The 142,918-nt window shown below is 49.5% G+C and overlaps 1 protein-coding gene across 1 annotated transcript; it reads right to left on the reverse strand.

Annotated features, from left to right (window-relative positions):
• Window positions 1-18,515: 18,515 nt before the first annotated feature.
• On the reverse strand, window positions 18,516-120,209 carry Cacng2 (calcium voltage-gated channel auxiliary subunit gamma 2). The gene is made up of 4 exons (XM_074084408.1): window positions 118,688-120,209; window positions 34,035-34,118; window positions 19,694-19,834; window positions 18,516-19,170 (listed from the first exon to the last, which is right to left on the reverse strand). The coding sequence occupies exons 1-4, from the start codon at window positions 118,896-118,898 to the stop codon at window positions 18,635-18,637; spliced, it is 972 nt and encodes a 323-aa protein (XP_073940509.1). The 5' UTR covers window positions 118,899-120,209; the 3' UTR covers window positions 18,516-18,634.
• Window positions 120,210-142,918: the final 22,709 nt, after the last annotated feature.

Raw genomic sequence — 142,918 nt, forward strand, 5'->3', positions numbered from 1 at the left:
ACCACAACCATCTTGTTTTTTGAGATAAGGTCTCACAAACTCTTTGCCAAGGCTGGCCTTAAACCTCAATCCTCCCATCTCTGCCTCCTGAGATAAAAAAAAGCTGTACCTGGCTTTTACCCCCATTTTATAGATGAGAAAACTGAGGCTCAGAAAGGAATGTTTTGCCCAAGACCAACCAGCTGATCAAGGGGCAGTAGGAATGAAAGCCAAGTATGCGTACAGTCGAAGCCCCTCCTCATTGCAGTTCTAAACTCTGCAGGGCTCAGAAAACCCAGAGCTTTTCCGTAATGCTGGGACATGCATTTGATAGCAATCCTGATGTGAAGTGGGTATGAGGCTAGAGCATTCATCCAATCCCTCTTAATGTGGATATTTATGCATTTTGCTGCAGAAAAGACCAAACAGTACGGAGGACCATCCCTGAGCTTGCAGGACATATGCCTAGTGTATGGTAGAGCCATTGCAAAGCCTTTTGAAATCCAAAGAATTTAAAGTTATAAAACACACTGAGCCACAGAGGTTTCAGATGAGGAACTGTGGACCCATATCAAACTCTTCTGTCTCAGTGAGCCGGAAAACACTATGGTGCCTTGGGCAGACTCCCTGTGGAATTGCAGCCTCTGACCATCCTATTTGAGAATGTCCAATGCAAAGGGAAGCTTTTGAGTCACCAGCCCACCCCAGCCTCCTAAGAGCCTTGTTACCCTGGCAAACTTGGCAGGATTAAAGTCTCAAAGAATGCTCTCAGTCCCCCGGAAGAAAGGGAGGTTTGCTATCCATCCCAGTGGCTGGCGTTGAAAGTTATTTTTCATTTCAGCTGGATGTACACTCACCCATCACAGGACCATTCTTAGAATAGAGTGGCACCTGTTGACTCTTCCACCCCACTTCCTGCCTCGTGTGGGCATCTCTGCAAATGCTGAGACATCCGCTGCTTGGCTATGCCTGAGATATATCAGGATTTGCAGCCCTGGCGACAGGAGACAAAATAGATTCCCATTTCCTTCAGCGCCATTTAGCTAGTTTACAGAGCGTTTGGCTGTGTTGATGGAATGAGCAATAACCAGGCCTCCCTGGGGCTTCTTCTCTCTGCTTCTGTTGGAAGCCAAGCTGTGGGGTCCTGGGGCCAAAGGTAAACACAAATTTTGGCTTTATCTTGCTCTGCCCTTCTGGGCTGGTGGGGGGCAGGGGAGTGTTCTGAACCTTAGGCTTGATTTCTGAATTACAGCATTGTCCCCATCTCTGTGCCACATGCTCTGTTTCCCATCATCCTGGCAGGTTCTTGGAGAACCTGGTTGGGACCAAATGACTGCAAAGCAAGTTCATATTTCAGAGGGCTCATGGGGGCGGTTTGGCTTCACTGCAGTGCAAGTAGACATCTGTGGAGTCAGACCACCTGACTTTGAATCTCAGAATTACTACTGGCTGTGTGACATTGGGCAAGTTCGCATGGCCTTCAGAAACTTGGATTCTTCATCTGTAAATTGAACAGAATCACAGGATGCATCACTCAGGGAGGGGACAAGAATTGGACCAGAGGACTGTAGCTATGGCACCGCAGAACGCCTACCAAGCAGCCAACGCTCCATATCAGTGGATTGCTCTGCTTGCCAGAAACCCAGGACAGGGCCTTTGACTGCAACACATTTCAGAAGTGATCACTGGTCACTTGGGAGGATCAGGCCCTGGGTGGTCACTCAGCATTCAGAGAGAGAAAGAGACCCCAAGTCTAGTGGGGAAACCAGACTTGGTTAATCCAGGACTGTGATACCTTCTGAGGTACTTAGTGAAATATATTTTGAGTCTACATTTACACGGCACATTTCACATACAAATCCAAACTTTGGGCTTCTCTTAAGATGTGGTCACACTGGTCTGGCCTTGCTACATAATGAAAAGAAGGTGGGCTGAATAGCAACTACCTCCTTGGCCAGGGAATCTCAGCTTGGCCACAGACCCCACTACTTCCTATTGCCCCATACTCAACCTTCTTCATCTTCACACATGTTTGTGACCTGGCCCTCTGGGGAGTTACAGATAAATTACAGTGCCATGCTGTTGGTGCTGTGAGAGCACAATGAGGAACCGGGACGCAACCCAGGTGGTCAGGAAACACTTCCCAAGGGAGCCAAGTCACAGCTTCTGCGCCATAAAACCCACAGATGTGGCTGAATACCCTCTTTATGGGTCAAGGACACAAAGTCAGAACTGGCAGGAATCTGTCATGGAGTACCCAGGTCCTGAGGGTTGTCTGAGGTCACACAGCCTGCTGATGGCAGAAGTAGAGTTGGTCCATGACTATGGGTCATGGTGGTTCTGGACCCCCTACCTCCTGGACTCCTCCTTGGAGTCTCTTGGAGGGGAGCAGGATTTGTGCTTCAGAGGCTTGGACTCTAGTATCTGACACTTCCTTGCAGTGTGACCTCAGGTAAGTCACTCAGTCTCCTTGAAGCTGCGTCCTTACCTGTCAAATCAGGCTAAGGATTCTGAGGGCCAAATATTGAGAAAGTGGAGAGTGCCAGGTGACTCTAGACATGCAAGGGTCACTATGATGGTTGGAAAATAGCCACCTTGTCTAGCAGATTGCAGTACCATCTGTTTGACAGGGACCTTCAAGGCGGCCCATGCCCACACCTGCCTTTGCCAGTCTCTAGTGGGAGCATGAATGGCCTTTTGTCAGAAGTGGCCCCAGAAGGCAATGTTTGGGATTCTTTGACCTTGGCTGTCAGTGGGACCCTGGGTGCAGAGCCCAAGGGCTCCCCTCTTCTAGTAGACTCCAAGATCAAAGGCCATGCAAGGGTGAAATGGGAAGGGAGCAGAATTTTGTGGGCAAAGAAGAGACACAGCAGTGATTCTTTTGTTTTCTCCTGGGCACCTAACACTGCATGTCAGGGGCTTCCTTTAAGTCCCCCAATTCATGGCTATCACTATTTTTATAAGTTAAAGAATTTCTTTTTTTCTTTTGGGTTAGGGCTATTGAGATAATGTAACAGGTTGAGGGCCCCAGTGCCCTGAGTTCCTAATTCATGGAGTGTAACTTTGGGCAAATTTTAAATTTCTCTAAACCTCATTGTCTGTGTCGATAACACTGGCTTTGTCTAAGAACTTCTTTGTAGTTTGCTGGGAATTAAATGTGGTCATGTGCTGAAGGGTTTACACAGTGCACCAGGACTCCAGCACCGGAAACTCTAGTAATCACTATCCATGGCCAGTGTACTACATATGATTTACAGACCAGCTGTGATTTTCTAAAATCCCACAGCTGTGCGGTGGCCACTGCAGAAATCATGGCATTGCACAGATGGGACGATTGGAGCCCAGAGAGGGCAGAGGTCTACTCAAGGTCACACAGCAGAGCCAAGTTCAAGTGTCCTTAGGTGGAAGAATGAGCAGCATCTTCCACAGGGCCTGGCCAGGCCCACTGAGCAAGGGATTGGCTGTTTCTTGGGCACCCTGTTTCTCCCCTCAAACTGCTATGCAGGAAAATAGCCTGAATGTTGCTTTAGACTTCCCTGGGGGTGAAGAACTCTCTCCTTCTTTTGTGGTGTCACTGACTTCCTTGCGTCTGTCCTAAAGGGACCTCAGCAGCCCCCTCCCCACTTGGTCCCTCAAAACTGTCTTCCAGAAGTTTTGTATTTTCTGCATTCTGGCCACAGGATGGCGCTGCTCCACAAGATATGAAAACTTGCACCCAGCCCCCTGAACTGCATTTCCTTGCCTCAAATATAAGTTAAATGCCTACTGTGTGCAAGTCACTGTGGCTATGGAGGGAAGGGCTTCAGTTATTCATTATGGTTACATTAGGCTCTGCAAATAATCTTAATGCAAATAACGACAGTGATCGCATTGGCACAGGTCCTGGTAATTCACCATAATTATCTGGTTCCACCTGCCAAACAAACCCTCTGTTAGGTGGGATGGGTCATGAGGAGGAAACTGAGGCACAGAGAGGCGAGGGGTATTGTACAGAGTAGTGTGCACTTAGTAGTCATCCAATGAATCATAGCTGGCGATTGGCTTCCCCACACCACTTTCATCCGTGAGGTCAGGGACTGTTTCTTATTTGTCCTTCTGTCCCACTCCCAGCTCAGCTTCAGGAGACCTTTGCAGCAGGGAGAGGGGAGGCAGAGGCTCCCTACCAGCCACGCAGCTGCAGCGTGGAGCAGTGCAAGCCGCAGCCTCCCACCAGCTGGGAAGAATCTCTCGGTGCACAGCTAGGGTTGGAGCTGTTGGAAGAGACCACAAAGAGAGGAGGTCACTCCTTTCACTGGAAGGCTTTTGTAGGATGTGAGTGACTCACCAGAATTTGGTCCCTGAAGACTACCAGTGGCTGAGTGGTCAGGAATGATTTATTCATTCATTCATTTGTTCATTCATTTATTCAGCTGCTCCATGCTAAGCACTAGGAATACAGAGAGGCAAAACCCAGCCCCTGTGTCCCCTGGAGCTTCCAGAATGGTGTGTGTGTAAGGGGGGGAGGGAGAGGGATGGAGGTAAATAACTAAGAACACAGTTTAGAATGAGTGACTCAGAAGACTGCGCCAAGTGCTGTGAGCGAGGGGACGCTACACAGAAGAGGGTTCTTGAAGGGTAGATTACCAGGTAAAGAAAGGTGCCCAAGGGTAGAGGACAGGAAAGCACCTGTGCCAAGGCCAGAGCTGTCAAAGGACGTCCATCACTTGTTTGAGGACAAGCAAAGGGGGCAGCCTAGCAGACAGGGGGGGCCAGTCAGAGAGGGCTGCAAAAGCTGTCCTGGGGACTATGGACTGTGTCCCAAAGATGTCATGGAACCATCATACCTGGATCTGGGCCAAGGTCTGGGATGCAGAGTGGGGTGTTGTAGTTCATGTGGCTCAGTGATCTGTGCAGCAGGTGGACAGGGAGGTGACCACCACTTACAAGAAAGCCCTGGCTGGTTTCTGTGCACGGTGCCAAGCATTTCCCAGCCTTGGCTACTGTCTATCTTACAACATGGACACTAATGCCATCCTTCCTTTATAGATGGGTCAACCTAGGCTTGGAGTCAGAATTACATTGTTCAGGGTCACAAAACTTGTATGGGTGCAATTAGGACTTGTTTTTTTTCTCTGTGTGTGTGTGTGTGTGTGTGTGTGTGTGTGGTGCAGGGGATGAACCCAGGTTCTCATGCATGCTGGGCAAAGCGCTCTTCCATAGGGCTGTGTCCCCAGCTGTAGCACCATTTTATCCAGAGACAAGCAGGAAAGGTGAGAAGAGGCCAGTGTGGTTAGTCCTGGCATGGGCTTTGGGAAGAGCCTGCAGGCATTTCCATCCTGACTTTTTGGCAAACTTGAAGAGTGTTTACCACCAAATTCTGATTTGAGCAAGGGGTGCTGGGCATGGAAAGTGGGTGGGGTGTGCATGGCCAGAGATCTCTGCACATGTGTGCTATGCTGTGGTCTGCATTGAAGGCTGACAAGGGAATGGGGACCAGGCGGGACAGAGGCCTCTGTAGGATCATCAGGGCAGCCAGGTGTGTGTGTGGCTCCCAGGGCAGCTGTAGCCCATTGATCCACTTTTGAGCTGAGCTGCTGGGACTGGGCAGCGGGTGGGGTGGGGTAGTGGCTGTGAGCTCAGGAGCCCAGGACAGCTGGCATGCGTGCTTACAGGAGGGTCACTCTCTCCAGGCCACCATGAAGGGTAGGGCCACATGGAAGTCCATCACCCTGTCCTGCACTGTGCAAGAAGCCCGAGGGCTGGGGCTGGATTTCCTCCCAGAAGCTTCCAGGGCTGCACCTAAGCACCATGTACAGTGCTCTGGGCTTCCCAGGCAGGGTGGGCACTGTACTCACAGCAACACCTAACACCACGTGAGGCGTGGTGCAGGCCATAGGATGTAATACACATTGTTTTGCTTCATTCTCGCTTCTCTTTTTGAACCCAGTTTTGGGTTCTCTGATGTCTTCCCATTCTTCCTGAAGCACAGATGGCACCTTCCAGCTGGATCCTGAGCCTCAGGAACTGGTCCTCAGAGACGCTGATTGCTCTCCTGCTTCCTGGAAGAACCAGCGGCTCTGGCTTTGACCTCGGCTTGTCTTTTCCCTACACCAGGCCTGGAACCAGCTCTTACTTTAAAGAGCCCTGCACTCCTTCCATGAGAAATACTATTTGGAGGCCTCTGTCTGGTGAGGGAGGAGGAAAACACAGCCACCCACAGAGGAAGAATCCTGATCTGAGCTCTAGTGACTTTGGGCAAGTCTCAATGCTTCCCTTGGAACATTAGAGGACCAACTAAGTCCTTTCTGGACTTGTTTGAGTTCAAGAAGAAGATATGGAAAGTGTTTATGCCATGTACCTAGAGTCTAGGTTCAAGTTTCAGCTCTGATGCTGTGTGGCTGTGTGACTCTGGGCATGTTACATAACCTCTCTGAGCCTCAGGTTCTCATCTGTGAGACAAGAATAACAGACGCCCCCATTGCAGGATGTTTGTGAAGTGGATTTCTGATGCATCTCACCCAGAGCAGGGACTCAAGGGATGCAGATTCCCCATCAGCCACCAACACCCAGAAGGCAAGGGCTGGATTGCTAGGTGGTTTGGGACAGTGTGTGTATGGGAGAGATTGTTAGGGAAGAGGGAGAAATTGGAAAGTGGAACGTCAAGGATTAATAACAGAGGTCCTCAAGTCAAAATCAGCATTGCTGTCTGAGAGGAGTGGCTCTGGCTGCCTGGGGAAGCCAAGACATGGACCTCCACACCTCTGCCTATGTCATTGGAGATGTGTCTCTGGAGGTGTGAGCTGGAGAGGCAAGACGGGCCATGTGCCATGGAGAGGGTTTTGTAAGGACTCTGTATCTGGGAGCTCTATTGGCCAAGTGGTTGGCTGTTTCATCCAACAAACTTTTGGAGAGGGCTGTCCTTGTATCCTGCCCCAGGAGCTCCAGGTCCAGCAATGAACTGCTCTCAGATCCCTTTCCCTCTGTGTCCAAGCACTGGAGGGAGTGAGTGGAGGATTGTCAGCCTGTGCCTCTTGGTATCGATCTGCTGGGGTTGGTGCTGGCTGGAGTGGCAAGAGGAGGACGCCGCAGTGCTATTAGTGCGGAAGACACGCTGTAATCTGTCAGTGTCACCCTGGGCGCAGCTGGCCGGGGAGCCATCCCGCTGTTAACTCCTCCCTTCCCAGCAGTCACCCACCAGGCACACAGATCAGACAGCAGCCTCACATGCCCCCACCTTTCCCTATGGGAGGATGTGTTTGCTAGTTTCCCATTTCTCTCTGGCACCAGCCCTCTGCTTCAATTGTGCTGACACATTCAGTGTTTCTCAAATGCCTTGGATGTTTCTACATCTGTGTCTTCCAACATGCCTCAATTTTTACCATTATTCCAACCAACTACCCATCCTTCCATTTATCCAACCAACTATCCATCCATCCATCTATCCAACCAACTATCCATCCTTCCATTTGTCCAACCAACTATCCATCCTTCCATTTGTCCAACCAACTATCCATCCTTCCATTTATCCAACCAACTATCCATTCTTCTATTTATCCAACCATTATTCCAACCAACTTCCATCCATCCATTTGGTTCAATTCAACTCAACTCGGTTCAGTTCACTTCCTAAGATAACTGGCTTTGCCATGTGCCAAGCCAGTGACAAGTGTGCCATCCTGGTGTGGAGGAGACCATGAAGAGTCCTTCTCATCCTCCGTGGCCAGCTCTGAGTCTTGCCTCTCTTAACTCTTTGCTGCTGGTTCTCCAGCAGAAGACACTGGCTTGAAGAGGCTGTGCTGAGAAGAAGTCTGGCTTTCATGAACTCCGCAGGATAGAGCTCAGACAAGGAGAGAGACAAAGCATGGGAAGGATGTGAATGCAAGGTGAACCAACAGGTCGGGGTGTTGGCTCCATGGAGGGAGGAGCTTCACCCAGCTGTGAGTACTCTAGCAGAGCTGGAGTGGACGTGAATTAGGAGATGAAGCAAAGAGGAGGGAAGGGAGACCACTATGGAGAAGGGGGCTAGTGTGGATGTGAAGATGTGAGCTCTAGAGGCTGAGGCCTGTCTGGCTTATTGTCCTAACTTTGGCATAGTCCTGCTGTGTGATGTGAGAACATAGCTTCATTTCTCTGAGCCTCGATTTTCCCATTCATGAAATAGGAACACTAATGTAGTCTATGTGATTGCTGAGATTAACATATAATGTGATTAGATTTATACCTGGCACAAAGGGAGAGCTCAGTAGCTGCTTGCTGTGACTATTATGCCTTTTCATTGGGCGCCAGCCATATGCAGGAACTGTGCCTGAGGATTCACTGTCATGTCTCCTCAGAGCATCGCAGACACTGATCCTATGTGGGGATCGCTGAGGAAAGGAAAACTCAAAGGCTGTCCCTTGCTCACATCAAACAGCTGCAAAGGATGGAGCTGCCCCAGGACAGACCCCATTCCACTACCCATTCCCCTCTGCCTGCCCTTTTGCTGCCTCTCAAGAGGTGACTGCTCCAAGATGCAAAGACTCTAAAACCTCCACGTGGGTTTCTGACTGGCATGTTCTTTTGGTGTTCTCTGTTTTGACCTTGAGTTACTGTTAATTCTTGTTTCATGTGTCTTTTTATCTGTTCCCTAGAGTCTGAGAGCAAGAAAAATATATTCTACTCCAGAGCACCAGAAGCGTTGGCGTTGACAATGAAAGCAACAGACTCACGACGTTTTCCTTTTTGCCTTGCTTGCTAGGAAGCTTGTACTTCTCATAGTGCCTCCTTCCGCTTTCCATATGGTTTGGTTTTTCTGCCTTGAACAGTCTTTGAATTTGCATGTCTTTTACTGTGAACTGTTCGATTCATAAAAGGTGTGTAATAAACAGAGATTGAACTAAATGAGAAGGGGAGGATTGCAAGTTAAAAAATACTTCAAATAAAACTGTGGGCTTAAGGAAAGTGATGTGCCTCTCTCATGTCAGGGCCCCCAACCTCAGGGTCAGGCCCTACCTCTGGCTTGCTGAATTTTGCATGCAAAGTCCAGTGGTGATTTTTCTCTGTCATGTAAGAGTCAATGACTCTTCTTGCACTTAGAATACATCCAAAGGCCTGCCCTTTAGTTTATAGGACTGACCTCTGCCTTGTCCAGTGCCACTTGGCTCTGTGCTCACTCAGGATAACCACTTGGTCACCTTGTAGATCTACTCACAAGCCAACACCTTTCCTGCCTCAGGACAAGAGGCTTTGCACATGCTGTTCCTTCTGCTGGGACCTCTCCACTCTCTCTCTCCCCTTACTTTGGCCTACAAATTTCAGCTGAAAGTCAGTGACTCAGGAGACTCCCAGCTCCTCTCCCTGTAGGTTGTGGTAATGAGTCTTCAGGGATGGCTCCTGGTGTTTATTCGCCTTTCTCATGCCTGCCTGTCCTCTAATCAAAAGGTGCAGCTCAGTGGCAGAGTGCTTGCTCAGCATATACAAGGTTCAGGGTCCCATCCCCAGTGACACACACACACACACAAAGATGAACTCTACCTCTTATCCCTGTGAAACTGGTCTGGGCTTTGCAACTTGCTCTGGCTGATGGGATGTAATGTGACTTCTGAGGCTAGATCTTCAGGTGATGGGTAGATCTTTCTGCCTTTTGGGACTCAGGTGGCATGCCATGAGAGATGCACGTCATCTAGGGAGACCCCAGAGGGTAGACATGAGGTGTTGAGATCAGCAGCCCCCGTTGAGCTACCTGCCAACAGTCAGCACTGCCTCTAACCATGTATGTGGGCCAGCCAGCTTGTCCTCACCCCACTGAGCTTTGGAGGACTGCAGCCCTGGTCACCATTACCTGGAACGAAAGAACCGTCCTGCTGAGCCCTAGAATTGTGAGAGGCATGAACACAGTGGCTATGGGTTTTTTGTTGTTGTTGTTGTTGTTTTGCTGGTGTTGGGGGCTAAACTCAGAGTCTTGAACATCAGCCAGACCTGCACTCTACCACTGCAGCCCCAGCCCCAGCTCAGTGATTGTGGTATGCCACTGTTTCAATAACCAAAAGAGAGGGCAACCATGCTGCTTTTGAGAACATTGCACTCACTTCATAGCTTCGTGACAATCTATAATTACACAATTATTTGATTTTAGCTTGTTAGTTTTCTCCTTCTCCTTTCTTCTCATTCTTCTATTTCTCCTCCTCCTTCCTCTTCCTCTTTTCTTCTTCTTCTTCTTCTTCTTCTTCTTCTTCTTCTTCTTCTTCTTCTTCTTCTTCTTCTTCTTCCTCTCCTCCTCCTCCCCCCACCTCCTCCTCCCTCTTCTTCTTCTCTTCCCACTCCCCCTCCCTTTTTTCTTTTGGAGGTACTGGGCTTTGTTTGCTAGGCAGGTGCTCTACTACTTGATCCACTCCACCAGCTTTTAACCTGCTAATTTCCTGTCTTCCCTTCTAGGTATGAGTGGCAGGGGTAGGGACCATGTCTGTTTTGATTGCTGTGCATTGAGCACAGTGAATGGCATGTCATAGGAGCAGAATGGATGGATGAATGAATGAATGAACATCAACATGGTCCTGTAGTGTTCCCAAGAGCCAGTGGGGGTCTCCGTGGCTGGAGCCCAAGCTGGGTTAGCATGAGAAGGAGGTGGCCATGGCCCAGGCCTAACTCTCAGGGCACTCACAGCTCAGAATCTTGCACTGCCTCTATCCCCCAGACCTGTGAGCCCTGCCTGGAAGGGGCTGTACAGCCATCAGGGGGCCTGGGAGTCCTCTGCATATGTATGTGCACATAGTGGGAGGCCAGACAGAGGAGTGGATTCTGTTCAGCCAGGGATCTGGACTCAGATTGCTCCCCGTCTCCCACCGACCCAGCTCTGCCATGTTCCAAGCCAATCTTGGTCCCATGAGCACAGTCACTGAATGCTGACTCAGACTGGCAGGGCTGTGTCTTAGTGTTACCATGTTGGGCACAACTATGTGTCTGCAGGTAGCTGCTGTTGTTATTCTCCCCATCTTGCAGACCAGACAATGAATGATTAGATTACTTATGCAAGATCATGCTGCAAGTATGTAGTGAGAGTCAGGAATTGAACCCTGGAAAAGTGGCTCCATAGCCCACCTTCTTACCTCCTGTACCATTGTGCCTCTCTGAGCTTCAGGGTCCATCTGTGTGAAAGTGATGCTAACACCTGCTTAATAGAACTATGATAACATATGATTTGGCAGTGCCTGGAACACAGTGGTTCTCAACAAATTCCAGTTGTTTGCTGTGGCAAGATGGATAGACAAAGGCCAGCAGAGAGGGCTTCAAAGGTTTTACTGGGCAGGCACTGGGGTGCCATTGAAGGTGCTAGGATAAGAGTGACATGAAGAAACTGGTTTAGTTCAAGTCCCACCCTTTTCCATTGCTCCCTCCAACCCCCACAGCTACTTCCATCTTGCCTGATGTTGGGGCCTGAGTTCCATACCTGAATGCCTTATCTCTCCATGAAATGTTGAGATTCACACCATTTGAGACAGGTCATGGCAGACTTCCCAAGGAAGGGTTGCTTGCTTGCCTCTCTCTTCCTCTCCCCCCTCTCCCTGCTACCTCTTGGTGTCGCTGGTCTCCTCTCACAGGGCTGCCTCAGAGCCCTGTCAGTGGGCCTGTCTCCTTCCCCACTTTGGCAACCGAGAGAGAAACGCCTGTCACTATGGACTCCTTGTTCCCCTTGGGACACTTCCACAGTGGCACAGTACATGGAGGCAGGTGGAAGAGACAATGGGTAACTCTGGGACAGGGAGGAGAGAAAGCAAGCAAGAACCAGAGGAGACAAGTGGGAAAGAGGGAGCCTAAAAAAGATCAGGATTAGGAGAGATTCTGAGAGAGGGAGAGAGAGAAAGGAGAGCAAGGGAGGGAGAGAGGAAAGGGAAGGTCCACTCACTGCTTTAGGGCTCTGTGTACCTGGAGATAAGTTCAGAAGATAAGATCTGACCCAGCATCATGTCCCTTGGTCCTGACAGATGGGAGCATGTGTCAATACACATGCAGAAGCACACACTTGACATCTGGTGTACGTATTGTATAGATCTGGGCACCTGTGATATAGTGAGCACCCCTGAACCTGCCTGCGCACATCTGTGCACAGATGGCCCTGAGTGCACATAGATGAGGAGTACGGGGAACTGTGTGCAACCCACACGCATCCTCACCCAGAAACATCCTCCTCTCTGCACCCCTCTTCTCAATATGGCATCATCACCTTACTCTGTAAGTCTCTGCTGTTCTGTTCATGTCTCTTTCCTGCAGGAAAGCCCACCTCCTTGTCATCTCCATGCTCTTGGGGGCAAGCTCAGTCCTTGGTGGAAGGAATGGGCTCTAATTCCAGAGTGTATACATGTGTGTGCGAGTGTGCATGTATATTTGTGAATACGGGAATACGCAGGTGGACATGCACGCGTGCACATATGCCTTGGGGCACGGATGTGTCTCTAAGGTGTGCATGACTGAGCTTGTATGCACAAGTTTCCATACAGATTAAGACAATGGTGTGCTGGCAAAGGTTTTTTACAATTAGCTCTTTATTAAAAAAAAAAAAATCCCTGAATTGTAGCTTTTGCCCATTTCCTTGGTATGAATACTCCACCATGGTCATTTCAAGCTGCAGAGATAGCATCATAGTGGAGCTGGGAAGAGATGCAGGTAGTTGGCCTGCAGGAGTGTAGGAACTGGCCAGCACATCTGGGCCTGGGATTTGTGTCTGTGATAGTGTGGCAAGTGATGGACAGGGCCAAGTTATTCCTCTGGTGGTCCTGGGAGGAGTCTGCACGCTGCCTCAGATATGCTTCTTTGCAGTGCCTTAGTGAAGCAGAAGGTGACTGGCCACCAGCCAAACTCCTCCATGTTGCTTGGAAGTCAATCCAAACTGATGTTCCTTGTTAGGCAGGTTTAGACACCGAGACAGCTCCTGCCCTCTCCTGCAGTGCTCTGAGTGGAGGTGGGTGGAGCAGAGGAACATGAGGAGGAAACAGCCTGGTGCTTGGATGGAGGGGAGGAAGAAGGAGTGACCAGAGAGGGTGGAGGGATCCAAAGGCTGGGGCCCCAAGCTTGCCTGAAGCCAGTCAGCTGAACTCTCTCCTCTCCAACTGGGACTTTCTTCTGTAAGGGACAGATCTTCTGGGCTCCATGGCCCTGTCTCTTGACTCTCTGGAACCAGAGCCTGAAGGCTGGGCTCTGAGTGTTGTGATATTCATTCAAAAGCTAGATGGCTGAGATGCCATTAGACAGTGAGATGGCCCCTATGGTGGGCTTTGGGCCTTAGGGGACTCTGCTTTTGCCCCCCTCAGACCATGGGAGGAGTAGACCAGCAGCCAAGGGGATGAGCTCACCCTAAGCCACACATCTAGACCCCTCTTTGATGTCTCCTCCTCTAGGTTTCTGCCCAAAGGGTCCCACCGAGCCAGCTTCCATGGCTGACCACCATCTGTCCTCCTGAGATCACTGTTGGCTTGGCTGAAGGGCTGGCTGAAGAATGGCTGTTCTGGGGACCTTAGATGTGCGTCCCCCTAGTGGGAGATGTCCCACATAGGCTGAGTGGAGCTGGGAACTGGGAGAGAAGGAAATAGGCTGGTGGTAAGAGGCTAAGGTCACAGGCTTGACCCTTGCCCTCACTGTCGGGTGCAGAACTCAGAAGAGGGTGAGAATTCGAAGTTCGAACTTAGTGTTTGAGATTGTCCCAAAGATCTATCTGATGTGTGTTGTTGACATTTAGCTTTATGCTAGATGAACCTCCCTGGGCGCTTTTGTCTCCAGCCCCCAAATATTCAGGGTGAGCCTAGAGGGGGATGACTGGGATTTGTGGATGCTTGGCAACATGGGCACAGTGATTGGGGCTGAATTGAGCAGGGAGTTCTGAAAGGGAGTCAGTTCTAGAGTAGACTTTTGCAGATCTTGTGGTGCCAGGCTTCTTTCCTCTCAGATCCATGTAGTTCTGTTCTCATCAACTTTCTCTCCAACCCAGGGACCCTGGCTCAACAACTCCCTACCCTGATCTTAGACAGGGTTTTCCTCCCAGAGACCCCCACTTCTACCCACTCACATCAGCCCTGCTTTGCATCAGGACTGGGTCCATGGCATTTGGTAGGATCCATTGCAGGACGATGGGTCAAGGCTGTTTCTATGGTGACTCGGATTCCCCCAGAGGTTACTCTCCTGGCTTTCCAAATGACAATATTAAAATAACCAGGCCAGTGAATTCCAGCCACTTTAATTAATGAGACCTCATTGCGGCAGATGTCAGTGGGGCAGGATGGAAATTTTACTCTTTCCAGAGCACTGCATCCTGATGATTCCCTTGTAAACAAGCTGTCTTGGCTTCCTGTTTTCCTTCTTGTTTGTCATGATGTGTGCTGTGAGTGTCTACCTGAGCTTCTGGGTCAAGGGTAACAAATTCAGAAAGGTATGGGGAAGGTTGGTACAGGGAGGTGATAGAAGGAGGGAGGAGGATGCCTTTGATAACTTGCCAACAGATGAGTGTTTGGGTTTGCTCTCCAGGTCTTGATTGGATTTTGAAACACCCGCTCATCCTACTTGACAGCACAGATTTTCAAAGTTCAAATGAACTAGGTTGAATGTATTCAAGGCATTTTCAGAGGCATTTAAAACCCCTCTTCAATTAGCTGACCCTGGCAGTTTGGCAGCAAAGGCTAGAAGTGATGGCTTAGCTCTCCAGCTGCCATTAAATGGGACTTCTCTCCCAATGACAAGGCTCCAACTGCCTGGTTTGCAACCCCTCTCGTCGTTCCTATCCCTTCAAGCTGAGAGAGTCCCAGGGACCCCTGCAAGACCTTCCCCATTCTTCTGCCATTCCATGGTCCCCTCTAAGGAGCCTTCAGAACACACAGGCAAGGTCATGCCCATTTCAAGTTGCACACATTCATGAGCAAAACGGAAACCTGGAGGACAATTGGGAGGGTGAGTGGGGCTGATGTGTTTTAAAAGAGTGATCTCATGGCAGCCATGCTGTGAGGATCAAAGATGGATGAGGGGTTGGGGGTGGCTGTCATGCTACAAAGGTTCAGAGGTGTGAAGGAAGAGGTAGATTGACATTGTGTGGAAGAGACTTTTGCTACTAAGTGCTGCTTTTGACAGGGTGAGATGACCCTCTATTCACTGGAAGCATGCAAGAATCAGTGAGGAAGATTTAAGAGGGAGTTCCTAACTTTGGGAGTGGGGACACACGTCTCAGATGCATGACATCTAAGCCTTCTATCTTCCAACTCTGAGAACTGTGGCTTTAGAATTGCTTCAAATGAGATGCCAAGAGTTGGGAAAGCAATTAAAGAAATCCACTGAAGTGAGGACCAAGCTATAAAAAAAATCTTTATTTCATGTACCAGGATTTTTTTTTTTTTTAGGTTTCTGCTTTTTAAAATTTTTTTCTGTTAACAGTCTGAAAAAAAAAAAAACCCACCAAGAAAATAAAATGAAACTTGTTTTCTTGAACTGGTTGGAGCCGAACATAAGCCATCATCCACTATGGGAAGCAGCGCCCTGGGGTCCCCACCCTAGCCCTGCCCTCCCGGCCCCCTAGCCCTTTCTGGCACACTGGTGTCACTCCACACCTGAAAGGCCTTCTTCAAGCAGTCTTAGGCCCAGGCCTAAGACTGGAAAGAAACACAGATGCTGCCCCAACACTTCCAGGGCTCTGGGAGCTGGGCTCGCTTACTGTCTTCTTGAACCTCTCCCTTCTCCCTAGGTCTTGACATTCAGGTTTGGAGTCTGGTGGGGTGGTGGTTTAAGGTTGAGTGGGAAGGGATAGCTTGCCATTTCTGCCTAGTCTTGAGAGATGTTCAGTGGCCACCATACCTAATCAGTCCTCATCACTGTGCCTGAGGGCCCACAGCCTCCCCTGCCATTCTGGCCTAGGCTGGCAGGGGCCAGAGTTTTTGGGCTCCAACTGCTGGATGAACTAGGAAAAGAACTTTGCTTTTGTATACAAAAGACAGGAAGGGCAGCCAGGAATGGGCCAGTTTAAGAAGCCTTCTCAGTCCCTCTTTCAACTCTCCAGACAGCTTAGGAACCCTCAGGGCAGGCTGGCTCCAGAGTAGCAAACTAGAGAGGCTGGCTGCTGCTGGCAGCCTGGGCAGGGTTAGGAATTTCTTGCTTGGGAAAACTGTTGATTTTGTTGTCTGAACTGCCTCTTGTTGCTCTGGGGAAGAAAGGAGAGAAACCAGGGGTGCCCTGCACTTTAGTCTGGGTGCAAGTTTAGCTTTGGACTGGGGTTCCCTGGGGGACCCACTCTGCTAAAACTCTCCTCTCCATAGAGGGAATCTTTTACTCCTTCCCACAAACCTCTGAGGGTTTTTTTTTTCACTGACCCCAAAGACAGTGAGGGACCCTGGTGGCTGATCTCTTCACTCAAGGAAACTTCCTCCACTTTCTATGACCAGGTTATAGCATTAAAGAAAGGACACAAAATGAAGAGTGGCTTTGGGGACCTCTGTGTCCTTTCCCTTTGTCTTAATGGCAGGATACATTGGCTCACATGTGTGTATTTTTGCTTTGACATTGGATGTGGGAACAGGGGCTGGGGAGCACAGTGAGGAGGCATGTGAGGTGTGGTGTGTGTGTGTGTGTGTGTGTGTGTGTGTGTGATGAGAGAGAGAGAGAGAGAGAGAGAGAGAGAGAGAGAGAGAGAGAGAGAGAGACTGCTATGTCTTGGGAATGTTCTCAATATCCCTGGAGCTCCATGGCAGCTGTTTTGGTCATCCTGGGCATCTTTTCTGGGCAGGTGGCAGATCTTAAAAATCACAGATACACTGAGCAAGAATGGGCCTTTGGAGCTTGTCTGGGTCTGTCCACATGCTTACACAAGGGGAAGCAGAGACCCAGAGAGGTCACACAGCAAGGAAGTCCTGAATGCTGTCCTGGATTCTAGACTGTGCCCTTCCATGCATGTGTGTAGTGGAGGGCAGGAAGGAGCATGGTGTGCAGTTGTTGGGTTGTTGTCCATGGCTTTGGAGGTTGTGAGCTAGTTTCTTCTGAGCCACACTCCTGGCTGCGGATGGGGTAGAAGGGGTCACATTGAACGCGTGACCCCTGAGGGACTGCAGAGCTGGGCTTAGAGGGCTGTGGATGTGTGTGTGACCATGGGTGGGAGTGGGATGTGGGGCTCCTCTCTCTCCATCAGCAGTGCCTTTATGCTAGCAGGAAGAGACCTTTCAAGCACACCTCCTATAGCTCTTGGGGCCTTTCTCCTCTCCCTCCGGCTCTATGCCCAGCTCACATCTCTCACAATGGGTTTTGTTTTTTGTTTTAAATGGATTTATATATTTGTTTTCTGTTTTTTTTTGTCTTTACAAGTTCCCTGCTAAATTTTAAGTCCCCCACCCCACCCCATTTTTTTGTTTTCACAGTTTAAAGCTGGAAAAGAATTAAAAGAAAAATACTATCTGATTTCTTGCAAGTAAATCCACTTACTATATATTTACATTTATTTATAGTCTGTGGTTTTTTTATTAAAAAAAATCACCACTTGTTTTTCCTTTTTCTTTTGTAAAAAGAAACCTTTTTGCAGTGTCAGAGTTGGACCCACTGGGCCTGGAGGGGGCATTAGTGAGTCCAAGGACCCCCAAGGACCCCTTCCTAGGGAGCTAGGGAACCTATGAGTCTGGGGGTCCACCATTGCCTCAGGGTCATGGGTGGCCCTGAAGTGAGGGGTGAGAAGGGAGAACTGCTTTATATCCCCAGGAGGTGTCTCCTGACCATAAGGACAGGAGCTTGGGGATGGTGACCCCAAAAGATTCCCCCTGAGGATTCCAGGATTCCAGCATCTCCCTTCCTCCCTTTCCTCGAGGCTTAGGAAGTCATCACAGTGGGCTAAGGACCTTTAAGGACTGGGAACCTGGGACTAGCAGCCCCAAGCACATCCCCCCCTCTAGGCACCTAACGGACAGGGGGGACCAAGGGCTCGGGGTCACCGGAGGCCTACAAAATGCCCCATCGGTGCTGGGTGGAGTCAGCTCTGCAGCCACTGAGCTTCCCCAGCCGCCTGGGGCCCCTCCCAGGGGCTCCAGGGACGGCAGTGACCACGCCCCCTGGCCCTGGGGCCCCTGAGTCTCCACCCCCACTTTCCCAGGGAGGCAGGGCCCGCTTGGGTTAAAGGGAACATTTAAACTCTCCCCGCAGGTAAAAGAAAAGAAAAGAAGGGCAACAGAAAACCCTAAGAAATACTGAGAACGTCCCTCTTCTTTTTCCATCCTTCTCATTTTTTTTTCTTTATTGTTATCTTGGTTCCCTGTTAGTTTTTCATTTAAATTGGTTTTTATTAAATGTTAAAATAATGGTACATGGGAAATCATGCATTTTCTTTTAGATTTATTTTCTATTTTAATTTTTTTTATCCCTCTCGCTTGGTTTTAAAGTTTGTTAATCTTCGCTCGTTTATGTTTTCCCGCATTGCCTGTGGGTTGCTGCTTTGTTCCTCTTATACTTTTGTTCTTTTTTTTTTTAATTTACTTGTTATGTTTTTCTCTTTTTTTTTTGTTTTTTTTTTTTTTGTTTCGTTTTTGTTGATTTTTTTTTTTTTTTTTTTTTTTTGCGTTTGGAAGGTCTCCCGTGGGTGGTCTGGTCCCCCGCCCCCGCCCGCGGCTGGCCTCCCGGGGTCCCCGGTCCCTCCCGCCGCCTGCTCCTCCTCCTCTGCTCGGCCTTGGCCTGCGCGCACGCGTGGCCGTGGACTTCAGACGGGCGTGGTCCGGCGGTTGGCTGTGTTGGAGTGGAGAGAGTCCTTGCTCTCCTTCTGGATACAGTTGTGGACTTGGAGGAAGCTGTTGTCCCTGTCGGAGTTATAGGTGGCGGTGGGCGTGGTGGCGGCCTTCAGGGGGTCCCTGCTGAGGGTGTACATGGAAATCTCCGTGGACGGCAGGGTGTTGAAGCCCTTGATGCCCACGGGCGAGGCGTCCCTGGAGTGAGAGGGCTCGGTGGAGCGCGAGCTGGAGCGGCTGCGGCGCTGGTAGCGGTAGCGGTAGCTGGGGATGCGGGTGATGGCGGAGGCCTGGAGGTAGTCCGTGGCGCGGGCAGTGGCCCGCAGCTGTTTGTGGCGGTCGATAAACATGTGCACGGCCAGCACCCCGACCATCTCGGCGATGATAAAGGACAGGGCCCCAAAGTAGAAGGACCAGCCATAGGAGTAGCTATTCTTTTTGGAGTCGCTCTTGGAGGGGTCTCCGGCATTGGCTGAAATATACACTATGATGCCGATGATGTTACTCAGACCTGTGGCACGGGGTGGGGAGAAGAAGGAGTGTTAGCATTCAGGAGGAGGTGGGCTGCTGGGCAGAACAGCTGCCTGGGCCTTTCCAGCTCCGGGTTTCCATGAGCAGGTGACACTCTCATTCCGAGAGACAGAGGAGAGAGAGACATCCTACAGCTAGTGAGAAATGATAAGGATAGGAATCGCTTACCGCCCACCTTCCCCTGTCCCCTCTCCATAGCCTCACTGCAGCTGGGGGTCAGAGGGCAAGTGGGCAAAGGCCCACTATCCTGAGAAGGTCCCGGATTCTAGTTCTTTTGCAGGTGGTGGGAGGGGGTCTGGGGATGTTCCTGGAGGACTCAGAGGGGCGAGAGCATTGCTCCCAGCAGGATCCCTGTTCAACCTTCCCTTGTGACAGCCTTCAGCCTGTCCCAGGACTAGAGATGCCTCCCCCTCCCCCCACAGTCCTCCTAGTCCTGAGGTTGGGTGCTCCCTTCTGTCCCCCGCTGGGCCCGGACTCCTGCCTCCCAGCCCAGTGGCCATTACCGGCAGACACGAAGAAGATGCCAGCACTCAGGATGATGTTATGTCGAGTCTTGTAGAACTCGCTGGCTGCGATGCAAAGTCCACCCATGAAAAGCAGAATCACACTGAGGATCGGGAAGATGCTCGAGGCCCTCACCGCCCCTGTGGAACACAGAAGGCCAAGGGGGGAGAGAAGGTCGAGATTGTGAGACTGTGGGATGCAGGCTGCAGGGGCTTCATGGACCCAGCTCGGGGTCCAGGTTGCTTAGCCACATGAGGCAGGGAGGGAAGGAGGCAGCGAGGGAGAGCCACTGCCCAGCTCACAGCCCTTCTGGGTCACTACCTTCAGGTCCGAGCTCCAGTACTTTGGTGAGTCCACAGGGCCCTGTGTGTCTTGACCTCTGTCCCCATCCAGCCTTATGTTTCCTGGTCTCCATGTTCTCTCTGGTTCAGCCACAGCAAAACTCCCATTGACAATGTCTTTTTTTTTTTTTTTTTGGTGGTATTGAGGTTTTAATTCAGGGCTTTGCACTTGCTAGGCAGACACTCTACCACTTGAGCTACATCCTCAGCCTTTTTTGGTTATTTTTGAGATTCAGTCTTGCTTTGTGTCTGGGTTGGCCTGGACTGTGATCCTTCTGTTCTTGCTTCCCCACACAGCTGGGAGGCCAGGTGCACACCACAGCACCTAGCTGTTGGTTGACATGGAGGTCTCTTAAACTCTTGACCCCAGCTGGCCTCAAACTGCTATCCTCCTCATCTCTGCCTTCCAAGTAGCTAGGATTACGAGCTTGAGCCTCTGCTGCCTAGCTGACAATGTCATTTCATGCTGCAGACTTCAGACATATTCAGCTTTCTTACTGGAATGTCTTTCCTGTTCCTTACTCAGCAAACTTGTATTCCTCCATCAAAACGCAGCTCCAAGTTCCCTCATCTGTGAAGCCTTCCCTGACTTCCTCATGCAAAGTTTTTAGCTCTCTCCCTTGTGCTTTGGGGCGCATGAGCCCATTGAGAGGTAGTGTAGTGTGGTGGTTAGGTGTAATCTCATGGCTTGGATTGGAACCTGAAAAGGCGTTTATTAGCCATTTAAACTTGAGAAATTTATCATGCCACTCTGTGCCTCAGTTTCCTCACCTGTAAAACAGGGAGTACCTGCCTCCTAAGATTGCTGTGAGGATCAAATGAGTTGATTCAGGTAATGTATTTACAAAAAAGTGCTGGGGCAACACATGGTATTTAGATTATTAAACGCTTGTTTATATGTTTATCTCCACTATAAATAAGCCATAGGTGCCATGTGCCTTTTTTCTCTTCATTCTTTCTGTTCAAAGACACAGGAGATTCCCAACACAAACTCATTGGCCAAATAAATTCGAAGTGGTCAAGAAAGAGCAAGAAAGAGGCACATTTCAAAGAAAAGAGAAAGTAGAAACAACCCAAGAAGCCTCGGGATAAGGTTGGAAGGATGGACCACAAACAGGATAGAAGGACAGAATATTGTAAGGAAAACGGTAGAGCAGGAGAGGGGAGGGTTGGCAGCTTGACTGTGGCCAGGCTGGGTGTGTTCCTTATAGAGGGACAAGTGTCCCAGTGAGAGGCAGGGTGTGGGGACCTCCGTAAAGTGTCTCTGTAAAGTAAAAAATTTTTTCCACCCAAATTCAAATAGGCAGTGAGTGACGTCAGGACCCTGGTGGACTCCCTGTCCAAAAGCTGTGGCCAGGCAGGGGCGAGGTCTGGAGGCCAGAGCAGGGAAAAGGACACCTGCTTCAAATGTTGGAGTCACTTCAGTGGCTTCTTAGGAAGCCAGGTCCTGTGAGCCATGAGGCCCTAAGTCCAGGGATTTGGAGATGATGGTTCCAGGAATAGGGGCTTCCTTCTATCTCTGTACTGTCCCTTTGGGTGACTGCATGACTGAGAAGGCTGTGTGAGAGGTAGTGTAGAATCCTCTAAAAGAGTTTGCTGTGACATGTGGGATGTGGGAACCTCATTTTCCCCTCACCTGCAGCAAAGTCTAACTGCTCACTGCTGCTGTTGGGTGACAGGACTTGTTTTTTGGTGGGGGATTTGAAAAAGAATAGAGCAGTATACCCTGGAGAGCAGCAGAGGTCAGACGCTGAGGACAGGGATTTTTCTGCAGTCTTAGCACCACGGGGACAGTGCTGCTCCCTCCCCGGTTGCTGGTGGGGTGGCCTCTTAGTGTGCTCTGCCCACAACCTGATCCCCATCCCAGGTACTGCCACACTCCCGTGCAGACACACGCAGCTCACAGACATTTATTCCTCATCTTTACAGGCACATGGGGATGGTGAGAGCTTGGTGAAGACTCAGGAGAAGAGTGAATATTCATCAAGCACCCACTCTGTTGGAAACCTAACGTACACATGAAACATCATTTCATCCTGTCCTCAAGATGTGTTCTCTGCCATAAGTTAGAAAGGAATGCTGAGGTTTAAAGAGGAGAGGTAACTTGGCCAAGGGCTCTCATTTGTGAGTCAGATTTTGAACCCAGATCAGCCCTTAGCCTTTCTCTGTGAGGCTTCCAGGGAGGGCATGGAAGGGTCTGGAGAGTCTCCTCCTCTCTGATTTTCCCATGTGTGAGATGGGGGTGTGGACTGTTAGGTGATTTAATGGCTGTGGCATCTCTGTGTGAGTATGGCTTCTGGCTAGCAGAAAGGAAATGCCACTGTTAGGAATGAAACAGGGCTTGTGTGGTGTGACTTCTGAGGAGCAGCAGAGGCTGCTCAAAGGAGCAGAGACAGTGACTGTTCCCATCCACAGCATGCCTGTGTTCCCAGTGCTGGACTGGCTCAGAGGCAGCCCAGGGCCTGATGTTCAGCTCAGCTCCTCCATCTGTGGGAATCCAGGGCCCCAGCTCAGCTTTCTGTCAGCATAGGGAGGGAGCTGGGATTCTGTGCGTGCATGTGAGTGAGTGTGCATGCATGTGCACGTGTGTGCATGTGCGCACATGTGTGTGGACAAGATGGAGGGAGTCGGGTGGGGTGGGCATGGACCAGTCAGCAAAGCACATGGAGGAGACAGAACTGCTGCAATGGCAGGGAGGTGCTCCACCTGTGCTCTGAAGAGGGCCAGCCAGCAGGCCACTCAGCAGAAGCCTATGTGGCCAGCAGAGCTTCTCCAGTGCCCAACCCAGGAGGTTAGACTTGGCAGGGGCCAGCCCAAGCCAGTGTAAGAGCAAGCAGGTGTGTATGTATGTATGTGTGTGTGGAGGGAGGGGAGTTGTGCCTTGGAGGTGCCTCTTGAAGGAGGGCTTTCTGGCTGGGCAGTGTCACAGACCGAAAGGGGATTTTGGAGTTAGTCACATCTAGGTTTGAAACCTGACTTTGTCACTTACTGTTTGACTGTTGGACAAGGTTTCCCATCCTGTAAAGTGGGGATAATGACACTAATATCTAGCTCCCAGGAATGCTGGAAAGCTCCAGGCTGCCCACAGGACAGCAGCACTGGTGTCCCGGGGGGCTGGTGAGGAATGCAGAGCCCTTGGCACCACCCTGGGCCTACAGAATGGGCATTGATGTTTGAATGATGTTTGAATGAGATGCCCACAAGATCTGTACACACATGAAAGCTGGAGAGGTGCTGTTATAAGGATTAAGTGGAGAAACATCCGTGCCATATCTGGTGTTAGAAGGTGACAGTAACAGGCAGCAACTCTCCATGCCTACCCTTGTGCTGGGGTTTGAACTCAGAGTATCATGATTGCTAGGCAGGTGCTCTACCACTTGAGTCACGCCCTCCCCTCCCCTGCAGTCCTTTTGCTTTTTAGTTTTTTTTTTCAGATAGGATCTCATGCTTTTGTCCAGGCTGGGCTCAGTCAGTGATCTTCCTACCTCTTCCCCCTCAGTAGCTGGATTACAGGTGAGTACCACCACCACACCTGACTCAGACAACAAGTCTGATATTTCTGAGGTTCCTTCCTCTTCAGTTCAAACAGAACTTCCTACACTGTCCTGACTTGCCATGGAGCCTGGTGTGGGCTCAATACCAAAATCAATCAGAAGGAGCAGAAACATCTAATTCATTCAATGAGCATATACTTGTGGGTCTCCTAGGAGCAAGCATATAGCACATCACAATGCCTGCTTACATTTGCAGAGCCTCTCCTGTGCCAGACCATGTCCTAATGACTTCCGGGACTAACCTGTTGAAACCCCATGAAGTCTTGGCTTCAAGAACTGCAAACACCTACCACAGGCACCCGCAACCTTTTTCTGGATGGGGACAATAGTAACTATTTTGGCTTTGCTGGCCATATGGTCTCTGTTGCTATCTCTCACCTTTGTTGTTACAGCATGAAAATAGTCATAGATGTATGTAAGCAAATGAGTGTGGTAGTGTTCCAATAAAACTTTATTTACAAAATTAGTTGGTAGGTCTGCTTGCTGTAGATGGCCCCCTCTGGCTGAGAGCACATACTGTATTAGGACAGCACCACATGGTCTGGAGCAGGGGCTGCCAGGTTCTTGATTGGCTATGAATTCAGTGAACAAGTACTAATCAGGTGCCCACTGCTGTGCCAGCTTCTGGGCTAGACAAGGGGACATAATGGGAATAAAATCAGGCCTGGACCCTATCTTTCTAGTGCTTATGTTCTCATGAGGAAGATACATGTCATGAGATAGTAACAGAGTTGAGATAAAGTACCTGTCAGAAAGGTACCCATGTGGCACCACGGCAGGTGGTGACAGGCTAATGTCCACTGAGCATTTAGCGTGTGCCAGGCACTGACTTAGGCACTGTATCTATATTAACTCATTAGTTCTCATTACAACCCTATGAAGTAATACTTTAATTTTGCCCATTGTTCAGACTGAAACTGAGATACAGAGAAGTTCAGCCATTTGGCCGAGGGTTGTGAACCCAGGCCTGAGTATCCCACCACTGCTCTGCCCCACCTGAGGCTCGTCATCTGGTGTGTCTGAGCTTCTATGGGATCAAGGCAGTGATTTTGGAGTTCACTTTGGGTGAATGGGGAGAAGTCTCAAGGAAGAATGGAGGCAGGCTGTGCAGTGTTGGGGGGGTTTCTGGTGGGAGGGGGGCAATAGCTGCACCAGCCAGGGCTTGGGATACATGGCTCATTCAGAGACTGACCAGGCTTGCTCACAAGGCGCTCGTGGAAGGGAATGGGGAGCCCAGGCAGGGCCTCATGGATCACCAGGGGCCTTGTGAGTCACACTGAAGAGCATTACCTTTATCCTGGGAGCAATGGGAAATGTTGGACCAGGGACTTAGACCAGGCAGGGTTATTGTGGTCTGATTTGCATCTTAAGAAGCCAAGTCAAGGGTGGCTGCAGGGACCCAGGGGCAAGGCTACTCAGCTGACAGGACAAGAGAGAAGATGGTGGTTGACCAGGGTAGGGGTGAGGGTATGGACAGGGGTGGTGGGTTTGAGAGACATTTAGGGGGGACATAAGGCTGGATGGGTGACTATGGGGAAAGAGGAAGGTGGCATAATGCCTGGATTCACAATGACAGGCTGGACTGGAAAAGTCATTTTTTTTTTTTGGAGACTGGAAATGAGTCAGCCTAGAATCAAGGGGAGAGGGGAAAGAAGCTCAAGATTTGGGACATCCTGAGTTTGAGGCGCTCTGGGGCTATGCTGTGGGGCATGGAGGAAGCAGCTGTGGTCAGGTGTAGGGCACAGAGGTGCAGATTGGGCTGAAGCTGTAAATGTGGGCATCATAGACACACAGATGAACACAGAGGGACTTGCCATGGCCTCGTAGAAGGCTGAGACCCCAGTGTGTGGTGCCTGACTCTGGAAGACCAGTGTGACCTTGGCCTCGACTTTCTTTACTGTAACAGGGATGAAAATCTTGTCTGCCTTAGAGGTTTACAGAGATTAAATAGAAAGAATGTAGAAGCTTTTGAAAGCACATGTTGGCATGGAGAATATCCTAGGAGCCCATGGAGGAAATGAACTCTTACCTTCTGGAAGGGGTGGCCTGAGCCACACATTCTTTGTAGTCCTCCTTTGGCTACATTCACTGGGCAATTCTGTTGGGATCTTAGGCCCCACCCCATGACCACCACGCTGTGAAGTATTTCTTCAGGGTGGACACAGCTGACAAACAGCAGCATGGAGAGGCCATGCTCTCCCTTCACTTGGTTAGGCAGAGAAGGGGGTGTGGGTCAGCAGGCAGGTGGAATGGTGCGGGAGGTCAGGAGACCCTGGCCTGCTTATGGCTCTGTGCTTGGTTCTCCATTCAGGCAGGTGCTTTGTCCTCTCTGGCTCCATCTACACTCTGCTAAGGCTGGACTAAGAGAGCTCTCAGGTCCCATCCATTGCTGATGGGGTCCCCCAGGACCTGTGCTCCCAGGACCTCTCCCCAGGGCCCCTCATCCAGGCCAGGCTGCCATCTCACCCCATCCTTGGGATCTCACCCCACGTCACCACAAGTAGCACAGGGGAGGCCCCCTGTTTTCCGGGCATGGTATTAAACTCTTTATGTATGTTAGCCTGTTTGGGATTTGATCCATTCTAATGGGGTAGATTTGCAGATGTGCTACATTGGGAGGGGCTTTGTGGGCTACCCAATGACAGTGACGATGAATGGGTAGCAAAAAGTATGTGTGTGTGAGAGAGAACAGATTGCTTGGCCTCACATTGGCTGTGTGGTCTTGTCTCCAGGCTGTCAGAAGTCGTCCCACTACCCTGTCTTCTATCATGTCTCCAAGCCGATCCCTCAGCACCCACCTCCCCTGCCCACCGGTGCAAGCCCCTGTCTCTGCCAGGAATCCACCCAGGATCCCATCTCAGAGCAAAGCTGAGACCCACAAATGCCGGTCCTGTCATCTGGCCTGGCTGTCCCCAGTTGGCCAGCATCAGACACTTTGCACAGGCAGTCCCTCAGCCTCCCCAGGGTATCTGCAGCAGCCGCCACTCCCTCACCTCCTTCAGGTCTCTGTTCAATGCTTCTTTTGCCTGGTCTTCAGAGCCCGCCTCCTCTTTCTCCTCTGTGCTCACTGCTGGTTTACACGCACCGCAACGCTAAGCAGCAATAATAGTTAATGCAGACTGAGTGCTTACTATGCTCGGGGTGGCCCAGAGAGCTTCTTATTCCAACTCACTTAAACCTTGTCACAACCTGGGAGGAGAGCAGGGACCATGGGCCCATTGTGAGGAAACCATGGCCCAGAGAGGTCAGCAGGAAAGCTTCGGGCTGAGTTTGTCATTATGCTCCTCTTCTGCCTCCTACTGGTGGCCAAGGTTGGTGTATTTATTCCCTGGTAGTCCTCACATCTGGCCTCCACCGCTTTCTCCTCTCAGTCAGGTGTCCATGTCCACCTGTCAGGTGGCTGGCAGTGTCCCTTGGAAAGCCAGTTTCTTTTTAATCTTAATTTTAAAAAAATTAAGTTTATTTATTTTGTGGTGCTGGAGTTTGAACTCAGGACCTAAATAAACCTTGAGCCACTCCACCAGCCCTTCTTTTGTGATGTTTTTTTTGAGACATGGTCTTGAGAACTACTTGCCCAGGGCTGGTTCCAAACAGTGATCCTCTTGATCTCTGCCTCCTGAGTAGCTGGGATTACAGGCACGAGCCACCAGCGCCTGGCTGCCTGTTTCTTTGGGTGCCTGTTTTTCCTCTCAGGTGGTCTGTGAGTCCCTGGGAAGGCGTCTACTCTGCAATCAGAAGTACCTTCCTTGTGTGAGGCTGAGGATAGGGGAAAGGCTGTGCCTGTTCACTCTGGCTGTAGAGAAAGTGTGGCCTGAGAGTATGGTTATTACACTGAGGCCGCCCAGCTCTGCTCTGTGCATGTGTGTGTATGTGTGTGCACGAACATGTGTGTGTGGGGGGGGTCTGGGGCACCATCTCCCTCCCCCTGTAGGGAGTGTGAAAGAGACAGCAGCCAGTCTCAGAACCCTCACCCAGACTTCCAGCTCCAGGTTCTGAGTTTGGAATGAGGAGACCCCACCCCACGCCGCAGACCTGCACTACAAGAGGCACATTACAGTGGATTTGGGGACTTAGTATATGATAGGTGCTTAATATAGGACCCTGAAAAGGAATCAAATTCTTCTGAACCTTCTTCCCTCAGTCCTAATGACATTGGGAAAACTAAGAAACACTAGCCCCCATCTCCTGAACACAAGAAATACACATGTACCACGCAGGGACCTGCTCCCCCACAAACAACCATGTCCAAACCCGTGTTTGGACACTCACTCAGACGCACAGGTACACAGGCATCCAAGGACACAGCACAGCACAGATTCAGGCCCATGCATAGAGACGGAGGCGTGGACATTCACACGCTGGAGGCCTCTGGTTACCACCTGCACTCTCACCTTGTTCCTCACTCTTTGGTGGCTGAGGAAGAGGACAGAGGCCGCGATGACAGATGCATCGGATGGGCCCACAGCACCATTTCCTTGGCAAGTCCATCAAGTCACATGGGCTGGCAGTGCGACCACCATTCATTTCTGGGGGAGCTGGTGGTGAGCTCCATACCAGCCACACCTTCATCAGGCTCAGAAGTTTGGGACCAGGGTGGTGACCAAGGGATCCCATGGGGTCTTTGGACTCTCCAAGTCAGGATAGGCTGTGGGGCCCTAAACGCTCTGGGGCATCTGAGGAGGCAGAATGCTGGTTCGTTCATTCGTCCGTCCGTCTGTCCGTTCGTTCATTCATTCATCCATCCCCTCAGATACTAATTGGCACCCTCCTTCCACCAGGCCCTCAGGAGGTGCTGGGCGATCTCTTGTCCAGCCATGCCCTCTGACATCCTGCCAGTGAAACGAGGGGAGCAGGGGTCACCTAGGCACCTGACTGGCTATCCTGCTCAGCCTGTTCCCTGGGGCCTCCTCATCTTCCTGGCCTCTACTACCAATGTCGAGGCTGAGGGTGTGGACTTCTTCACTTCAGCACCATTTCCTTGGCAAGTCCATCAAGTCACATGCCTTTAAGCATCACCCACGTGCTAACAGCTCTGGGACCCCCTATCTCTGCCAGGACCTCTCTTGAACCCCAGACTATAGCCTGCGCCACAGGACGTCCCATAGGCATCAACACTGAGTCCCAGTCCCAATCTGCTACCCCCCTTAGGCACAACCTTGGAGTCATGTTGGACCCCTCCCTCTCCCAGCCTTCTGGAGCACCTGGAAGAAGGCCTGGCATACAGGAAGGAGGACTCCGTGAATTGTCACACTTGAAAGTGAAGGAAGTGCCACACGCCCATGGACGCTGTGACTTCATCAGAAGTCCTTAGACTTCTGGATGTGCCTCCCTGGCAGGGCTCAGCTTGGTTCAGCTTTTCTGTGCAGTTCTTCATCACACAGTGTGATTTGGGGCATAGGACTCCCCACCCTTACCTCAAGGGACAGAAGGGACAGAGCACGAATGTGCCTCAACCAGCCCACGCCTCTGCTTCCCTGGGAAGAAACAACTCGGGAGCCACTTGGGAACCTGGAAAATGGGCCCAATGCCTCCAGCACATATTCTGCATGAATTGGGCCCTGCTTTTGGGGAAGGAAAAGAATGGCTTGACAGTTCCTTCCCCCTCCTCCCACCTCCATCCCTATCCTGAATCCTATAACCCTGCCCAGTCACAGAATTTCTAATTTGTGGAGAAGGAACAGAAACCATTCCACCCCAAATGGCACGAACTCCTAGAGAGCCTTCCCTGGTTGTCCTACATAAAAATGGCCATCTCCACCTGCCTTCTGGCCCTGCTTCTTTTCACCGTTGCACTCTGCACACCTGTGTTTGCTTGCTTATTTATTTATTTATTTATTTATTTATTGTCTTTCTCCTTTAATTAGAGCATGATTTGATCTTTCTTCTTCTCTCCTCTTTTTCAGTCCCCATCTCCTGAAACAGTACTGGCTCAAAGAACATATGCTTAATGAATGAGTGAATGAATGAACACTTGTGAATTCCTGCAGAAGTTTTTAAGTGTGTGCATGGTACTGGGGCTTGAACTCAGGGCCCAGGTGGTCTAGTGCTTGACCCACGCCCCCAGCCCTTTTTGCTTTAGTTACTTTTCTTCAGATAGGGTCTCGAGTTTATGCCGAGCTTTGCCTGGACTGGGATTCTCCAATATATGCTTCCCAAGTAGCTGGGATGACAGCTGCATGCTACCCTGCTGAGCTATTAGTTGAGATGGTGTTTCGTGAAATTTTTGTCTGGACTGGCTTTGGACTGAGGTCCTCCTGATCTTTACCTTCAGAGTAGTTAGGATTACAGGCATAAGCCATAGATTTTTGGCAGTACTGGGGTTTGAACTCAGGGCCTCAGTGAGGCAGGCACTCTACCCCTTGAGCCACTCCACCAGCTCACCATCGCTCTTTTTAAAAAAATAAATATAATCTGTTTCCAAAGCCTAGGGTGGGGGTGGTAGGAGAAGCATGTTTCCTAGACACTGTACCAGGCCCCCGGTCTGAGTCTCCCTTATTCTCACGGGGGTCCTCTTTGGTAGGTGATGTCCCTTTTGGCAGCTGAGGAGAGTAGGTGAGGCACAGGCAGATCATGGATCGAGATGACACTTGAATGTAGGTCTACTGGCTGCCAGAATGGGCCTTGCCCTTGGATAGCTCAGACTTGCACGTCCCTCCTGAGAGCCAGGATGCTAATCCAAGGACCCAGGTCCCTGGAGAACAGTGACCTGTACACCTTCAGCTTTGGTCCATTCCAGAAGGCGGATGCCCCCACCAGGCCCTGGGCTGGGTGCTGTGAGTAAGGGTTGGTGTAGGTCCTATCCTTCCCTTAGGGGAAACAGAGTCCAAACAGAGTCCAGCGGGGCTGCCCCTCCCCCCACCGGCGCCCGGAACTGCAAGAGCTCCAGCTGTTTCTGGAGCTTACCTTGCCTGTCTGCTGCCCATCTGTGTCCAAGACAGGCTGCATGGGGAAGGACCAAAGTGCAGCTGCCTGGTCTGGGAAGTCATGGCTCTGGGGATTCTTGTGACGGAGCCCGTTCTACTCTCTGGATCCCTGTCCTTCCAGACCCCGTCCCATTCTCCTCACAGCCCTCTACTGCCCTCTGGAACCCAGAGCTGTTGCCCTCTGCCAGCAGTGCCCTGACCACAGCCACCTCTGCTCTATCAGTCCTACCTTGCTCCCATGGCCCCTGCCTGTGCTCTGATCCATGCTGCCTCCTCTTGTCACTTGGATGGCTGCAGCAGCCCACCCGGCCTCCCTGCCACCTTTATCGCTATTATCATCCCCCTGCCCCAACAAACGCAGTACCAGCTGCCCTTTCCAATTGGAAAAGCTACCTATTACTCTTAGGCGACCTGATTTCTTCCCCAAGCTGAGACTCATCTGCAGCTCCAACCTCAGGCTGTGTGCAGTGCGGCCTCCTCTTTGATCCTCAAACGTGCCGCGTTCTTCCTGCTTACCCTCCTTCAGGTACTCTCTTCCTCGGAAACTCTCTCACCACCTTCCCTTTCTTCATTCAGTAAGCTGTCATGGCCGCCTTATTTGAGTGACCCCCTCCTTTGTCCTTGCCCCATCCGCTGCCACTCTCAACTTTCCCAGAGCTGAGACTGAGTCGGGGGCAGAGGGCAGGGACCGTGTGGACATTGCTTATTGCTTTTTTCCTTCACTAGGCTGCAACCTTCGTGAAGGACTTGCCCTGAGAGCTCCCGTATGGACAATAGTGCCTAGCGCACAGCGAGCGCTTGGTAAATATCCCATGGGTGGATGAATGAATGAATGAATGATCCTTCTAGAATCCCAGTATCAGTTCTGCTGCCACCTTGTCCCAGGAGGGTTGGGGGTAGGCTCTTCAGCACCCCAGGCTGCTTCTATTCTACCTTCTTTTCTTTTCTTTTCTTGGCAGCACTGGGGTTTGAACACGGGCCTCATACTTGCTAGGCAGGTACTCTACCACTTGAGTCACCCCAACCAGCCCTTGTCCCCGCCTTCTGCTGTGGCCTAAACTTCAGGCCCATCGGTCTGTCTCCAGACAGCTGGTCATCAGTGCTGGGGGCTGTTTCTGCCCCACTCACAGGCCTTCCACATGGCAGGTGGGATGTGTAGGTTTGCAGCCCTGCCCTCCTCCTTGGGCCCAAGTCCCACCCACCTCTGGGAGCTGCTCTGCCCACCTCTCTGGCCCTCAGCCGGCTTCCTCCGCAATCCCCTGTTGCCTGCAATGCTTTTGGTAGCCATGACTTACTGTTCACTTATTCAACCATCCGGTCACTTCCTCCTCGGTCAGCAAAGCATTTTATTGTGCTCCTGTTCCCTGCCGGGCCCTGTGCTGGGTGCTGGGATGCAGAGATGTATGGGGCAGTCCTGCCTTCCACAAGCTCATGGTCTTGTCGGGGGTCGGGGGGCACGTGAGGCCCTTGGGAGGGCTTCTGAATCAGAAGAAGGTGGGTGGGGAGTACGTGTGGGGATCCTTCTAGGAAATTGACCCCTGTCTTCCAGCCTCCCAGGACGACCGGGTTAGAGCTTCATAGAGGATGACAGGAACTGACATCTCGCAGTTTTCCAAAGTCAGTGTTGCTGTCTAGTTCGGGACTAGCACTTCATAGGCCAGGGTTGGCAAACTGTCTGAGCAGACCGCCGTCTGCCTTTGTAACAGACCCTCACTGGACACGGCGCTGGCCCGCCTGTGAGTCTGTGGTGTCTGTGGCGGCTTTTGTGCACAGTTGAGTAGCTGGGACAGAGACCAAGGCTTAAAAAGCCTAAAATATTTACTATCTCACTCTTTCCAGAAAAAGTTTGCTGATCCTTGTTATAAATGCTCTAGAAGTATTACTGGGTTCCATCAACCTGGATCAGACCTTGGGAGATGGACACTGCTAAGGCTAGCCCACTGTTCAGAGACTCCATAATGATCCACACCAAGCTCTCTGCTCTTTAACAACACGGAAACTGAGGTACAGTGTGGCCATGGAAGAATCCTATATCCTTTCTTTATTTAAGAAGCACATATGGAGCACTTACTGTATTCTGGGTACTGTAATGAGCGAGATAAATGTCCTACTCTAAGACCCTCACCACTTGGCCGGTCATGTTATCACTGTGCTTGACCAAGTGAGATCCGGGCCCAGCACTGTGGCGCCCAGAGTGGGGGGGCTGTGTCTTGCCTGCCCCCTTCCACCTTTGTACCCAGGCCTCATCTCTGCCATGCTGTGCCTCCAAGTCCAGCTATTTCTCCAAGCACCCTCTCTTTTAGATGTGTTCTTCTTGGGGCCAGGGACTGCCTTGCCTGTCCATCTTGGCTTCCCCAGCACTGAGCACAGGGCCTAGCATAGAGCAGGTGTTTAATTCAAGTATATTGTACCATCAGGCTCCTGCACTAAGAGGAGGAAATGGGTAACCAATTGGCCCTTTGGGAATTCCATTCAAGAACAATGTCTTAAATGGACAGAAAAGGAAGTGACGAGCTGGCTATGATAGTTTTTCCTCTTTTTTTTTTTTAAAAATCTATAAATTGATTGTGTCCCTTTCTCTCCCCTACCAGCCGCCTGGCTGACTCTGTTCTGTGGGTTCTCATTGAAACCAGATTCTGGCTGACCTGAGGGCTATGTGAAGAGTAATTATTGAAAGAGACAGGGGCGATCCATACAATAAAAAGCCTTCTACATTTTTCATAAATGTGGTCAGGGTGACAGTAGTCACTCTTCTGTTGGGGAGGGGAGGAGGAGACAACTAGGGAGAGAGCCGAGGCAGGGAACCACACTCCGGGACTCAGCAAACCTGGCTGGTAAGAGGTGGCCTGAGAGCCATAAGCTTTGCTGTCTGGGCCTCAAGGACTCTCAGGCCCTCTCTGGGAAATCCCTTTCTTGGGAAGCAGGCAGCTTTGTGAGTTTCTGCTGATGCTTGAGAAATTCCCTGGGTGCCTCAAAAGCTTTCTCTTGATCATGTCTCAGGTGGCTATAAGATCCCAGCTGTCACATTAGGATTTAACTTTGACTTGACTTGAGGTGGAAGAAAAAAGAATCTTTCTCTTTTCAGTAGAAGTTCCAATCTGGCATAGCCTGATGGGTTTCTGCATTCGGTCATTCAAGGACTATTTACTGAACTCTTATTTTGTTCCCTGCACTGGTAACGGAGGACAAGAATGGAGAGTCTCTGTCCCGCAGAGAGGGAGGCTGGTCACTCACTCTAACAGACAGGGACTAAGTACTGTGTCTGGAAACCTGTGCAACAGGAAAGGGGGCTTTCTGGAGGAATGCTATTCCAGCGGTGACCTGGAGGATGAGTGGGGGAGGGCAGGGGGTGGCAGGCAGAGGGCACAGTGAGCGCAAAGGAGGCAAGGAGCGAGGAGGTGCACCCTTCTCCGGCCCTCTGCTGTGACTGGGGCTCTAGATAGCCCTGATCTTTGGCTTTCTGAAGGATCAAAGCACAGGACCCACAGCCTGGGGGGAGATTAAAAAAATTGTGTGACTCACGGAGGAAATATTCTGCTGTGTCGGCCTCGTAGTCCGCGTCCTCTGGGAAGTGATCAATTTGCTTGCACAGACCTTTGAAGTTCCCTATAAGACAAACAAGAAGGAGCGCATGAGCCGGGGTAGTTTGCAGGGCCCACCTGCTCTTCCTGATCTCCCTCCTGCCCTTCTGCAGCTCACTAGGTCCTCTCCCTGGTTCTGAAGGAAAGCATCACTCTGTCTGTTCGCACATCTGCCCTGAGGATCAAACACACACTTCACAGTCCTAGGGAGAGGATCTGGAGCGCAGACTTCAAAACTCTGCCTTCCGTCCCTGTCCCTGGTGTCAGCTTATGACACCAGGTGTTTGATTCTGGGCGCTCACTCAGAGCTTGGCAAGGAGTCACCCTGTGCCGTGCAAGTGAGGGGGCTGCAGATTGCTTTCCCGAAGGCAGACCCCAGACTGAGGCGACAGACAGACATCCCCACAGCCCTTGGCAGAGCCTGCGAGACACATTCCCATCTGCAGTAAGTGAAATTCACTTTCCTGAGCCCTCACAGCTCTGAGAAACCCCAGGATGGAGTTCACAGGGGAGGCCTGGGCCCATTACCAAATTCTAGAACTGCAGCTCAGGGAGGCTGTGGTTAGGAAATGATGCAATCCAGGGTCAAACTAAGGCCTTTTGTCTCCAGACACTTCCGCCAGGATTGCTGAGATGAGAATGAGCCTAGGCTCACGCTGCAAGCATAAGGCCTGACCTGCCCCCCCACAATGTTCACTGAGTGAGTGAGCCAACTATGAGGCAGTCAGCTTTCATACAAAGTGAAGAACGCAATCAATTTGCAGTCACCGGGGTCCACTTCAGGACAGCCATGTTTTTGTTGGCTTCATGCATCATTGTGCCCACAGCAAAGTTAATTTTCTCTGAGTGGGAAAAGAATCCAGCCCATGCTGGATCAAAGCAGGTTCTGTGGTCAGTCAACCTGGTCCATTTTAGCTTCCTTGAATTGACTCAGTTTCCCCCTCAGGCAGGTGCTAAGAATGCTGCTTGGTGTACTTCACCCTTAGAGACTGATACGAGGGAGAAATGAACTTGACTGTGTTCAGCCACTAACATTTGGGACTTTTTTTGTGACAGTAGGTAGTATTCCCTAATTAGTTCAGTCCTCAGCACTTGTTAGCAATTTACTTGCTTATAGGCATGAGATTCTGTATCTTGAAAAGCAAGAGTAGATTTTACTACTTACCAAAGATAACATTTGTTAATTTTAAGGTATGGCTACATCCCTAATCCAAAAATTCAAAACTGAAATGCTCCAAAATACAAAACTTTCTGAGTGTCAACACAAGATCACAAGTGGAAAAAATTCCACATCTGACAACAGCAGAAGGACCACAGTCAAATGCTAGTCAAATGCCTAGAATATTAAGTGGCTTCCAGGCTATGCGTCTGAGATGCATATGACACAAATTTTGCGTTTAGATTTGGGTCCTTTTTCCAAGATCTCTCAATATGTATATGAAAATATTCCAAAGTCCCCAAAAGTCTGAAATCTAAAACCCTTTTGGTGCCAAGCATTTTAGCTAAAGGATGCATCTTCTGTACCTTCTGTACAAATCACAGAAATAATTATATACCATAGACAGACATGGCGTCCTAGGTGTTTCTAGTATTATTATGGGATGCATGCTATGAAACTCCCTGGCTTTCATTCATAGACTGTCCCTGTTCCAAACTCACTGGCTTTACGTCTTCAAGAAACACAACTAACTCTCCACAGCTGATTGGGACTTCTGGTCACCTCACTGAAGCTTTGTAGGGTCAAAATGGACCCATGGAGCAGGTCTTTTCTCTTAGAGTTTGGGCTCCCCCTCTTCTCACTCACTCCACCCACCTGCATTTGGGGGCACTGACAGCACCTGGCTACCCCCACCAAGTCCTTTCTCCCCTGTATCCAGCCACAAATCTGCTCTTCCTTCTCTATGAGAAAAGTCTTCCCACCAGCGCTAAGAAGATGAAAAATCTCCCGTTGTTAAAACGACAAATCAGTGTAGTCAAAAGTCACTTTGTGAAGCACTTTCACTTTCTTTCCATTCACTCTGACAAATTCTTTGTAAGTGCCAGATCAGGGACAGGTGTCTTTATAAGGAATCAGTGGAGCAGGAGATGACTCTCTGAGAGTGGCACTGATGTGCTCATGGGGCCTACCAAGTTGAGGGACAAAGCTGGACCCAGAACCAAGGGCTCTCACCCAAGGGTCCTTGCTTCCTCTGGGCCATACCCACACCTTCTCCCTGCACCTGACTTCTCCCACAAGCCTGTGCTTCACTCAGGCTTGGATCAAGTGGCTCCTAGGACAGAGTGGACACAGAGGAAGGACCCAGGAGATGCCTGTGGGAAGAGGCCAGGTGAAGTGTGAGCATCCACCCTCTCCTCTGGGTGCCACAAACGACCATGCACTCCACAGAGCTGAACCTGAACTCATGTTCTCCCTCAAGCCTGGGCATCAGGAGGTTCCCACGAGCCTCTCCAGAGCTCCCTCATGTGAGCATGATGGGTTGGGAGCCCATCCCAACCTCTGCTCCTCCTCACTGCCCAGCCACTCCCATCTGTCACTGTATCTGCCTGTGTTAGCTCCTCTGTACTTTTTTCACTTCCCTCTGTGGTTGCTCACGGATAGCACCACCACTGTTCTTAGTCCCGGGATAACACCTAGTCTCCTCACTTCTGCATTTGCACCCAGTCTTTTCTTTCCCTACAGAGTCATCACAAGCCTTGAAACATACAAATCTGACCTCATGCCTCCAGTTTAAAACACACGCCATTGCCCAGTGCTCTCAGGGAGAAGCTCAAGCTTTTGACAAGGCTGGACCCACTTGCTGTCTCTGACTTTGCTTCCCACCTACCTCCTCCCTCTCTGTGAATCGGGCCTTTTGTCTACCACACTCCCTTCTACCACAGGACTTTTGCACTTGCTACTCTTGCTATCTGAGCTCCCACCACATCCTTTGTTGTCTCCTCCTACCTCCGTCTGCCCTCCTGCAAGGAACTATGGGGCGTCTGCAACTGGCTGGCTGGAGCTGGCTGCTGTGTGTGTGTGTGTGTGTGTTTGTGTGTGTGTGTGTGTGTTTGTGTGTGTGTGTTTGTGTGTGTGTGTTTGTGTGTGTGGTCAGTCAATGCAGCAGAAGCCTTAGGGGGCGGTCAGAGAATCAGGGGCTGAGGAGAATGAGAGCTAGAAGGATGGGCCATGGTGGTCAGAGAGGGGGATGAAAGTCAGATAGTGGAGGGGTGTGCTTATTGGCAATGCCTAGGTCAAGGGTAAGAGCAGAAACATGGGTGGCCCAGATGGAGGTAGGGATGATACTCAAAGCATTTGGCAACCAGAAAGATCATGCAAATTAATAAAAATGAAAACATTCCCTCTTATTTTCTGTATACATCAAGTATATATTAAGAAACTTTCAATTTGTACCCAGTTACAAATTGAAGTGTAAGCAATTCATCAAATTATTCTAATAGGCCCCAAATCATTGGCTGGCTTTTAGAAATTATTGGTGTGATCTTTTGCTGATGAGGCTGTCACAAGCTAAATGACGGTCCTGTCTTGCTATGATCTGACACAGTGAGCCGCACCAGATGCATCTTCTCTGGTGGAAGAGAAGCTTCGTGGTGTCAGCGCACACGGCGTTTCCTAACTTGTCCTCATCTGTTCAGTTGGGCCTGTGAAATAGAGCCTGCACCCCTCAGAACCACAGCCCCAGGGGTCCGGTCCTAGAACAGGATGGCATGTCTGTGTGGGGAGAGCCAGTGGGGGGGCAGAAGTGTCAGGAGGAGCACCCTTCTGGGCAGTGGTCACCTAAGCCCAGCAACACCACAGGGGCCAAATGAAGGTTCCACTTCTTCTGTCCATTCCTGCACCCTTGCCCACCACTGTGGGGCCATATGAGCCTGGACTGGGCCTCAGTTTGCTAAAATTCAGGGCCTAAGAACTGAGCTTAGTATTTGACCTGTCCTTGCAGGGAGAGGGGAAGAGATGGTCAAGCCAGCAGCTCTGTTCTCTGCCCCCAGAGCTCTGTTGTCTGACCCCAGAGCCCCCTTTTGCCTCTTGTCCTCTTCCTTGGATTTAGAAATGATGAGTACAACAGTATTTCAATATTTAACAGTCAGAGGCAGCTTGGGTACGTGCTGGCTAGATTCAAGGTCTTGGGAGTGAGGGGTTAAGGCCAGGTGCTGGAGGGGGACTGTCTGCCTGATTTGAAATCTCCAAGGATGACCATGGGATGACCATGGGATGACCTGGAAGAAGGATGAAGCAGGTTAGGGCTAAACTCTTCAGAGAATAAGGGAGTGTGTGTGGGGAGGGAATGTGGACAGAATGGGGGGTGAGTTTTGGAGGCAGGGAGTTAGCGAAGAGGTGGGGACATGAGCAGCAGTGAGGGGCAGGGAGATTGGGTGAGGGCATGAAGCACCCCGTGTGAGAGGCTGTAGGGCTGGGGGTGTCCCCAGGGAGGGCTAGGTTTTCATGTGATTAAGAAGAGAGGAGGTTGAGAATATGGGGATTCTTCTGATCGGACATAGATTGCAGGTGGATGCAGGGCCAGGATTGTGGGAGCAGGGGGAGTTGGAGTTTTGACCAACTTAACGGATGGAAGAGTCCTGAGGGGAAAGTGGCTAGGAGTGAGGGATGACAGGGCACATGGGGACCTGGGCCGTGATGAGATTGGTCCCAGTGGTCCCTGAGGCCAGTGGTGGCAATGAGGCTGAAGGTCAGCTGGCAGTGCACGGGGTGTCCAGGAGCTCTGTGAGCACTGCCTGGATTCGGTGTGAGTAACAGTGGTGCTGTGGCTCAGGAAGGGGAAGTGGGGCTGGAAGCTCTCCATCATTATTGGTGACATTTAAATTTTGTAGGACACCCATGTGGACACACATTACTACAGTTTGTGAAGAGAAGCATGATCTTATTTTCTTGATGGCAGTCAGCCTAGAGTTTCATGGTATCTCCTTCTTGATGGTGGTAATCTAGCCCACGGGTTGGGATGGCTTCAGACATAGATGGATCCAGGTACTCAAACTCTGGGATCTTACTCCATCTCTGATTTTCCTCTCAGTTGGCTTCATGCTTAGGTAGCCATGGTAGAGACACAGGTCTGACTAGATGCCTGGCACTGGGATGATGGAGGTAAATATCACTTGACCTCTGCCCTTCATGGGCTCATAGTCTAGTGGGGAATACAGAAAACAGAATGTACTAGAGTGCAGTGTCTCACATACTGTATTAAAGAGATGTCCAAGGTCTTAGGGAAGTCCTTCAGATAACATTTATGTAGCACCAACTGTATGCCATGTTCTGTGTGTGTGTGTGTGTGTGTGTGTGTGTGTGTGTAGGTATGCATGTTTGTTGGGTGTGATGAGGAAGTGGATAGGGGTGAGAAGGGCTTTCTAGGAGGGGGACCAGCAGAGCAGGCAGGGAAGTGTGGGACACACAGGAGGAACAAACGGTTTCAGGGGGGCAGAGTAGCTTTTCCCAGAGCACAGTGTGACACAAGGCAGGGAGGGGATGGAGAGGGGGTACACGAGGCTTGAGAGAAGCTGAGGCCTCTGTGGTTGTGAGGTAAACTAGCTAGAGTTAGGAAGAGTTTGAGACTATAGAAAATATATGACTTCATATTGCATTTCAGATCGACCGTGCCCTGGCTCAGGGATGGCTCCTATGCCCTCACCTGGCCCAGGGATCACCCATGCCTGGCCCCACTCATTGATTATTGGATAGGAATCCCCTGGCTCTCCCCTTGCATAGGTCAGCATAAGTTTTAAAAGCACCTGTGGAAGGGAAGCACGCTCTCTGCCTCCAGATTCCACCTGGGCCCCACCATGCCCCCTTTTATATTTCCCTTCCCTAACTTTTAATAAACCCACTTTACACCCACATGTCTTGCCTTGGGTTGTTCCCCCGCGGGACACAAAGAATTTGGAAGTCTTCTGACCAGAGACTGCACCACGGCCTTTAACAGTTGGAGCCGGCTTGCAGCAGCTCATGGGAGCCTGCTGGTAATATATCCTCCTAACTCACATTGGTAGCTTGAAAGCCACTGTGGTGCGAGTATTTACACCATAGGAAGTGGCCAGTGCTACAAACAAAGGCTATCTGCCTCCCGGCCTCCCTCACCTCCTCCTTAAGAGCCAGTTGTTAACTATGTACCAGCACACCACTGGCTGTGCGAGAGGACAGCTGGTACAAAGACATGACAAATTAGGGTGACTGGACATTTGCAAAAAAAGACTGGTTTCATTAAGAGGGCTGGCTGGGTGGGAGCGAGGGCAGAAGACACTGGATAGCTGCAGAGGAAGCAGGAACCAGATTCCACAGGGTCCAGGCTGGACTAAGGGGTGGGGTCCCCCCATACAGCCATGGGCTTTGCTCTTAGAGGAAGCAGGAATAGGGGACTCCCCCAGAAACTATGAAGGATCATCAGCCAAGTAGCTCAACAGCCATAAATCTCCACTGATCCCCCAACACTGCTGCCCAAGGGCAGCAACTCCAAAGCCAGTGACTTCAAGCCAAGCCGAGGCAATAAGGCCAAGGGCTGTGCCTCAGGCTACAGGAGCTAGGCCTCCAGGAGCTTCTGGATCAGACTGGGAATTTGGGATCACAGGTATTAAGGGGTTTAAAAGGAGGTTTTGCGAGCTTCATCAAAAGCACCGTAATATCTCACAGCACCAACTGCTGACTTGTTTCTCTAGATACAATAAGTGCTTCGCCAACCTACTCATTAGGGTCTGCCCACTGCCGCTTTATTTCCCCATATTCATGAGAAACAGAAAGAGGGCTGGGAGCCAGGAGAGGCAGGAGGGTGGCAGAGGGAGGGGATGAGGCCGCTGGAGTTATTCTTTAAGTGAAGCCAATGAAGGGTTTCAGGGGAGCTGCTTTCTCTGTTCTCAACCTTTTCTGCTTCTGGCTTTTTGCTTTCCTGGAAGGGAGGTGGAAGAGCTCAGGAAGTGGGGGCCAGGCCCAGCTCAGTCCTCTCAGGAACCCCAGCACCAGGGCAGCAAAGCTACCCACTGATGTTAGACGGTTTGGAATGGCAGCCCGTGTACCCATTGTATGAGTTCGCTCATTTGATTGTCCATTTGTTCATTTGTTCACTTATTCATCCATTCATTCATCCATCCATTCATCCATCCATTCATCCATTCTTTCATCCATTCATTCACTCACTGAGTTGCTGGGCAGGGTTAGGATGGGATAAGATGTCTATTCTGATGCCTGCCCTCCCTGAGTTTGCTTAGGTTCTCCCCTGCTTACACCCAAGGCACTTGGGTTGCCCACAGCAGTGACTCCTGCTCAGGTGTTGTCTGGTTGTGTTTGGTCCTGATTTTCATCCCCACAGAGACCTCTTTAGTTCTTTCTATGGGATGTGGGGGAAGAGATTGGGTTTCAGACTCAGAAATTTATGTCTGGCTTGTCCGTCCAGCTCTGTTAGTGATCAGCTCTGTGTATCTGAACAATTGGTGTGATCTCTCTGTGTCTCAGGTGAGAGGGTGGATTCTGAAGATTCAGTGGGATAGTTGGAGTGAAGACTCCCAGCAGGCTCCCAATAAATGCGGCTCTTCTGTTACTTCTTTGAGTGATGCTTGCTTCAGGAAGCTTTCTCCACTACCCTCAGCTGGAAAACTCTTTTCGTCCCTGTGCTCCATGGCAGGGCTTCTCAGATTTTTAGTGGGTGCAGGAATGGAAGCCAGAATCAGATTCAACAGGTGCAGAGAGGGGCCAAAACCTCTGCATTTCTCACAAGCCCCCAGGCGATGCTGTGCTGCAGGGGGGTTGATGGGTTCCTTCACTACTGTGGCTTCTCTCCTAAAATCATTCTTACATCGATGGTGTGCCTTTAATTAATGAAAATGGCTACCTGACAAGAGTTTATTGAACACATGAACAAATAAATGAATCACTGTGTGCACACACACGCATGTGTGGGCAGAAAGTATACTACACATCTCCATTCTCCTGAACAGATAAGCGTCATGTCAACTCTTAGAACCCCTGAAGCACAAGGATCTTTTGTAGTTCTCTTATTAAAAGTCTATCTGACAATATCAAGATACATGTATATGCCACAACTCAGCAACTTCTCTCAGAAGCGTGCCTTGAAGAAACCCTTGCATAAATGCACAGGACAGCAGGGCTTGGCTTGTAACAGCTATGATCTGGGAAGAAGCCACCTTTTCCACCTCCAGAGAGCAATAGCACCTTACAGTGTATGAATACAACAGGCTACTGGCAGCAGCGAAAAGGAAGGGTTCTAGTTACACAGGCCAGCACAGACAAATTCCACAAACGTAACACCAAACAACAAAAAAACTCAAGCTGCAGAAAAACACATAAAGTATGATTTTATTTTCACAAAGTTAAAAATGGGTACATAGCTGCGTGTGGTGGTATACACCCATAATCTCAGCTACTTGGGGGGCAGCGCTAGGAGAATCCAGGTTCAATGCTGGTCTGGGCAAAGTTAGCATGAGATCCTATCTGAAAAATAGGCTAAAAGCAAAAGGTCTGGGGCCATGGCTCATGTGGCAAAGCACTTGCTTGGCAAGCACAAGGCCCTGAGTTCAATTCCACCGCCACCACCAACACATGCCCCCACTCCTCTATGTACAACTAGTTTATAAGATCATTTAGAAAGAGATAACATGACGTAAATGTACACATATATGAGTAGTAAAATGGTTACTATAGTGGAGAAAGTGAGTGTATCCGACATCTCCTTCTGTGGCAAGAGCAACAGTAATCTAACCACATAGCAAAAATCCCAGTACTATTGTATTTCTATTGTGATACTGTTGGTAGCCATAGTCCTTATGTCTCCTTAGATCTTCAGCTTGGTTAGCCTGCATATTTGCTACTTTGTAGCTTTGACCTCCATCTTCCTTTTATTCTTTATCTACTCACCTTCCATCATTCTTTCTTTTTTTTAGTTTTTAGATTTTACATGTGAAATCTTACAATATTTTTCTTCCATGCCTGGCTTACTCCACTTTAGCATACCATCCTCCAAGTCATTTATCACATGTGGCAAGTGGCAGTTGCCTTTTAAAAGGCTGGATGGCATTCTACTGTGCCCTGCCCCACAATTTTTTTACCCATCCAGCTGTGATGACACCCGGGGGTTCTGTCTCTCTGCTACTGTGCAAGGGGTGCAGTGAACATGGGGTGCAGACACCTTTTTCCCAGGTGATGATTTCACTCCAGTGGGGTGCACCTGAGGAGGGACTGCTGGCTCACGTGCGAGCTCTAATTTTGATTTCTCTAGGATCCTCCACACTATTTTCTGTGGTGGCTGCACCAGTCCTCATTCCTACCAGTGGGGCACAAGGCTTCTTCCTCTCCACACCGTTTTTTTTTTTTTCAGTTATAGGAATTTGAACTTAGGACCTTGCAAGCCCTCTACCACATGAGTCATGCCCACTCTTTTTTTCTTTTTATGTGGTGCTGGGGATTGAAGCCAGGGCCTCATGCATGCTAGGCAAGAGCTTTGCCACTGAGTGACACCCAGCCCTAGCTCTTGTCCTTTTAAGAACAGCTCTGAGGTGGCTTCTCATAGTGGCTTCCATCTGCATTCCCCTGATGAGAGTCAGGCCAAGCACCTTGTCATGCACATATGGCCATTTGTATGTCATTGCTGAAGAAATGTCTGTTTATGTCCTTTGTCCATTTTAAATCAGGTTATATGTTTTTCTGCTAGTGAATTGTAGGAGCTCTTTATAAATCTTGGATACTGACTTCTTATCTGATATATGGTTTGGAATTGTTCCTTCATAGTCTGTAGGTTGTCTCTTCATTTTGCTGATGGTTATAGTCTTTTATATGTATTTAATATTAAACACATTAAAAACACACTTTGAAGAAAACAGTTAGTAGAACCCTCAGTGCTAGGCATACAGAAGGTGCCCACTAAATATCTGTTGAGTAATTAACAACCAACTTTACTACTGTTTGGTGCCAATTGTTGCCACGAATAAGGAAAAGCGGTCAGAGGGTTCATGAGAGCACGCATGTGCAGGGTGACGGGGAGGGAGTAAGTCAGCCTTGGACAAAAGGAACCAGGAAGTGGGACATAAGATGATGGTTTTGACCTCAGACAGAGGAAGAATGCAAGAGATGGGAAGACAAATGAACCAAGATCTGTGGGTGCTGAGAGATTGTGGAAGTGGCCCCAATGGACATTCTGAGCAGCTGTCACAGCATCCAGCTCCTGTTCCTGGTAAGGGTAAAGGGCCTCTATACAGGGAAAGGGCCAACCTAAAATGGAATCCATAAAGCCTCCCTGTAGGTTAGGGTGCCATCATAGGTGTGAAGGAGGGTTGGAGGCATGGTTCAAGTGATAAAGCAAGTACAAAGCCATGAGTTCAAATCCAAGTACCACCAAAATAGGCATGAAGGGACATTAGATCACCTTTCTTAAAACATAGTTCAATCCAATTCAACTCCCATCACCAGAGCAACCAGGCTCAGTGCTGGTCTCACAGTCTGGAGGCCACTGCCCGGGTTGGTACCCAGCTCTGCCGGGACACCTCTCTGGGCCTGGCTCATGAGCTACAGAATGGGCAGACAGTGGGACCCAACTGATGGAGTTGTGAGAATTACGTAAGTCACTGCATTGTAGGGCTTAGCATAGCATCTGTCACCTAGCCAATGTTCTATGAGTGGCAGGTGTTATTACCCTTTACTGGACCCCATGGTGGGGCACAGAGAAATTACACACAGTCCTTATCCTGAAAAGGCTCACAAATGAGTGAGGGGACACCAGTGATTACACTCCGATGTGTCAAAAGAGCTTGCCAGTCATAACTGTAGATGCTTGGATCCTACAAATGGGTCTGTCCAAATGACTGTCAACCCTACAGTACTAGGAGTAGGTGGATAATGAAGAAATGCTGTCATGTATTGATAGCTTTAAATTCATCATAGGAAGCCCTGGTTGTGGTGGCTGTGGCCTCCAAAGAGAGCTGGAGTCTTAGTCCTCTTCCTGCTCTTTTGTCACTATGTGCACTTGAATTAGCTCTCCAGATTTCAATCCACTGCTTCTGCTAGTTCCTGAGTTTTTATTGAGTCCCCACCTAGTGCTGTTGAGCTAGGCACTGTGACAGAGAAAGGGCCAATTCCAAAGTATTTCCTGTTCCCCAGAATGACGGGTGGAGTGAGACCCCAGGTTAATGAATGCACAGGACCCAGAGTGAAGACCACAAGGCCACCATGGCATTGGCTGGCCCCGTGGAGAGGCTGCCATGAGCCAAGCAGAGGGCTAAGCAGTGTACCTTGAATCCTCAACCCTGCTGGGCAGGTACTAGTGTCTTCTCCACTTCAGAGATGTGGGAACAGGGCCCAGTGAGGTGAAGGAACCATTCAAGGATTCCTTGCTGGTAGGAGGGGAAGGTCTGGGCTCTTCTGGTAGGGGGTCGGAAGCAGAAATGCTGCTACACCACTACAGCAGAACACAGGACCCTGAAGGCAAAAGGTGTGATGGTGGGTGCTAGGAAGTCTTCTCGGGAAGAACAATCTCAGATAAGCTGTAGAAAATGGCAGATGGAAGGGAGGCAGGGCAGGGAGGAGGTGCGAGGGCATAGAGCAAGGGTCAGTCAGAGAGAGGACAGGAAGGTGGGGCTGAAAGCCTTAGTCTGTTTGAAGTACTAGAAATAGATGTGTGGGCTGGAGTGTGTGTGTGTGTGGTCAGGAGAGAGAGCAGCAATGGTGGGATTATTTAGGACCTAAGGAGTTACTCAAAGTATAAACTTTGGACCAATGGAGAGCCACTGAAGGGCACTAAGTGGGAGGGAAATAATGATCAATTTGTGCCTCAATATGATGCCTGGTGTTTGAGTGGGGAATGGGTTGAAGGGTCAAGACCTGAGCCAGAGCTCAGATTCCTTCATGGAAGGAGAAGATGCCAGTAGGCTTGCCTTGCAAAATCACCTTGAATTCTGACCACAGATGTCCCCAAACCCCCTTGGTTCATGTTCATTGCCTGGTTTACTCAGCTTGGTGGTGGAGAGCTGGGCTATGGTCAAACGCCACCTATGCCGCTGAGCCATCACAGGAAGAAACAGCTCATGCAACATGGATCCTCAGGCTGGGGACACCCACCTGACCACACTCTCCAGGCCAAGAGTGCCCTGCTGTCAAGATTTTCACACACAGAGCTAGGCTTCCTGAGCATGGGCAGCAGAGAAGGGCTTCCCACCTTCCCTGCTTGACTGTCTTGCTTTTTCTCTTAGCCAAATGAAATTCTCCCACCTTCTCCATCTAAGCAACATCCATTTCACTATGGAGGGCAGAGCTTCGAGCCCCAGGTGGGAATATACAGGCAGGGCTGGGGCCAGCTGAGGTGCCTTGGGTACAAATTTTAAAAGGATGCAATGAGCGCTCCACTTTCCTCACCCTAGCCTGGCCCTGTGTAGGAGAGGAGATAATCAGGTCAGTACATGGTTAAGTGTTATGGTTTTCAGAACTGCTTCCCAAGGTAGTAAGCCCCCCATCACTGCAGGGATTCAAGAAGAAGGTGGTTGGGTACCTCTTTGGCTGGGATTCTGAGGTTTCTTCTGCCCCTAAGGAGTCAGGTTTGTAAGAAGCCATCTCTTATTCTCACAGCCCAGATCTGCGTCTCTCCTTCCTTTCATCTCTGCTTTCACCTCCCAGATAACTCATCCGCAATTAATCATAGGCTGCCTCATGACGGCTCTTATATTGCTGTCTTATCTTGTTATTTTGAAGTTCATGTGTCATTTTCCTAATAGAATTCATCCAGGGCTGGGGTAGAATTTCATACTTTCTGTTCTTTCACTGGGTTTGGGAGACTCTCTAGTGTTTATTAAAAATCTTCTTTGTGTCAGTACTTCACATGTCACCTGATTTAACGACAACATCAACATCCCAGGAAGGTTCTACTAATGGATCCGTTCTATGGGTGAGGACCTGGAGACTCACAGAGGTGGACAAATGTTAGCCACTATTTTTTAATAGACTCAGGACTGATAGTAGCAGACCCACCTGGGTATGGAGCCTTGGGCAAGTCACTTAGCTTCTGGAAGCCTCAGTTTCCTTCCTGTAAAATGAGGTGTTAACTTGTCCTATGGTTCCTTTGAGGGTTAGGAGTTAACACGTATGTACAGCTCTCAGAGCAAGCTGAGATAGTAATATTTCCATTGTTGCAGTGCCAAGAATGGCAGGGTCTTGTTGAATCTAGAACAAAGAATGAACAGAATAAAAGTTGTAGTGTTTCCAGGTGTTTAATAAGATCCAGACTGATTGTCCGGGAAGAAGAAAGACTGCTCCCCTGCAGAGCTTCTGATGGCCTCAACATTGTCCCTGCACCCAGGAGAGAACACTCTGCTTCAGCAGCCATTTGGACCAATGGAAAGGTAGGTCCCTTACGAGTCTAACTGGAAGCATTCAGTCCCCCAGTCATACCTGGGTCAAGTGCAAGAGACTACAAAGCAAAGGGCAAGACTTGGTGTACAATAGTTGATGAATGAATTGATTAAATGTAGTTTGGCAGCTTTCTCTGTGCCAGGCACTGGGCTAGGGAGACAGATAAGATGAGAAAGTCAGAATCTGCTCTGCAGGCTTCCCAGCCTAGGGGGAAGACAGAGTGGACCCAAGCGAGCTCTGGCTACCACAGCCAGCTTAGGCACAGACAGGAGTGGGCGAGACAGCTTGGTTGCCTTTGGCCTCTCCTCCATGGTCCCCAAGGGGAAAGAGGTCCTGAGGATGAGAAGAACCTCTGTGCAAGGTTGCAGTGGCTCCAGAGAGCACAAGGAGGACAAAGATCAGGGAGGCTGAGCTGGTTGCACAGTCATTGCATATGTGTGAGGAGGTGGAGAGTGGCTGGAGTGGGGGTGAAGATGGGAGTGGGACCTCCCAGGCCTCTGCCATCTTTGCTGAGGGAGAGTGAGATCTGGTAAGAGGCGCTCTGTTACTGCCTCTGGCCTCACTTGGCTGCTTTGGTTGCTGGAGAGAGGGCAAATGTTGTTTGCATTTCTGTCATTTAAAACAATGTGGTGTTGTGACACTCTGGAATCTGAAGATAAATGTTTAATAAAAGGATTCAATTTGATATGATGTCGGAACTTAATTAGATCCACAATGCACAGAGGGCTAGGCAAGCCCTTCAATTAGAAGCTACTTAAGGGTCTTGTGTGTGGGGATTGGCAGTGCCTGCAAGGGGCTGTGGGGGCTGGGATGGAGCACCCTAGCCTACAGGCCTGCCCTCTGCAGATTCTGGCTCAAGGGCACTGCTTTTGGGAAGTTCCGGCAGTGGGGATAGAGGGTCTTGGCCTGTTCTGTGCTTGCAAATTTGCATTTGCTAGCAATGGGGCTACAGCATGTGACCGGAGGATGATGCAAAGGAATCTGACCTATTTGAGGCTCAAGACCATGACCCCAGGTCAGACGAAGACTACTCAGAGGCCAACCTTGGACAGGAGGACTATCTTTAAGTCCATTTGGCTCTGAATCCTGGACCACTGAGGGTCAAGGCTGCTAGAAACTGGTAAATAACCATGCTGTTGATCCCAGCCAGAAGCCATTCTGCAGATACATCACAGTATGGGTACAATGACAAATACGGGTTGATAATAAAGTGCCTCTTATCTAAGCACCCTCACACTCCTCCGCTCCCTGCTGCTCTGGCCAATCTAGCTCCTCCTCAGGTATCTCTTAGATGTCCCCAGTAGCTGAAGAACTGGAGCCTGTTGAGCTGGGTGGCCCTGGCGGGGAGGGGCGGGGGGAGCAGGGGATGCAGTTTCAGGACCACGGTCAGCACCCAACACTCTGGAAATGGATTGGAGCAGGCCTCAATAGTTGTGAAATCTGTTGACTCTCCCCCCAATTCTGGCTTGTAAAAATGACAGCAGTCTGGGTGGCGGGAGAATCCAGAGTTAGAGCACAAGCTTTGGAGTCAGACGCCCTGAATTTAGAAGTCTCAGATCTGCCTGCTCCAAACTGTGTTAATAATTACTCTGGCCTCCTCTCTAAGTGGGTTAATAACACCCACATCAAAACGTTGTTGTAAAGACTAAAGAACATAAACAATGTGGGTGATTTCATGCTGTAATGGTTAGCACTTTAGGCTCAGACACCAGCAATCAGAGTTCAAGTACCAAATGGACGTCTGTCACGGGCAGAGTACAGGCTGGGTGGGGGAACAGCACTTGCTATGCTCTGTTTTGCTGGGTTGAGTGTAACTTGTGAAAAGCTTGCAGAGGGAAGAGATCACACCTGCTGATAGAAATAAGGTTGGGGTTTTTCTGTGGTTTGCAATGGTCCATCTGCCCATTTCCAGCTATAATCTGGTACTGGCAGTGCTGACCCTTGGCCTGGGCTTGCTGCACAAGGAGGAAGATGTTTTGGAGTCTGGAGGCAGAACCAGTTTCTCTTTTCTCAGCTTTTCTTGAGCAGTACCAGATGGAGGGACAAAGGCCTCTGTCACCAGGCACTGTGACTCAGTTTACTTCCTGTCTTCTTGCCTTTGGATCAGGGGATGAGTGTCTTGTTTACAATGTATCCACTTCCCCTACCCAGGGTTTTGGCTTAACCCAGTTGCTTAGTAAACCGTCTGGGAAACCAATGGATTGGCTGAATACAACTACAGATAGGGCTATATCTGATTGGTCAAGAGAGAAGGTGTGTGCACAAGCTTGGCAGTGATTGGCTGGACTCTCACACAGAGCAGACTGGTGAGCTAACTGCGTGAATTGCTTCCCTTGTGTGTTGTCTTGCCTCTCTCATTGGTGCCATGTCTTTAGCGCCCTACCATTTTTGGTCTGCAATGACAGATACATTCAACTACCACTGTTTCCTGTTCACTCTGCTCCAGGCACAGTGACTTCCTAGCTTTCCCTTCAGCACATGAACTAGGCTTCTCCCTCAGGGCCTTTGCACCTGTGTCCCCCCTTGCCTTGCATCCACAAAGCTGTCTCCCTCGCTTCAGTCAGGTCTTTGATTTAAAAAAAAAAAAATCACCTGATCATTGCCCTCCATTCCCTTCACTGGGTTTATTTTCTTCTTACCACTCACCCATGGATGTGTCTGCTCCCTGCTCTGCTGCCCCATTAACATGGAAGGCTCACAGGGCAAGACTTTGCTGTCCCCAGTGTGCCCACGGGCAGTGCTGGGACATATTTATGGACACTTTCCAAAGAAATAACATAGTCACATTAGTTAAAACAAGGGAGTTCACAGTACCACACTGTGAGATAGGAAGACGTGTTTGTGCCCTGCATGTGCTGCAGGTGGAACCTCCAACCCGCCATCCCATTTTTCAAACCCAGAACTCCAAAAAATGAAATTGTTTGCCTCAAAGTCTCTCAGCTAAGCAACTCAGGTCACCAGACTCCAAATCTGGTGTCCCCTGAGTGACAATGTCTTCAGTTACTTAATCACTTGCTAACTTGTTTTCCCCACCAGAGGTAAGGAGCTAAGAATGGGATTCTGGGCCTAGGATCAGATGAAGGTCAAATGGATTGATTTGGTTAATTGCTAAGAGAAGGGTCTGGAGCATACAAAGAACTCTGTAAATATTGGCCACTGTTGACTCATTTCATTATCGAGCTATGATTGGAGCACCCTTGTTAGAATCCCATCCTTGAATTTCAGATGCTTTTTTCATGCAGTTGCACTTTAGGGAAGACTTATGTTAAATGTCTATCTCTTACTATTAAGACTTATCCTGGGGAGGCTGTGTCATATGTTCTGCCTCCCCTTGGACAGCCTAAGACCCCGGAGTCTAGAAAGGGTATTTTTGGTTTTTTGTTTGTTCGTTTTTGATGGGACTGGAGTTTGATTCAGGGCTTTACGCTTGCAAGGCAGACGCTCTACCACTTGAGCCTCCAGTCCTAGAAAGGTTATTGCTAATGGAGGCCTAGACAAAGCTTTGTTGTATGTCCCTTCTTTCTCATTTAGGTCTGCAATCCATTCAGAATTGATTTTTTTTTCTGTATGGTGTGAGACAGGGATTGAGATACATTTTGTTCCCCACTTGGATATCCACTTGGCCGACATCATTTTGTCCTTTGTTTGGTACAGAAGTCTCTCTCCGCCCTGACTGTCCTGTCCTTTTTCGTGACTCACTCCTCTCTCCCAGTTTCCCATGTCCCTCATAACGTCTTTCCTGACTAATTCATTATTCATTTCTTCCATCATGATTTCTTGATTTTCTAGTTTGTCAGGCACCTTGCTAGGCACTGGGGAGAATGGTGAGTGAATTGGAGATCATCCTTGCCCTCACAAAGTACACAGGCTTGGCGGGGGGGACCCAGACATTGGCCAGGTATGGTGCATGTGGTGGGTCTGAGGAAGGAGAAGTCTGCAACTCCTGGGGGTGTAAGACAATGTAACCTAGTCTGGGTGCTAATGAAGCCCTCCCTGAGGAATCCATGTTGAGGCAGACCTTTGGGAATGACAAGGAACTTGCTAAATACAGACACAGGGCTGTGAGATTGCTGTTTCTCCATCTTCCAGTCTGTTAGAGCACTGAGATATTTAGTACTCTTTCTTCATGCTTTTGTATTGTGTCTTCCCATCTGGATGGATGTTCCTGGGGGACTGGGAACAAATGCTAGTTTTTTAAAACTCCGTGTCACAGCCTAGTATAGGGCTGGAAGCAGGGTGGATGCTCTAGGTTTGTTGGTGGATGGAGTAGAATTGTTGTATCAGTCTATTTTTAGGTCAGGCTGGAAATGCTGCAACCTGGCCATTTGCTCAGAGGATGGGTCTGGAGGAGGAAAGTTACCTCAAGGTACTTCGGGAAGAAGACAGACCTGGTGTGACCTTGGCTTTGCCACATAACAGCTAGTTCACACTGAACTGGTTCCGCAGACTCTGTTTCCTCATGTGAAAAGGAAGTACAATCGTATCTACTTCGTGGGCAAGTATGCAGATAAAAGGAAGAAATCACATAAAATCCCTGACCCTGGCAACTAGTATGTTTTCTTTTCCCTTCAGAAATTCGAAACGTCTGGTGGGACAGCTGTGGACTTTAGAGTAAGACAGTCCAAAGTTGAACTCTGACACCATCGCCTCCAGCCTTCATTTCGTCGGGCGCTTGCTCACCTGCAGAGTGGGCCGATAGCTCCTGCTTTTGAGGATTTCTGGGAAGATTCATCGAGACAATTTATGCTGAGCACCTGTCACATTCTAGGAACTGGTAACTGTTAGTCATCAATCTAAACCCGACATATTTCAGCTGCTTGCCAAGAGTGTAGACAAGGCTGGGCCGTGGCTACCTGGCCTTCGGACCTGATCAGTACACATGTGGTGGTGAGTCAGAGTGGGGGACAGGTAGCGAGTGAGTTGAGAGATGTGTGCTGGGGATACCTGGTGGTTTCTGGATGGGTTCCAGGACTGTGGGCCCAGGACATTTCCAGCCTCTCTCCTGTGACTTTGCCCTCTGAGTCTTGGTGGGACCGAGCTCCCGTTTCTTTCTGAGGCACTTCTGCCATATGGCCATATCTTCAGCTGGACTGGAACTGGGTGAAGCCCAGAGGAAAGCAGCCAAGTGTGCCTGCGGGGGCCTCCGAGACAGCTGCTCCTCTGTCAGCCTGGCTGGAAGGGCTGCCCCGATTGCCATGTCCTCTCCTCACTGCCCTCACAAGTGACTGGCTCTCCCCCTTCCTGGGAAGACAGGTGGCACCAAGTGCCTACTCTTCCCCCGCCCCTTCTATCACCTTCCTCCTGGCCATGAGGGCTTTACCATTCCTCGTCCTGGCACCAGAAAGAACAGAACAGACACAATCAGCACAAGTTGTTGGTCCTGGCGGTGGCTCCTCTCCCTGGTCTGTCCTCCCCCTTGGAAAGGAAGGAGAGGACTAGCCGATGGGGTAACAACTGAGAGGAAGGGCAGGAAGCAGATTCATAGTGATGCCTACTATGTGCCTTGCGCTGTCTATACAAGACCTTTGAAAATCCTCTGAGGCCAGGGTCATTGTCCCCATTCGGTTGAGGAAAACGAGGCCCAGAAAAGTGAAGGGGTTGCCCCAGGTCACACAATGACAGAGGCAGGACTTGAACTCGTGGCTGCCAGGCCCCCAGTTCTAGGCTCCTTCTACCATACTTGAGTTCCTCCACCCTGAACAGTACAGGGACATGCCAAATGAAGACCATCCTCATGGCACTGCGAGGTGACAGGCTTTTGTTTGTTTGTTTGTTTGTTTTAATTCTGGTGCTGAAAATGTAAAAACTTCAGTAGGTGCAAATTTCTTATGCTTATGCTTACACTATTATAAAATATAAACAAAATTGCCCTGGAGATTCAGAGTGGTCACACTACTGGAATTCAAATGAACAGCAATGACTGAACCCAATGGATGATGCTGTTCCCTGGAAGCTCTTTGGAACTCACTGTGACTTGGCCAAGATGTGCCAAGTGTTGTCTCAGTTTCTTCCTTTCTTTTGCAGTACTGGGATTTGAACTCAGGGCCTCATGCTTGCTAGGCAGGCGCTCCATTACCTGAGTTATGCCCCCAGCCCTTTCTGCTTTCATTATTTTTCAAATCAGGTCCTGGGCTTTTGTCTGGGCCAGCATGGGCTCAGGAGATGGGCTACATCTCCTGAGTAGCTAGGATGACAGGTATGGGCCACCACACTCAGATTGTTGATCAAGATGGGGTTGTATTAACTTTTTCCCCCAGGCTGGCTTTGAACTGTGATCTTCCTGATCTCTGCCTCCTGAGTAGCTGGGATTGCAGGTGCAATGTACTTTGCTCAGCTTGATTCTGTTTCTTGACCAATGTTTTCTGTTCAAGATATCGCTAGACGCTCATGCATGAAGGTCATCTCATAGGCATTTGCTGACATTTGCTCCTGTTTTCTCTTGAGCTGGTGACAACCCTGAGGCACACTTCCTGCCCAAGGATGCTGCTTTTGTGATTTAAAATCACTGTCTCAATTCTTCAAAGAAGTGGGAGCGGTATTCTCTGAGTCTGCCTTTCCCTCTGCACACACTGCAGCGAGAGCATTCAGTCTTTCCAAGGAAGAAGATTTCATTCTGAGGGCTGATCATTGTCACTTGGAAGCTGGTTACATGCACCACTCTCGAGCATCTGGACATGTTAGAAGTCACATGCTGTCACCTGGGGTCACCGGTTTGTGTAAACACAAAGTTCAGCCCTGAGACGGCACTGCCTCTAAGATCCTTATAAACCAGCGACACTTAAGTAGATTTGAAAAGATTAGCATCAGCACAGGAACACGGACAGTGAGTTGCCGGACTGCAGGCTCTGGGGAGGGCTCACAGATGGACGTCTGTGTCTTGTGCGACTTTGCTCAGGTGAAAGCGGAACAGGCTAGAAGAAGCGAGTAATTGGTCACTCACCTTTCAGTACAAATCTTCCAAATCTGTTTGCAGAGGGAAAGTGGCTCTGAGAAGCATTCCTTTACTGGCACGAGAACTTAAAGCAGGTCGTCCTCTGGGATGCCACCGAACAGCTCTCAGTGGCACACCCTGACAGCAGAATTCATGCTCCACAGTGAAGCTTGCAGCAGGGAGAGGATTATGTTTACGTGGATACATTTGGAGGGAAGGGATTCTTATGGTTTCCTCCTAATAAATAATCACCACGTACAAACCGCTCCTGGCCCCTTCTGCCAGTTTACTATTTCTTTGGAGTTTTTAAGAGCACAGACTTAGGAAGACAGGTCCCCAGATCAAATCCTAGTAATAACACTTACTGGCTGTGTGGCCTCGGGCAATTAATTTACTTAGCCTGTCTGTACAGCCTCTTTTTGCTTATCTGTAAAGCAGCATTGGTGGTAATGTGTGACTACACAGTGGGTTTCTGATGGAGCTCACAGGAGAAATGCATATTAAATGGGTTGTGCACAGCCTAGATCACTGATTGCCTTTGCCTTGCTCACCAGGTCCTCTGTTGCACCTGGCTTGAGGCCAGCAGGAGCCCAGGGAAGAAGGTGGACTCACTAGTCCAGCCCCTCTGAGGCTGAGTGTGTACCTTCCTTCCTTTCATCCTTCCTTCCTTCCTTTTCTTCCCTCCTTCCCTCCTTCCCTCCCTCTCTTTTTGTTTTGTTTTTTGAGATGGGGCCTAGCTTTATGCTGAGGCCAGCCTGCTCTACAGTCGTCCTATCTGTGCTTCTCCGTGGAGCTGGGATGATAGGTGCACATATCACCATGACCAGCTATTGGTTGAGATGGGCTCTTGTCAACTTTTTGCCCAGGTTGTCCTTGAACCATGATCCTCCTGATCTCTGCTTCCAGAGTAGCTGGATTACAGGTGTAAGCCACCATGCCTGGCAGTAAATATTTCTTGAATAGAGCTGAATTAAAAAGACAACTGGCACTTCAGGTGTTTCAGACAAACTTGCAGGTTTGCACAGCAGGCCACAGTGTGTGAGAATGGCTCGATTTGCAAACCATGTTAAGCACACACCCTGGTTTTGTGTTTGCCAACGACAACAACAATTAGACAGCAGGTGACATTTACTGAGAGCTCCCAGTCTACTGCTAGCTCTCATTGTGGCATTCTCATTAACTCTCCACACACAATGGCAAAGTCTGCACTACTCTCATCCCTGTTTGCAGACCAGGAGTCTGAAGCACAGAGAGGTAAAGTGACCTGCCCAAGGTTGCTCAGCTAGTCACTGGTGGGGCAGGATTCAGAACTGGCCAGTTGGCTTAACCAACACTTCCAGAGCCCCATTGATGTGCTGGGCTTGCAATGGAGTGGCACAAATGAAATGAGCAGTGTGCATCGGGTCTTCAGGAGGGCCGGGTGGCTGAGCCCCACCCCAAAAGTGTCTGATTCAGTGGGTTTGGGGTGATGCCAGAGCAGGTGCCTAGCGGGTTTTCCTGGGGGCCTGGTTTAATGGATCTTACCTTCTTCCACTTAGAACAGGAAGATAGCTCAGCCATGTGTGTGGGCACACACCACTTACAGGAGGGAGAAGGAGCCAAAACACAGCCAGTGCCAACCGAGGTTTGGTTGTGGAACTCAGGTTCACGGGAAGAGTGGACAGTTTTTCAGGCATCTGTTCTTTGCCATCCTGGCTCTGACACTAACCTACAAGTCCCCTTCCTCACCCAGTCTTCAGACAGATGTGGCAATTCACATTGCTGTCCTCTTTGGAGACACTTTTGAAGTGTTAGCAGGCCGGTCAGGGACACTCAGCCAGATGCCCACATAAAACCACAGCTGTGCCCCTGCTGGCGGGGGGTGGGGGTCCTCCGGCGTGAGACTCCATTGCCCTGGACTCAGCCCTCTCTGGGAAGTGAGGTGGCAGGAACTCCACCTCCCAGCATTCAGCAGGAAGACTGAGTGCTTAGGTAGGATGTTGTGCCCTAGCTAGGCACTGCCCTCAGCAATGTTGCTCACTGGTAATTAACGTGGACCAGGTGTGGTGCAAATCACAGAAAGGGACTGGCCTGAGAGGCTGGGAATTGCTTAAAAACCAGTGCTAGAGTTATCAATGGTAATGGCTAGTATCATTTATTGAGACACTGGCAGGCCAGTCATTGTGCAAAATGTCCTACTGAAAAATGTCACTGACTTCTTTCTCTTGGTCATCCCATCATTATCTTTGCTGTTGGATGAGGAGACGGAGGCTTTACCCAGTTAAGACCAGTAATGCTCTGTGTGACCTTGGGCAAGTTGCCTGACCTCTCTGGGCCTCCAATATGGGTTTGGTCTCAAAATCCTCTGAGGGCCTTTCTGCTCAGATTCCGATGAAGAAACACATAAGTCCTCAGGGCTGTGGGGCTTCCTAGCATGGGGAACGTCTCATCCTTGACCTTTAGCTGTCAAGGGACCTTGGCTCCCTGGAATTCATGATTTAGAATTCTATACACTTCAAGAATTATTCCCAAGTCACTTAGCACCTATAAACGTGGGGAGTCTGTGTGGTAGGCAGAAGGGAAGCCAGGCCTGGGCTTCTCACAGCCCCTCAGCCAGTTCCTGGTGATAGCCAACTCGCTATCCTGACTGTGCCAGGTGCCACACATTGTGCCCATCATGAGGAAACAGGACCAGAGACGTCAGGCTGCTGACTCACAGCTGCCCAGAAAAGGGTCAGAGCCCGGATCTACTAGTGGAGGCCATCCTGAACTGCCTCTCCTGCGCCTCTTCCCCCTTCTGGGTCTCAGTTTCCCCTTCATTTTGCTGGCCCCATTCTGATCCTGCTGCCTGTGTCCTGGACACAGTGTAAAGAACGGCTTTGAGGTGGCTAAGAAGCAGCTCAGAGCCTCCACCCCAGAGACCAATTCTGCTGTTCTGGGGTGACACAGCACTTGAGTAAGTGACCCTTGGGGTCCCTCCAGATGTGAGGCATTTGAAGTTAGGGTCCAGAATGTGCTAAACAGGGTCTCAACCAGGCTTTGCACCAACCCAGGCATGGGCAGTGGCACATTTTTGACATTTCAACAATTAAACTCAGGTTAAATTTTTTTTTTTTTTTGGCAGCACTGAGGTTTGAACTCAGGGCCTCCTGTTTGCTAGGCAGGTACTCTACCACTTGAGCCACTCCATCAGCCTTTGTTGGCATTGGGTATTTTGAAGATAAGGTTTTGTGAACTATTTGCTTGGGGCTGGTTTGAACCACAATCCTCTGCCTCCTAGGTAGCTAGGATTACAGGTGTGAGCCACTGGTGCTGGTCCAGGTTGATTCTTTATACAGAGGAAAGAACCTGGATATGGAGTTGAAAACTCATCCTGGCTCTCCCACGAACTTGCTGTGTAACCTTGGGCAAGTCCCATCCTCTCTCTGGGCCTCATTTAAAACGAGGATTGGAAAAGATAGTCTTGGCTTTATAACTTGGCGATCACACCCTGCTTTGAGATCGCTGTGGGCCTGTCTATCCTCTCACTAGAGGGTGGGGTCCTTCCAGGCAGGGCACTGGTAACTTCTATTCACCTTGCCTGGTGTCCCCAAGGTCTCGACAGCTCCTCTCACAAACTCCTGGCGCTTCCCAGTGTGCTGTAGGCGGCTGATTTCTGCAAACTGTACCATATTCCATCCAGCTAATCACCAGCGATAGACGCTAATCTGAGTCTTAAAAAAGGAACCACATTGTGTTTTGTCTGACTTGATAAAATAGCCCAGCTTCAGAGAAACTGTGTTTATCTTTAACTGCAGTTAAAAAAAAAATTCTTAGTAAAATCTTCCGACAGTAATTTGACTATATGGAGTTTTCTACCTCTAGTCATTTTCTTGGAAAAAAAGCAGAAAAGGAAAGCAAGCACACCTCAGCAACAGGCAGTGCTGCTTGGGAATTTAAAGGTGCAAGCATGAGAACGCAGCCTGAGGAGCTGGCTCCTTTAAACCCTGGCTGGAAAAGTGCCTCAGCACCTTTAAACTCAGGGTCAACCGCAGACTAATGGGGAACTCCAAATTCCAGCCCTATTTCTCATGCCCCCTTGCTGTAGCATCTGAGGGAGTCACTTCTCTGTTCCATCCCAGCTTGTGTCTCTGGCCAAAGATGACAGCAGTGACCTAAAGTGCTCTGGACTGGTGCTTCCCTCCCTCTTTCCCTCCTCCCTTTGTCCCATTCGCCTTCCTTCCCTTTCTCTCTCTCTGCTTTCATTTCCTTCCTTCTTTCCTTCCTTCCTTCCTTCCTTCCTTCTTTCCTTCCTTCCTTCCTTCCTTCCTTCTTTCCTTCCTTCCTTCCTTCCTTCCTTCCTTCCTTCCTTCCTTCCTTCCTTCCTTCCTTCCTTCCTTCCTTCCTTCCTTTCTTCCTTCCTCCATCCCTCCTTTCCTTCTCACTCTCCCTCCCTCTCCCCCTCCATTTGATCCATATCACACATTCCCACTCCATCCTCTTCTCTGTCTCCCTCCCCCTCCCCCTTATTTTCCTTTACCCGTGGGCTCACTGGCTACTTTCCTCCTTTATCAGTGCAGATGCTATTTATGGAAGGTCTTTGTGTTTGGCTCTGCAAAGGCAGCTGAGAGCCTCAAACAACGAGGGAGCGCTTTCTTAAGAGCTGAGTAATATTTTGGTTCTTGTGTATTCAGTGGTTTGCTTTTGAAACTAGATTTCCAGCCCTTTGTGAGGACGTGTGGCTCTAACGTTAAGAGCTCGGCTTTATCCAAGCACAAAGACTAGCTGATTAAGAGTCCATAGCTATGGCTAAGGAAGACTTGGTCTCAGTCATTGGCAGCAGGACTGATAATTTAGGGTAAACCGAGGCCCCCAAATGGTCAATGAGTTTATGGTGACAGGTATTTATTTGGTGCAAGCTGACTTCATTTAACCATGGTGCCTCTGGCAAGGTAGGTGTCCTTATCCCATTTTACAGATGAGGAAATGAGGTTCAGAGAGGTTAAGAGACTTGGCCAGGGCCACATAGATAGGAAGTGACACAGCTCTTCTGACATCAAAGTCTGTTTCCGTCTAAATTTATCTGCTTTCTGCTGAGCAATGCTGCCTCCTGGCATCAGGCTTGAGACAAATGGACTAGAGCCAGGCAGGAAAAGACTAGGGGGTCCCCACCTCCCCAGGACCCAGGGAAGGTGGTGTGGCTGGAATAGTGAGAGGGGCATGGGATATAGTGGGCATGGGTCTTGTGTGTGTGTGCATGTGAGGGGGGCGGATAGAGATACAGGAGAGAGAGAGAGAGAGAGAGAGAGAGAACCAGGGTGAAAACATAATTAGGTGTTTGCTTCCAAGATGGGAATAACAATATGGTTTATTGTGAATTTCAATAGCCAGGCATTCTCATAGTGACACGTTTAGTCATCCAGAAAGGACAACAAAGGAAGCAAAAATGGCTAGAATCCCACAACTACGGTGAGACTGACCTGAGCTGGGCTGTGCTACCTAAAACTCACCTTGGTCTTGCCTGTTGGCACGTTGCCATGGAGACAACTGGGAAGCAGTAAATAAGAGTTGCTCTCTGTGAATTTGAGGCTTACTTGTCATTTTGGGGTAGCTGGGTTATTGTCATCTGATAGCTTTTTTGGGTCTATTTTTATCTAAGATGGATCTTAAGGCTACCAAAATATGATTATGTTTTCAAAGTCATCTTTTTCCAGATGAAGGACCTAGAAAAATTTTGATGTGATGCCAAAAAAAAAAAAAAGAGAGAGAGAACATGAAATTATGTATCCAATATGACCTAAGTCTTGAGGCAAATCTACATTCTTAGAAAAAGCACAAAGAACTTTCTGTCTTTCTCCTAAAATGTTATCAATACTTCTGTCTGGGTGAGAGTGTCATGAGTTATTTTAACTGTCTTCTTTATATTTTTCTTGATTTCCCACTGTTTTTTTTATCACAAGCATGTTGTGCTTATACAATCAAAGACCAATACTGGCTATTTATAAAAAACAGGATAGGTATTTGAAGATGAGGCATTTTTTTTTGAAAGGTACACAGTGACTTGTGTGTGCAGAGGCAAAATAAAGCAGAATTTTGAGCAATTTCCAGTTGGCTGCAATCCACGCAGAAGCCTGATAGATGTTAGAAAGTGGGCATGGGTGACAGGAACAGAGAGGGTCCTTTGCATTTCTGACATCTTCCTTTCCTGTGAATGTCCCTTCTCTGCCCCAGCTCTTCTGAGTGGAAGCACTTGTTGAAATGACCAAGGGACAGCTTCCCTCTGTAGGAGCTGCAGAAGCCCTCTCTTATTTATAGTTAGGGTTCTGCTTTCTCAGTGGAAATTGTTGCTTTTAATCCATGGACATCTGCCAGAACTGAAGTAGAAGGGGCAGGTAGGAGAAAATGGTCTACAGTTTCGGCTGTGTGGATGGGTACCATAAACACAAATGTCCTTAGCTTGCTGTGGGCTTCTGGTAGGAAACTGTCAAGAGCGCCCTTGAAAGCACCCATGGTTCAGGTCCCCACTGAGACTCCTAGGGTCCTCCTGGGTGGAGCTGATAAGCTCTCCAGCCCCCAGTGGCTCTGTCCTTTTGAAATGAGTGGTAAAAGACAACAATAAAAACCAAGAATCCTTAAATCTCAGGGAGAGTAAGGGAGAAAGCAGATCTGTTTTATGGTGCACTTTCAATAAAAAGATTTACAGGTAAGTCATTTTCTCTTCTTTCTAGGTGTTAGAGTGAGAGCATGCAGTAAACTAAGCTCCCAGGAGAGCTTGGTATAAATAAAAAATCCAACAACTGTCAAAATAAATAGCAACCAATCAGAAATACTATGTCCAGGGAAGCTCTGTTTCCAAAGCCATTCAGAGTGGTGTTAACCTGTTGCAGTGAGAGTCAGGAACACAGACACTGAGAGGGGATTGGAATGCCCTGAAATCTCAGCTGTGGAGGCCAGCCGACTGAGAGAACTGGGCGACGTAGGTCTAAGACCTCAGTGAAAGAATTCACTCATTTATTCATTAATTTGTCACCCGATGCTCTCCCCTGAGGGCCTAGGTTTCTGATGGAGTCCCAAGTGGAAGGATACAGCATGCTCTCCAGGAAGATCAAGGTGTGGGGGAGGGGTCCTGGCAATAATTCATTCAGTCACATTGGTGACAAGTGAATGGTTTGTGTCATTGTTGGAGATAAAGAGGCAGCTACCCCTGCTTCTGCATGTGTCTGTGGGTGAGCAGAACACAAAGGAGGTAGGCAGGTGGGAGTCAGATTACAGGCCAAATAAGTAGAATTGTCACTTGTCATTTACTCATTCAGCACATACACCCATCTCCTACTGTGTTCTGAGCACAAGGTCCCAAGCTTTGCAAGGTCTGAGTGAGTACAGAGAAGGTCCCTGCCTTCAGAGAGCTTGTAGCTAAGGGAAACAGGCAATGAACAAGCAAGAAAACAATTCAGAAAGCAAAGGCTTTCTACCTGTGATGTGTTACGAAGACTGTGAGGAAGTGTGGTGTGAACTGAGGAAGTGTGGTGTGAACTGAGGGTGTGGTGGGCATGGATAGGGCCTGGGGCCATCTCTGAGTGATGCTGCATACTGAGTCAGCAGAGCGGGAACTGAGGAAGAGGGTTGTGGGGGAGGAATCAGCCAGGGTAAGCACTTCTGAGTGGAAGTAAGCTTGTTGTGTCCAGGCATCGGAAGAAGGCAGAGTCAGGGAACAGTGGACTGGGCTGATGTGGTCAGAGACAGAAGCCGGGCCCAAATTTGCAATGCCTGTGGGTCCTGGTGAGACTTTTAAGAATCATTTGTACAGAGCAGGAATGGGTGGGTAGACCAGTTGGCCAGCTATTGTCGAAGCTCTAATAGGAGGCGGCAGCCTGAGTTGTGAGAGCTGTAAACATACAGGATGACAGTCCAGTCTCAGAGTTATGTTCTGCAGGCAGAGTCAACATTATCAGTAGAAGGATTACATGGGATGGAGAAGGAAAGAGAGGACTCAATGATAAGTCTTAAGATTTTGTCCACATTCTGTCATTCACAGAATTGGGAAAGACAAGATTTGTTTGGAGGGGGGAGACAGATCTTTGGGAGGGGGGTCTACAGGAGGTTCAGCATATCAACTCAAGTGTAGGAAAGGGGCAAAATATAGCTGGAAGGCAGACAGGGGCCAGGAAGGATTCCCTTGTCCCTGTGAGACGGCCAGACACAGGTAGCCCATGAAGGCTTTGCGAGGGACACTGTCAGCTTTCCCCTTTTGAGACTTGAGCATCTGGTGTGGATGTTTGGATGGGTGGTAGGAAGAGGAGAGACGCTTGAAGGTGCTGTGGTACCGGCCCATGCAGAATGTCAAGAGCCTGCCGGAAGGTGGGGTAGAGAGTTACATCATGGCTGAAAGGTGCAGAATGCTGTCAGCACATGTGAGATGCAGGAGTCTGTGGACTCCTGCTTCCAGAATCTGTGAGCTCATGGGTGGGAGTCCTCACTCTGCAGTGCAGTGAAGAGCAGGACAGGGCCTATGCTGCCAGATATAGTAGATACGGTGTGTTGCTTCCTTAGTGTCCCTTTGGCACTTCCTCCTGCCTCACAGAATCCTGATTTTGTTCTGCCCCTTCTTTTGGTGTAGCCCATGTCCCTCTAGGGAAGCTGACTCCACCCCAGCTTCAGGGTTGCTTCTGTCTAGGCAGGTAACCTAACCTTGGCCAGTGATTAGTAAGAGTGGTCATGTGACCAGCATAGGCCAATAAGATAGGAGAGGTTTTCTTTTCCTTTTTAAAGGGTCACTTTTTCTATTATTCACATATTAGAGTTGTATAGGAGTTCATTATGCCATGTACATAAGTGCTTACAATATACCTTAACTAGTTTCACTTCTGGAGGAGAGGTTTTTCTGAGGCTTCTGGGAAAGCAGCTTCTTTGCTTCTATCTGAGAATATCAGAAGCCTTCTCTGGCGCTTTGGGGGTCGTCCTTGTGAATGGGCAGCTCCAAAGCCTACACCTGTTCTATACACCAGCCTGGGGAGAATGAGAGAAACAGGTCGACAGGCTGGAGATGCCCTATTCTGTGAGCACCCACTTCCCACTGTGAAGCCAGACTGAGCTATGTTTGTCTGCTTGCAGCTCTGAGCCCCTCAACAGAACAGGGGGACATCCAAAGTGGACATTTGCAGTGGTGCAGGGCTTTTTGTCCAGGGCTGAGTCAGAGAAAGAGCTCTACTGCTCCTAGTCTTCTGAGAGTTGCTATCGTTGGAGAAGATAGTAGGATCCTTTTCCTATGCAAATAAGTCCTTTCTTCTTCTTTTAATGAGGAAGGAAGCAGATCATTATCCTATTGAACTAAGTCTCTCTTCCTTTTGTTTTTTACATGAAGAAAGAAATAGAGTAGGAGGGAGAACTCCCTTGCAGAACACGCTACATCTTGAGCTCACGTACAGGGGTGGGTTATGGAATCTCTGTAACCGAAAATCCAGAGGAAAGGTCTCATTATAGACATGTTTGGAGAGCAGTGGAGTGACCTATTTTCTGCCACTTTTTAAAAGTGGGAATTCATTTTATGTCAGTTGCCCCAGATGACCTCTAAGAGACAGACTAGCCCGAGGAAAGAGGAGGGAGCTTTGGGGTCCGGAGAAGTTCATCTCCCTAAGATTCATTTGAAAAATGGAGGACCCTCCCCCCCGCCCATGGACCTCTAGATTACATTAGGAAATACATGCAGTCTCTACAGGGCCAGCAGGTATAAGAATAAATAAACAAATAAATAAATGTGTGTGTGTGTGTGTATACCTACATATGAGAGAGAGAGAGAGAGAGAGAGAGAGAGATTTTTCTCTCCGCACATTCTCTCTCCATCTCCCCTGAGGTCTCTCCTATTGGCCTTTCATCTGCAGCCCACTCAGCTCATTTTACCAGTCACCTCTGCTTGTCATAGCTGGTGGTCAATTCTCTGTCCTCATCTTACTTGACCAACTGGTGGCATCTGATTTGCTTGGTGCTCCTTCTCTGACCCCTTCTTCACTTACCCCAGTCCCCCTTACTTGGTGTTATTCCCACCTCACTGGCTCCTCCACCTCTGTCTCCTTGAGCTCCTCCTCATCCTCTCAACTACTGCAGGACAGAGAGGCCAAGATTCGAGCCTCTAACCTCTCTTCTCAAGCTATCTCATCCCACAAGACTCCTTATCTAAGTCCAAGTAAAGTCCACCTCCTCACTATAGACTATAAAACCCTGCCTAGTCAGTCCCCAGTGCCAGTCCTTCCCCCACCCCCAGCTCAGCAGGTTCACTGTTCTCCTTTCAAAGCTCTTCACAAACCTTCTACCTAGAGCCTCACCAGTCCCCTGCCGACCTGACAACTCCCCATCTCCTTGCTTGCATCCTTTCTCTATGCTTTTTCTGTCCTCAGAGCACTCATGACCACCTGATGCACTGCATGTGAACTCATGTATTTGCTTTTTTCCCTGCTAGAGCACCAGCTCTTCATGCACAGCTGTACCTTCAGTTTCTGTCACGGTGTTTGGCCCTGAGGGGGATCTCTGTAAATAGCTCTCGGATGAATGCATTCATCTGAGAGCAACAATGCTACTGTTATTACCAAGGTCATTATCTTCTCCCACTGTAAGATCCCAGGGTCTGGGCTTACAAAGCAAGAGATAGTTCCAGTGACCTTCCAAGACCCTTGGTGTTTTCCCATCCCACAATCTGAAACATGAGGAAGGAATGTAAATGGCACATATGGGAAAGGACCCAACCAGCATGACTGATGCCCAAGGGCCTCAGGAGCGGCACACCCCTGTTCATCCTGGGCTCCCTAAAATACTATTCTGAGCGATACAGTTAGACAGCCGTTTACACGTCTGCTTTGAGGCAGTGTGACCTATGGTGAGAATGTCAAGTGAAACAAAAACATTCTGACATTTTAAGAGCTTTAATTTACTCACGATAAAAGCCAGAGCATCTGAGTATGTCAAGTTTATAAGACACAGAGTTTAGAACAGGAGTGTGCCTACCTAATGTGAGGGCATGTCAGGGAGCTGATGGGCTTGTTGGGAGCACACCGTCAGTGCATTTGGAAGAAACAGAGGCTGGCATTTGCAAACCATACGTCAGGCTTGACTCAGAGGGAATCTCTACCGTCATTCCGGTCTGAACCCAAGTTCTCTGTGAAATTAAACAATTGCCAAGGTGATCTCAGAGGTCCCGGGAGGACAAGACCTGGAAGACTGATGGCCGTCAGTAGGTGTAGTGAAGACAGCATTGACTTTGAGTTATACAGACTTGGGGGTGATCCCAACTCCACCATGTATAGGCTGAGCACCATCAAGCAAGTTGCTCCATATCTCAGCTTTGGTTTCTGCCTTCAAGTGGGAGAGACACTGAGAACCATAAAACCAGCCAGTTTCTTACTCAGGTTGCCCTGCATTCCTCCCTTCCTCTTGCAGTTCCACAGGACCATGTGACAGCTCTGCTGTCATGTCCATGTGCCATGCCCATGCCTGAACTACTACGCCACTATGACCCATTACACTCTTTCCCTTCAGGTTTGGGACAGAGGATCATGGTGACATCAGAAGCTGTGTGCTGGAGGTGATGCAATCACAACACCAAAAGGCACATATCCCTGAATCCATGCTTGGAGGAGAGCTGCCTGTTTTGGACTTTAAAGTGAGTAAGAAATAAGCTTGGATGTACTGAGCCACTGGGATTTGGAGTGTAGTTGTGATAGCAGATATTGTGACCCTGATACTTTTGCAAACAGGGGCGGGGATAATTTTTTTGAGGGCTGAAGTATACTTTGTGTGTGAAATTCCCAGGATGGGTGTTGGTTTGTTGCAGGGGTCTCATAAATAGGATGTGCTATCGTCTAGACTGGTTAGTTAATCGTCAGTCATCAGTACCATGTAGACGTATGCAGAGTTTTGCTAGACTCTGAGGGGGATTCTTGAAATTTAAAACAGCTCTTGCTCTCAAGTTCCAGGTCCTTAGTGTGGGAAGAAAACTGTCCTTCGTGTGTGTGTCTATTCTAAAATAGTAGGCCTTTGAAGGACAAGGGCAGAGCAAGTGTCTCTAGGATTGACCATTAGAATTCAGAGGAAGGAGGGCTCTTTGGCTAGTTAGGCAAGACTTAATAAATCACCCAGATATCAGAAGACAGCAGCTACTGAGGGCACCGTGAATAATGGGCGATCAAAAAAAGATTTCTATTTCATTTTAGGAGACTGGACATGATATATGAATTCTCGTAACAGATATTCTTTGCTAACCACGTTAGCCATGTAGGCTACTTAGAAAATGAACCTGGAATATGGAAACAGCTATCAATTAGGAAAAGAGACTCATTATTGAGCCATTTTATAACGTCAAAAGACAGAAACAATTCAAGTGGCCATAGTGGGAGAATGCATAAGTAAATGCTGATGTAATATGTCCTTAAGAAATGCCATTGAAGTCCCCAGCTTCATTTATCACCATTGCATCAGTGACTCCCACATTCATAACTGTGACCCTGGCTTCTCCAAGCTCTGTTTCCACAGCTCCATCTCCACAGGATGTGGCTGCCTGGATGTCGCCAGGTACCTTAAACTCAGGCATCCGAAATCTGAGTTTATGATTTCTGCTTTCCCATGCCCCCTACCACCCTCCAATGCGGTCACTTCCAGCATCTTTTGCCTCACTTATCCCAACTGTGAGAGGTGGGATTCTAGGAATTTTCTGTCATATTTCCTTTCCCTCCTCCCCATATCTAATCCATTAGGTCCCATGTGTCTTTTTAAGTTCACTCTCTTCATCTTAGCTAATACCTCCTTGGTCTATGCCACCATCTTCTTCCACGGAGACAGTGGCTTAGCTTCCCAGCTGGTCTTCCTTCCTGCACCCCAGGTCTCCCTCTAGTCTGTTCAAGATCAAGTCTGATCTTCTCACCCCTGCTGCTTCTCACCCCTGAAACTTTAATGGCTTCCCACTGCTTTTAGAAAAAGCCTGAAATTTTTAAGATGGCCCACTGAGCACCTTGTCTGAGCCATGCCTCTCTCAGCTCTCATTTAGCTATCCTCTCTACCTCCTTCTCTACCACCCACAGCATATCACACAGCTGTCCCCCTGCTCAGAATATACTTTCCAATCCTGCTCTTCCTCCCACTCCCAAAGGCACAACTGCCAGGCTCACGCCTCCCTCTCCTCTATCTCTCATAGACTCAGCCATCTCAAGGAAGAACTCCATGACCTCCATGTAGACCAGGCTCCTTTGGAACCTTTTATCACAGCCTGGATGGGGGAAAGGTGGCTTAGGATGTTCTAGATGTTGAGAAGCCAGGCATTAAGAAAACCTTTGTCACTGGTAATGCAGAGTGGCAATTCCACCTTTAGAGGTGGGGTGTTGGGCCATAGATCAGAGACACGATATTGAATTTGAATCACGACTAGTCATTTTTGTCTATTGCCAGACAACCCTCTATTGCCCCCACTCTCATGGAGCTTAGCACGTATTTAACAAGTTTCGCAGCCTGGCTCCCAGAAAAGCACATTTGTATTCAAGCAGCTCCTGCAACTGTGTTTTAGTTCCTTAAGTGAGACATTTAATTTTCTGGGTCTCAGTTGCAATAATCTTTTCCGACTGCGCGGTGGTGACTTGGGCAGCAGTCACACTGCTGAAATCCTTGGCGATCTCAGGCCTTGAACGTGATGACAGGCAGAAGCTAGGCTTTGAATCTGAGCAGCTAAAGGTGTGGCATTTCCAAGACCCTTCCCTGATCCCTCAAAGGACTTATGTTATTAAAGCAGTGAACAGAGCAGGTCCTGGCTGGCAAGGGCCCAGGGATTAACGTCTAGGGCGTTAACATCATAATTGGGCCAGGGTTGAAGGCAGTAACATCTGCTGTGGTAGGCTCTGGTGCCAGGGCCCACGCTATACCTCCTGGCTGGCTGGCTGGGCCTCTGTCTTGGGAGGCAGCCTGGGTGGACTTAAGGCTGCACTTAGCACCTGCTCCAGAGCAACTGTCAGGTGGTGAAAAGTTCTTATTAGGGCCAAGAAATTGACTTGTGTCTTGGGCTTCTCAAGAAAGAATGGGGACCCATGGGAGATTCGGCTCTGTGCCTGAAGGTGCCCAGGGACTGGTAATTGAGTTACCACTAAAGTGTCGAGAGGCTGTGGTCAGTGACAAGTATTAGTGGCATGAGGCTGGCAGGCAGTTCTGGGCCAGTCTGCTTTTCCTCTTTCACATGCAGGACTAGGGATTCTTTTCTTTTTAAGGCATTTCCCGAGGTGGCAGCTCTGGTGGTCAGGTGGGCAAAGGGAAGGTGGCAAAGGGAGACTGACATACATTGCTGAGAGACCAATGCTCTTGTAATTATTTTCCAGATGGGGAAACCAAGGCTCCAAGGGGGTGGTGACCTGCCTAAAACCAGTTGGCCACACAAGGGAGAGGGGCTTAGAATTTCATGGTTTGCTGAGTCTACACAGCCTTTTCTTCATCATGGGCCATTTGTGGATGTGGCTGAGCTATGTCACCATCACCTTCTGTGCTCAATATTCTGCTTCCAAAAGAGATTTCAATCCCGTCCATTTCTTGTCACCAGCCCTGGTGCCAGTGGCTCCCATCTAGATGACCACAGAGCCTCCTAACCAGTCTTTCTGCTCTTTCTTGATCCTTCATGGCTTCCTGTTGCTCAAGGAGCAGAAATAGACTCAAGTGGGTCACTTCCCTGCTTCCTGCCCTTCAAATGTCATCATGTCGTTAGGCTAGAACACAAAATATTTAAGGATGCCCACAATATTCCACATCTTTTATCCCCTGCCGTCCTCCCTAGCTTCTCTCCTTTTATCTCCCCTCCCTGTGCTCTAACTGCACTGGTTTTCTAGTGCTTTCTGGAAGACTTTAAGCTCTTAGTCCTGCCTCAGGGCCTTAGCATGTACAGTTTCTTCTCCCTGAATGCTTTCCTCTAGTTTTTGCCTGGATGACCTTTACTTAATCTTAAATATTTCTTACTCCAGGAGTGTTTATGGATCTTGCTGTCTAGCCATGTATTTCTCTCCAGTACACTGTATTCTGTGTTCATCACTCTTTTGGGGGATGCTGGGGATCAAACTCAGGGTTTTGTGCATGCTAAGCTTTTACGAACTCCTCAAGATTAGGGTCCTTGCTAACCCATGATGGCTCTCCTTCCCACGGTACCCCCAGCTCCTCACACACTGTGGATTTCCAATAAGCACATTTTAAATTTGTGGGATAAATACCTGGGACTAGAGAATAGTCAGCCTCAGCTCTGATAATGTAAATGCAGATTTATAGAGTCCAGTTCATTAGAACGTGGTTTCATCCATGTATTCACCCATGACTCATTTCCATCAATATTTACTAAGCACTGACTGGGTGCTGAGAATGCAAAAGTGGATGAGGAAACTTGCCAGCACCCCCCCCACCACCGCAGCTCAGGTGGGGTGGGGGACAGGGTAGATATGGAACCACATAAGGGCAAAAAGTGGGCCTTCCAGGTCAGGTTGTTCCAAGTTTGACTAAGGATCCAAAAAGCATCCATAATGTGAAAATAATCATACCCAACTTGCAGGAGCAGGCGAAAAGCTACACTAGAACAAAGTTCCATAAAGAGCTGCTGTGGTTTGTTATTATTTCTCAAGGGTGCATAAAGTGAAATTAGGCCAGTTCTACCCAGCTGGGGGAGTCAGGCAGCTTCCACGATGGGGTAGCAGTTATCAAGGAGGGTAGACTGGGGGAGGACTTTTAGGTAGAGGAAGTGGTGAGAATAAGGAAGGATTGCTGGGGAAACCTGACCTTGTGATCTTTTGAGAATTTGAATCCCTCATTTTTTCTCTCTCTTGAGTGGTTCACACTATCCTCACTTTTCCCAGAATGGTTCTGTTTGCCTATTGGGGACACTCCCTGTGTCCCCTCCTCCCCCCCACTCTTACCCCTGCTCTCATTCTTGTCCTCCTTGTATGAGTTGGCACCTCCAGTTGCTCCTTTTCCCTCAAAACTGGGAAGCATGAAACTGGGGACATGTCTGTCATCCATCAAATGCAATTGTGAGCTGGCAGCTGGGTTTTGTTACTGACTGCTCAGTCTCTCACCACATCTATCCAGGAGGCGTCTGCCCCTGGATGGACAAGTCAGTGTTGCATAGTGAGACAGTGAGATGGAGGGGAGGCCTGAGGCCACCTTCCACTCTGGGCAGGGAGCACCTCTAGCACCGTTTTGAGGAGGACCATCAATATCACTCACAGACCCTCTGCAGTGTCTCCAAGTTCATGTCCACCGACACCTGAAATGAGCATCAGCAACGTGAGCTTCAGACTCCAAGCCCAAAATTCAAGCACAGTCTCCAAATTAAACAGCTCTTCAGGAAAGAGCTAGAAGGATGTCCAAGAGCAAGGAGGGATTCTGGGGCCGTAGGGCCACAGCTGGGTAAGTATTGACTATTACTACCCATGTCACAGGAGCCCTTTCAGGGGAAGGACTGGAGTAAGATCAGAAAACCCCTCAGCTTCCAGAACCCCTGCTTCCTGCTCTCTAGGGACTCAAATTCCTTTGCCCAGGAGCAGGGCCTTTTGTCACATGCTGACAGAGAATCTTATGGCAGAGGGACTCAATTGGCCTTGGGTAATACATTCCCTTTCTGTGCCTCAGTTTCCTCACCTGTAGGATGGGATCATAATACCACTTCAGAGGTGGCCTCCAAGCATTTAGCATTGCAGCCAGAACAAGTGTCTGAAAGCCCAAGGGTCACTTCTTGTTTATACCTCTAATGGCTCCTGATGTCCCTCAGTGTCATTTCCAGAGTCCTCACCCAACCCACAAGCACTTCTGTGTCTAATTTCCACTTTCCTGTCTCTCCCATTTCTCTCCTCCATCCCCTCTTCTGTCTTCCACTTGTCTTGTAGCACAACAAGCACCCTCAGGACCTTTGCCCTTGCTATTCCTTCTACCTGGAATGCATCCGCCCCAGATATCACATGGCTCGCTTGCTCATTGCCATTGGGGGTTCTGTTCAATTACCACCACCTCTGAGAGACCCTTCCTGACCCCCTTACTTTGTATGGCATTTCATTTCTGTCACTCCCTGACCACTCACCCCGCTTTGTCCGTCCTGCCCCTTGACAAACATTGATGTATTTGATTGTTACTTGCCTCCCTCTGCCCGTCAATCTGCAGAGCCCAGGAGAGGAAGGTCTTTGCCTTCTTGGATCTCTGCTGATTTCCAGTACTTCGAACTGGGTCTGTCTCAGTGTGGATAGTCAATGATTACTTCTTGAACAAATGTATCATGTGCAGTAAAGTCTGGGAAAACATGCCTGGCCCCTCGTAAGTGTTTGATATATGTGAGATTTTACTTTCCTCATTATTAAATGAGAAAATACATTTAAAACGCACACCCCTTTGGGAGGGGCAACAGGCTGATTTGAATTCATGCTGGATTCCTGTAAAAGGGAGGATCCAGTTGGGAGACCAAAGGAAGGCAAGCCAGGGGCCCTGTAGACGGGCTTCACTTGCTAAGCAATTTTGCCTCTGGCCAGCTCTGTTTATGTCTGTGTGTGCGCCAATTCTCCAGGCAATTGGATTGCATTACCCTTTTCATTCTAATAATATGAACAGAATTCAGATGTGGTATTTGATGATGTCTTGCCTATTAAACGGCTTCAGGACTGCCTGGCTCACTGCAGCAAATTAGTGTCAACTGGAGGATCGCCGCACTTCCTCCGGAGTGCCAGCGTTTCTGTGCAAAACCCAGCCATTTACAGTTTATGTCTAAAAAATGAATTTTTATTTCATTGGCTTAATCTTTAGAGGTATCAGAAATGTGTGTTTATTCCCAGGGAGACTTCTGTAAGATTCCTCTAACAAGGCAAGAGCTGGAAGGTTTCCTGAAGAGGGAGAGAGAGAAGTACACCCTGCCTGCTTGGAATCGCTGAGATTCCTGCTGAGAGAAATCAGAAGGGAAGCTGACTTCAGCTTGGGAGGGAGTTAAAATCTTGAGATCAAGGCTGACAGACTGGGGTGCTGGGGGGAGGGGAGACAGGGGTGATAGAGAGCTTTTTTCCCAGCTCTGTTCTCCTAAATCAGAAGTCTGGGAATTGCGTGCATCCAGCTCTGGCCCAGCCCCTTATAAGCACTCAGTAAGTGTAAGTGCGATCAGAGTTGAATTCAGCCAGTGAGGTTTAGAGGCTGTGTTCACTGCTGTGCTCTGAATGGGGATTCGACCAAGTCCAACCCCCATTCCCCAGCTCCCAGCACAGTCACATTACCTAATAATTTGTCACAAATAGCCAGCAGTGTGGAAACCTTTGCTGTGGCTCCGGGAAGGATGCTGTCTTCCCAGGGGAACCTCCAGTGGGTGGGAGCATGCTCCAGCTCCACCCCCATGCTGAGGGAGGTTGGGCTCTGATCCAGAAGGGCCTACTTCTGCTGAGCCTAATGTGACTACTGTTGACTCCAAGGTAGCTCTTTAGGGAAGGGGCCTGTGTGATTGTAATCTCCGACTGGTCATCTTGTTGAGGAACATTTCTATTCGGCTCCTGCCCTGCTGGCCTTCTGTCCTCAGACACAGAGGGAGGACAGACAGCTTGCACTGCCAGGAGCAGCCTCACCCAGTCTGCTGCGGCCCATCTGCCTGGTGAAGACTCCTGTGATCCTGGGAGTTAGAGAAGTGGCAGCAGCCGGCTACCAGCTACTGTGGCTCCAGTGCAAGGCTGCTGGTTATTGAGTGCAGTATGGCCAGCAGAAGGAGACCTCTGAGCACCAGTGATGGGCGGATGTGACAAGTGGAGATGACTGGGCCAGCGACATTTGCAAAGGAAGCTGTGAAAAGGTGGTGTGTTGAGAAAGGAATTGGAAAGGGAGGGCTTCATTCTTCCTCCCCTCTCCTTCCCTCCCTCCTTTCTTTCCTTCCTTCCCTTCTTTTCTCCTTCTTTCCTTCTTCTCTTCTTGCCTCTTCCTGTTTCTCTTCTATCTATGTATTTTTCCACTTATCATCAATATATACAACTATCATCTATCTATCCATTATCTATCATCTGTCTATCTATCATCCATCTTTTAAACTTTATAGATTTCCTAAGACCTTACTATATGTCTTGTACTATCTTAGTCTTTGGGGAAACAGCAACAAACAAATTAGAAAAACCTTTTGCTCACTTGGACTTATATTCTAATGATCTCTATCTAGCTGTCCATCTCATGAAGTGATTCAAAACAACACAGACAATAAAAGTTACAGAGACTCAGGAGCAAAGTATGTGTCAATCAGAAGAGGTCAGAACCACAGGAGAAACAAAGAACACCAATGGGGGGCCAGTGTCCTAAAGAGTTGCCAGTGCTAAGGGAGAACTTTGGCCTGAGTTACCACACAGCCAGAGCAGAGGCAGAAAGTGCATGAGGTCCATGGGTCTTATTTGCCAGAAAGGGAGGTCACCACTACCTTTATTTCTCCTGCTAATGAAATGTGCTATCTAGTCATATTGCCTTTTTTGAGCTTTACAATAGTCTCATGATTTAGTTACCATTATCAGCCCCATTTTACAGATAAAAAACCTGGGCCTTAAAAAAAGTTAAGTGCCTTGCCCAAGGTTTCATCTGGAACCCATCAGAGTTGAGAGGAATTGTCAGGCAGTCTAAACTGAGAGGCTTGCTCTTCCCCTGTCCTTCACTGCCTCTCTTACAGGGCAAACTGAGAAGGTACATCAGTGGTCCCCAGCTGAAATCCTAATTGTCCTGGAAGACAGGAGAAACTAATCGTAAGAAGGGACACACCCACATGCAATGGGAAAACTGAAGACCAAGTATGGAGTTCATCAGCTTTAAGGTCCAAGACCCCTACTGGCCCAAGAAACGGGAAGAGCAGAGCTCGCCTGGTCTACGCCAACCTGAAAACCCTACCCCCATTTCTTGGTCGTAAAGGCATGACCTTAGTGAGAGAAGGGAGTGGAAAGGCCCCTGTTAACCTAGCCTGGCTCCCCCTGTTCCCTTGCCCATGCTTTTATCACGGAACCTCATTAGGTCTCCCTCAGCCACTGTATTATCAGGAGCAGGAGCGGGAGGCCGCTCTCCAAGGTGCTGAAGCAAGTGGCTTTCCTTCTCTTCAGATGGGCTCCTTGTCCTCTGGCTCACTACTTCTGGTAACCAGACTAGCATCCTGGCAGGTAAAAAAGGAGTCAACCTGCACAAATGACTTGAGAAAATGTGCCAGTGTGTAAGCTTTCAAGTTTATTGACAGGGAATGGCAACACTGAGAGGTAGCTGAGTGACTGTGGGCAAACTTCTTAAATCTCCTGTGCCTCAGTTTCTTCATCCATGATGTGGGAATAATAGTAATACTCATGCTGATCCCAAAAGGAGTTGCTATAAAGATCAGAGTTACTAATTACTGGGCACTTAATGGTTTCTGGAGAATCCTAAGTTACATATCTATGGTCGTCATCGCTACTGTGGTGTATGGCAGAATTATGACCTGCTGGGGGAAACTGAGCCCTGGGGGTTCAGTGGCAGCTGGCAACATAGAAGACGATCTTGCTCTCATCTCTTTCCATGACATTTTCATGCTAGACAGGAACCTACTCCTCATCCAATTTTCTGTTGTATCTTAGAATTCTTAGTCCTTCAACCCGTTCTAAAATTTTGAATTCGGTGTGTCACACAGTTTTTAAACAACTTCTGTACATCAACAGTGAGTCAGTGTCCCCCCACATCTCTCAGCTCTTTGTTGGGTATGTTGGGGGGATCTAATCAATTATTGTTTGCAAAGCAGTTGAGAAATTCTCTTGTGAAAGTTGCTATAGAAATGGAAGCTGATGTATTATTATTATTACATGTGCTTATAATTGTTTTCAAAGTGTACTGATTGGGTAGGAAAAGGGGAGACCATATTTTCTTCCTTGATGGTGGTGGATAATGTTTTGTAGGTTGGACTTGATGGGTGTAAGTTGCTTCATGAAGTCATTGTATCTCCACAGCTATAGGAATCCACAATGGGAACGGTACAAAAGGATTTCTCCTTTTACTTTTGCACCCCACTTCCTTCAAAGCCTATTTTCACTAACGAACGTGAAAAGAAACATTGTAAGAACAACCATATTATCCCAACTTCAAAAGCTTCAGTACATATTTCAATATAAAATTTCCCGCAGAAAGTCAAATTTGGTGGATAGAATCCTTTTCCTATAAATTTATGCTAAACATTTAGCAAGATTAAGTTGAAATCAAAACTTGAAGCAGAAACAAGGGAAGGTAGGGATAGAGATAAACTCCAACAATTAAAATTTTACCTATCTAAAATGTTATCAGAAAGCTTGGTTGGATTTGTAAAAGTTTGTGTGACTTTAAAGTTGGCACATCTGGGAAAGATCTTTGTGGGGTTACATGTGTGTTTCTTTCCTCACTCTCTGCTTTCCCCAACATCATGGAGAAATGCCTGTTTTCCAGGTATGGTTAGCCACCAGTCAATGCAACTCACCCCTCATTTCCTTCAATGTATCTGTTTCCTAATGAAGTTTGAAATGATGACATCAACCATGGATCCTGAAAACAAAGTATACTGGGATTACAGTTTAGCTGTGCGCAGAGGAAGACGCCAGGCGTGGGTGCAAGCTGTTGGAGTGGGGATGACGTCTGAATTAAACAGGAGTGCCATCAACTATCAGCAGCTCTGTGGCTAAGTTTTAGCTCTTGCTGCACAAAATTGATTTGCAATCAGTTATATTTGTTTTTTTTTTAATCCCATAAAACTCAAGAAGCCTACTCCAGTCTTTAAAGTTGAACAGCCATCTGCTTTTATTTATTTATTTATTTACTGACGGCACTGAGGTTTGAAGTCAGGGCCTCACACTTGCTAGGCAGGCGCTCTACCACTTCAGCCATCCCGCCAGCCCTTTTTTCATGATGGGTTTTCTCAAGATAGGGTCTTGAGAGCCATTTTGCCTAGGGCTGGCTTTGAACCGTGATCCTGCTGATCTCTGCCTTCTGAATAGCTAGGATTATAGGCTTTGCCTTGTTCTCTGCTTTGGTGTGATTAAAATGTACATCTCAAGCCTGGAGTAATGACCATCTCCTTCTCCACCGGCCCTTTGAACTCCAGTCACACCACACAGTCCCCAGGCGAGGCACTTCTATTCAGCTCGATTCTCACCAGCCCTGCCACCCTTCCCAGTGGTAGACATTGACGTCTTCTCCTCCCAGTTCCTGGATCATTCCTGCATCATGAGAGTCCTCACATACTCATAAGCACAGGGAAGGATGAGCTGAGTATTGCTTCCTGAGGGTAGACACTGATTTTTCATTGTCTCACAGACCTTGCTATGCTGGTCTGGCCCCACTGTGTGGCAGGCAGTAGTACCTTTTATTCAAGCATCAGGTTACTGTCATCTCATGACAGCTCTGTGGGGGTTTTGTTCCTGGTGGATTAGCTGTATTGCAGATCATCACTGAGTACAGTGATTCTGTTGCATCTTGATTTTAAATATTATGGATTCCATTACTTACTTGGCTGTGGTCAGGCCTATTGACTTAGCTCTCAAAGCCCCCACTTCCTCCCCTTGCTACTCGCCATCCAAGGCCATGCCACCTTCATTTCTCATCTGGATAGAGACAGTGGCCTCCTCAAAGGTCCACCCACAATTACTCTTGTTCCTTCTCCTCTCATTATCCAAACCATAGCCAGAGGGGTCATTTGAAATGCAAATCTCATGACAGGTTTCTTCCCTAGGTACTTTGTTTTCCTTCTTGGTCCTTAATTATCTCAATTTGCTCTCCTGCCTCAGGACCTTCGCTCATGCTGTCACTCAGCTTAGACACCTCTTTCCTTGCTCACCTGTCACCCAGTTACCGTGCCATCTCTCTTCCTCCAGGCTAATTAAGCCTTGAGTTATACGCTCTCCTGGCTCCCCATGTGTTGCCTTCACAATGCTTACTTCGCACAGTTTGTACCTGTGTGTGTGTGTGTGTGTGTGTGTGTGTTAAGCTCTAAGAGCACAGAAACTGAGTCTGTTGTTACTTCTCACTCTATCCCCAGAACTTAGGCATCCCACGCACAAAATGAAGAATTAAAAATATGGTTGAATGGATGAATGAATGACTCTGGGGTAAGAGTAGGATCTTTGCTTAGCAAAGCAAGAGCTAGAGGAGCAATCTTTACACTTACACATCTATCATCCAACCATTGGGAAGATGTGTGCCAGCTGGTTAACAGCACTGCCCAGCTCTGTGACCAGCAAATCCTTGTTAGCAGCCTGAGCTATGATGCAATTTTTTCCCAGTTTAAGTTCAGTCCTTTATAAAATAACTCCACTGACTTGTGGCAAGTGTCCAAGAGGCCCGTAATGAAATGCAAATAAAAAATTTAAAGACTGTATGATTTACAGAAAAAGTAATGCCGCACCCTGCCGAGTTTTCCTCAGAGGAATACAGAACCCAGAATTCACCACTGTGGTAGATGCTGGGCACCCACTGCTTCTGACAGCATGAAGGAAATGACCCACCCTCACCAAGGGTCCAGCAAGTCGCGAGACCTGCCTGTCATGTCTCATAGCCTTATAATTCAGGGTGCCCCAATACTCCTGCACTGGGGAGCATGCTTCTCTCTGCCTTGAGCCCCTGCCCTTCCTCACCTCCTTCTGCAGTCTCCAGGGCCCCGGGATGAGCCTCGTTCATCATCTATCCAGGTCATTAGCCTTATTCAACTTAGCACCTCCTTAGTTGAGTGAAGTTCTCAGTGAGTGGACCCACTACCTCCTCCATTTGCTGGCGATCATCCTGGCCTCTTTCTCCTCTCTCCAATATCTGTCCTGTTCCACCCACCTGCAAGTCTTGCCCCAACCTGTCCCTTTTCTTCAGCTCTACCACCCAAACTATCTGCCCCGTAAGACTTTGAGACAATCTCACATTACTCTTCCTAAAGGAAATATGACTGGGCCTGAAACTCCTGTCGCCTCCTTTTTATTAAGAAAAACACCCACCTCCCTCCCGGGACCTGCCCAGCCCTGTGTGAGCAGGCTCCTGCTACTCTTCTTTCAATGCTGTCCTGGACTCAGGTGCCCCCAGCCCCACCCCTTCATTAGGGTGTCTCAGGTGTGACACATGTGCTCAGCTGCACTCCTGGCCGCCCCCACCCTTCCTCTGCCTCTCAGAACTGTGACTCCATCCTCCTGGCCGCCCAGGCAGAAGGACTCAGTCACCCCAACTCCTCTCTCTAGATCATACTCAGCTTCCAATCAGCCTGCACAGCCTGTCAGCTCTCCCCAAACCAGACCACCACAGTGCCTGTGCTACCAGGTCCAAGCCACCACCAAGTCTTGCTTGGATGATGGCAGCAAGCCTAGCTTGTCTGTTTCTGTTCTTGTCCTCTCTCTATGCAGTTCTCAACTGAGCGTGTGGAATAGCATTGCTAAAACATGTGTTAGGCCAGTTCACTCTTCTGCTCAAAACCCTTAAGGGGCTCCCATGTCACATGGAGTCAAAGCCAACGTCCTTGCAGTGTCCTGTAGGACCATGTGACTGTCTCCTTTACCCTGCTACCTCTTTAGTCTTTTCCCTGCTTTGCTTGCTTCATTCCAGCCATATTGGCCTCCTTGCTGATCTAAAACACAGCAGGCACGTTCCAGCCTCAGGACCTTTGCACCAGCTACTCCCTCTACCTGGAGCACTTTTCCCAGACGTTTACCATTTATGTATTATTCCCTAGGTGTTGTTTGCTCCTTCATTTCCTTCAAATGTATTTATTCAAATGTTAATGAAGTCTTCTCACTAAGGTCTTCCCTGTTCACACTATATAAAATTGCAATGTTCCATTCCCCAGAAAGAAAGCCAACTTTTCACACTTATTTTTCTCCTTAACATTTGCCTCTATGTAGCATGCAGGGCTGGCTTCAGTGATACTTGAACTCTGTGATGACACTAACCTTGTGTCTAGAAAGGACTCTTGGTCAAAGCTTGGTTTAGTGCCAAGTCTTTGTCTCAAAATTCATTTTATATAGATAACATATATACTAGTTCTATATACACAATACATATTATGTACACATGTGTGTGTGTGTGTGTGTGTGTGTGTCTGTGTATTTAAAATGGGTCCCACACTTTACATTCATTGCTCCTAGCAACAGCTCAGCCTACTTATCTTGTTCCTCATGTCCCCCCACTGGAACACCAGCCCCACGAGGGCAGGTATATCGGTCTCTTTGTCCATCTCTAGAAGCACTGACACTGGCACAGAGCCTGGAATGTGGCAGACGCTCAATATGCTTTGCTGAATGAGCGAGACCTCCTGGCTAAGCAAGCCGGGAGCATCCTTGACACTCGTCAGCCTTCTCTGCAAACCCCCCTCCCCCGTCAAGTTCCGTTTTGCTCCTTGATAGATTTTGAGTTTTCCTGCCTCTCTCCGTTCCCTTTTCATGGCCCTCCGTCAACCTGCCTGATGGCTTCTAATAAGCCTCTTCCCGGTGGCCTCCCATTCGTCCCTCCACCTCCTCCCACAGTTCCTGCCTTCTATCTGCAGAGCCCAGGAAAAAGGGAAAGTCCTTGGCATGGCCTCAAGGTCCTGTCCAACTGGCCCTGGTCCTCTTCTGCTACCTGCCCGCCTCTGCAGCACAATTTCTCTGGCCTCCTTCTGACCCAGTAAACATGCTTTCTGGTTTTGCATTGGAATTCATCTGTCCTGTTTCTGGAACACTCTTTGTCCCCTCTAACTCTTGCTCACGCTCAGACCCCAGCCCCTTTCCTGAACCCCTGCACTGACTCTCCCTGCGTCCACTGTGAGCCACGCATCTCTTTCCTGTAAGAGTCTCACGGTAAGGACATGTGCTGATCAGCATGTTATTTTGACTGAAGGCTCTTCTGCCCACAAGACTCTGAGGGCAGAAGGGCAGGACCACACCTGCGGGACCTCGCATCTCCCTTGCTCAGAGAGTTGCCATCAGGTAGTAATGTCACTTGGTGTGTGAAGTGACATGGCCACCATGCTGAGTAATTAACTCAGGGTGGCCTCACTGTTTAGATATTTGTTACACCCTGTCCCAGGGAGGCAGACAGCCTCAGGGGCATGAGAATGACATTAGGACTGTAGAGCCAAATGCAAAGTAGCCAGGCAGCAGGAGACCTGGGCCTCACAGGCTGCCAGAGATGTTTCCTTTGGTAGGCATGGAGTTGGCCACCATGGTATTTCCTTTTTTCACTTGGGTGAGTTGCTAACACTGAAAAATTGGGAGGTTTCACGTGAAACTTTGAATACTTGGCTTCTTTTGAAAAATCAAAGCATCCAGCAAGCTCAGTCTGCAGAGCATCATTTGGGGGAAGCAGCCCTGGGGCTGCCTGGCCAGGGAGAGCCTGGGTTTAGGGTGCTCCTCCTTTAGGCCACCTGCCTGGCTGCTCTGGGCCCTGGTCTCCTCCCTTGGCCATGGTGACCACAGAGCTGGACTATCTGAAATGGGAAGGGCTCTGAGACAGAGCTGGGAGAGGTCAGGAAGGGCCAGTCTGGAGAGGCCAGGGGTGCCTGAAGACTGCAGGAGTTCTGGACCCTGTGGGAACCCTGCACTGCATCCCCAGCCTGGGCAAGTCCTCTGTGGCCAAGCCTGTGTTGCTGCTCTCCTTCAGGACCACAATGCTAGAAGCAAGAGATGACCTGAAGATGAGGCCCTTTCTTGGAGGGTTTTTTCCCTTTGATTTTTTTTGAGACAGGGTCTCACTATGTAGCCCAGGATGGCCTTGAACTCCTGATCTTCCTGTTTCCATCTCCCAACTGTTGGGATTACAGGCATGGCCACCACACCAGCTTTCTTGGGAGGTTTTAGTGATAATGATAAGAACTCCAGGGTCTTACCTGATGAGAGCAGGGAAATATACCTCTTGAAATCATGATTAATTTTTTTGCCTTGGTTATTGCAATAGGAACAGACAGAGAGGGAGAGGAAGAAGGGGAGAAAGAAAGAGAGAGAGAAGGAAAGAGAGAGAGAGTGCAGAGAGGGAGAGTAGGGGAGAGGAAAGGGGGAGAAAGACAGAGGGAAAGAGAGAGAGAGGGGAGAGAGAAAGAGAGAAAGTGTGAGTTTGGGGGCATTTTCAGAGCTAGAGTTAATTCATTTCTGAGTAAAGCTCAGTGGACAAAATCATACCTGCCTCACCTAAATGCAGTTTCCCCTCTTCTCAAGAGTGGGTCTTTCTGTGGTACCGTGTGCATTCCCGTCTTCAATTGATTTGTACTAAGGGCTTGGAAATGCTTTGTCCTGTGTATTTCCCTGGGTCCTTGCAGTTTGCAGACTCCACTATGTGTTATTTGCTATGGCACTCACTGCTCATTGTTGTATGTGGAGGAACTTTAGGAAAAAAAGCCCTGTCTTTCAAAAAACAGAAGTCAAAAAGCCAGATGGAGCAGTCCAGTAAGAAATGATGACGTAGGCTGGGTGTGGTGGTACACACCTATAATCCCAGCTACTTGGGATGTGGAGGCAGGAGAATTTAGAGTTTGAGGCCATCCCTGGCAAAGTTAGTATGAGACCTTATCTCAAAAACAAAGCAAAAACAAAAGGGCTGGGAGTCCCTCCAAAAGAAAAAAGAAAAGAAACACTGTCTTTATCTCTGCCCCTACCGAAAAAGTTCCATTTTAATTCAGTTTGTTTTGACATCAGCATGATCTTCATCAATGAGAATTTCCTAAGGATCTCCTTGAACCACAGATTACATTTCTTTTCCACGTTGGGCAGTCCAGTTTCTAAGAGCACTCAGATCTTTTAGACATAGGTGCTGGGGAACACAGTCCTGCTCTTCTCTGCCGTAACTTGGTTTTTGCCAAGCTGGTGTCTGAGTCTTTGTTGTGTAGAATCAGGAAAGGGATAGAGAAGAGCAGAAAGACAGAAAGAAAGCAGACGGGATCACGGAGGGAAGCCAGGTCTGGCAGGACTACAAGGAGTCATGACTGATGAGGGGGACACGGGACATTGGGGCCAGACTGGGGGATTTGTGCGTTTGGTGGAGGAGACCCTGGAAGTTAGAAATGCTTCTGAATGGGTCCCTTCTAGTGTTCTTTGGGGATCAGGAGCAGACTGTGATTGGAATTCCTTTTTAATTACTCTTTGGCTTCTTAATATGACTCAGCAAAACTGAGCCACTTGGAGCCTTACAGTGTGTTAGGGTCACACAAACTCGGCCTGCTGGGCTAATGGCAAAACAGCTCCTGTAAGGAGAATGTCAACTGTCCCCCTGAGGTCCTGGGTAAGTAAGTAGAGCCTGGGTCAAGTGTCACCGCCTTGGGAAAAGCCACTCTCTCCTCCTCCAGCAAGTAGTTACCTTCTGGTTGTGCTCACACAAGTTCATAGATCTAGAACTTACCCTCTGTAAGGCACTTTGCCACTTTCCGAGCCTGTCTGCCTTCCCAAGCCACTCAGCTTTGTAGAATAGGACCAAATATGTCTTATTGCTCCTTATAGATTCTGCCCCCAGCTAAGACCACAGTGGATGGCTCCCGTTAGACACTCAGCAAGTGTTTGTTGAACGAATGAACAAAGCTACCAGCGGATGAATTTATTTAAGATGTTCAAATCCCTTTAACAAGGTTCACACCAAGGGCAGTATAGGATGGAGGCATCTAATAAATACATGATTTTATTACTTCTGGGAACCTATGTGAGTTAGGAAACAAATGTTCTCAGGAAATTGTACTGGGCCCTTGTCGTTATAATTCTTATGAATGATTCAGGGAAGGGAAGGCAAGTTTGCTGATGGTATGGACAAGCTGGCCCCCAAACTTAAACTTGTCTTGGTCTTCTGTCCTTCCCTACTGACCCACACCCAAACCGTAAGCAGATGTTGTTGGCTTCACCTTCAACACTGACCCTTCTCATCTCCTCCATTCCTGGAATCCAAGCCACATCTGCCTGCTCCAGGGCTGTTGTGATGGCCTGACTGGTCTACCTGCTTCTGCTTCATCCACCAGCCAGACCATGGCCCTGCTCTCCTTGACACTCTCCAATGGCCCACACTGTGCTCAGAGCCAAAGCCAAAATCTTCCCAGCCTGGCCATGGCTGTTCCCTTTCCTTCCTCTGCTCTGGGGACATTGGCCTCCTTGCCCTTCCTCCAATGCATGGAGCCATTCCTGTGGCTCTTGTCTTGAGGCTGTGTCTCCTTGACTTCCTTTGGGTTCTGCCCAGTATGGCCTCCCCATTTAAAATGGCAACGATTTTGCCTGACATACCCTGACTCCTTCCTGTTTAATTCTTCTGAATTGCACTTATCTCCGGCTGATCTAAATTTTGCTTTGTTGGTTGATTGACTGGCTGCTGTTTCCAGGAGAAGGAGGTCCCTCATGAAGGCCTACCTATGCTTTCCTTTGCTCTGGCCACTGTTGTATCCCAGTACCCAGGAGAGTGCCTGGCACAAGGAAGGGTCTGCGGTAATTCATAGAATGGACACTAGAGCTTTTCCTGGCCTTGGGCAGGGTCCTTCTATGGTACAAGTGACTCAGTTTCTGCTGTTTGCTGTGCTTGTACTGAGATGATATGATTGTGTGTGTGTGTGTGTGTGTGTGTGTGTGTGTGTGTGTGTGTGTGAAATGTCTATAGCTTAATTGTTGAGGATTAATGTTGCCATCTTGTCTTTTTCAGGGGAGATCAAGGGGCACTGGACATGAAAGGCCAGTGGAACCAAAGAGACAGGGACCTGTCTTCAGGTGGACAGTGGAGAGAAGGCAGAGGAAGTAATGTCTTGTGGGTGGACTCAGAAGGGACACACAACTCAGCCTCAAAGGAAAAGGGCCACTAGCCTGGAAGACACATGCTGCTCACAGGTCCAAGAGGGGACAGGCTGGCCTGCCTCTGGAAGGTTCTGCCTGGGAGGAGAAGGGATATACAAGGCTGCCCTGAAGCCTGGAGAACATGGGGCCTGGAATTGCCTCTATTTGGATAAGTATGCCCTAGATCAGAAGTATATCTTAAGATTTTATTTCCTATACTGGATGGGGCTAGACACTGGATTTACACTCTGTGCTTATGAATTTTAAAACTCATATACAGTTTTCATTTTTATAAAATATTGTTTTGGCTTTTACTGGGCACAGTAACATTGATCCGTGAATGGACAGTGGTGTGGTGAAAAGGGATATTCTGAGAATTGAGTTTCTTCCACCATGACCCATGGAAGGGAAACTTCTAGGCTCTTGGGAATGGGGCAGGTGGCAAAACCTGAAGTGGTTTTTGTGCCTTTGTGGTTTTGCTCAGAGACCTCAAATCCTCACCTACTTTCACACTGCTACGAGTGACCGAGGCCCAAGAGAGTTTCACGGAGACATGGAGTGGGCACGTGCTTTGTTCTAGGGGAAGAGTGTAGAGCTGTCATGTGCAGTAGTGACAGGTAAAGTAGTACAGCTCTGGCTGGAGAGCATTAGGGCTGCCAGGTGATTTGTGGGACTCTATAGGACACGAATCCAGGGAAAATGGTATGAACAAGCCTTCCCAAAGCCACAACAGTGAACAAACAAGGGCCCATGAATTTGAGTGTGGGCGTGTGTAAAGCTGTTTTTGGAGGAAGTTGAACCCTGGACTGTGAATTTCAAGCCTGGACAAGCCCAAGGTCAGGGCAGATTGTACTTAAATTCCAAGGGAAGGTGCTGCCCTTCCTAAAAGGGCAGGGGAGAGAGATACTGCTGGGCAGACTTGGAGCTGGTTGTGGGCTCTAGGAGAGGGAGATGGGCAGAGAGGAGGACCTACGACCTGCTAAGTGCTTCGCAGACCTGAGCACCCTAACAGACGCCTCAAATGCTTGCTGTTGTTCCCATTTTCTAGATGAGGAAATAAAGGCCAGAAGCTAGCTAGAAAGTTCTCTGACTAGCTCATGGCTTCTAGGTGTCTGACGAGTTCAGAGCTCAGCTTGTCTTGTGCATGGGACCATTGTTTAATTCCTTCCTTCTTCCCTCACTCAGCACACTGGGATCTAGGCTCTGCCCAGGGCCCTCCCTTTCTCCTGGAGTGGACAGTGAGCAAAGTAACAGGGCTGTAAGGGGAGCTAACCAGGAAGCGGTGGCTAAAGAGGGCAAGGGTCCAGGCCGACTGCTCAGGGATCCTCTTGCCACAGACACCTGACGCAAGAGGAGCCCACATGGGAGGGAAGGGCAGGGACAGTGAGACAGGAGAGAAGGGTTTTGCAAGTTGTGGGGCTGAGGGACTGCCAGTGAGACAGAGAGAAGGTGGCAGATGGAGCATGCATCCGACAGCCCTGTCACTCCAGGCTGTTGCTCACCAGAGGGTTGGGCGTGAGGGAGAGAAGAGGAAAACCCACTTCACACAGTGGTAGGAAGTTCACTGCTGTGGGAGTCTAAGTCGATGTGAGCTGGAAATACCGATGGTTTCCCATTAGGTGTGGGCGTTAGGCCTGCCCAGGAATTCCTAGCACGTGCTTAATGCAAACAGGAAGGGTGGGCACTGCGGGCGAGGGGCTGGACACCAACCCAAACTCTGGCCCTGCCAAGTCAGCAAAGTGACTGAGTGGAAATGGGGGCGTGGTCCCCATGCCATCTGATGCCATTTCTCACAGAGGAGAAAAGGAGCCAGGGAAGGGAGTTAACATCAGTCAGAGGCCTTTCCTGTGGTGACCATGTGCTGTTTCACAGGTCTCATTTCATGGAGGCCAGTTCCCATCTACAACTTACAAATAGGGAAACTGAGGACCAATGAAGTCAAGTAACCTGCCCTAGACTCCCAGCTGGTGGGCCTGTGCTGTGCCCTCCTAATTCCCCAACCTGTGACCCATCCTGTGAACTTGGCTGAGCAGCCATGGATCATCTGAGTCAGGAAGGAGTGGGGCCAGAGAAGCGGTACCTGGGGGCGGGGGTGGGGGAAGGGTGGGGAGAGGGCAACGTCAGGAATGAGATGATGAGGGGACAAAGAAGCAGGTGGAAAGTCGGACTGCTGAGATTGGCTTCATTTTGGGGATCAAAGAGCTGAGCGCTAATGCTAGCTTGTGCTGACTGCGAGCTAGTAGCAGCTGGAGTGCCCTCTCTGTCCTGTGCCCAAGCTGCCTCCCCTATCAGCGTGCCCCAGTGGAGGGAGGCCCCCAGGTCCTCTTGCCACAGTCTGCCTGAGTAAGCATCCCCCAAAGAGTCTGACTCATCCGCCTTGGCTCCCCCCACCAAAGCTGCAGGGAGGACAATGGCCCAGTGGCCCGGTACCTCCCAGCTTGGTCTGACTGCTCAGCCTCCTCTGGGAACAGTCAGCGATGCTTCCATCATGCTCTCTTCTTGGTACCTGCAGAGCCTCGGCTTCCAGGTCACCTCTCCTTCCCCAGCCCAGAGCTGGCTGACTTTCTGGCTTTCTCCCATGTCTTTGCATGTTTATGTGTCATTGTCCCTCCTGGGGCTGTGAGCTCCTGCAGGGCAGGGACAGCCTGAGTCATTGCTCATGACAGGACTTGGCACAAGACAAGGGCTGCTCAGCAAATATTTGTTGAATTCTAAATCAAACAGGAAATCACCCCACCCTTGCCTGGGAACCATTGCCTGGACTGTCCTGTGACCACGGCTTCTATCAGATGCGCTCACCTCGCATCATCCCTCAGATGCAAAGCACGCAGAGGCATCTGTCACATTTCAGCACTGTTTTCCTTCCTATGCTCTCGGTTGCTGGTTTTATTCCAGCCAATTCTCACTTTCTGTCTTGGAAAATCACAAGGAAACTCCACGCTGCTCCTGGAATTCTTGCCAACGTGATTCAAGCAGAATGGAGCACATGGCCCTGACTTCCCACACAAACAACGATGCTGCTACTTTCAGCGTGGTGGCCTCTTTCCTCTCGCCAGCCTGGGTTCCCTCCTTGCCCAGATGAAAGGAGGCAGTGTGTATGTCTGGTCAACCCCATGTGAACGTTACAAGACAGGCTGGCCCAGCCAGGGCTTGCCCACAGGTGACCCCTGGCAGGTGCACCCTGGGCTGGGCATGGTGGGTTAGTGAGTAAACATGAAGGTGCATTGTCTAGTGGGAATAATCTGGACCTGTCACGCAGCTCAGTCCCAACCAACTCCCTGCCCACCTACAGTTTTCTAAATCCTGGCCTCTTGCCAGTTTTTTTATCAACCATGTTTCCTGGGGTCAATGACTTGCTGTCTCTGGCCTCAGTTTCCTCATCTGGAAAATGGAAATGACATTATCACAGAACCATTATGAGGACTAAATGAGATAGAATCAAAGTGCCCAGCACAGGACTCAGTGCCAAGTGAGCATGCAGTGACGACCCTATGATGTGGTTATGTCTATGACATCCTCACTTGGTAGATGGGAGAAGTGGAAGTGCAGGGAAGTCAATAAGGTGCCCACTCACTCACTCCCTCACCCACCCCACCCCTGGCCTGACCCCTGCTCCATACCCCTTGTACACTGGATCATTTCTGGATCCCACACACCTCCCCAAACTCGCCAGGTTGACTTGTGCCTCTCTACCTTTGTGCCCATCTTGCGTGGAACATGTATCTCCTGGTCTCTGCCTGACTCAATCACATGCGTTCTTTAAGGCTCAGGCTCCAGTTCTCCAAGAAGCCTTCCTTCTGGGAACTACAGGTAAGTGCCCCTTAGTCTAGGTACACTTGTACCCGGCATACACTCCCGGACAGTGACAGTACCCTTCCGTTTCAGACATTGGGCTAGATCCTTTGTGACATGCTCTCAAAGTAGATATTATTTTCTCTATTTCATGGTCAAAGGGCCGGAATTTGAACTCAGCTAAGTCCTGCTACAAAACATTCTGATCTCTGTGGACATCTGGTTATGCGTGTCTTTTGCTGGATCTTGGTGTGCTTAGCTCTGTATCCCCAGGGCTCTGCACCACGGAGGGAAACAAACAATAGTGGTTGAGTGAATCCTGGGTACTCATGATGTATTGCTAGAATAATAGGGTCAAAAAAGAAAAGACGTGACAGAGCTCTGTAGAGTATTCCAGGTTCCCATCCTCCTCTGTGGCTTAAGCCTCATTCTCATTCAGAGCATAAGCCCTGCTCGAGTGTGTCGAGAGTGCCTGATCCAGTACCTGGCATGGACAGCATACATAGAACCCAGAGTGCACAAGCAGGCGCCTTTTCCCTAGAGCCCAATAACTTAGACAGCTCTGCCTTTGTGAACCAAGATGACACTGGGGCTCTGGAGTCCAACAGTTTTTGGTTTATACCAAGGGGCATAGAAGAAAGAGCCATCTCTATCCCCCAACCTCTGGGAAAGTGGATTTTGATGACTGTTGCATGCACAAGCACGAAGTGAAATGCCCAAGTGAGGTTAAAAAGTGCTAAGAATGCCCATCTTCTCCAGGCAGCCTGAGCGTTTCCTTTTTAGAGCAAAGCCTGTAATATTAACACACGGCAGAGAGAAGGAGAGAAAAACGACCGTTTCCCTTTGACATGGTGAAGATCACAGGGACTAGAGAGACCTTTGATCTGCATTAATGCATCACAAGGGGGCCTCTCCCACAAGCTGTGGGAGGCAGACATCCAAAGAACTTGCATCACTCCAGTCCACAGCATCCCTGGGCGCCTCAGATGACGGCCTGATATTGTTCAGAGTTGAGCAGGACTGCATCATGAGGACCTGCTGTGTCCTGGGCAGGAATGAGGCAGCCCTAACCCAGCTCCCATCTGGGTGTGGGGGGGTGGCTGGAAGACAAGGAAATTCAGGACACAGGCCTTGTCACATGGGCCCGTTTCTAACCAAGGGCATCGATGCCCTGAAGAGGCTCAGAAGGAACCAGGCTGTTGGTAGCAGGGACAAGCACAGATCATGCCCAGGAGGGTCACACCTGAGTTCATTAAGGAGTGCATCCAGTAACCAGCACCCCCATTTCCACCTGGCTGAGGGCTTCTCGCCCTCTCTTCTCCCCCAGGCTGGGCATTGCATGAAGATGGCCAGAAAAATCTGCAATTTGATGTCATGCAGACCTCGTTCTCCTGACTGTGTGTCAGACTTGCAGGGCTCTGGAGTGGGAAAGGTTTACAGTAAGGAGGGAAGAGCCCAGAAATTCAGGGTCATGTGCACGCATGTGCACGGGCCCAGGCCCACAAACAGAGAGGTATGCTTTGACATCTGTTCAGTCAAAAATACTAACTGCTCACCTACTCAGTGCTTCTTGGGTGTCAGGCCCATCACAGGGTCAGTCTTAACCAAGGCCATATTAGAATTCAATGTAATTCTGGGATGGAGGGCAGGGAATCTCACCTTGAGATCTGAGCCTGGACCTGAGGCCAGCTCTCCTTCCCCTTGCTGCTCAAGGCTGACTAACAGACTCGAACTGGGAGGGCAGGCCAAGGAAGAGTAAGCAAGGAAGGCACTGCCTAATTCTGTTAATTCTTGGCTGGACTGCAGTGTAATCAAGGGACCTCTCTCTTATCCACATAAGCTCCTAATGCTTACACAGCAAGAAAGGGAAATTAAGATAGGAATTTCCAGGGGGGAAAGCATGCATTTTAGGCTGAAATGTAAAGAGAACAGAGCCAGGAGAAAGTCAGTGTCTGATTTTATAACTCAGCTCTGAAGAGGGAGGCCTGGTGCTCTGGGAAGCAGCACCCTCGGAAGGTCAGGTGGATACCTGGGGAGCTGGTGAGGCTGGAAAGTACTGCCAGGAGGACACCACGATGGGGAGAGCCAATGGGAAGAGACCTATCCAAGGAGGGAGAGTCAGTGAAGGCTTGGGTGAGCACGTGGGTGACCCACTGGATTTATTTCTAACATCTCCTTGCTCTTCTCTTCCCAGTGTCCATCCTTGGCATGCAGCCAGGGGATTTTTCTAGCAAAGTCCAGTCTGGAGATTAGAGTGTAGGCTCTGGAGCCAATCTGCCTGGGCTTGAAGCCTGCTCTGCCCATATGTATGCTGTATGACCCCGAGCAAGTTACTTAACCATTCTGAATGCCTCTTCTTCATCATTGAGTGAGGATCAAGGTCATGCCAGACTCATAGCGTTGTCATGAGGACGGATGAGCCAGTGTGCGCAAGAACTTCCTCAGTGCCCCTCACATAGTAGGTGCTCAGTTAAGGAAAGCTGTTGTGATTATTTAATTGATTGACTGATTGATTGCAGTGTTGGGGATCAAACTTAGGGTCTTGCACATGCTAGGCACTCTGCCATTGAGCTGCACCCTCAACCTGTCATCATTTTAATTCGATTCATACTACTCTCTTTTTTTTTAAGCCCATGAATAAAAAACCAAAATACAAACAAACAACTCAACTCAAAAACGAACGAAGGACTTAAATAGACATTTCTTCAAAAAAAAAATAGGTAAATAGCTAATAAGTACATGAAAAGACGTCCCATATACTCTAATCATTAAAGAAAATGCAAGTCAAAACAACAGTGAGATACCACCTCACATCTACCAGGGTGGCTATTGTCAAGAAAACAGAAAGTAGTAAGTGCTGATGAGGGGGGCGAGAAACCGGAACCTTGTCTACTGTTGTTGGGACTGTTAAAATGGTACAGCCATAGTGGAAAACAGTATGGGGTGGTCCCTCAAATAATTAAAAATAGAATTACCATATGATCCAGCAATTTCACTTGTGAGAACATAGCCAAAAAACATTTCAAAGGGTCTCAAAGAGGTATTGTATGCTCATAGCAGTGTTGTCCATAACAGTCAAACCCCAAAATAACCTGAGTGTCTATTGTAGTATATGTAGTATGTGCATACAGTGGAATACTATTCAGCACTAAAAAAGGAAGGCAATCCTGTCATATGCTGTACCATGAATGAACCATGAGGAAGGATATTATGCTATGCAAAATTAGCCAGGTTAAAAAAACATAAATACAATATGGTTCCACTTATATGAGGGCCTTAGAATAGTCAAATTCTCAGAGTCAGAAGGTAGAACGGGGGTTGCCAGGGGCTAGGGAGGGAGGGATGTGGGGTTAAGGTTCAATGGGTTGTAGTTTGATAAATGAAGTTGTAGTTTGATAAAATGAAAAGATTGGATGTAGTGGCTACACACTGCATCCAATACCACTGAACTGTACACTTACAGAGGGCAAATTTATGTTATGTGTATTTTACCACAATAAAAAATACCCACAGGTGAGGCTCTGTGTTGTCCTCAGAGGAAATCACACTTCTTAGTCTATCATTGGTGCCACAGTTGGTTTTCTGTACCAGGGCTCCTTGCCTTCACCTCGGTGCTCCCTGTGGTCTGAGTGTTCTGTGGCCCTGACCCTCTGGGTCCTACCTTACTTCTTCCTGTGGCCTAGCTTCTCCCTCCCCAGGCCTCGATACACTACGAAGTCACATGGGCTACTGGGCCCCCATCTCGGAGAGGATGGTGACTCCCTCACTTGGGCTATCACGGAACCCCTCACTGGACTTTGGTCCTGTTCACTTGTCATTTATCACTGAGAGGCTGTGAGGACCCATGCCCTATCCTTTGTGACCTCCTAGACAGGTCTAGTACTTAGCACTGCACTTCAGCCAGTAGCTGCTGAATGGATTTGACCTCAAAAAAGAAAACCATGAGCCAGGTATAGTGGTACATGCCTGCAGTCCCAGCTACTCAGGAGGCTGAGGAGTTCAAGTCCAGCCTGGGCAGCACAGTGAGACTCTGGCTCCTAAACAAATAAACAAATATATACATACAGCAGATAATAAAAATAAAACAAATGGAGAACACACTGGCCGGAAGGACACTCATCACCCACTATTGTTTTAAAGCAAGCAGATGCCTGGGCGATAGGGCCATATTCAGCCCACCCAGAACCCTGAAAGACTATTTAGTTCCCTGGAGAAAACCTTCAGAGACAGCAGGCCCGGGCTGGGAGGGCTGCTTTTCCCTGCCTTCTTTCTCCTTGCCTCTGGAGCAGGAGGGATAAAGCAAGGGTTTGTGTTTCTCCTTTGAGAAATTAGGTCACTGGGTGTCGTTAAGTGTGCCTTACAGAGCTATGCTAATCAGTTCTCTTCTGGCCTAAATATCTGGTAATTATCTTGGTTTTTTGCTTTGTTAGACTTGGCTTGCTAAAACAGTTCATCGGCACTGTTACCTCTCTGCTCAAACTCTTGCAGGATGATATGAACCACCATCAAACAGCAAGCCCGCCTCAGCTCGCCTAGCGCCAGTCTTTATCCTACATGGGCTCCTCAGATCTTCCACAGTCTCAGAGGCAGGCCTTCCTATCAGCCTCAGTTCAGAGCACTCAGTGCTTCCGGGGCTCTGGGCTCCTTTTTTTCCTCACCCCAACCTTTACTCCCCACCCACAGTCCTGTCTTGGTCCTGCTCTGTGTGGGGATTCCCTGGACAAGTTAGATGTCCAGGGTGGTGCAGGGGCTCTGCCTCCCCCTGTACTAGTCAGGGTTCCCAGAGAAACAGAACCAATGGGATCGAGAGACAGATATAAAAGGAGATTTGTTATGGGGGTTGACTGTGTCCCATCACCTGGCCATCTGTGTTTGCAAGTAGGACAATCAGAAAAGCCAGCAGTACAATTTGGTTTAAGTTCGAAGAGCCAAATGCCAGCAGCTCCCATGCCTAAGGGCAGAAGAAGAGGGACATCCCAGCTTCATCTAGGAGCCTTTTTGTTCTATCTGGGCCCTCAATGTGGGTTGGATGGCGCCCACCCACACTGATGAGAGCAGATTTTCTTTACTCAGGTTATTGATTCAAATGAATAATCTCTTCCAGAAACACCCACACAGACACTCCTAGAAAGAATGTCTTACCAGCTATCTGGATATCCTTCAGCCCAGTCAAGTTGCCACATTCAATTAATCACCCCATCACCTAATCCCCAAATGTCTGCCTTTCTTGGGTCTACAGCTCCCTTACATCCTTGGAGGCATGGCTTGGGTCTAGGCTCTGCAAGAAAGTTCTCTCTGAACACCTGTTGCACCTGGAATACAAACCACCTGTTTGAAGGTTTGGCTGTCCGGTGGCGGTGTGTGCACCAGTGTGCATGCCTGTGTGTGTGCTCACGCACTGCTTTCTTTCCATATTTAGATCATTAACTATTTGCATACAAGGATCAAGTCTCCTCTCTCCTTCCTTCTCTCTGTCTCAAGCTTTTATAGAGCGTTAATCTAACCATAAGATTCCCCTTACAAGCTGGGTGCCGATTCAGATGCTGATTGACTGTTGACTGACACAAAAAGAGAATTGAAAAGCCAGTAGAAATGGGCCAGCTCATCTTTTGAGACCCAGATCTCCACATTTCCAGCTTTTGACCTAACACATTATGGTGTCAAAGACAAATAAAATTGAATATAAAATCTGGATAATATAGCTTACTGTCTTCTGATTAGTTGGCTTGGTTGGGGAAGCTATTTTTAAGTTATTAGCTCTATAACGCAAAAATCTCTCTCGGCTGTTAAGAAAATGATGATTGCCATGATATCTAAATAATGGAGCTGTGTCCTGGGTTTTGCTTACAATTTGTTTAATGTCCAGAACACTCTCTCAGAGCAGACTTACCATACCTGTATCTCCCAAGGGGACGTTGATAAACTCTTGAACCTCAAGCGTTAAGTCACTTGTCCAAAGGGCAGGTTAGCCAGAATTGCAGGCCAAGTCTACGTCTATGTCCTTTGCTTCAACTAGTTTCTATTTCTGAAGTTCTAAAATTGTATATATGGAAAGAAATGCTTTGACCTTGTGGTAATACATTTTTCTGTAAGGTCAGGAATAAATAAGTAAAAATTAATCTGACAATCTCTGAGCGAGCTGAAAAATGCCACTCTGTCTTCCCCTTGGATTTCACCCCCATAATTGCTCCCCTCATTGACAGCTGATTGGTTTAAATAATTCATACCCTTTCTCAAGGCCTATTGCTTCCAATTGGCATTTGCTGATGAGGGCTGTGACTGACAGGTGATTATAGGCTGAGATGTTCCTCCGGGCAACAAAGGGGGACTCAAACCTGTGCCTCCCTCCCCCCACTCCACTCCGCAGAGTCTTCAGGCAAGTCTCTGTGTTAGGGTCTCATGCTTCTGTAAAGCCTTGAATCATTAGTGGGCATCTTTTGGGTGCTCAGAACCTCCATGCATTTCCAGACCAGAGGGAGAGGACTGGCCATGCTTCCTGGGACACTGGAGGCACCTGAGTTCTAAATCACAGGCCTGGCTTGAAGCTGTATGCTCTAGGTATCTGCATGGAGCCCTGCCTCCTTCCTCTCTTTGACTGGGACTTCCTCCCTTCATAAGCCCATGGGACCCAGATAGTCTGCTGTCAACGGGGATTTCTTCCAGGCCCTCTGGTAGTGGGCAAAGCAGCCAGCCCTTTAGAAGGAAAGAACAAAGTGGTATATCCCGGGAATAAGGTTAGGGATAGAACGAGGATAAGACATAGGGGGCTTCAACTGAAGGCAATGAAGAGGTGACATGAAAAGGAGGGACTAGAAGTCATACACATTGTCAGACAGGGACCCAGGGCAAGAAAGAGCAGGCGAACACAAGCTTGAACCCTCTGGGTTGCCATAGCGATGCATTTTGGAAAAGTCAGGTGAAGGTGGTTGGAGGGAAGGCGGGGAGTGAGTGGAGAGTGAAAAACCACAGGCAATGGGGTTTCCCCCACCTGGCTGGCTTCTGGAGGGCTTTTGCAGAGAGCAGTGATGCTAACAAGCCAGGTCTCGAGATGTCAGATCCCTTCCTCACCGGCCAGGGTGACCTTGAACTCGGGAGCAATTTTAGTGCTCAGTTCACTACATCTGTCATCATGCAATATGGTACTCACTTCCAGGTGTGGGCTCCCCACAGCCATGTCCAGCCATGTCAGCTGATTTGTGCACAGTGAAGTTTAAAAAGCAAACTTGAGGTCTGGAAGCTTGACGGGCTGAGGATGGCATCTAGCACTCTGCACAGGGTGGGACCTTCAGAGATATGTGTTGGAGTGAACTAATAAATCATGAAGAAAGCAGAGACAGTGGGGTGGGTTGGGGTTGGGAGAAGGTACCGCAGAAGGAGGAAAGGAGGTGATCGATTCATCTGAGTAGGCAGCAAGGACTAGGGGAAGATGGGAAAGACTAGCAACTGAATTCTCTGAACTCTAATAATGTCAAAACTATTGGTAAAACCTTTATGCGGACAGCAGCCTGGCTATGAAGAAAACACCTCACAGAGCGTGCATGATTGATCTCTCTTAAGAATTCTTAAATGCTGTGGAAGGGGCATCTCCGTGGAGGGACCATTCTGGTGGAAGGAGCCATGGGGCCACTGTGGGCATATGGGAGGCAGGAGGGCTGGGTCACATGTGTGTGGGGGAAAATGACAGCTGCCACTCCTCCAGCCTCAATCTCTGTTTATCCATTTTTTAATCTTTTTATCCAGAAGCTCCAGCATTGATATGAAGCCCTCCTGTGAGCACTGCACTTTACAGTTTACAAAGGAATCTACTTGTCACTTCTGGAAGTGAAAGTAGCCAAGCAGGCAGGAGAGTTGGCAGTGGGGGTCAGGGAAGCGCCATTGAGTGGTGCTGATGGGGGCAGGGAGATCTGGTGATGGGGCCCCTGTGAATCTCTTGGTATTGCATTGACCTTTGATGGGCAGAGGCAAGGGGCAGCTGGCAGTTGTCCCTCCCCAATGATCAAATAAGACACAGGCCTGGGGATGGCCATGCTTGGCCAAGTCAGCTATGGCCATTGTCTGACTGTGCCCCCGCCCTTTGACTGTGTCCTACATGTCAGTGTTGGGACCATGTAACTACAGATCCAGGTTGCTGGCTTGCTTTAATGGCCTCTGGGCAGGGAGAGGGGCAGCCATCAGGGAACGGTGACCCTAGGGAAAAACTCATTTAATTTTTAAAACAGCCTATGATATGAACTTTTTAAACCCCATTTTGCAGACGAGAAGATTGAGGCCCAATGCAGCCCACTGATACTCAGTTTCCTCATCTGTAAAACAAGTTTGAGGATAGTACCTGCCTCAACAGGTGGTTGTGATGAGAGTGAGATAATCCAAACAAGTCATTTAGAAGAGAAGTCTCAATATAGCAGGTGTCCAATTGATTCTGGCTTTTATTAATCATTGGGGTGGTGAGAAGATGAGGTAAGTCAGTTTATAAGAGGAATGGTCAGTCAAAAACCATCAACGCAAACAGGTATGTTTAAAGCCAAGGGGGGTGAATTCCATCCTAGGAGACACACACTCTTCTTTTTATGTTGACTTTTCTTTTTTTTTTTTCAAAGAACTGGGAGTACTTCCAGGATGGTCCTAGGAATTAGGTCCATCAGACTCCATGGGGCCTGCAGGGCTATGTCGAATTTCCAACGTCACTGCCAGTGGAAGGCATGGCTGCCAGAGCAGTGCGCCCAGCTCTGAAGGCCCAGCTCCAGCTCTGCAGGCTGTGCCTCTCCTGCCTTCAACCTGCTCCTTGTTACGGGAGCATGGTGCTCCTCCCCCCCTTCATTTTCCATAGGCGGATGCTCGAAGAAGAGAGAAAAGAAGGAAAAGGAAGGCTGTTGTTACCATTTTTTTTAACTACTACTACTAACAGCAAGATGATAGAAATAGCCTGTTCTTACAGCTGGATGGCAGGGTTCTATCTGTACCATAGTGTCTACCTTTATGTTGTCCCCCAGAGGTCAGCACAGCCACCATCCCTCATGGCAGGAGCATGGAAAGGTGAAGGTTTTCGTCCAAAGGGCTGCTAACCAGGCACACCTGGACTGGGTGACACCAGAGCCCATTTCGGGATTCCTATCCCCACTCTCCTGGGAAGGCTGGCCGCAGGAGTTGTCACAGATACATGGTCTTGCCTTCCCTGGAACTGTGACCAAATGAATTTCCACTCTGTGATTAGCTTGAATCTTGGTGGTGGCAGAAGAACCTTCTTTGGTTGGGATCATGGCCCTCTTGATAGCTTTCTTTAGGAGAACAGTGACTGCCACCTGTGACTCATGCAAACTCCACCACCACAGATGTGCCTCTGAGGCATCACTGAGATGGTTCATTTTGCAGACAGGCAATGTAAGGCTCAGAGAGGCTAAACTACTGGCCCAAGGTCACCAGCCTCAACTGCTAGAACTGCTCTATGAAGCACAGGCTTTGGCCAAGTCAAATGAACTGTCTTCCTCCTCAGACAGCCACTGGTGGAGCGGGGCTTTGGGAACGATGGCTTGCTATTGAGACAGAAGTTTTCTGTTCCCTCCCTTGTACAGAGGAGGAGATGGAAACTCAGAGAGGTTAAGAGCTTTGGCCAAGGTCACAATGCTCAGAGGGGGAAGACACAGAAAACTCCTAGCCCGGATTCTCCTCCTCCACATCTGGTGCTGTTTCCTCCACCCCACTGCTTGGGAGCATCTGCCCATCAACCTGGAAATGCCCTGGAAAAATGGCAGGGACCTAATTTCCCTGAGTTGCCTAATGGAGCTGTCTCTCTCTGCTGTTTCTAATATGAAGTGTGTGTGTGTGTGTGTGTGTGTGTGTGTGTGTGTGTTTTAAAAATCTTTTGTCAGCAACAAATTCAACTGCAATTGTACCAATAATAAGAGTCCTCTTTCCTCTCTTTGGTTCTCACAGTATTACAGTATCAAAAAGCCTCTGCTCCAGAGGAAAAATAATAATGGCTGACTCAAAATAACTCCACGGAAGAAAATGAAGGTTTGATTTGAATTGCAGAGGGAATGACCTCTTCTCTGAATTTCCTGGAGGCTCTCAGAACCAGCAAGATCCTTCTACATCGAAGGATTCCCAGGCAAGAAACATCAGAGTTAAAGTGTATTTGTAAGGCAGGTATCCCTGTAATTCCCAAATACTACCCCCTGCCACCTAAAGAAGAGGTGCATTGATGCTTTGGTCTCTAAGTGTTCTCTGGTGAGAGGGAAATGCCAGTCTTCCTATCACTGTCCTGCTTTAACTTTCTTCCTCCTCTGGGGTGGGTCAGAGCAGTCCATACACTCCAGAGAAGCCTGTCACAGGTGGTCCCATTCATCACTGTGATTTATCTCCATAGAAGAGCAAATGCAGATTTAATCAATGGGATCTTAGATCAGATTCATCAGAACTCCATACGTAGGTCCCAGAGGAGATGGCAGGTCATGAGCGGAAGCTTCTGTAGAACACCTTTTTAACCCACGTGGGCATACTGACATCGCCAGAGGCACAAACACACACTGGCGTGTGCTGACCCTGTACTGCTGATGTTCAATCGTAATAAAGTTCTATGGGTTTCATAGATTTCTCTGTGGGGTGTCACAGCAGACAGAGTTGTGAATGGCACATTCTGTCTCTGCTTTGAGAATGGTTCTATTCAGCCAAGTAGCCAATAGGAATCGTCTTGATTAAGAAAAGTGCGTTCCTTTTAAGGGTAATTTGGAGAATTGTTGTGGCTTGACTGCCTCATGGTTGCAAGGATTTGAACAAAGCCAGTAAAATGAACTTATTACTCAGCTTTCATTTAGGAAGTGTATTCTGAGGCTCTGAGTTACCCAGTGAATCAATGGCTAGAGAGAAGAGAATCGGTACTGAACGTGTTGACATGCTGGACCCACAGGGAGGGTGACGGCACACTGGCCTTACCTCCTAGGCAGAATGAGGTCACATGAAGTCATGGAATTGTCACCTCCCCAAATGCCAATGTGAGTTGGCTTGGAAATTGCTGAAGAATGGATGAGACTTTGTCCTGACTTTGATTTAGGTCACGTAATTTGGGGTAGGAGTGGGAACACTGACTTTAAGTCTAAGTGGCACAAAGGGAGTGAGCACCTCAATGGAGCTGGGAGGAAATGATCAGAACTAGTGGTCTCGTTTCAATGCCGTGTGGCTCAAAGCTGTCACCCCTTTCCCTCACCCTCTGATCTGAGGGAAACAGCCCACTCTCAATATCACCTTCTCCCCGCCTTTCCACACACATTCACATTTGACCCACTTCCCCCTCCATCCAAAGGCTCGACCCAGTTCTCAAGCCTTCTCCCCCACAGTTCTGACCCAATTCTCTCATCATTTCCACAAAGACGTGACCCAATTTGCCTCCATCCTTCCCCCTGCACGTGCCATAACATTCCCCCTACAGCTCCCACACTACAGACCTGACCTCATTTCCACCCCCAGGCTCGTCATCACACCTGTTCCTCTTTCTCTCCCCACCACAGACCCGAACCAGCAGGGTCACCTGCTCCCTGAAGCCACGCCACCACCTCCTTCTCTAGTGACACTGGAGACCCAGCCTCTCCTCTCCCAATGCATTCCCAAGGATTTGACCTGATTCCCCCACTTCTCAAACCCTGCCCTATTCACCGATCTCACTGCTCAGCCTTGTCCCAAGACACACATGTGGGTCAATGGCAGAATGTCAAGGCCTCCAACCCAGCCGGCGTTTTCCAATTTCAGTTCTCAGCCCCACCCAGCAAGGCAATTACTGCTGCACCTGCACGGCCAGAGGAACCCACACAGCTGCCCGGGCCCTAATCTGATCTTCTGTTATTAGGTTATTTTTAAAGAAATCGTTTTGTTGGCAGCCTCTCTGTCAGCATTTTGGATTTTCTGTTTTGACAAAATGATTTGTGATTAGTTCCGGGGAAGTGGGGCAGCCTGACAGCCAGGGGTGAAAGTCCTTTATATGAAAATGTGGACAAGAGTCATTACCCTAGCCACCGCCTGGCCCCTGTGTGATGTCAGTAGGACTTCTTAAGAGGTTACCAGAGATTGCTCTCCACGGACTTCACATTCTCGGCTGCTGCCTAATTAAAAAGTAAATCTGTTTCAATTATCACAAATGATTTTTATTTATCCACGAGGAACCACACTATAATCACTTATGCATTTTATAAAAGCTTCCCAAACACTTATCAGGTGATAGGGCATTGAAGACTGTCAATCTTGGGGACTGACTCAGGGTGGCAGAGACTGGTTGGGGGAAGGTTGGAAGGCCTTTGATAACTACCCACCTCCCTCTCCACCTGCCATAGTCTGGATGGAGAAAGAGTCACCACCGCCCTCCCTGTCTCTGAACTCGGCAAGTGACAACGGTCAAGGTGGAGCCAGGATGGGAAATAGCTGCTATTTGTAAAAAAAAAAAATCCAGATTTTTCCTTCTGAACATGAAGGAATGCAAGTTAAAGGTTTTGGATAGGGCAAAGAATTATTCCAAGTGTTAGTAACTGTGACGACAGTTCTTGTCATGGAGATTACCTCCACATTCACTATCACCACCATGATTGCCATGACCTTCATCACATCGACCTTCTGATCCTGACCTTTACCTCGCAAATTGGTTTTTGCCCTGTCAACTTTTCATTTATGAATCTACCCTTTAAAAAAAGAATAAGAATAAAAAATAGAAAATCCCTTCTATTTTCGTTTGACCATTTTTGTGCTTTCTTTATGTTAGTTGATAAGGTCTATTTGTCTCTTATTCTCAATTTCTTGTTCTGTGGCTCTTCCCCTCCCACTTTCTCCTCACGCCCTCGGCCTCCCTCTTGGCTGGTTTAGTACTGAAAGCCTTGATGGAATGGCGTGGCCCCTGGGGACACCAGGTCCAAAGACCCAGTGAGAGGCCCTGCCAATTTGGAAGTTCTTCTTTATTCAGAGTGGAAAGATTTTTTAAAAAGAAGACTATAAACTCAGTTGTCGCCGGTCATGCATTCACAGACTCAACTGCATACTATCTACACCCGGTGAGTGCTTGCTGAATTTGAGTTGAGTGTCAGCTTTCAGAAGGGAAAAACTTGAGTCCACAGTCCCTTGGGAAGTCACCTTTATTCTAAAGATTAGGTCACATCCCTAATCTTTCCCACTTCTTCCTTTTGTCTTTTATCAAAATTTTTGACACAGACGCTAAAGTTAAACAGACTGGCCATGTCTAGAATCTGTTGGATGGACCAGGGTTTAAACCCCAGCTCCACCTGTGACTAACCCGACAAAAATCATGGAACTTCATTTGGCCTTGCTTCATCTCAATCCTACCCACAGTGGGAATTCTTGCCACACAGGGCTGAGTAGGAATGGAATGAAACAAGCAGTGCACAGTAGCTCCTGGAGCGTCCAGCCCATGGCAGGTGTCTGCCTAGCACATGGATGTGTCCTGAGGGTAATCGATTGCCCTTCCCTCCACCAGGTCCATTTCAGTACAGCTAAGGATTCGAGGCTGCATGCACTTGGGAACCAGCTCTCCCTCCACCCTCAGCTCATCTTTACGATGCTCAGCCATTAGGAGCCTCTGATGATGGAATCCAGAAACTGTAGCATAGGCAGGGAAGAAGGCAGAATTCCCGTGTGATTGGCTGTCCCTATGAACTGCAGGAAGGCTATGCGACAGCTCACCATGGATGGGGATGAGCATAGCTCATGCCCGGAGGAGATGTAGGGCTTGAAGCAAAGGAAGTGAAAAGAGGACATCCTGAGCCCTGCCCCCACCTCTGCCCCCATTTGTGGTGTGATGGGCAAGTTTCTCAATTTCTCAGCTTCTTCACAGGGTTGAGGTGAGAATAAAGTTAAAACACTTGGTGCATAGGAAGAGCCTTCGTAGATATTTCTTTTCCTTTCCTTCTCGCTATCCTCTTTGCAGTACTGGGGTTTGAACTCAGGGCCTTGTGCTCATGAGGCAGGTGCTCTACCACTTGAACCACACCCCATTCTTTTGGTTTTTTAGTTTGTTTTTTAGATGGGGTCTCCCACTAACTTTCCCAGGCTGACCTGGAACTTCGATCTTCCTACTTTTGCCTCCTGAGTAGCTGAGATAACAGAGGTGAACCACCATCCTCAGCCCCTCTCTTTCCTTTTGAAGACTTCTTTGTCTTTGTATTTCCCCTTCTTCCCAGGCTTCTTGATCTATTTTTTCAGAAATGCTGGCTGCTTGTGGGTGGGTGAGTTGGAGGGAACCTGAAGGTCTTGGGACAATGGATACTCAAAAATCCATAAGTGATAAGTATTTGCTTGCATAAGCAAATACAACACCCCCACCATTATTTGGGATTATTATTAAATTATAAAATCAAATGAAGCCAAAATAATAATTGCATCACAAGTGAGTGGACAGTCCTATTCTCTGACTTCTAACTTGTTTGAGACTACTGCCTAGCTTATTGTTGATACTCAATCATGCAGTTATTAAAAAGAGGACATTGAAACTGACAATACTAATAATGGCGATAAATCTTCCCGGCAGGGATGACTCTCACTTTGCCTTAATTGAAGGAAAGCTCTGGAGGTGTTTTCCCTCATATTTTTTTTTTTAAATCTTCCTTTTTTTCTCAGGCCATCTGTCTGGCTATTAAAATCCCATCAGCTTCATTGTGAGAACACTTACTTCCCCCATGCCTGCCATCCCAAAGGGGGCTCCGGGAGCCAGCTCGCTCGAGGCAGCTCAGGTTCCTCGGAAGGGGAGCCCATTTGCTCTCCGCTTGCTCTTCCTGGGAGGCCTCTTGCCTCCCCTTCCTGATCTGTCAATGCTGCAGAGGCAAGGGACTCTCTGATTTATTTCCAGGTCCCACATTGAGGCCCAGAAATTAGTTTATATCTTTACTAATGTGTTGATTCGTTCTACACTGTAAGAAATACCTACACCGCTTCTCAGCGGGCTAGGGCCTAACAAGACAGTGCTGAAATACAAAGCACACACTCTTGGGGTAGAGATCAACATGCCAAGTTCCCCGCTTACTTTAGAGACGATGGGGGAGGGGAAGCCCAGTGGTCCAAATGGTTCAGAGAGACAGAAAGAGGTGACCTGTGCTCTCTCAGACCCAAACCCTGGGTCCCCATCACCCAGATCATGTCTCCCGGGCTATGTGTACATTACTCCCGACCTTCCGGCTTCCTCTGAATCCCTTCTGTCACTCTGTTATACAGACGGTCACCACTGCTATGACAGAGCTGCCCCTCCTCTCCCACCCAGGCACAGGCATTCCTGAGAATTTGCTATGCTTCTTCGGAGCAGGGACAGTGGTCCTCCAACTTTGTGCTCTGCAACCACAGATTCAGCCTGCCATGGATCAAAAGTATTGAAAAATCGCATCTATGCTGAGCACAAACAGACTTTTCCTTACAAACACTTACATAGCGTGTGGCTGTAATAGGTGTCGGGTCATCTGGAGGTGATTTGAAGTGCACTGGAGAGTGTGCACACGTTACGTACAAATCCTAGGCGTTTTTATTCAAAGGACTCATGCAACCTTGGATTCTGGTATGGGGGGGTCTGGAACCAATCCTCCAAAGATACAGACAACTGTACTTCACAGTAGGGGTCAGTCCCTGTTAGAAAGATTCTGAGGTGGGGGAAAGAAATCCCTTCACCTGTGGAGGATGGAGAGAAAAGAATGAATTCCTCTGGCTCTGATGGAGTCTTGGAGAGGGGCATCACCTGAAGACCCTGTGCTCTTCCCCAGCACACCAGTGCATCAACAAGGAGTGATGGCTGTCTCTCCCTGGCTGTGGTCTGCACCACCCTGCTTTCTTGATGGAAGAATTGTAAGAGCCCAGTGCTATGAGTCCCATGAATTCCTGTGCGGGTGGCCTCTGACCTTTCCACTTTCTCTCCTGGTGCCTCTTTTGTCACCTAATGCAAAAAGCTGGTAAGTAGGGGGGGTGGAGGGCCAACAGCCTCTACTTCTCCTTCAAACCCATTACTCACAATGGCACTTTTGCAAGGGGACCTGTGGGCCATTGTGGTTTCTGAGATGAACTTAAGTGGTATGGGAACACACATTTAAACAGAGCTAAGCTAAATATTTCAAATGCATGTTAGAAATGTAAGTGGTTCATCAATCCGTGATTCCTTGATACCACTGCTCAGGATGAGGGTAAAACAGGGAACCATGTGAACAGAAGTGTTTGGTTAATCACAGGATAAGTAATGGCTGGATAAAGTGAAAACAATGCACCTGGTACCCAAATGACTGATGGGGAGGAATCCCGCTTTAAAACAACACCCACCATCTTTCGTGTAAGACCTTTACACGGACTACTTTGTTTTTATAACATTCTGCTTGACATGCCTGATTGCCCTTGTCTTCTCTGGCAGACAGGCATGGCAGTTCAGACAATGTCCTGCCTGAGGCCACTAGAGCCAGTCAGGATCCAAACCCAGGCCCACCTGATGCCCAGGTCCTCCTCATCCTGCTGGATTGTACTGCCTGATTAATCTGTGAGGACACTGGGGGGTGAAAATGGTTGGGTCCTGGGGAAAGTCCCCTGGCCTGGGCTGCCATGGTGTATGTCCTGTGTCAGAGGCCTGTCTGTGGGGCCTGGGTCTTCATCCAGGTTTTGTGGCTCCTTCTCACCCCTCAGACCACACCTGTTTCTTCCCTGCCTGGTGTCTCGGGAGTTTTCCCTCAACGGTGTGTCTGAGGAAAGCGGGGGTCTCTCTCTGTCTGGGAGGCAGACCCTTTCCTGAGTTAAGCTGCCACTTATCTTAGCTCCAACCAATTGCCAAGGGCACCAGCGAGGGGCTGCCCCTGTGCCCAGGTTCTTCCCACTCTGCAGGCAGGCCTCTGCCCATTGTTTGTGCTCTTTCCCTTCCTCTGTCTTGTTCCCTCACCCAGCCACTGCCACCTTGTAATGTAGCCTTGGTGCCACCATTGGCTCTTGTTCTCCCATGGTCTGAAAAACCATTTACTCAGACACGGGGCATGCATTGCCCCTCAAACCAGCCACCCCCTCTGCTCTGCTACAGGCTCCTGAACCTGGTATCTTGGACCATGGCTGTGAGACTCGGAGAAGCCCAAAGGCACAGAGTCCCCAAGCAGGAGGGAGGCTCTTTGAAGCAGAGTAACCAGGTGGGTTACTCTCTGGATTCTGCTATTCCATGGCCCAGGCCTAGACAGTCGCCTGATCTCTGAGCTTCCATAGCTTCTGTGGGAAGCCAGGGCTCAAACTAATTCTCCTTTCTGACTTCTCCTTCTTTCTTTCATTAAAAATTTCTGCTGAGAGCCTACTATGTGTCAGACACTCCTCAGATATTTCCTTCTGGCCATGGACCTGCCCCCCACTTAGCACTTGTGCTAGGCAGAGGCAAATCCGTCCCTGTGGGTTTTACCGCCTGGTTGAAAGGATGAAGCCTTGCAAACACAGAGGCACAAGAAAGTATATGGATTTCTGTGCATGACCAATCCAAACCAGCTGGCTTTGAAGCCGGGAGGGGGTGGGGAGGCCAGCCTGCCAATCACTTCCGGCTCTGCACAGGTCCATCCATCCATCCATCCATCCATCCCTCCTGTGTGGAAGTGAAAGCCGGGGAATGGGTGCTGATGGAGACAGTTTCCTGCCTTGATGGGCCAGCCAGGGAGAAAGCCCTGTCCTTAAGGAGATGTCACCTATCCCAGCAAATCTGGAGGAGGGAGATCCTGTGTTGCTCAGGGATGGGTGAGGCCTCTCTTTGGCCAAACCCTGCTACCCTTTCCTGTGAAGGGACACATGCAAAATTGGTGGCTTTGTGGGACACTCGAGGAGCCCCAAGCTCACCCAAGGGTGTAAGTAGGGACAGGAGACAGGAAAGTGGCTGAGAAATGCAGGAGGGCAGGGGGCCAGGCCTCTGGAAGGTGGGGGTGTCATCCATCCCAGAGATGAAGCAGCAGAGCATGTGGTCTGGGGGACATGTTGGGGAGCAGCAGAATAGCAAAGTCCCTTCCATGCCCAGGCATCATTCTTCAGTCCCATGCACTGTGTGAGGTTCTGTGCTCCAAACTGCCGGGGACCTGCACTTGGGCACTTGTCCCAGCACTGCTGCTTGCTTGCTGGCTCCATGGCCTGGTGAGTCCCTTCCCTCTCTAGGCCTCAAGGTCTTTGACGATAAGATGAGGGTCTGGACTACATGAGCTCCGTAGAGCCCCACTCCTTCCTTCTCTCTCCTTTTCCTATAACCACAGAGCCTCCAGGATTTCACTGGGCATGTGACTGCCTGGAATAAAGGCTGTATTTTTCAAATGTTCTCGGACTTAATGTATGGTCATACAATAAACTTCTGACCTATGAGACTAAAGCAAAAATGTTGGGTGATATCTTCCAGAAAAACCTCCTTAGGAGCTAGGTGACATGTTTCCTTTGTCGCTGTCTTTTGGTGCTATCCTCTACCCTGCTGTGTGAGATGTGAAGGCAGTGGCTGGAGATCTGACAGTCATGCTAGACTATGAAGTTGAAGGTCACACTATAGGGGTGGTAGTTTGGGGAGCCCTCCCAGATGAGCCTTGTATCTCATGCCTCTAGATCCATTTTTTATAAGAGAATAAAACTTTTGACTTATTTAAGCCATTGTTAATTTTGTTTTTCTGTCACTTATAGTCAAATCTAACCCTTCTTGATATAAGCTGTAAAATTCCTTCCATGGTACCAGTCAGAGGTTGTGACATTGAGATTCTCCAAGTACTCCCGGGGGCGGGGAGGAAGAAAAAGGGCCTCCCAAAGATGTCCACATCCCTGTAACCCACGCTCTGGTATGTTATCGCACAGGAAAGCGGTAAGAAGTCTGACCATGGAATTGGGAATTTGGCCTGTGATTGTCTGGCCTTCAGCTGGGAAGATTTCCTGCAGGGTCCTTAGGTGTGCAGGGCAGGTGAGAGTCACGAGGACTCTGCCTGAGGTGGCTGGCTGTTGAAGGTGGAGGAAGGGGCCATGGGCCAAGGAATGTGGGCTGCCCCTACAGTCTGACAACACAGACCGGTAGGTCCCCCGAGAGCTTGCCTCAGAAGGACACAGCCCTGCTGACCTCTTGGTTCCAGCCCAGGGAGACCCGCTCCCACTTCTGAGCTGCAGAGCTGGGAGAGACGGGTTTGTGCTGTGCTAAGCCTCCAAGTTCAGTCATTTGCCACAGCAGCAGGAGTCTGACAGCGACACCTGGGGTGTAGAGTGTTGGGCAGCTTGGGGAAGGTGACACCTGTGCAGTTCTTAGGACAGGACCCAGGAGGCTCAGTCGTCAGCTCAGAGAAGTCCTCCTTCTGTCAATGCCCAGACTTGCCCTCTAACCACAAATGTGTCCTGGCTGAGACGTCCTCATCCTCAGGGGAGGGGCCCCAAGCAGATAAAGGCGGGATTTAGGTCCAGGTCCTCCCACAGAGCCTGCTGGCTGTGCTCCAAAGCCTTGCTTACAACCTGTGGTCTCTGTAGTCCTGTGTGCTAGCCTCACCTGGACCCTGGAGCCAGCATCCCAACAGGACCCCAGCAGATGGTGGGTACATTGGCCTCTGCTCTCCCCCTGACTTTATTCTTTTGGGGACAGTCTCATGTGGTTTCATTTCCTTATCTTGTTCCTTTGAGCCTTTCCCCTCTGTTCTATTTGACAAACTCCTATTCATCCTGCAGAACCCCCTGTAGAGGAACACTTCCTGACCTCATAAAATAGAGTTGCTCATTTCTCTGGTCCTTACTGTGTTTTTATCAATGTCCTGATCCCACTGGCAAATGATCTTGGAATCTGTCTGTCTCTTTATCTAGGCCTTGGTCTCCCTCAGAGTTGAGGGCATGTATATAGTCACTCAACAAACATTTACTAAGCACCCACCACATACGAGGTGCTGATCTCAGCCCTGGGGCAATGACACTAAATAAAACAGACAAGGACCCTGTTCTCACAAAGCTTATATTCTGGTTAGGAGATAAATAATAAATACTGTAGACAAACAAAGTCATTCAATAGTAAATACAATGCAGGAAATAGACCAGGCAGGAGAGACAGGGGAGGAGAGGCAGCTCCCCTGCCCCAGGAGCTGGCTCGTTTCTGTGACCCATGACCTAGCACAGTGCCTGGCATATCAAGCATTTGACTTTTCAGATTGGATCCAGTCTGACCATTCCCCCAGATCGTACTCTGTGTCTTAAATTCGTATCCTTTCTGGGTAATTACCAGGCAAGTCTTTTTCCTATCAGAGAAATCCTAAAAGATCCCCCTTCTCTCTGAAGTTCTCGGAGATAAAAATCACAATGGTGCATCCTTTGGTCTTCCAGTGAGCCGTCTGAAAGAGTAGCAGTGGAGAGGGGTGGCACGGGTCTCTCTCCAGCTTCCTGAGGGGTGCTCGGTGAAGGGTCCATGGGGACACCTTGGCCCGGTCACTACCAGAGGACTGTCCGTGTGTTTATACACGGCTTCTTCCTTCTGTCCCTTACTGCTGTGCCCTGCCCGCCTGGTGTGGTTTTAGTTGCATTTTCTGCTGTCAAAAGGACAGACACTCTGCCTGTAATGTGCCAGCAGCCCACAAGGGAGTTTGCAAACTCGGCCGCCCACAGAGGCCAGGCCCTGGCCATGCAGGACACTGGGAAGGAGTGGGGACCTGGGGAGGTGCCCAGCTCCTGCCTCACCAAGGAGATACCTGCCACTCAAGCAAGGACGTGAGTCTTTTCCAAGGGAAGCCAAAAAGGCATATTTTCAAGGGAAAGTTCTCAACTCATTGAGCATTCAAGGGCCACACACAACCCTTGCAGGTCACCCTTTCCGCTGCCGGGATAACAAATGACAAGCATGCTGTGGGCGATGACAGCACCTGGCTCATACCAGGTGCTGCTTCCACGACAAGTGCTTCACGTGGAGCATTTCCTAAAAGTTCACAAGCAACTCCTCAGGGAAAAAGCACTGTAAGAAATGCATTTAGGAAGGTCACACTCTTTGTCCAAGGCCACACGGCCAGTAAGTGGCAGGGCTGGATTTGAACCCGGGCTGTTGGGGGCCACTGCTGATGTGAATTTCAGGCCTGGCTGGGATGTAATGCAGGCTGTGAAGGAGATTAGCTACACATCACCAGCACCATGCAAGGCGACGTGTGCAGTCCCTCCTACTGTGTCCATTCAGTCTTTCGTTTGTCCCCCCACCTCGTTACCAGCGCCTTCCCCTGCCTCTCCTCCCACCCTGGTATCTTCCAGCAATGCTCTAAACCTTGGTGGTCCTCTGAGCACCCACTCCTCACTCCTCTTCCTGGCTCAAAGTAGGAACCCGGTCAATTTTGCTGAGGAAATGGGGGAGGGCGTTCATGGTGGGGAGGTGGCAGACACTGTGCCAGGGTGCGCATGGATGCCAGGGAAGGAAAGGTGGGGGGATGGAATCCAGGTATGGCAGAACAGGAGGTGGTGGTGATGCTGGCGAGGGGACAACCTCACTGATTCCTGAACACAATTGAGGATGTGGCTGGGAAAGGGCAGAAGACAGGGAGAGCCCCCCTCCCTAACTACAGAGAAGGGATGACCTTGCATTTGGACACAACTTCTATTTTCAGGGTGATGAGAAAATACAGCAGTTTCCCCACTCCGCCCTGAGTAAGGATCCATCCTAACGCAAACTTCAAAATGAAGGCTTCGTTGTGCACGGAATACACACCGAAATATTTGCTGCGCATTTTTCTCCACTTCTCAAAGAAGTGTGTTCATAGATTTGGGGTCCACAGGAAAACTTGAATATGATTAGTGTAATAGAAGGCTGTACACAACTGTTTGGATCAGATAGGGTTGGGTTGGAATCCCAGCTCTGTCACTTTGCTGTGCGACCTTGGGCAAGTTACTTAACTTCTCTGAGCTTCTTAAGATGGCGATAATGGGTACCATGGAAGATATCTTCAACATTATGAAGAGTAAATAAGACCTCTGGAAAGCACTGAAACAGTGCCTGGCCAAAGGAAGTGCTCAAAAAATAACTGTCATAATTATTACTATCATTGTTGTTGAGAGATGGCACAAGAGTTGCTATGTAGGGCTACTTTTTCTACAAAATATGGTGGATGAGATTGGGGAGGGGAGTTCTCAATCTTAGGGAAAATTCAAGAGGGATAAAGGTTCAGACTTGAGCTTCATTACAGGTAAAGACAGAGGCCAGGGAGGGGAGTGGCAGGAAACAGTGAAGGGTCTTTAAGCAGAGAAAGAGACAGAGGGGCACTGGCCAGAAGAAAGCTCTGCAGCGAGCTTCGCCTGTGGCGAGGCCAGGGTGAGGTCAGCCCTGGGTTCAGAACATGCACAGTGAACGCAGCAGCAAAGGAGGGGGTCAATTCCCCATACATGGAGCCACTGCAACCTGCACACGGATCTTGCACCTGATCCCAGGGCTCTTGTTGGCAGCTGGAAGACTCTCCAAGGTCACAGAAGCTCAGGAAAGAGCAACGACAGTGTCCACAAGGAAAAGGGTGGCTGCTCCTCAGAGGCAAACCCACGCCACTAGGCCAGTGATGCCCTGAGCCTGGCATAACCAACAAGGATTTGCACCCAGGGCAGAGGCACCCAGTGCTTGAGCCAGGGGCTTATCACCTTACTGATGCTTTAGGGCAAATGATGTCCCTGGAGGCACCCTTGGGGCTTCCCAGGTATGGCGCAAGGGAAACCCCTGCTGGTCCTCATGTGTTTTTCTCACGTGCTTCCAGCCAAGCCAGGCAGGAAAGACCTATCGAGAGAATGCTCAGAGGTTGTGTTTCAAAGCCTGTCTCCTTCCCGACCTGGGGAGCCCCTGGCAAGCAGGCCCCCCTTTTGTCCATGTGTCCTACGTGTAGCTCCCGAGCACGGCTCTGTGCTGGGCGATGGACCGGGTTCTGGGGAGATGAGGTGCCCAGGCAGACATGGTTCCTGCTCTTGTGCAGTTTATAGTTGTACGGGTCACTCAGATTGGACACAAGCAAATGATAAAAAAAAGAAGATAAAAAGTAAGAGTTAAAGTAAGATTAAAAGAGGATAACAGGACTGGGAACCGTTTTGACAGGTGGTCAGGAAGTCTCCTTGAAAAAGTGACATTTGATCAGTGACTTTCTGCATATTTGTAACCTCAGGGCCAAGCACACAGTAATGGCTCAGTAAAGCTTGTGGCAGTGGGAGCTGAGAGGAGGGGAGGAGGGGGTCTGGATGACCATGCGTCACTTTTAATCCTCTCCCTTCCTCTTTACTCTCTGTTCACCATGACCATCAGCTTAGGGCAAGTCACCTGGTTACTGCAAGCACCTCCTCTCCATGCCTCGTACCTGCCCTGGGAGTCTCAAAGTCACGACCAGCCCTCATCTCACCCATTAGACCCCAGTGTCTGGGGACCCAGAGAACGGAAAGCCAGGTGGCATTTTCCTAGCTCCCATTGAGCCAAGCCTCCTTTTTTCTTTCAAGCTTAAATGGGAACTTTTCTTTAAGCCATTTCTGTTCCCTTGGGGACATGTCCCTGCTGCCTCTCAGCCTCTCTGCTCCCTTCCTTCTACCTTCCAGCCACTCTATGCCGTTGGCACTTCTTCTGGGGCACCTGTGTTTCTGTGTGTGCCACTCCTGCGTCTCGAGTGGTCACCCACACTTTACAGCCTTCAGAACTCAGCCTTTCCCAGCATCCCCCCCATCTCTGTGTTCCCAGAATCCCCTGTGCTTGTGTTTCACTTGGTGTGCCTTCATCCTCTGTTCACTGTGGGGATCTCTACTAGACTGAGCCTTTTAGCTCTCCCAGAGTCTCAGCAGTCACCCGGCTGAACAATCAGCACCTGTCTCTCCTTTCCCTGTCAAGAGACTTGCTGGTCTGACCAGCATTCAGCTTCCTGAGTCAGGTGCTGGGCGCCAGCTGTGAGCTAGAGGAAGCCCCCAGCCTTTCTTGCTGGCCAGCAAGGTAGCTTTCCACCCGCTCCTGATTCTAAGGCACTGCTTTAAGTTTCAATGGCTCTGAAATTGGCGTGCGTTTGATAATCAAGGCGGACATTGAATTCACTTCCCCCTCCCCAGAAGGCAGTTTTTAGGCAGATAGACAATTTTTTAATCAGCAGTGTCTGAACACTGAGAACAGATAGAATAAAACCATTATAAGCCCAGGAAAGGACCAGGGTGCTGGCTGGGTCACACTCGCCCGCCAGCCACCCCAACACTGCTGACACACATTTCTTGGCATTGGGACACAACTCACATCTCTCTATGCTCCTTCCTGATTTCAAAAAGTCTTGTGGTTATAACTGAGACCTTTCAAAGTCCTGCTCCAATCCTCCTCTATCCTGCCTGACTATGAAAGACTCAGGGAAAGTCTGGGAGCTTGTGGGAGGGTAATGAGGAGAAGCGACAAAAGGCTGCAGGTCTGTCTCAGAGCGTGAGGCAGCCTTTTTTAAGATGCCATTCCTTAAGTCCCCTGCACAGCCATGGAGGGGCACGGGGGCTGCTCTCTGCCACCTTGCTGTGTGCCACACAGGCTGGCGCCCACTGCCCACACCTCACTAGCGCCTTTTGAATTTAGTCCGTAGGGAAGTTGTGAGGCCAGAGAGAGATGCACACATTCAGATGGGATGGAAGGGGAGGGCACGTGGCAAAGAAGAGAGGGGAATGGCTGCTCAGGGGCTGCATTATGATCCCCATTCAGTAGGTGGTGAGAATGAGGCACAGAGACAGAGTTCAGAAGTCCAGCACCACACAGCTTATAAGCAAGAACCCAGAGGCAAGTAGTAAAACTCTTTGTTTTAACAAGGTCCTTGGGGTCCTGGCCCCTTCTACGTTCCCCCCTGCCACCCATCCTGTACACAGCCCCCTCCCACTGTGTGGCTCCATTCCTTCCTCACTTCTCTCTGTCCTTGCTGTCTACCTACTTAGAATGTTCTTTCTTCCTCTCGTCACCTGGCTAACTCCTATTTATCCTCCAGATCTCCACTTTCACCTCACCTCCTCAGGGAAGCCTTCCCTGATTAGATACAATGTGAACGTCACAAACTCATAGTTCCACGCATCTCCTGTGGTACTACTGCAATTAGCACACATAGGTAAGGTTTTGAATGAGGGTCTTTCTCTCCCTTTGGGCTCTAAGGACCCAGAGGCTGGTGACTCCGAGTGAAGCTGCTTCCCATTACATCCCCAACTCCTGGCCTCACACTTGGGACTTTGTAGGAGCTCATCAGAGATTTAAACAATGAAATAAACCAGTGAAGAAATTGCCTGATTTGTGGCTACAAACTAGCTTGAAAACTTAGAGTGCATATTTCATCGGAATATGGGTTTTTGGTTAAAATAATGACTCGAGGTTAAAAAGATCCATTGAGTTTTGATAAATTTAAAAATCTCTGCCTTATAAGTCTGGATATATATTTTCTCCACCCCCTGACCGGACAGTGGACACTCTTGGGAAGCCGTCTGACACTCTGACGATGCTGCAGATGGCACGGAGGAGGAAAACGTGGCAGGGACTCCTGGAGGACTCGCCCCCAGCCCCTACCCAGGCAAAGATCCATCCCTGGCCACATGAAGGGGTCACTGCTGAGCCCCTCACAGCTGGTTGCGTGAGGAAGGAAGGAAGGCTGCCATCCTGCACTGTCATGGTGGCTGCAGGTCTAGCAATGAGCAGAAAAGACAAAAGTCTTGGCCTGCTTGATGCTGGTCTAGCGGTGGGAGACAGATGGATCTAATGAGCAAAGATACAACAGGCAAGAAAAGAAAATGAGTAGGGAAAGAATGGGGTTGTTGATTGCAATTTCAGATAAGATGGTCAAGGATGAGAAGGGGACCAACATTTAGTCATTTGAGCCCTAAACCACCAATCACCCTGCCAAGTGTATGGTACTTCTTCAAGCCACTTAGTTCACAAGGCCACAGGGCATAAAGTGTGCCCAGTTCTGTGAGCTGAGAAATTCTCCAACCATACCACAAAGCTTCCTCTGAAAACTTCTGAGTTACCGGGGCTATAAACTTGCTATTTTCTGGAAATGCCTGCAAACATAAAACCCAGGGATCGTTCACGTGGAAAGACCCTTCCAAAATGAAAAGGCCAAAATAAAGGGGCACCTGGCAGGTTCAGCCCTGAATTTAGGGTTGGGAGTTGTAGTCCCTCAGCCTCTCTGTTCCTCAGCTCACAGGACAGAGAGATCAAGGGAAGATCCTATCCCTCTGAAAGGTGCACGGTTGCTTGCCATGGTCGGGGTGGGGATGGGACATCGGTAGAGTTAGATGGATCAGAACACAGCCCTCTTGACTGCTCTCTCAGTGGAGCACCCCAAGGGATGCAGGGCCCATTGCTGGAAGGGACCCCGAGTCACACTGTGCTGCCCAGAGCCCTCAAGAGGCTTCCAGGTTGCATGGAGTATGGACAGCTGTGGCTCCATAAGTCACAGAGGCCTGGATATAAGTTCGGGCTAGGCCACTTTCTTCCCACGTGACCTTGGTGTGCCGGTCCTCCTCCTGCTCACCAGTGAAGGCAAAGCAAGGCAGGGAGTGTGGTGGGAACCATCTGGAACTCTCAGGTGGAGGAGTCAGTTTCAGCTAAGTCAGGTGAGAGAGACTAGGAAGCTGGGCATGACCCCGTGGAAACATCTGGTAAGAACCCAAGGCCTGGGGAAAGTTTTCAGGGTTCTGTGGATCAGATGAGAGATTTGCTAAGGATAGAAGACTCTGCAGAAGCTCAATGGCATGGACTGTTATCATGCCTGCTCTCTGCCCAGAGGTGTCTATTCTGGTGAATATTAAGATGCAACTGAACTTCAAGACACTCTGAAAGCAGAACGGGAAGAAAACCAAATGGTTGTTGTGCCTTCCCTCTAGACACTGTGCACACCCACCACTTTTCCTTACTTCCCCTTGAACAATTTCCTTCACTTTAGCCAATTAGGAGCTGTGCAGCTCAATGACTGACTCCTTCTGACTTCTCTTATTTTATAATAATAGATTCATGACTCATTATTATTTTAAAAGAAAAGTTCCAGGAAGAACAAACAAATCATTCTGGCTTCTTCACTCTCTCTCTTTCTCTTACTTGATTGTGACACATTCTATGATTCATTTCAATGATTTTAAGAATTTCTGAAGCGATCCATTGATAACTATTTCTTGTGTACCTACTGTGTGCAAAAACTCCTAAAGTCAAGTTATCTTGGGAATCACAGAGCAAGAAGACTCAATAGCGCCATCACACTATCAGCTTATCCACAGTTAGAGGCAAGAGTGGCCAGAAAGGCTGTTGGCTTTCCTAAAATCAAAGATTCATCCTTTCCTTCTGCAGAAACCAAAGATCCATGGCAGAGCAGCGCCTGGGACACTCCACCATCTCTCAGGCCAAGCGAGGGCTATGCAGTTATGAGCTTGAAAAAGACACCGTGGGACAATTGTACAGTGGCTGGCAGAGCTGCCATGAGCAAGCAGCCTGTGGAAGGGAGACAGAAGCTGGAAAATTCATCAGAAGGAACTCACCAGCCTGGACAGAGAGCAAGATCTGCTCTGCCTCACAGTAAGGCCAGGGGCGAGAGAACAGAGAGACCGTGCAGGGTTTGTTTCTGCTCCAGACCACATTGAGCCAACTGCTAGCTCCTCCTCTGCAGGGCTGGAATCCTTTGGGGGAGACGTGGAGCAAGGGCGGAGGGGAGGAAGGAGCCAGAGAAAATCTAGAGTGAATTTCTTGCTGTCCCTGGAGTCAGTGTTTCCTTTAGGTGACAATAGAGGCTAATCTCCTGAGCAAGCCATATACTGCCCATTTAGTGCCATGCTGGAGATTTTACTGAGCTCTTCCCTGAGAAGTTCAGTTCAGTTCTCCTCTTGGAAACTCCTAATTTGACTTTCTGGACAATTTCGAGCATCCCTCCCATCATTCTGCCCCACACCTGTGCCCATACACAGCCTGTCCATCCCCCATCCCCCAGCCTCATCTCTGCTCCTCAAATTTCCAGCCAGGACATCAGTTCAAGTTCATAACACAGAGTCTTTTCAGGCAACTACTCTGCAGAGGGAAAAATAAGGGCTCAGGATTTTCCTTGATCCCTTTCCTTATCCCCCTGTGAGTGTGAGTGTCCATAACAGGTGGCCCTGTCCCTTCTCATTCCTTAGTAAATAAATTATTTTCAAAAGCAGCTACAGAGGCACAAAAATACCTCCCAATTCTTATTTTCATCAAGAGGCAAATGAAAATAATCATCTCAGGAGACAAAAAGCGCTCGTGAGATCCAGAGAGCAAAGAAGACCAGAGGATGGGCTTGTTTTCATTTCAAGTTGTCTTCCAGAAGGAGGTTTGTAACTGTTCACCCTGTCTCAGGTGTGGGCAGAAAGCACATTAAAGAGGTGATGGAGGGATTCCGTTTTTCAGGAAAGCCCAGCTTGGAGAGGTGGAAGCACTGGCAACTTGTTCCCATTGAGACCAACTCTGTGCTCATGATCAGAAAAGCAAACCCAGCACCTCCCTGCCCTGAGAACCATGCATGCCAACTTATGGAAAGAAGTGAATGTGCAACCTTTGAGATCAGTACAAAGCAAGCACAGTGAAATCTTCAAGCTACTTCCTAAGTGGCCAAGGTCCTGCTTCTTAAGGTGGTCTCAGGACTGAAAAGTCCCACAAGGACAGAGGCTCTGGAAACGGAAGGCCAGGTCAGACTGGGCCCTGAGCACCAGGCCTTTCTGCTGAAGCCTTGGCTACACGTGGAAAGGAATATTAACCCTGTGTGGAGCCTGGCCAGCCCTCTCCTCACCGCCTGGAGGCAAGCGCCCAGGCTGGGCACCCGGGGAGGCCACTGGGGACAATGCCAAACCCACAGCTCCTGTGCACATCACACAGCCCTTGGGACTGTTGCAATTCTAACCATTCACAGACAGACAGGGAGGGGGGAGAAAGTTAAAAGGGGTGGGCAGCCCATTTGTGGAGCTGAACACCAAACAGATGGAATTTTAATGAAAATACTTGGGCCTTTTAATGCACAAGTGATCTAAAGCTATCCCTAGTCCGCTTATCTGCTGGGAATTACAAGATGTTTAAAAGACCGCAGTCTTATTTGTAAATAAAGCTCTGACAAAAAATATATACTTATATTTTCCCTAAAATCATGTCTTGTCTTTCTTCTAATCTCTTGGCAACACATCTCCATCCCTTTAACTAAAATCCAAGAAGGGCAAATTGCCACTAGGATGGCTTCCCTAAAGCAACCCTCACTTTGCTTTCCTTCTCTTTTGGAATAAGTTTGTCATAAATGTTTAATTAAAGGAAATCAGTCTTTCTACTGCTAATGACTAGCGGTATGAAGGGATTTTCATTTTAAGGAGTGGTGGTATGCATGTGTTGAAAACAGTCTCTATCAGTTTCCTGCTGTCGCCTCTCTGGCTGGGGAAGAGCATGTAGCATTCAGCACACAGCTCCTCTGCAGAATATGTTAAAGGCAGTGGCTTGGATTGAGAAAGGGCACCAAATGCCGTATGCGTCAAATAGACCATCGCTCAATGAAGTCACTTAGCTATTCAAAACATGTTCAGCCATCACTCAACCATTTGCACCAAGAATGTTGAGAGGGGACGTGGAATTGGTGCTCTTTCCCAGTCATGACCAATTCCCAAAAAGCAGCTCTGACTCAGTTTGGGTTAGACCCTGGGGCACATCCGTTTCTCCCTCTCCTATCTGCTTCCTTCTCTTCTCCCCTGTCTCCTGGCCTCAACTCTGCATCACCATCCCATGTTGAGCTTAACAAACAATCCTGCAGTGCCTGCTTCCCGACACTGCCTCAAACGGCCTCCAGTCTTGGTTCACCTCAGAAGCAAAGCACAGAAGCCTCTCTTTCCACACGGGAACATATGTGTCTCTGAGCCTGTCTGCCTGCGGTGCCTCATGCCCACAGGCATGTATAGCTCTGCAAATGCAGCCCCCTATATTACAGTCTGTTGCTAAATGCAGCTTGTATGGCCCGAAGAGTTCCCCCTGTGCTCATTAATGTGTCCTGGGAGCGCATGCCTTCATTCATGCCCTGGTCTCCCAGCTTTTACACTGAGGGGCCCCTTTGGCCCACAACACACACACACACACACACACACACACACACACTTCAACGACCCTGCAAGATCAAGGCCAACAGCTGACACCCCTGCCCCACAGCTCCCCCTTGCCTCCCTCCCTGCCTGCCTGCACAGTGCTGACTCTGGATAACAGTGCTGGCTTCTGGATAACAGACATGTCACTCCATGTGGAAGTGAATCGGCGCGCAGTCCAACCCGAAAGTGATTGCTGTTTATTAGAACTTGGGCTTGTTTCCTGCGAGAGACGCATATATTTTTAGACTTTGCAAATGTTCAAATACACACATACACACATGCAGCCAGCCACCTCGAATGATACGTGCGGCTTAGAAACATTACGAAATGCTCTTGAACTCAGCTTGGGATCCTGGAATGATTAGGATTTACCAAATAAGGATTCTTAGAAACAGATTTTTTTTTTAAAGGAGATTTTCAGATGATGTGTCTTTGACTTCGGAGGAATAAGGGGAATAAGAGAGAAAAGGGAAGAACATTTTCGAATTCTTCATTGCAAAAAGGTGAGCACCATTGAGGAAAACAGTTATGTCCCCTCCTCACGGATGGCAATGCTAAATCCAAAGGCAAATCCTAATGATTCCGAGGCAGGCAGAGCCCATTCACTTCCAAGAACAATCTCTTGTTTCCTTCATGTCATGGATCATTCCAATGAAGTGGTTTGAGGGGAGGGGGGTGGAGGCCAGAGAGTAGAGTATGGGTTTTGCTTATTGATTCTCTTTCCTCTGAAACTAACCCAACCAACCTTGATCTGTGGTGGAGGGAGTGAAGTAGGAAAATGGTGGAATGTAGAGGGGACTTATTTGGAGGAAGGGAGGGAGGGGGAGTGCAGTGGGAGGGGGAGGAGGTGGGGAATTAAATACCTTCTAGGCAGCAGGTTCTCCATAATCCAGAATGGGTCATAACTTCCTCGTTCTTTTTGCTGGTTTCATTCTCACTGACACTTTTGGTCTTGCAAACCCCTCTGGAGTAGAGCCAATAGTCGGTTCCCACAGCTATGGTCATCAGACTGAAGGCAGCGAAAGCACCAACGGTGGTTAAAAGCATTTGAACACCTCGATCAAACAGCCCCATAATTCTTCATTATATAAACACCCAGCCGACTTCTGGTTCTCGGGAGTGTGTGTGTGAGGGTGCAAATACTAAAGCAAAAAAAATTTTTTAAAAAAGATAATTCCACTACTCATATAATGGATATATGTGTGAATAGAGAATATGGAGAGATATTAAAAAAGGGAGGTAAGAAAGCTCACGGAAAAGAGTGTAAATTATAACGCTCACACAGGAAGAGAGGCTTGCCTTTTGAGATCAGAAACTGTTCCAGTTGCAGAGATTATTTAAAAAAAAAAAAATAAAAAGACACCCCCCACCCCCCCAAGTGAGATGCCTTAATCTCTTTTCCTAAAATTCTGGTCTCCAGTTTCCATATGTGACAGCTAATTTGGAGATGGCTTCCACAGGGAACCAGGGAACAGCCGAATTCTCAACCCCTTCTCTCATGGTCAGGACCTGGACAGTTAGAGATTGTAGGAGCCGAGATGCAACCTTCGCTCTTCGTGCTGGGCTCTGCGGCCTGCGCCATGAAAGCCTTGGGTTTGGCCAGTTCTCTTCCTTGGGGGAGGTGGGGGGGGGTCCTCGGGCGCTTTCGTTTCAGACCAGACTGCCCAGTCTCTTGCAAGCCCTTGATCTCAGCTGCACAGGTGCGGGGGTCTCGCCTTCCATGGCTCTTGCCCCGGCGGCGGTAGCAGCAGCAGCGGCGGCGGCGGCGGCGGTGGCGGCGGTGGTGGCGGTGGCAGCAGGGCGGGCGGGCGGCGGCAGGACGAGCAGCGGCGGCGGGTATTGTTGGCGGCGGGGGGAGTGTTGGCGAAGTGGGGGAGGGAGGGGGTTTCTCCCGGAGAATCGAGTCGAGGCGGGGTTCCCTCCCCCCTCTCCGCAAAGCTCCCGGGCGCGCGAGCGAGCGAGCGAGTCAGCCAGCGTCTTGCTGCAGGATGGGCCGCCCGCGTCCCCCGCCCCGCTGGGCTTCCGCGCGGCCCCCGGCCAGCCAGGCGCTCGCTCCCACCTACTGCATCACCGTGGTGCTGAAGTGGACAGCTCCCGGCGCCGCCGCCCGCCGCTGCTCTCCCTCGCTCGCTCGCTCGCTCGCTCGCTCGGCTCGGCTCGGCTCGGCTGCGCTCGGCTGCGCGGAGCGGCCAAGGGGGCCGGGAGCCAAGGGGGCGCGGGCCCCGGGGGCGGCCAAGGCCAGCGCAGAGCCGGGGTGCTGCCTGACCTCGTCTTACTCCTCCCTCGCCCCAGTCCTAAATATGAGCGCTCTCCCCGGCTCCCGGACCTTGCAGGAAGGCGTAGCTAAAGATCGCTCCTCGCTCGCTCTCTCTCACACACTCTCTCTCTCCCCTTCCCTCCATCCGCCCCCCCGCCCCCCCGGTATTTCTTCCAGCTCAGCCTCCTTCTCATTCCATCTCTACGTGCCCAGGGCTTCAAATACAAACCCTCCCAGCACAATCAGTCGGCCACAAAACTTCAAACAGCCGTTTCTCTGCCTGGACTGGTGGAGCTAGAACCTGGATGGGTAACTACAGATATGGGCTGTGTGGGGTTTTTGTTTTTTTAAGTCATCTGTTCCACTTTGTTTTTTTTTTTTTTGGAGGAGGGGATTGTTTTATTTTATTGGCTCAGTAGATCGTTTCCATTTGGTTGTTTCTCTCTGGTAGCTTTGTTTCCTCTCTCTGGCTAAGGGGTGGGGGGGAGGGGGTGTGCATTGCACTGTTTGTGGCTCTCTGTAGTTTTCCAAATCTTGCTTCAACAAGCAGACATTTTGGAAAGATTATTCATGGAAAAGGGTGCAAAAGGGTGACTAGTAACTGGGGCTTGGGCCATGATTTTCGTCTCAAGGGTAAACATGTTTGCAGGGAAGTGGGTGAGCTGTGAATCCTTCCAAGTTTCCTCTGTCATTCATAAACTGGCTTGGGAGAGATTAAAAAAAAAAAAAAAGCAAAACCAAAACTCCCAGCTATGAGCATGGAAACACACAAGCCCTCCTTTTGCTCAGCCAGAACCGTTATTCGGGGCTAATTTCAGTGTCATCTTTGTTTGTCTACGGGCAACTTTTCTTTAATGTGACCCTGGATTTAAAAAAAAAAAAGCACATGGATTCCTAGCTACTGGTCACATTTTTTCTCAGACTAGTTTGATAGTCAAGTGAAGGGCAGCACATGAGGCAAGATGGGGGTGTATGTCTTGCATTGTTTGTGGGGGGTCCTTGAGAGAGGTGTGAGTCTGGTGGCTCACCTGGAGAGGGGTGTTAGAGATGTTTCAATGTCATAACTCAATTATTCCACGCTTTCTTCCCTGCCCCCATTTTTTTTTGCCTTGAGATCATTGATAATTTCTCAGTGATCTGATGATTAACAGAATATGTAGAAAATGAGTGAGTTAAAAAGTTCCTTTGGTGTAAAGCCCACTGCCTAACTTCACCCCCCTCACCTTTCAGTGCATGTAGAGCCAGTGGACTCTCTTAGATTTAGAAAACTTACCTGTTTCTCCAGCCTGCGCAAAGCTTCCCTTTCTCCCACTCTCTGCTCCCTCTGGAGCCAGGAAGAACTCCTGTGCTTCTGGCACTGGGAGAGGGTCCTGGTCTCTGCAGAACAGAGTCAAGACCTCTGCAGTCTCTGTTAAGGGAACTTCAAGATACAGAAAGAGAGTGATGTTTGCAGGCTGAAGGTTCTCCATTTTGGTTTCTGGTCCTATGAGGGCAGGGAGGATGGGAACCGGGATGAAGAGGGGCTGCCCCACTGACCCCTTTCAGCAGAGAACCTGGTACTTGGGCAGTGGTTCAGGTGGGTGATTTGGCTGCTATCTTGAGGGTCAGGTGCCAAGGCCTCAGAGGTCTCCTAGGCCTTTTAGGAAGGTGCTGTCATGGGAGGCTTGTCTTTACTGACGCCTGTCACCTTGGTTGCCTTTGATCTGTCTGAGAAGTCTCTGCTGACTGGAGGTAGCACTCTTATTCCTATCTCCTGCCCCTTTCAGACCTACCCCTGAAACCTTTTGCTCAAAAGGCACCAATAAGACTCTGTTCATCCACAGACCCTGCTAACCTGTGAGCCACCAGGGCACTGTAGCTTTAACGGTGTTTGGTGAATTTTCTGACCAGATCATCACCGAGACAAGCACGGGGTGGGGAGGAAGGTGACTGTCCCTTGCTGACAGCATGTAGAGAGCAGAGACTCCTAAACACAAACCAGATCTGGGGGTACAACTTCAATCTGCTACTTGGTAACTGAAGCACTCCAGATGAGTTGGTTTTTCAGCCTCAGTTTCATCCTATGTGAAATGGGTACCTTCGTACCTGCCACTCCTATCTGAAATTGTCCCCAGCTACTCCCTATTTTTTACTACCTGCCACCCTACCAAGATCTCTATGAGCATATTGACTGGACATTATTGTGACGTTGTGCCCCCCCCCCCAATTGCCTTGCTCTCTGAAGTCAGCAGCTGGGGCTGGCTCACTAAGATGTCCTTGGGACCAAATGCAGGACTCCATCCATAGGATATGCTTGGTAAAAAATGACTGATTATCACAAGAATTGTGCGGTGTAAGATAGGCAAAGGGCCTGGCACATAGTGGGCACTCAATAAGGGTGAGTTTCCTCTCATTTCTTCTCCCTACTTTTATGTGCAGAGTGGTCTCCAGCATCTTCTCTGTATGTCTTGTATGCTCCCCTCCCTTTCTCAAACTAGTTCTACTCCATGGGTTCATCTGCAGCCCAGGCAGGGCTACCTGGGAAGAGCTGGCATGGCGTGAGCCCATTTCTATTCGGGACATACCAGGCCTGCACACTCAGCAGCTGCTGAATAGAGACTCTAAGGGGGGCAGCTTTGTGCACCCGCCGTTTGCTCCTTGCGAAGGGCTTAGAGGAAATTAGCCGAAATGCCACAGGCCTATTTTGAGCTGCTTCTTTGATGGAGTGGAAATAACAGGGGATTTGGGCACAGCAAACCTGGCCTTGAAGCACAGGACTGCCATTTCCTCTCAGTCTGACCTTGGACAGCTACTTAACCTCTCCAGAAGTTAGTCTTTTCATCTATTAAGGAGAACCATGGACAGAAGTGACACATGTCAATAGTAATAACACTGGCTGCAATTTACAGGCATCTTTGATGTGCCAGGCACTGTGCTGAATCCCACAACAATCCTATTAGGTAGGAATCATCATTATTCCCATTCTACAGATGAGGAAACTGAGTCACAGAAGGGCTTAAGTAACTGGTATAAGGTTGTCTGGTTAGTGAGTGGCTGAGCTAAAAGCTTCAACCAGCAGTATCTCGACTCAAGATCAAAGCCTTCTGAGTAAGGGTGTCCTACCAAAGCTACCGACTTCTCACTCACATTGTAGGCATTTCTTGAGTAACTTCGAGGTGCCTGGTGTGCTCACACAGTTGCTACACTTCACACTCCGGCAGTCCTGCACATGCATGGTAATCACTCTCCCTGTGGATGACAGGTCACAGGCCAAGTCTCCAGGTCATATGTCAAATAAGTGGAAGAGCAGAGACTCGAACACTGAATTGCTTCAAGTTCTTCCAGCAATGAGTCCAAAGCTGATCTGTTCATTCATTCATTCCAATAATTGAGCAGATAGTGTATTAATTCCTAGTGAGCACGGCAGGCTCAGCCCCTGCTTCTGTGGACCTACAGAGAAGCAGGAGGAGAAGGGGGGCTGGGCATGACCGTGCTGAGGAGAATGAGACGAGGACTTTGTGGGGCCACAGAACAGGAGATCAAATCCAGTCTTGGGGTAAGGGACAGCCTTCCTGAGGACAAGGACATTGCAACTGAGGAAGTGGTAGCTGGGCCAAAATGGGACAGGTGAGGGGCTGAAATGAGAATGGACCTTCCAGGCTCAAGAATGGCTTGGATAAACGTTTCAGAAGTGTGAGAGGAGATGATTGGTCAGTTTTAGGGGAAAAATACTAAATGTGGCTGATGGTAAGACAAAAAAGGCAAATGTTTCCGGCTAAACTGGGAGGCTGAAGTGCAGGAAACACCCGGGAGGAGGTGGGTAGGATGGGGGACCGGGAGACAGTCAGGTGGCTGTTGCTGGTCTCCAGGCCAGTGACAATGTTGGCAGGGACCAGCATAGGGGCAATGGGACAGAGAGAAGTGGAGGTGACCAGAGCATTTAGGATGAAATTGACAATCATTGGTGTCCATGCTGTGACAAGCGTGTGGGGAGGCAGCAAGCTGGGGTGTGTGTGCGGTGCCGGGAGTGGGAAAAAGCCAAAAATCCTGCTTTGGTTGTGCAAGTAGTTTTGCCTCTTTCTGATGCCTCTTCACTCCCCACTCCCACCTCCTTCTCAAGAAGCTTGTTAGCCAATAAGGAATGCAAATAGTGCATTGCATCGTATTCTAGTCTCCCTGGAATGAAAGCCCCACGAAGGCAAGATTTCAGCCCTTAGAATAATGCCTGGCACATAGTAGATGCTTAATAAAAACAAATTCCTTTTGGATATAAAAATCCAAATGGGTGTGTCCTCTGAGCTAGGCCTGGCGTGAAGTATTAGGGATGCAGCTGAGATCAAACTGCTCAAATCAAGGAGATTAGCAAGTGGATGACTGGATCCAGGTCATGGTGGCTACTCTGGGAGAGCCGTGGCATCTGACATTCCCTGCTGTGTGTTCGTTCCCACAGAGCCCACGCTTGTTCTCTCCTGCATTTCTCTCCATGTTTGGAATTGCTGTTTGACGTCTGAGCTTGCCTGGCACACAGTAGGACTTCGATATGTGTTTGATGAGCAAAATGAAGACATGCTGTGGAAATCCAGAGCAGGAAGTATTTAGCTCTGTCTTGGAGTGTCACTTACAGTTTTGCGTTGGTGACAAGCTGACTTCCAAAGGCCAGGGGAAAAGGTCATGAGTGCCCAAGAGAAGGAGGGACTCAAAGCAGAGCAACAGCACATGCAAATGCAGAATCCAGCACCTCGGGGAGGGTGGTGTGAGGTAAGAATGGATCCTGAGAGCCCTCTGGGCCGGGGTCCAAGGGCATCCATCAGCCATATTGTCCAGTGGGCCTCGCCCAGTTGGAAGCAATGATGTGAAGAAAACAGCTGTGGAGTGAGCTGTACCCAGATTGGAATCTAGCTGGGCTGCCCCCTCTAACTTGCTGTGTGACCTTAGGCAGGGATCTGACTCCCCTGGGCTGAGCCTCCTCATTGGGAAGTCCAGGAATGTTTCTTTGGCTTGCTGTGCCCTCCTAAGATCATTATAGCCTTGACCATTTTCAATCTCACCTCTGGAAAGGTGCAGCAGCTCATATAGTAGCTTCTTTGGTTTGCACTGTGGTGGTGGGTGCAGCCTGACATCTTCTTGCTTATTCTGAAGTCCCCTCTCCTCCCTCTGGGACGTCAGACCATATCTCCTGCTCGCTGCCTCACAAGGGCCTGTGTACCACAGGGACTCGGCAACTGGCTTCTGACAACATGAAGAGGATTGTGGTTGTTGGGATAAAGCAGTGGGGTAAGCAGGAGCATTTGAAACTCAAGAGGAGCAGGTTCTAGATGGCCCTGGCCCTTGGCAGCTGGGGGCGGCGAGGAGCAGCTGGGAAAGGTGCCATTTAGCCCCACAAAGAGTGGTTGGGCTCTGTCTTGCCCCAAGTCAAAGCCTCCATAGCAGAAGCCCAAATGGGGCTGCTGCCAGGGCCAGGAGGAAAGAGATTCTGGGAGAGGGGGGTTTTACTCCTGGCAGCAGGGAGCTGCCCAGGAAGCTCCAAGTGTCTGCTCCCAGGGAGCTGCACGGTGGGGCAGGGTGGCCCAGCTTGTAAACTGGGGGTGTGTGATTAGCTGTGAGTTGAAGCAGAGCAGGAAGCAGAAGCCCCGTGTGTGGAAGTACCTCGACAAGAATTCCTGCAGAGAAGTCACTCTCCACCCAGGACCGCCACCCCCAGCCAAAGCTCTGAATCACCAACCGCGCTGCCCTCCAGTGGCCATGGGATTTCCCCAGGAACTGAGCTATGCCAAAGAAAATTATGGTAGATAATTAATAATGGAGTTACAGAGTAGATAAATGAAATAAAAAGGGCACGAAACGGTGCAGAAGAACAGGAAGAAGAAGAGGGTTAAAGGGCAGCTGGGGCAGGAAGGGAAGGTCACTTCCAGTGACTTGAAGTGGCAGGTGAGAAAGGGAGACACATGCAATGTACCTGGGAAGGCAGTATTGAGAGGGCAGAGATGTCCGGAGTGGCCCAGTGACCAGGGTCAGCCAACCTCACAGGTCCTCCTCGTCCATCCTCTACTTCTCTCCCTCCCTCCAAGCACACCACCCTCCCTGTAGAGATTCCCGGATCCCATGGCATCACACCATCTGCTTTCCTGGGAGGCTCACCTCCCAGCAGCTGGCCGGTCCCCTCATTCCTGCAGATGTCTGCTCAGAGAGGCCCAGCTCACCACCTAATAAAAGCCTGACTCCCCCCCCAGTCGTCCATTGTCTCTCCCTCTTTACCTGCTTCCTTAGCTCTAAGCAGCCCCTCCCTGCCCATATGTGTTTTCTTAGTGACAGGGTAAGGACAGAGGCTCAGCTGTGCTGCTGTTGTAACTTCTGCCTCTCATATGGCATCCAGCACATAGTAGGCGGTCAACAAACATGCGGCCCGAATGCTGAAGCCTCTTGGTGAGCAGGAGGGAAGTGGGGCTCAGGCAGTGAGCAGAAGGAGTAGACATGCCCAGCTGAGGTCCTCCAGAGTGTGGCCTGGCACTGTGTCCAGGCAGGAACACACTTCAGGAGAAGCTGCTGGTGGTGGAGGGGGGACGGACGAGGGGGGGGCCTCTGAGGTCCCTGGAGAATGCGGCACCTGCAGAGGTAACAAAAAGGGAAGAAAGAAGGGAGGGGACTCCTTTTGTGTGGATTCCACCAGACCAAGAAGGTGGTGACTGCTGTGGTGGCAGGGATTGGTGACATGTGGACTGGGGAGTGGACCCTGGGGATTTGGGCCCAGTCCCTAAGGCTTTCTAGCCTTGTGGCCTCAGGCAAGTGACAACAGCCAGCCCAGCCTGGAAAACCATGGCCTGCCTCCAGGTGCTGCTCTGATAATTAAATAAAATTACGTGGAAAACACACTTCCGGGGCCTACTCCATAGTAAGTCCTAAATAAATATTAGCTGCATGTTGAGCTCCTATTGGGTGGTGTGTGCTTTGAATAAAACACCAAATGAGAAGGACGTGGGCTCTGCTCAGAAGCCACGCAGTCGAGTGGAGGGATATTCAATGTAAGTGGGGATGGTGGAGATGGAGGGAGGCAGGCGTGGGTGTACCTCGCAGAGGGCAGGAAACCCTGCCTGGGGGTTCAGGAAGGGCTCCTGGGAGCTGGCAATGGCTGGGCTGGGTCCTGAAGGGAGAGCAGATAACAAGGAGGTAGAGAAGACCTAGGCAGAGGGGTGGGTAGGTACAAAGATAGGGAGCATGCAATGAGTTTGTAAAGTACCTACTGTGTGCTCAGACTGGTGGTGTCTCTGCCTCCTGGACAGACATTGCCAGGAGGCCAGCATTAAGTGAGTAATTACACAATGGACTGCTCAGTTGCGATCAGGGGACGTGCCCAGCATGCTCATGACAGCTACAGGTAATTCTGTTTCACCAAAGGGCCAGGAAGAAGTTGGTGGAGATGGGCTGAAAGGGGAGGCTGGACTGGGTCAGGGAGGCCTTGAATCCAACTCCCTGCTGTCTGTGGGCCAAGCTCTGAGCAAGGGACTCAAACAGAAACAGAACCAAGTCACTGGCAGGAGCCAAAGAGGGCATGTAAAATGATCCAGTGAGGGTGACAAGGACACAGTTTCATGAAGGAAGTAAACCCACAGCCTGGTCCTGCCTTTCTGAGTGGGTCTTCCCCACCTGGCAGGCTTCAAGGGGTATTGATGGCCTACAGGTGATGGATAGCAAAGGGTTCTGAACCCGGCTGAGTTCCTTCCCTTGGCCCTGGGTACCAGTGATGGAGGTGGTGGCTTCACATGGTCAGGTAGACCCAAAAGGCCAGCAGGCTGCTCACATGCTTAGGCGTGGCTGTAGGACAAAGGGCTCTCCAAATCCTGGCTCCATCTCCGTCTCCCAGCCATTGGAACTTGGGACTGGCCATTCCTCCTGTCTGTGCCTCTGTTTGCCTGTCTGTAGGATGGGTATATGTTGGAGCCACGGCGGCGCTGTTGTTCTGAGAATCAACCTCGGGGATCGACATGGCGAAGATCACGGAGGGCTCTGGGAGGCGTGGCCCAGCTCCATGTCTGTATCCTCCAGGTTGGGTGAGGAATGAAATGCAGAGGTGGACAAGGACCCTTTCTCCCGGTCCCTGCTGGGTTTTGCAAGATTCCAGCTCCTCTATCCCTAAAACAGCTTCTTCTTCTGCAAGAAGAAGAGCCTGACACCCCCTGTTGGTGTCAATCAGGTCCCTTGGGTGTGTATGTGGGGCGGGCACTGAGCAGGGGACTCTGTTTCCCTGGACAGGTAGCTCACTGTGCACTAACACAGCAGCCCACTCCACTGGCTCCTCGGAATTCAGAGCCCGCTGCCCGCCAGGGGCACAGGAGCTTCCATGGATAGCCGAGCTCAGATCCTTGCCCCCATCCCTACTCCTAGGTCTCAGAGCTGGCCAGGCTAGGGGCTCCTTCCAGCCTCACTGCCCAAGCTACAAATTCTGTTTCCTTGGCTCCCCAGTTCTGGAGGCCCCAAAGTTCGTCAGGCTTTGACTCATCGTAGACCCTTTGCATCTCGTTGACTTTGAACAAGGCAGGCTCTCGATGCATCATTGAGAAGTAGGGTGGGGTGGGAGGATGGAGAAGAGCAGAAAGACGGATCATAGCGGCGCATTTTCCTTAATGACAGGAGGCTCTGCTGATAGTCCAGGTACACATTTGCTGAGCACAGCCCACGTGCCAGGCATGCTTCACTTCCTGTGAACTCATTTAACCTACACTGCAAGCCCTGGAGGAATGCTCTGTCATGTCTCTCCTTTTATAGATGGAGAGCTCAAAGCACAGAGAGGTTAAGCAACTTGCCCAAAGTCACACAGTTAGTATGTGACAAAGTCCAGATTCCAGCCCCGAAACTCTCACATAGTAGAGCCTCATATTAAAGGATGGCCTACTATGTGCTGGGCACTTTGTTCTTTAATGTTGCAAAAACCTTGGGGGAAACTGAGGCTTAGGGGAGGTAACCAGGCCAGCAAATGGCAGAGGCAGAGATTACACATAGCTCTGTCCTGGCCAATATATAGCCAGGGTTCCAGAATGGAGAGGGGCTGAGCTGGCCACATTTCCAGAGTTACAAGGAGGTGTATACTGAGCCCTCACCTTCTTTGGCCAAGGCCCGCCATGCTGCCTCAGGGTTTGTATTTACCCAGGGAGGCCTGGGAAATGGGGAGGGGAAGGAACATTGGGACTGGAGTCTGAGGCTGGGTTGCAGCTGAACCACCTTGAAGACTGTGCTTCACCTACTCAGGACCTCACTTTCTTCATCCGGGCAATGGGAGAATAACAAGGACCCCTAGGTCACATAGGCTGATTTCTCGTGTTCCCTGCTGTGCGGACCTTGGTCTGCACCTCCAGTGTCCTGCATTGGCTCCCCAGGTCCGCTGTGCTGACCTTTCCCTCCAGAAGGTCCAGCCACAGCCCTTCTTCTCTACGGAGAAGATTCTTTGCTTCGAGTCGTTCTCCCATGTCTCCTTGTCCTTATGTGTGGGAACACAGGTGGACACTCTACAGAAAGGCTCAAGTCCTCCCTAGACGCTTTTCAGCTGTCTTCCTGGCTCTTTCCTTGTCTCCCTCTTCTCTCTGTCCATGCCACTTTCCTATTATCTTCAAGCCCGTGTTAACAACCTGTATTTCTTTCTATTTTTTTGGTGGTGCTAGGGTTTGAACTCAGAGCCACCCACTTGCTAGGCAGGTGCTCTGTCACTTGAGCCACTCTCCCAATCCTCTTTTGCTTTAATTATTTTTGGATAGGTTCTCTTGTTGGCCCCGGCAAATCCTCCTACCTATGCTTCCCAAGTAGCAACAAATTCTCGTGTTGGGCTGCAAGCCTCCTACCTATGCTTCCCAAGTAGCTGGGATGACAGGTGTGTGCCACCACACCCAGCTTATTAGTTGAGATGAGGTCTTGCTAACTTATTGCCTGCACTAGCCTCAAATCTTGATCCTCTTGGTCTCCCCGTCCTGAGTAGCTGGGATTACAGATGGGCATCACCAGACCTGGCCCCCAAAACCTGTATTAATGTGGGTCAAGTGTCACTAATATCATACAAATCATATCCACATAAACACCCTGCTGCCGCCCGTGTGCCTGTCACACATGGGCCATGGCCATTGTCTTCTAAAGCCGGAGTCTATAAGTCCCCCTTTCTGCATCTTGCTTTACTCATTCAAACAACCACACTCATGGGAATCACTCCAAGTCGGTTGCAACAGCTCTAATTCAGTCTTTTAATGGTGGTGTCATGTATCATAGTGAGGCAGTGCTATAATTTCTTCATCCTGTCCTCTACTGAGAGTTGCTCACTTTATTTCCTGTTGCATACCCTCTGCTATAAAACAGTGCTACAACAAACACCGTGTGCATGCGTCCTTCCAACTGGAGCTTTTATTTTGATGGAGTAGATCCCAGGAGTGAGTGGGACTGCTCAGTTGAAGGGCATATGTATTCTGCGTTTTAGTCAATGTTGCCAGATAGCTTTCTAAAAATGCCGTAGCACTTTGCACTTTCTGCAGTCATTCATGAGCCTATTTCTCTGCATCCAGTCCAGCAATATGTATTAACATTATTTTTAGCTTTTGCCCATCTGATGGGGCAAAACAAATTCTCATAGTTGTACTGTCAGTGTCCTGTACAACTGCTGACATTTGGACTGATGCTGTGTTTTGCCTATCTTTGTCTTTGCCTAACTCCAACTATCCTCACCACTTACTGGTTTATAATAGCTCTTAGCATATGTAGATATCAACCTTTTGTTTGACATCTGTGTTGCATGTAGTTTTATCTTCAAATCATTTATTTTTATATTGGCCATGAGTGGCTTCTATTGCCATGAAAGCCATGTTTGCCTGGTAAAATCTGTCTTTCTTTTACACTGGGATTTCTTTTGGGGTCTGTAATCCTAGCACTCAGGAGGCTGAGGCAGGAGGATCTCAAGTTCAAGGTCAGCCCGGGCTACATAGGGAGACCCTGTCTCAAAACAAAACACCCCAAAGCACTGGGCTGGCATCATTAATAAAGCAATCACTCATTTTCCTAACAAAGTGGAACCCCGTCTCTGCTACCGGTCAATGTGCCCAAAGGGTCCTATTTAGTCTGTGCTCTGTTCGGCTGATCTGTGGGTCTCCCCTGCACCACTCACGTTTGCGGGTGGCGTCCTACGTTCTGAGCGTTAGTACACAAGTCCTTCCCCAGGTCCTTCTTTTTCATATGCTCTGGATACTCTGGTTCTTCCCTCTGCTACAGGAACTTGGACTTGTTTTATTCCATGGGGTCTTAGTGCCTAAGATGGGGTCACTCACTGGGCTGGGGGCTGATGTTTGTGGAGGTCATTGCTGCTCCATATCTCCCCTTCCTCCACCCCAAAGACTCTGAGATATTAAATGGCATCCACACCAAAGCAGCCAACATGAAGGTGTGACCCTTGGAGGGTTGTCATAGGTGAGCCCTTAAAGCAGAGATAAGCCATTCATTTATGTGACACCTGCTTGCTGAACACCTTTCATATGCTAGACTTTATCTAAGGTCTGGGGAGATAGCAGTGGCCAAGGCAGACCAAAGTGCAAGTTCAGGGGGTGGCAATGCCAGTGAGTTAGCTGTGTTTTGGTGGATAATTGTTTTTTGGTTGGATACTACCATTGTGGCTATGTGTAAAGAAGAGTCCCTATCTTTTAGAGGAACTTGTTGAACCGTTTACAGATATCACAACGTGAAGTGTGGACTGTATTTCCAAATAACCTGGGTTTGGGGAAGATGGATGAACATGTGGCTGAGACCAGACTGGCTGTGGATTGATGGAGGGTTCACTGGGATTTATCACACCGCTTCAGTCTGCATATGAAACCTTCCATGGTGAAAATGTTTTAAAATGCACACAGAGCTTGTACCGTTCCTGGCATTGTTCTGATTGCCTCACGCCAATAATCCATCAAATCTTCAAATTAGGCCCCCGAGGTGGGCATTATCACCCCAACTTTACAAATGGGAAGAGCCAGGCCTGAGATTCCACACTTGCCCAGGGTCAACAGATAGAGGATGGCAGAGCCCACAGCCCCATGACCCTGCTCTCAAACTCCAGGAGCCGCCATCTTTGATGTCAACTATTCATTCCAATGAGCCTGCAAAGAGAGAGCTGCCGGGATAGGATTAGCTCACACAGCAGGAAGGAGCCACGAAAGACACAAGGCAGGGTTGCGAGAGAGAGATCAGCATCCTCCAAAGTCTGTGTGTCAGAGCCCTAACTCCTCAGTGCTGCCATGTTGGGAGGTATTTGGCTCACGGGTGGAGTCCTTGTGAACAATATTAATGTCTTTCTCCTGGGAGTGGGCCATCTGTCACGGGAGTTGAGCCGTTTTCTCCTCCAACTTCCACCACATTGAGGAGCGGTGCTAGCCCCTCATCAGATGCAGCAGCCAGAACTGTATGCCAAACTAACCTTTTCCCATTATAAATTGCCTGGTCTTGGGTGTTCTGCTATAGCAATGGACAAATGGACTTTTCAGTCTCACGGAGGAAGGTGAGACTGAGGACAAGGGTGATCAGAGAAGGTCCCTCAGAGCTGAGACCTGCAGGAAGAGGAGGAGGCAGCCTGGGGATCTGGGAAAGCGTTTTTTGGGCAGAGGGACCACAGGTGTAAAGACTGAGACAGAAACAAAGAAGGCCAGGGGAGCAGGACACAGAGGAGCACTAGGCCACATGGCCAAGGCCAGGTCCACGACCGCGGGAAGATGTTTCAGGTTCAAAACCAGTGAACTAGGCCTCTCAGTAAGGCTCATGCAATTTATTGGATTTATAAGCTCAATGAGTATTTAAATACATTTCCCTACATTTTGCTAACTTCATCTACAACTGAGGAGTAATTTAATTCTGAAGCCAAATGAAGTGCTCTTTGCCTCGTCGCAAAGCCACCACTTTTGACTTTTTTTTTTGCATAACTTGATTCAATTTCTCTGCTCTTGCCACACTTTCTCCAGCTCCCACACACTTCTTTTTGGGTGGTGATAACATTACTGTTTTATTATTAGTCACTAACCAGGGCTAATTCGTTTTTCCAATTGATCTATGCAGCGTATAAAATGCCAGCTCTACTGGCAGCAGTGGCGATCTGGTTAGTGAGTCCTGAGAGTCAGTAGAGACAGACAGCTGTGCAGGCGACAGGCTGAGGACTGCCAATGCTGACCTCCGACAGGTTGTGATGACCTGTGGTCAGGCAGTCCAAATTTCAGAAGAGCATCCAGGAGGCAGCTGCTCAAGGTCACAGGTGGGGGTGACTGGATGCGTCAAACTCACATGGTGTGGGCTTACTGGGATAGGCAGTTCCTGCTAAGTGAGTTTCTGACAGTGTCACATTCAGTGGACTCCCTCAACGAAATGTCACGTCCGTAAGCACAGGTCTGCCCTAGGTTAACAGCTGGCTATCCATGCACACTTCTTGGGGAATCTTCCCTCAAGCTACGCATAATTGGGGACAATAGAGAGCCTGGGGCCTGAGGCCCCTTGTGCCATTTTGACTTAAGCCTGGAGAGTGTTAACTGTGGATGAGTCAGGTGCGGGATGTGAACAGTTGCTCAGCCCAGTCCACATGGTGGAGAAGAAAAAGCCATTATCTGAACCTTCGATGGACCTATAAAAACTCACCCTAGCAAGCGTATTTATTCATGAGCAAGGCTTCCTGGCCTTTTCTTTCCTGCTGTCAAGTCCTTGGGTTGTGCTATTTTTTTTGACTATTTGGGAGGGTGGGGATGCTTTGGGATACAGAATCAAGATAAAAGGGGGAGAAGGAAATGGATCAGAGACTCCTTGTTCAGGGCTCAGAAAAAATGTTTTAGGGCATCAGATGAAAGTGTGTAGAGGAGTTTTAAGGATGATGAGGGAGGTGGACAGGAACAGAAGGGGGAGTTTTAAGAAAAATTGTTGTAGCCAGGTATGGTGGTGCATGCCTGTAATCTCAGCTACTCAGGAGGTAGAGGTGGGAGAATCTTGGTCCGAGGATGGCCTGGGCTAAGTTAGACAGACCCTATCTGAAAGACAAACTGAAAGAAAAAAGACTGGGGCCGTGAAACCATAAATAGTACAGAACTCTGTATACTGTGGTTTTGTCCTGAACACGCATGCCTATAAGAAGGTTCGGTAAGAAATTAGCAACAATAACTAAATGTAGGAACAATTACAACAATACACTGTAATGAAAGTGATGTGAATCTGATCTCTCTCTCTCTCTCTCTCTCTCTCCCTCTCCCCCCCGCTCCCAAGTACTCCCAAGTATCCTTATCGTGACTGCAGTTGACCATGGGCAGAAAGTATTGTCTTGCTGAGGAGGGACTGTCGGTTGTATGAGTGAACACGGAGGCTTAAACTCAAGGACCTCCAAAGGCGGAGGCCAACTCAGTGGCCTCAGGTCTCGGGCATATGTGTTTGACTAATCCCCCTAGTGTGGCGTTTGTCATGATTACAAATAATGCTGAGCCGAACATCTTAGTGCCCCAAACCTTTTAGGGATTTGTCTTCGGGAAGATTCCTAGAAGTGAAACTCAGGGCAAGGTTGAGGTGGGAGAGTGACCTGCTGGGCTCAGCCACCTGACTCTGCTGGTCATTGGTCCCTCTAGGTGCCCATGTCCCCTTCTCTCAGAGCTTGACCCCAGGACCCAAGGGGCCACGCTAGCTCTCACATTTGGGTGTCTGCTGGGATCCTCCAAGGAGGCTCTGTCCAAGATTCTGGAGAGACCCGATTCCTAGGGACTCCCCTTGTTATTCTCCCTGGAGTAAGTCACATCCCTCTTCAAGGCTTGGTGACTGTTGGCTCAACTGGGACCCTAAAAGAGACATGGAGATGACAGAGTGAAGTGCACAGAGGTCTTTCAGTAATTGACTCAGTGCAGACAGCTTCCTGCAGCACTGACCTATGCTTACCTGTGTCAATCACCTGCCCACTGATCTGCCTGTCCCCGGGCCACTGCCTCCTCTTTCCTCTTGGGGAGGGGCACATGGAGATACATTCAGCAGTGGCATCTCACCAGAAGGTGACCACCGACTGTGCTGCTCACTTCGTGTGGCCCCAGCCCTATCCTCCTCTTTGGGACCTGCTGGCTCCAAAGCTGTCCCCTGTCTAGAGGAGTCGTTGGTGAATCCTTCTGTCTCCTGCTGTCCTGTCCACCTTGAAGATTTCCCAGTGTGTGGCCTCTGGCTTGGAGGCACTGCCTCCACTGACAACTGCAGCCACGGCTTCTTGGTTCATTTCATTAACATGCACTTGAAACTTGCTCTTCGACAGTCCCATCTTGCCCTATGGTTCCAGGCTCGGGAACTGGGCTGCTGGGCTTTGCATCTTCACTTTGTCCCTAACTAGCTGTGTGGGCACACGTGACTTTCCGCACCTCAGCTTTGTAATATGTAAGTTCTGTTGCTGAAGCAAGGACCAGGCTACAACTCAGCGGGCGGCAGGGCTTGTGTCTGGCATCCCTGGCTGGGCTCAGAGGCCTGGCTCCCGGCTGTTGGGGAGCACAGGGCTTCTCCATTGTCTTTCACCTTCCCTGGACCCCCGGCTCCTCAGGGCATGGTCTCATGGCAGAAGAGGGACAAGAGGGAAAGTTCTATTGGCCAAAGCATGGCAAGGGCTGGGTGTATTTTCCCATAGTGGGAAGGTGAGGGGAGCGAAGCTTTGCTGAATACTAATCCTAACTTAGTACAAAGTTATGACGTGGTTTGTTGTGAAGGTAAAATGATTTAATAACTTTAAAGTGGTTAAGATATCTGGCATATAATAAGTGTTCTGCAAGTAACACAGACAGAAAACTACAGACAGTAGTTTTCATACTAACAGTGTTCATATTTAAATTTGTTCCCATTCCTCATAGTAAAATTTGTGGAACAGGAGCTTCCATTGGATGTAAAACAAGATTATCAAAATTAAAATTAAATATTAATTCCAACAGTTTAAAATTAATGTAATTCTGTTGGTCAGGCACAGTGGCACATGCCTATAATCCTGGCTACTCAGGAGATAGAGATCAGGAAGATCAAAGTTCAAGACCAGCAGGGGAAAAAAGTTAGTGAGACCCCATCTTACTCAAAAAGATGGATGTGGGGACGCACACTTATAATATCAGCCATGTGGATAGGCAGGAAGAGTGTGGTCTGAGGCCTGGTTGGGCAAAAAGCATGAGACCCCCATCTGAAAAATAACTTAAAGCAAAAATGGCTGGGGGCCTGGCTCAAGTGATAGAGCACAAAAAAAATATAGCATATATTTATTAAATTAATTTATATATTTAATTATGTTTGTATATAATTATGATGATATTAATAGTATATAATAGTAACAATATTAAAACATTATACAAATACAATGTTAAACTGTAATAATAGAGTGCATGCACACCTCGGATACGCTTTTCACATTCGTTCTAAAGTGTGAATGTCTGATGAGATGGAAAGACGTGGGCTTCAAATACTGGACAGCCGTTAAGCCTACAGGTGGTGTTTTGAGAATTGGCAAAATCCAGTGTCTAAGAACGCAGATTAAGGAGTCAGGTGAATTCGGATCAAATGTCCTGCTCTGCCGTGTTTTCACTGAGTGGCCATGGGCCAGTCCCTACCGACCAAACGTCTTGGGACTGTCGTGCACGTGTGACAAGCCACCGTAGGCAAAGCAAGTTGCACAGTGCCCAGGGCACAGGGAGGCCAAGAAACGCAGTGTGCGTTCGCAGGCTGTGCCGTGAGGAGTGAGGAGCTGGAACCACTGAGCGGAAGGGAGGGAGGCACCAGCGCACAGCAGGTGCACAGTGAACTCACGGTGACAGAGGTAAAGCCAGGGCCAGCACGGCTGGACTTCAGGACCCCAGAAGAGGCTCCTACTGTCCCCCCCATACACACACTGGCTTTCATCACTAGGGCCATTTGTTGGCCTTCCTGTGTTCTGGACACAGTTTGTCAATGAAAATTAAAAGGACCATGCGAGGTTCTGTGGCAAATCAGGTTTGGGAACCTGCCTTCAACAGTGTTCCCCCCCCCCACCTGCCCCATTGGGACCTTGAGCCTGGCCGCGCTGGTGAGCTTTGAGATGGCTAGGAGCGGGACTTGGAGGGCCGGTTCCCAGACCCTGTGACCACATGGAACCCCATTGGGCTGTGTCCTCAGGAACCAGGCCTTGGGCAAGGGCACTGTAAATTCTGCAACTGTCCCCACCAATACCTGTAGCAGGCATCTCCTCTGCCTCCCCAGGAGGTGGCGCAAGCATCCCCAAGCTGGTGTCCTTTGTTTGAGTCACACACTGGCCCCCACTTGGCCCCCACACAGTCACCGATCCCAACTCTGCTCCTCCCCATCTTTCTCTCTGGGGATGTCCTCCCCTAGCTCTGCCCCTCCAGGCAGCCTCCTGCTGTCCTGGTCTGGGATGGGCCCTTCTCAGATCCTTTGGATGTCTGCAGTGTCCCTGTCCTGTACCTAATGGCTGCCTGGTCCTCGTGAGCGGTGAGCTGCCTCATGTGACAGTGATTTAGTGTCCTGCCCTGTGACATGGGAGGCAACGGCTGTGGCCTTTATGGGATGGCACTGGAGGAGAAACAGGCTTTCCTACCCATTCCTGGCTCCCTGACAGGGAACTCCACAGAGGGTAGGGGAAGGAGCTGCAATCTGGAGCCTGGCTAGAATTTCAGCTGGGGGAGGAAGGGCAAGAAGCTTCTGGCTTTGAAACTTCTGCCTCCCTCCCTCCCAGATGGGGCAATGCAATTTCTGTTTCAGAGGGTTGAGATGACCACACACACAGGAGGGGACACGGCGCTTAATGAATGTTAAAATGTTCCCCTACTTGGGCACACTATTCACTGGGTCCCCTGAGAGCCAGAGAAGGCAGGCTCCTGAGGGGACAGGTGAGTCAACCATCTCATCTTACAGACAGGAAACCAAGTCCAGAGAGTGCAGGCACGCACCCTAGGGCAGGCAGCGAGTAGAAAGTAGCGGATCTTAGTTACGAGTCCATGCTTTGGGCTGTGGCTCAGTGGTAGAGCGCTTGCCTAGCATCTGTGAGAACCTGGGTTCCATCCCTAGCACTGCTAAATAAACAAACAAACAGATCAATCTGTCAATCAATCAAACAATCAATAAATGCCCAGGTGTCTCAAGAGCTGGATTCCTGACTTTGTTTCCAGCTGAGCCCATGCATGAAGGTCCCCATCTCCGGCTGCAGGTGCCTGGTGCTAAGTTTCGTGTGCACGGCTCCTTCCTGCCTGGGCCGCTGTCACTGGCAGTGTGGTGCTGGAAGAGACAGAGTGAAGGCACAGCCTGGGCCCTCCTTGGGCTGGACTCAATGCTCCCTGCTTGCTGCCCCATCACCCTTAGCAGGGGTGAAGAAGTCTTCCCCAGGGTCCGGGGCCTGGGACCACCATGCCCCAGCTGTTTGAAGGGAAGGTTGCCTTGCGTGCTAGGCTCCGATTTCCTCACCTGGCAAATAGAGGAGGGGATGATGGCACCTCCATCACAATGGTGTCACAGGGGTAGAATGAGATCAAGGTTTTGAGTCACTTAGCAGACCCCAAAGACACCCCCTTGATGTCTTTGACTCCAATGGGAGGAGTTAAGTCATCTTTTTCCCTTGCGGCCCAGCGGCTTGTCCCCACTTGGAGTGTTCTCTTGGCGTAGTGACAGGCACAACTTGGTTCCTGGGCCTTTGCAAAAAAGGCTTATGCCTGGCAGGGGGGTGGCGCCCCCTCCCACCATTACAGAGTCCTTGTTGAGCAAGATGTGTACCCACCTGCACAGGTCAGAGGTCACACGCTGGCTGTGGATCTCGGATGCTGACCTCAGCTTAGAGAGGAGAACATGGGGACCGAGAAACCACACCTGGGCCCAAAGCCCTGCCTCTGGGTGGCAAGGGGCCGGGGGATGTGGCACAGTTCCGATGTGGCTCCACTTCCTCCCTGCCCCTGTGTCCTGCGGAAGATGGAGTCCTTCTGAATGAGGCTCGGGAACCCTGTGAAATTGGAAACTCAGGGCTGGAGGCCTAGGGAAAAAAGCCCAGCTTCGATTCACGGGCAGGAGGATTAGGTGAATGGCAGGACTACCCTGTGGTCGCCAAGGAAGGAGACAACTGACAGGCACGTCCACCAGCTCGGTCCTCCCGGGGAGGGAAGGTCGTACGGGTGGGGTGCTCGGCCTGCTGCTGCCCTCGGGGGTGGGGGGCCTTGATCTCAGCACTGCAACCTCACCGAGCCATTGAGGAAGCTTGGGAGGTAGGACGTGCTGCTTGGGGATCCCCCAAGCAGAGAAACAAGTAGGAGCTGGGCGAAAACATGTGCTCAGAAAAACACCCGGAAGGTTCTTCCATCGAGGCAGGAGTGGGTAAAAGCTCGCAGCAACTGTGCGGCTCTGAACGTGGTCCGTTTCCATGGCATTGGCTCTGATTTTTGGGGGGGCACGGGGAGAGGAGACACAGCTAAGGTCATGACAATGTCTCCAGAAGTGATCTCACCTGTCCAGGGACGGCATGTGCATTTCTCATACGGTCCCTCCCTGCCCTCAAACAGAGTCACCGAGCAGTGTTATGGTCACCTACGGGACAGGACCTGCAGGTCCAAAAGGAGCAGTGACTTGACCTACGTCACACAGCTGGCTTGTGGCAGCTCTGGGCCTCCCATCCTGAGCTCCTGCCTCCACTTCCCGTCTTCTTTGGGGAGGACACCGATGGCCTGGAAAGGGAGGCACACAAAGAGATGTCGGATCAGAATCGCCACTGTGACCTGAGCCGCTGGGAAATTCGCTCTGAATAAGCCTGAGCTCAGCCTGTGAGCTCACTGCAAAGCTCAGGTGAGCCTCCACCAAGGGAAGAGGCTCTCCTCCCTTCCACCACAGGCTCTGCCTGGCTTCACTTTTCTTGCTGGGTACTGGTCTCATTAGGGTGCCTCAGGCCCATTCTATAACTTTCCAGTCACTTTTAGTTATTAAAAAAGAACACTTTCGGTTTGGTTATTAAGGCTCAATCCTGTTATTTTATTGTTTTATTTGTTCTTTGCAGCACTGGAGATGGAACCCAGGGCTGAGCAAGCGCTCTACCACTGAGCCACGTCCCCAGCTCGAGCCTGTTCAGTTTAAAATAGCAATCTCATATGGAACTGGGGTACGTGGGTACACACGTGTACACGCATGTGTACTCCTATACATGTGCACGAGCATATGTGTGACCAAGTGTGTCATGTGTGCAATCGTGTGTACGTGTGTGCCCGTGTATGCACATGAGTGCCATGTACACACATGTGTGCCCTGCATGTGGCAAGTGTGTGTCTGCATGTGTGTGCCCATGTGTGTGCGTGTTCTCCAGAGCGTGGAAGATGCAGCTCTAGCCCAGGCTCTCTCTACCCCAAGTTCTCTCAGGTAAGTTGGAGTCACAGCTCTGGCTCCCAATATTGGAGTGATGGGACTTTGAGAGCTGAGGGGCAGGCATGCCCCCTCTGCCCTACTGTCTTCACTTTTGCTTTCTCCCCACTTCCTGGGATGGTCACAGCTTGGCACACGGGCTACATTGTGGGTTCCATGGCTTGGGGGATCCAAGCTCATTCCTGGAGCTCAGCCTGGGTTGGAGAGGCAGGGGAGGGAGGATGGGGACCTTCCGGTCTTCTAGAAAGGTGGCCAGGCACAGGTCTACACTTTTTCCCTGACCTCAGTCTTGTATCTCTTACTGGTAAATGCTGTCCTATCAGCTTGGTGTCTCTGGGGCTCTGGGAAGTCCTAGGATTCCCTTGGGCTCAGACCTTTGAGATGGTTCTGGAGAATATAGGAACTCTACTCTCACCAGGGTATCTCTAAACTCCCTCTGGAAGGTAGGACTGGAAAAGCCAGGCCCTGGCTTCCCCCCTGATCCTGTGTGTTGCACCTAGCCGGAGGCCCTGTAGACACATCACCTCCTGACACTTCTCAGACCCATGGCAGGGCCAGTCTCACTTGTCAGGTGAGGAGATCCAGACTTGGACAGAAACTGACTTGTCCTCGGCCACAAAGGTAGCATGCAGCAGAACGCAGGCATGGATCCTGATCTGCCACCTTCCAAGCCCAAGTCATGGATGTTTACTGCTTGGGGTCCCGAGAACCAAGTCCTCAATTAATTCCTTCTGCTTATGACATCCTGATTTTTTCCTTTCTCCCTCTTTTGAGACAGGGTCTCTGTATTACAGGCTGGCCTTGAACTTGTGATCCTCCCGCCTCAGTCTCATAAGAGCTGAGATTACAGGTGTGAACCACCTACCCTGCCAGCACCCAATTCCTAAGAGCACATTTACTCTTTCCCCGTGGTTCCAGTCTTGGAAGCACCGTCAACAGGGGCGCCCTGCCCGCCCTGAACCCACAACTCAATCGCAACTGGACCTACAGTTTAGAACAGAGTTTAGAAACTCCTCCCCCTTAAAAAGGGGTCAGAGATGATAACAACCTGTCACCCAGTCCTGCCCTCATAAGGCAGCCATCATTCCTGTCTCGGTTCAGACCCTGGCTCTCCAGCTGTCCCCTTCATTCGTCAACATCCTCCCTGTCAGCCTCTGCTCCATTTCATCAGCCTTAGTTAGCCCCGGTGGCTCCATCAGGTGCAGCCCAATCATCCTGCCTGGAACCCTAAGCGAGCTGCTGGGGTCCTGCTCTCTGCCACCAGGAGCCAATCCACTCCTTGCATGTGGTGACTTAGGAATAAGGAGCTCGGAGCAAGCCTGGTGCCCAGCAGGTGATCACTACTGTCATTATGACTGCTCTCCTTGGGGGGGGCACCTGTTCCTGTGTGGTCCTGGCTGGGTGTGTGGCCACCCTGCCATCCTGGGCCTCAGGCTATTGGGATTCCCACATGGCCTGAGGTCATAGGTCTTGGTTTGGTTCCTGACAGGCAGATGGTCGTGTTGCATTGGACAGACACTTGCCACGGGAGCATTACAGGGCATTACCTGGTCACACTGCAGTGGCAGTGCTCACTGGGTTGCCTGGTGGCTGTGTGGATGACAGTGGACCTTGCCACCACCTGCCCAGTGTCCCATGTCCTATGGACTCACTGCCCCTTGCAACAGCATCACCTCAGTGCTGTCAGTAGGAGAGACAGCCCTTGCTGTGCTGAGCATCTACTGTGTGCCGGCCATTTAACATAGCTAGGGCAATCCCAATAAGAAATGCCACCGTGACATCTGTCATCACAGTTCATTCTTATAGGGAGCTGTATGCCCATTACATGGATGAGTAAATTGAGGCTAAGGACCATTCCTAGGAAAATGTAGGTTCTGTTTGTCATCTCTGGCTCAGCAATGGCAGAGGCCATTTCTCCTGATTCACTGCAAGGTGGCACAGAAGACTTGGTTCTTCCAGAGCAAGCACAGTTTGACTTACACGAGAAACACGCACCCTATCCATATGGCTGGATTGACTCCTTCTAACACTGCGTCAGCGCACTATACTAGAGGCACATTCCTTCCCCTCCTGGGCCATGTCTGGATCCCTGGGGACGACATCAACGACTCCCAATTCTTATCTCCAGTCCAGGGTCTCCAACCGCCTCCTCTGGCAGACCCCTGACCCTCGTCAGTCCCATTCTCAGCCTCAGCCCCCTGTGGTCCCTTCTCTCTTTCAGCCTACAAGGAAATCTGCAGTCGGAACCCGACACTCCTCTGAGCTGGGCTCTGGTGCTGGCCTGTAGCCCATGAGGCCTAGGCGGGGGTCACTTGAGCCCCAGAGTTCAAGGCCAGCCTGAGCAACACAGCCAGACCCTGTCTCAAACAGCAAGCAAGCAAACAACCAACACACAATTGATAACTTCTCTTTGCTACTTACTCTGGGGCTTGAGTCAGGATTACCTTAGTGCCCTCCCACTTGGTCTCCTGCTCTGACTTGCCCCTGTCCCATGCATTCCCAA

This window comes from Castor canadensis, chromosome 8, assembly GCF_047511655.1.
Source record: "Castor canadensis chromosome 8, mCasCan1.hap1v2, whole genome shotgun sequence".
Classification (NCBI taxonomy): Eukaryota; Metazoa; Chordata; class Mammalia; order Rodentia; family Castoridae; genus Castor; species Castor canadensis.

Excerpts from the sequence above, each read along its gene's own strand:
- Cacng2 (XM_074084408.1), bottom strand. The coding sequence starts at position 118,898 with ATGGGGCTGTTTGATCGAGGTGTTCAAATGCTTTTAACCACCGTTGGT. Across the intron at positions 34,119-118,687 it reads GAGAACCTGCTGCCTAGAAG|GGAACTTCAAAGGTCTGTGC; the intron begins GTATTTAATTCC and ends TTTGTCTTATAG. Across the intron at positions 19,835-34,034 it reads CACAGCAGAATATTTCCTCC|GGGCGGTGAGGGCCTCGAGC; the intron begins GTGAGTCACACA and ends TGTGTTCCACAG.